The following is a 144,179-nucleotide window of genomic DNA, read 5'->3' as shown; positions in this document are numbered from 1 at the left end:
TGACCGTGCAATATCCTATTAAATTCAATCTTACAAAAAGTAATTCAAAACGAAGACGTTCCCTTGTCGTATTATGTTTCCTTGGTTTTTATTCATTAAAAAGTATTACCAATGAGGAGAAAAGCATATCACTTTGATTTTAAGAGGTTATTTTATGTCAATCCTGAGTTTACATAATTAAAATATATGCCTTTTATGTAATGATCAACTTACCTCAGTTAATATTCAAATTGCACCATGACTGAGGTAAGTTGTTTCACTTGGTACCATTTTGGCGGAAAACTGTACAAATTTAAAGTGAGTTGTTGCATTATATAAATACAGGGAAATTTATTTCTCTATCTACTCAGTAAGTTTATATGCAAAATGTTGTCAGAATTTTGAAATAATCTTATTGTACCAGCACAAAATGAAGTTATTAAAATCCTATACTGTTTGGCGTTATTTTTTATAAAATTACAAGTTCAAGTATCATTCTCGTCAAATATTGGTTTCTTTTTTCTTTTTTTTTAAACAATCATTGATATTTTTCCTTATCATTTACAAAAGCTATAATTTTTAACGAATTTGAATCAGATTCGAGGTATGTGTGAAGGGAATAATATGGTAAGTTAAACTAACATACAAACAGGGGCGCATCTATAGGATGTCGAAAAAATGGGACCATAACAAAAGTTAATGATCCATATTGTTTTGCCCAACCTCAAACAAAAAAAGAAACGAACCTCATTTTACAAGCGAAAATGACAATTATTTGCCTCTTCGTTCAAAAAGGGGCACTTTTCATATCATGAGGGTAGTAATAATGTACAAATTTGTGTTTAAAGGGAGTCAAGTGTTTTAGTTCAAATGAATTAATTACATGTACCTGTGTTATTTAAAGGACTCCGCGCTTCAACTACGTTTTGTTTATGCTTAGTTCCTACTATTTATCATTATCAACGCAACACTATATTCTGTCAATTTATTTTTGTTATGCATGGTGAAAAATAAAAACAAACATGTCCCTTACCCTAGCCCCACCCCCTCAACCACGGCTCTGATAGAAAGCTGGGGAGACCATGAAAGAAGAGTGAATACAAAGAAAAGGGAAACAAGAAAAAGGACAGGAGAGAGAGAGAGAGAGAGGGAAGAAAAACGAGATTTAATATATTACAGGGAGAAAGGACTAAAAGATTCAAAAGTTGCAAAATGACACAATATTATTAGCAAAATTACTGTTTCTTTTGCTTTCATCATGTTCATGCAACATTAACCTGGAGATCTGTGAGATATCATGGTTTGAGACGTGGTTTGAAATACCCATGCATGTTTGTTATGTGTTTGCTTGTGCAGAAGCGTGTTTGATTCCATGCTTATGTTGATGTTGAGGTGCATGAAAACAAAAGAAACCGCTGAGAATCTCACTCATCACCACTGGAAAAAAAGAACAGTGACTTTCAATATTGTGCCATTTTGCAACTTTTGAATTTTGACATTGCCCGACATTTCAAAGCACCGCACCTCCATGTGAACCATAATAATGTCATTATAGGGTACCATTTTAAAGAAAATTAGATGATCTTTTGAATGATATCAAAGATGCATTGTGTAAAATTGAGAGTTGGGAGAAATTAATGGCCAAACTCAGATTTCCAAACTTTTTATGAGGAGTTTAGATAAATCTTGGGGATGTTTCAGCTCGCCCAGCACCCCGACTTCCCAGGGTCATATAGATCTCATCAAAATCACCAACTTGTTAAACATATATAGAACGTTTTCAACTCATGGATTGCTGAAACTATGGTCCATGCTGAAACCAATTGTTAATCATTATCATTGACCTACTAATGCTTTGTCATCACTGACATTTTAAATGTTTAAATCTGGACCAATCTTTTGGAATATTACACAACTGACTTATAACCTTTATTTAAGCCATGATTTATTGCATATTATTGATGAAAAAATAGTTAATGACTTTATATCTATTAATTATATTCGTTCACAAATCTTTCTATATCGCATAAAATTGGTTTTAGGCCCACATAATACGTTTTGCATATGCATTTTTGCACTTCTTTCAACTCATCCGTCTAATTCAAACTTTATTCCTCTGTTTTGAATTAACTATTCTTTGAGAAATCAAAATTTGTGAATTATTATACCAGGAGAAATACGAGCTATTGACATCAATCATGTCGAATTTATTATTTTATATATTGAATTGTTGAATACGTTGCTCATGACCCCTTAATAATCATACCTGATTTTGGTTCTACTAGTGATCACATCGCATGAATTTTAACTAAGAAAGTAAATCTTAGGATGGATATTGAAGGTAATTTCTCTTCAAATGAGACTAATTTGGGGTCATATGACTCTTGGAATACTTCTAGACGGTACCAGCCGCATACAAGTGACTGCGATGGGTACATATACAATGTTCTCTTGCACATCATCGGGATCACATCAATTATTGGTATCATCATCACGGTCATCACACTCCTCACTATCGCCTGTCATCGTCGAGTTCGAAAGAAACACTTCATATTCGCCTTCAACATCGTTCTCGCTGACTTACTTCTAAATATTGTTATCTTTGTTGACTATATAATGGCGCTTTCTTATTCGGTAGGTATATGGAACGTAATCATTCTGAGTAGAATTCCGATATTAATACCCACTATGATGGGGGATAATGTTAAAGGTCAAGTCCACCCAAAAAAAATTGATTTAAATCAAAAGGGAAAATTCAAGCAAGCATAATACTGAGAGTTTCATCAAAATCGGAAATAAAATAAGAAATTTATGACATTTTAAAGTTTTGCTTATTTATCACAAAAAAGTAATATGCATAACTCAGTGACGCATACATTCGTAATTCCGAAGATTCGTTATTCCGAAGGTTCGGATATTCCGAAGGTTCGTTATTCCGAAGGTTCATATTTCCGAAGGTTCGTAATTCCGACGTTTCGTTAGTCCGAAAACGAAATGAGGTTCGTAATTCAGAAGGTTCGTTAGTCCGAAAACGAAGTGAGGTTCGTAATTCAGAAGGTTCGTTAATCCGAAAACGAAATGAGGTTCGTAATTCCGAAGGTTCGTTAGTCCGAAAACGAAATGATTAACGAACCTTATTTCGTTTTCGGACTAACGAACCTTCGGAAAAACGAACCTTATTTCGTTTTCGGATTAACGAACCTTCGGAACAACGAACCTTATTTTGTTTTCGGATTAACGAACCTTCGGAACATCGAACCTTATTTCGTTTTCGGATTGTCGAACCTTCGGAATAACGAACCTTCGGAATAACGCCATAAATGTTTGGATTAACGAACCCTTTTACGTTTTCGGATTAACGAACATCGAGGTATAGGCAATTTACGTGTTTCGGACTAAAGAACCTTCGGAATTACGAAGTGTAACCATATATATATGTGTGTGTGTTTGTTTGTGTGTGTGTGTGTATACAATTATGTGAAGTTATACATGTACAACAGCTTTGGCAACTCTTTTGATTTAAATATTGTGTGAAAGATATGGACGAAGAGAACAATGGTAGGCGTAGCTTAAATCTTGGTTCCCCAGAGCTATCTACCCTTTGGAAAAAATTGGTGATGCCGTAAAAAATGTCTCTGCCGGGAATTCAGTTTTGGTTACAAATTTGGGTATTATTTTCACTAAGTATTAAAGAATTTATGATAAGGTTTTATTGGTAAGCATCTATTTTTCGAAGAAATTTTCGGCAGCCTTGAAATAAAATGATATTTGGCTGTATCCCCTTTGCAGGACTGGATTCCGTTACCTAAGGTATATGTTACCTTGTCCCGCCTACTATTCACATCTTCAAGTCTGGTTTCCACTACCAATGTTCTGTTTGTGGCTGTTGATCAATTCATCGCATTCAAACTCGACCCATTCGGGACGAGGCACATTCTAACCAAGTCCCGCCGAGTCTGTATTTGCCTCACAACCTGGGTGATCATGATAGTTGTGTCTGTACCCTTATCCGATATAGACGCTTACACATACAAACTAACTCAATCTTGTGTTTGTAATTCTTTATTAACCTTCACCGGAGTTTGTTACATCTTCGTATACAGATCGGTAGCTGAAACACCCCCTGGATCAGCTGGTAATCAGTATCAATCGCGAAGAAGAAAGACAAAACGAGTGTTAAAGAATTACGCTCTTATTTTGATAACAAACTTGCTCCTCATCACTTTACCAGATATCATATACTTAGCTGCTGCTGCTGCACCTGTTGTATATTGTCTGCAAATAATTTGGATAATCATTCAAACTTTGAATACGATAGCTAATGCTTTCATATACTGGTGGCGCGTGAGAGAATTCCGTGCCATATTAATGTGTTAAATAGATGTACTTTGGCAGAAGGTCGAATGCTAAAAAGGGACGTTGCTTGAAAATTTTTAGTTTAAGCACAAACACGGGCAAAATTTGGAACAAATGATTTGTATTATGGGTACGATGTATTCTTTTTATAAGTCTTCCTATGTAGACTACTGACCTGCCGTTTCTTTTCTTTCTTTTTTCATTTCATAAATTCCATTGCCTTTAATAAGGGGGTACAATATTGACATGCCAATATCAACATGATTAATGGGGATTATAGATACGGAGCTCCGGGCGCCCCCCCTTTTTTTTTCTTCATCTAGGAGTAGCCTCTTGAAAAAAAAAAGAAAATAAGCTTTTCGAGGTGGATCGGTTAATCTCAGCCCACTATATTGGCAAATGCTGGATCCGCCCCTGAAATAATGCATAATATCTGTATTTTGGGGAATATATTGCCCTTTAACAACAAAGAATACAATCAATTAGAGAAGAAAGCGAAAACTAACACTTAGGAAACAGGATAAGTAGAAAAAAAGTGAAATAAGTAAAAATGGAGAGCATTGAAACAATCATTAAGGAAGCAGCAACACGAAAGCAAAATGCAAGTAGAGACAAAAACATCTTATACCAAGCGAGAATGAAAGAAAAGAAAATCAATTAAAAGAGAAAAAATGATAAAGAAAGGCATACAGGAAGAAGAGAAGAGAAAAGGAAAGAGAGAAAAAAAGAAAGAAAGAAATTATAATTCAAATCATCATTGTCATCCTATAAGAAGAAAACTTTATTTTAAAAAAGTACGAGCAGATGAAGTGATCCTGGCCTTGGGATATGCATCTCAAAGTCTTTCTACTTCAAAAAAAAAAGTACTGAGGATTGTGCCCTTAAGAACCCATACAGATCCAATATTTCGTGAGACTTATAACGTCGGTGACCTGTACAGCTTAAAACATTCTCAATTTATATATCAGCTAAATAGAAATAATATACCCAACGTCCCACAAATGAATTAATATGAAACATTTTTTTTGCATTCATACAATTCCAGACAGGCAAACGGTATTTTCTAGAAAAACTGTGTTTTTAGAGGGCCCAAAATCTGGAATTCGCTAGACAGAACAATAAAAGAAACATCTTTCCTGAACCGATTTAAATTACTCATTAACAAATTTCTTCCTAATTCTTACTGATTCAATAAAATATCTAGTGAACTTTGTTACTAATATCCACTGTCGTGTTGATTATTTTAAAGTCAATATAACTTTGTATATAATTATTTTGTATATAATAATAATAATAATAATAATAATAATATAGGTATATTTACCCAGGGAAGCCACTTCAGTTTCGAAAATTGTTCTACCAGCGGGCCCTGCTATTATTATTACCCCGGCTTTAGCTGAGCTGCCTAGGCGCTCAAGCATTCAAGGAATTTCTTCCTACCGGGTACCCATTCACCTCACCTGGGTTGAGTGAAGCACAATGTGGATGAGTTTCTTGCTGAAGGAAATTACGCCGTGGCTGGGATATAGTGTATCATATAGTGCATCATGTTACAAAGTTTCTATAAATTCTAACAATTTTGCTAATTGTCTTGCTTTGTTTTAATCTTTACCCATGTAATGACGACAGGGGGTCTACATCTTATACAAGCTTTGATTTTCAGTAGGCCCCTCCACTTTATTCATTTTATTGGTAACAATCAAAATCTGCCTATTTAATCCAATTTAGTTTAATTCTTCATAGAAGAAGTATGACGGAAATTAAAATATATGAAAGAAAGTGTTTAAAAAAAGGAAAAGGGAATGAATGTTTTATATAAACTTCAAATCGTCAAACGTCAATCAATTCATAATTATATATATTACATTTCTCTTTATCACCTCATATCGGTGTGTGGTCAAATGTTCTTGTTGTTGTTTTATGATAACATCTATTGTACATGTATATCATGCGTATGATCAATTAACAGGGATGATGTATATACAGTGCGTATCAAAAAAAGTTTACACTTTGAAAAAATCCTGTAAAATTATACATTTGTAATATCCTGAACATTTTTCCACATTTTAACATTGGTACAGATCAATTTAAGCAAATGACGATATAACTGTCGAAAAATATTTCCGCTTGAGTGAGCACCACTTACTTTTGAAAAGTTAGTGAAAAATGATTTGCGCAGAACTTGGAAATAGTTTATGCAAATAAAAGTAGACCTTAATCATAAAGAACACGTTGAACTTAGCTAGTAACATTGGTTTGAAGATATCTTTAATACATTTTTAACCCGTTTCCTTGCCCAAAACACTTCGAAGAGTGCATTGCGCCTCACCCCACTCCCCCACACACTGAGGCCATCGTTACGATATTTGCTTACACTATGCTGTGATTTACATGAAATGGCTTAGACTTGTCTTTCATTATGTTAATCATTGTCAAGCTTGGGAAAATGATATGTAAACCCACTTTAAATGATAAAAACTTAGTGATAAAAAGTTGGAGATGTGTGATATAAACTTTTGTTCAGATTCATTTATGTCCTCAGATCCAGCTGGCACAAAAAGGGTAAAGGTTGTGCTTACTAAGTGTTGAAATTTCAATTTGGGTGGCAAAATTGTTACAAAATGCTTGAATGTATCTGTTTTATTTCAATTGACCAAAAGTGCAAGGGAAATGTATGAGAAATGTTTCGCAGCGTAAGTTTGATTTTGCCATTTCCCCTTGACACAGCGTGAAAACGAGCATTTCTGCGCAAACAGATTTCCGAGAGCTTTACAAAAATGGACAGTGCTCAATCAAGTGTAACATTCTGTCAATAATTTTACTTTCATTGGATAGATGAGACCAAAACCCAAGATTATATGTGAAGAAATTACCCACATGTTGTATATTTTTTAATTCCCAGGGCTTTTTCAAAGTGTAAACTTTTTTTTGATACGCACCGTAGTGTAAGAACAAATAAATTAACCAAAAAAAAATAATGCACAATGTTGTTTTTATACTTATATCATTGTGTATATTGTTGTTCTTTTCCATTTTGTCGTAAATTTGAAAACAAAATAAGTTTGTAAAATGATGTGTATTGGGTAAGATGTGATATTCTATTGGATTTTTTTTTCCCGGTAAATCATGTAAATTTGACCGTGCAATATCCTATTAAATTCAATCTTACAAAAAGTAATTCAAAACGAAGACGTTCCCTTGTCGTATTATGTTTCCTTGGTTTTTATTCATTAAAAAGTATTACCAATGAGGAGAAAAGCATATCACTTTGATTTTAAGAGGTTATTTTATGTCAATCCTGAGTTTACATAATTAAAATATATGCCTTTTATGTAATGATCAACTTACCTCAGTTAATATTCAAATTGCACCATGACTGAGGTAAGTTGTTTCACTTGGTACCATTTTGGCGGAAAACTGTACAAATTTAAAGTGAGTTGTTGCATATTATAAATACAGGGAAGTTTATTTCTCTATCTACTCAGTAAGTTTATATGCAATTCGTTGTCAGAATTTTGAAATAATTTTATTGTACCAGCACAAAATGAAGTTATTAAAATCCTATACTGTTTGGCGTCATTTTTGATAAAATTACAAGTTCAAGTATCATACTCGTCAAATATTGGTTTCTTTCTTTTATTTTTAAAACAATCATTGATATTTTTTCTTATCATTTATAAAAGCTATAATCTTTAACGAATTTAAATCAGATTCGAGGTATATGTGAAGGGAATAATATGGTAAGGTAAACTAACATACAAACAGGGGCGCATCTATAGGATGTTGAAAAAAGGGGGAGCATAACAAAAGTGAATGATCCATATTGTTTTGCTCAACCTCAAACAAAAAAAAAGAGACGAACCTCATTTTACAAGCGAAAATGACAATTATTTGCCTCTTCGTTCAAAAAGGGGCACTTTTCATATCATGAGGGTAGTAATAATGTACAAATTTGTGTTTAAAGGGAGTCAAGTGTTTTAGTTCAAATGAATTAATTACATGTACCTGTGTTATTTAAAGGACTCCGCGCTTCAACTACGTTTTGTTTATGCTTAGTTCCTACTATTTATCATTATCAACGCAACACTATATTCTGTCAATTTATTTTTGTTATGCATGGTGAAAAATAAAAACAAACATGTCCCTTACCCTAGCCCCACCCCCTCAACCACGGCTCTGATAGAAAGCTGGGGAGACCATGAAAGAAGAGTGAATACAAAGAAAAGGGAAACAAGAAAAAGGACAGGAGAGAGAGAGAGAGAGAGGGAAGAAAAACGAGATTTAATATATTACAGGGAGAAAGGACTTAAAGATTCAAAAGTTGCAAAATGACACAATATTATTAGCAAAATTACTGTTTCTTTTGCTTTCATCATGTTCATGCAACATTAACCTGGAGATCTGTGAGATATCATGGTTTGAGACGTGGTTTGAAATACCCATGCATGTTTGTTATGTGTTTGCTTGTGCAGAAGCGTGTTTGATTCCATGCTTATGTTGATGTTGAGGTGCATGAAAACAAAAGAAACCGCTGAGAATCTCACTCATCACCACTGGAAAAAAGAACAGTGACTTTCAATATTGTGCCATTTTGCAACTTTTGAATTTTGACATTGCCCGACATTTCAAAGCACCGCACCTCCATGTGAACCATAATAATGTCATTATAGGGTACCATTTTAAAGAAAATTAGATGATCTTTTGAATGATATCAAAGATGCATTGTGTAAAATTGAGAGTTGGGAGAAATTAATGGCCAAACTCAGATTTCCAAACTTTTTATGAGGAGTTTAGATAAATCTTGGGGATGTTTCAGCTCGCCCAGCACCCCGACTTCCCAGGGTCATTTAGATCTCATCAAACTCACCAACTTGTTAAACATATATAGAACGTTTTCAACTCATGGATTGCTGAAACTATGGTCCATGCTGAAACCAATTGTTAATCATTATCATTGACCTACTAATGCTTTGTCATCACTGACATTTTAAATGTTTAAATCTGGACCAATCTTTTGGAATATTACACAACTGACTTATAACCTTTATTTAAGCCATGATTTATTGCATATTATTGATGAAAAAATAGTTAATGACTTTATATCTATTAATTATATTCGTTCACAAATCTTTCTATATCGCATAAAATTGGTTTTAGGCCCACATAATACGTTTTGCATATGCATTTTTGCACTTCTTTCAACTCATCCGTCTAATTCAAACTTTATTCCTCTGTTTTGAATTAACTATTCTTTGAGAAATCAAAATTTGTGAATTATTATACCAGGAGAAATACGAGCTATTGACATCAATCATGTCGAATTTATTATTTTATATATTGAATTGTTGAATACGTTGCTCATGACCCCTTAATAATCATACCTGATTTTGGCTCTACTAGTGATCACATCGCATGAATTCTAACTAAGAAAGTTAATCTTAGGATGGATATTGAAGGTAATTTCTCTTCAAATGAGACTAATTTGGGGTCATATGACTCTTGGAATACTTCTAGACGGTACCAGCCGCATACAAGTGACTGCGATGGGTACATATACAATGTTCTCTTGCACATCATCGGGATCACATCAATTATTGGTATCGTCATCACGGCCATCACACTCCTCACTATCGCCTGTCATCGTCGAGTTCGAAAGAAACACTTCATATTCGCTTTCAACATCGTTCTCGCTGACTTACTTCTAAATATTGTTATCTTTGTTGACTATGTAGTGGCGCTTTCTTATTCGGTAGGTATATGGAACGTAATCATTCTGAGTAGAATTCCGATATTAATACCCACTATGATGGGGAATAATTTTAAAGGCCAAGTCCTCCCGAAAGATGTTGATTTAAATCAAAAGGGAAAAATCAAGCAAGCATAATACTGTAAATTTCATTAAAATCGGAAATAAAATAAGAAACTTATGACATTTTAAAGTTTTGCTTATTTATCACAAAAAAGTAATATGCATAACTCCGTGATATGCAAGTGAGAAGTCGATGATATTCCCCACTCGCTTTTAATTGTCTTTTATTGTTTGAGTTGTACAATATTTCAATTTTTACTGATGTGACAAGTTCAGGAAGGAACAAAACTTTGTTTCACAGGACAATGAGGAGAGAATTAGAATATTTTAAATTTCATATACAAAAAATAGTGAATGGGTGACGACATCTCTCACCTCATTTGTATACCAATATAACTACATGTATATTGTGAAATTAAGCGAAAGTTCGAAATATCATAACTTTCCTATTTTACATCATCAAATTTTTGTTGGGTTGGACTTGTCCTTTAAGAAATATATATAATAATAATAATAATAATGAGACTTGTAAAGCGCCAAATCCACTCTGTAGAGTGCTCAAGGCGCATAAAGAGCTAAGAGTTAAATAACAAAGTTTTTAGAAGATTTTTGAAAGTTTCAACAGAGGTACAATTTTTAATGTCTTCAGGAAGGATATACCACAGAGTGGGGCATGCAAAAGCAACTGATCTTTTCCCCCAAGTTTTTGAAACTTTTGGAATGACAAGGAAGCAAGAGGTGGATGAGCGCAAAGATCTGCCTGGTCTGTAGTGAATGGTAAATGAAAGACTGTATTGTGGTGCTGATCCACGAATACTAGGATATATATATATGTATATTTATATATATATATATATATATATATATATATATATATATATATATGTGTGTGTATATATATATATATATTATATATTATATATATGACAAAGAGAACAATGGTAGGCGTAGCTTAAATCTAGGTACCCCAGAGCTATCTACCCTTTAAAAAATTGGTGAGGCCGAAAAATGTCTCTGCCGGGAATTCAGTGTTGGTTACAAATTGGGTATTATTTTCACTAAGTATTAAAAAGCTTATGATAAAGTTTTATTGATTAGCATTCATTTGTCGAAGAAATTTTCGGCAGCCTTAAAATATAATGATTTGGCTGTATCCCCTTTGCAGTACTGGACTCCGTTACTTGAGATATATATTACATTGGTCAACATACTCTTCACAACTTCAAGTCTGGTATCCACTGTGAACGTTCTGTTTGTGGCTGTTGATCAATTCATCGCATTCAAACTCGACCCATTCGGCACGAGAAACATTCTAACCAAGTCCCGTCGAGTCATCATTTGCTTCACAACCTGGGTGATCATGATAGCTGTATCTGGACCTTTAACCATTGCAAGGTCACGTAATATTAATTTACTAACCCGATCTTGTGTTTGTAATTCTTTATTAATCTTCACCGGAATTTGTTACATCTTCGTATACCGAACGGTAGCTAAAACACCCCCTGAATCAGCTGGTAATCAGTATCAAGTGCGAAGGAGACACACAAAACGAGTGTTACAGAATTACGCTCTTATTTTGATAACAAATTTGCTCCTCTTCAATTTACCAGATATCATATACCTAGCTAATTGGTATACTAAAACGCCTTTTGAACATTGTCTGGGTAGCATTAGGGTAATCACACTAACTTTAAATACGATAGCTAATGCTTTCATATACTGGTGGCGCGTGAGAGAATTCCGTGCCATATTAATGTGTTAATCGATCATGTAGATGTATTTTGACAGAGGGTAGAATGATAAAAAGGCAGTTGCTTGAAAGCTTTTGGTACTAAAGTACAAACACGGGCAAAAGAGAATGAATGATATTTCATTGAAGATTTTATTATTTTTCATTGTTTACTTTCATTGAATTATTTTCTTTCGTTTTAATTTGTTTTTGGATTGACTGCAATGTGAAATTTTTGTTTCGGTTCGAATGGGCAGAACGACCACTTTGTGTGCATTATTGTATTTTAGGCCTATGGTTGTCATTGTTCTGGACTATACTTGGTTAGATTTAGAAAGATTTTTTGTTGACATCATATATTGTAACGAAATGAAAGGTTTATTTAATGTTCAGCATGGTTTTGGAACGGTGAAGAGCGTAGAATAATTTTTAATCCTAGTATATATTTGCATAGGGAAATTCAGTAATCGTTTGTAATCGATTATGTAGGTATTGTTTTAAAAAATGTATTTAAGCACTATTTGCTGAGAAATAGCGATGTTTACAATCGTTTGATTATGTTAGATGTTTATCTCTAATTGTTCTTCACTATTTGGGTATAAATCGTAGTGACAACAATTGCTATAGTTAAAAAGATTTATTTCATAACCTTAACCGTTTTTAAAAGATGATTAAATTCTAAGGCGAAACAATCTCCCTCCTGAATCGTGGAGCATAATCGAGCTCCATGCTCAATTATAGGAGGTGCCGTGGCCGTGTGGTCTAAGGCGCCTGGCTATACATGTAAATTCCGGGTTCGATCCCGGCCGAGCCATGCAGCATGCTTGACAGTAGGAGGTTTCTGAACGAAACTGTTCATTTTTCATTAGAACCTGCTGCGACAGGATGAGCATTTCTCAGTAAAGTTAGAAGACATGAATGATTTGCTTCCTGCTTGTCGTTATTTTTTTTCTTACAGAAACTTAGAAACTGTTTGTCAGGTAGCCAATTCCAAAGTGAATTGGGCATCGCGAAATACGGGCTTTGGACTGGAGTAAATGCACTTCCGTGTGCCCTATTCACCGAATTGTATTCGGCAACTATTTCAGCATGAAATGACGTCTCATGGGCCACGGGCTATAGATGAGTTGACAATACATCAATTGTTTAAACTTTTATTAAACTGCCTCTATCAATAATTTTGTAAAAGTTTAGTTATTAGCTGAAGGTCATCTTATCTCCTCGTTACAAAGAGTAATTTAGGCGATAATGACAAAGAAGATTCGAAAATAAAAACAGGCAGGTTATATGTAGTCCCTCACTATGCTGCTAATTTTGTATCAATATTTTTTTCAGGTGAACCAATTGGGGTTCCACAGGGACCTACATGTGGTACACTAGTGCTTTATTTTGAATAAACACGAAGCTCTTAATTATATTCCATTGTTTTATGTTTTGTTCGTTAAAGAGACAGGCCTTTTTCTTTGTTGGAGCGGCTATCAATAAGAGATAACGCTGGATATTTACACTTAAGGGTAAACTTAAAACAACAAAAACTGTTTGCCATTATTATAATTTGTAAAGTTACGCTCAATTGTACATTTGGTAATATCTGTTATGGGCCCAGGTGAAATGAAAATTATAAGGTAGTTTAACAAAATGTTTGCAGTGATATCAAAGGGTGTGTATACCATTATTGAAAACGTATCTCGTTGTAACTTTGATATTTGTTAATCAGACATTTCGGCGAACTATAATTATGTTACTCCAAAAATTGATGCGTATGTTAAAATTTGTGAAAGTAATGGACTTCATTTGTGCTTAATGCTTCGCAATGAAAGGGTTCTTGATAAACAAGCTGGCATGAAAGTTTTGCTAATTCCTGTTACGTAATGTCTGATTTATTATTTTTCCACGTCATGTTTAATCATCTATAATAGAGCAAGTTACTTTGTTATGTTCCTCTCATGGATATGTCGTGATTTATTTGCCTATATTTGAAGGGTAAAGTTCTCCTTTTAAAAAAATCGAATCGTTTGTGCAGGTAAAAGCGAACATCATGATAACGCGAAGTTTTTCTTTCACGAATAAGTTGTAAAAATTACAAGAAAATGTATATTCTTTTGTTCAAACTTCAATTATCGTCAAATTATTATGTACAGAGATTGTATGATTTTCATTTACTCCGTTCTCGTTCTTCTTGTGATTTATTTTTCCTTTTGCTTCTTCTTCATCTCTTCCCCCTTCTCCTACCACTTTCAACTTCCTCTTTCTCTTTCCCTCCCTTTTCTGTTCACCCCTTTCTTTCTTCTTCTTATTCTCCTCTTCCTTTTTCTCCTCGTCCTCCTCCTTCTTCTCTTGTTGTTTCTTCATTATCTTTCTCTTCTTCTTCGTCTTCTTCACCTTCTCCTCCTTCCTCCTCTCCTCCTTCCTCCTCTTTTCCTTCCCTTTTCTTCTATATTCTCTTTCTCTCCCCTCTCTCTTACTAATGCGTTAAACTCTTACCCCTTTTCTGATTTTCACCCACACATTGCATGCTCAGTACCAGTAAGAATTGTAATCATTATTTCTTGTACGTCACTCTGTGGTAATAAATTCGATATTTATGTCTAAAAGAATAAATAGTGTGTTTTTTTCTCTCCAATTTCATAGAATATCGGCGTGAAGTGAATAATTGCAAGTAGATGATTGTAATTTATTGTTTAAGAATCACTTCGTGTCGAAATTTAGATTGTCATGATGAACGATGTCTAGCAATGCATTGTATTAAGGTTGAACATGGTGTTAATAAAAGCTAATTTTCACTTTATGATGACGATGACGAGAAGGATGATGATGACGGTGATCATCATGATGGTGATGATGATGAGGATGAATGTGGTGACGCTGAATAAGAGGCCGATTATGATCATGGTGATTATGAAGCTGATGATGCTGGTGATGACGATGATGATGATGGTGGTGATGATGATGGTGATGGTGATAATGGTGATTATGATGATGATGTTGATGATGATGATAATGATGATGATAATGATGATGATGATGATGATGATGATGATCGTGATGCTAATACAAGATGGTGGTAAAAATGAAGTTGATGATGATGACGATGATGAAGATAAAGATGGTGGTAATATTGACAGTGTTGGTGTTGATGGCGATGATGTTCGTATAATTAGAGGTAAGAAACATAATTTGTAATTGTAAAATATTTGACCATTGACCCCATACAGATGATATATAACATCATGATAATGAGAGAGGGTTGACGATGTATTATTAACATCATGTCATTGTGGAAATAAATTAAAATGACTGAATAAAAAACATTAAAGTTACATCTCTAATTTGTGTTCTTGTAATGATGATGATCATACTCATGATGGAAACGACAACGACATCGATGGTGATGATAATGATGCCTAATGATAATTATGATGACGATCTAGACGAAGATGCTTTGGCTGCTAATGATGATGATTATTATGATTATGATATTATGATGATGACAATTATGTTGATTATGATGATGATAAAGATGATCATGACTATGTTGACTGTGATGATAATGATCATTTGTTTATGAATAGTAATGATTGCGGTGATACCTGATGATAACGATGATAATTATGATCACAAAATGATGCTCAAGGAGATAAAAATGATGGTGGTAGTTGTGATTAAACTGTGGCTGTAGGAGTAGGATTGACTTATGCTTGTGTATATAAACTCTATACATAGACCGTCTTCAAGATTATTATACAGAGGGTGCTATATAGAAAAGATCAGAGTTATTTACTACTCTGAAAAAAAACAATCACCAACACACATTCACCTATTTTGACAGTTACATTTATACCGTATAATTCATCAAAAATATAAATATATTTGCACAAATAAAAATTTGATACATTTGAAAACAACAAACGCGTGAGTAATGTGCTCCTTCAGATATCATGTACATTAGTTAGAAGTACAGTTATATAACCTTGCAATGTTTACTAAAACTAGCCTTTTCTTATTTGCTTGACCATCCCCCCCCCCCCCCCCCCCCCCCCCACGTTAGCTAGTTTCTTTATCAGCTGAGCCGATTTGGGACTGCCCAAAACAATTTATAACGCATTTCTAAAATATTAAAATATCTACACATAAAGTCAGATACCAAATTTCTATGCTTAATATAGAATGATATAAATTTGACAGTATATCATACCCTATAAGAAATGATTTTAACATAAACGGCTATTCATTTCACAACTCAACAGTCGATCCAAATCCTTCTTTAGAGTAACCTAGTGTTGGAATTTGTAATCCGTTGGTCGGTAAAGTACTAGTATCGGATGTTACTGTTTTATTTTTTGTCTCGTCCATTTTGTTACCCATGGCATTGTCCTTTTCGTTCATTTCTTCCTTGTCCTTGCCTACCCTAGAATCAACGTCCTTCTCATTGACGGCGTCGTTCTCTTTCGACGCAGCAACACCGTCGACTTTCCTCAATGCTTCGCTATTGTCGTCATCATCCGGTAGTAGGATGATGTAATTGTTGAGAAGCCTGTCATCATCTTCAACCGTTTTATCATCAACAAGGACGTCATCATCGACTTCATCGTAAGTCCCACTTCGTGGACTCATCGGATTCACGTACTCACCGCTCGACAACCGCGGCGAATTTCTTCTACTTTCCTGGTGCGGCACTCTAATAGGCTCCAAGTAATCATCGTCGGTTAGCGCCACCTCGCTCTTGTCGTACGTCAGACTATGCTGCGCAACCGCGGTTGCATTTTCGCTGGCGTCACTCAACCGCTTCACCTGTTTCAGCTCCACGTTGTGACCGCTTCGCTCCTCGGGCGGTGACGGCATCGGCTTCCGGATGGAGTAGTAGGTGTTTTCCATGCTGCGGCGGTTTCGGCTAGTTGTGGTCGCGTGGGGCAGCGGTCGGATGTACTTCCGGCGTTTGTTCAGGTTGTTGTTCCTGACCGCGGCGAGGATGATGATGATCAGGATGGCGATGAACAAGAGGATGCCGAGGGCACCGACGATGCCGATGAACGTCCAATCTGAGGAGAAGCAGAACAAGTTAACAAGTTGTTTTTGCTTGTTGATCAGTGACAAAAGGAAATTTGAGAATGTTCTTACGTCTGCAATTCACTTATGAGGATTGAGCCGGACAAATGAAGAGCAAGTTTAAAGGGTAGCAAACATTTCTATTGTAATAAAGTTTATTTTGTTTTTTTAATCACTTTTTTATGCAAAGTTGCGGATCATCCAAGAAGCGAAAATTTAACAATGTAGAGCCTATATTGTAGTTTATTTCCCTTTGTCAAACAAAGTACTTAATCGAAGTCACGTATCCAAATATCTCGTTGCCTAAAGTAAAATTGTTATTTGTAAAATGAACATTCACCTGGTGTAAGAAGCGGTTCTGTTGTCACGGGCATAGTACTGAAAGCTGTAAGAGAGAAAAGATGGAATTAAATCTGTATACATCCCAATTGATATATTAATGACGACATATGTTTTAATCTAATATTAAATTATTTTCTTTAATCTTATTGGCTGCAATAAATTGTTAGTTGTTATGTTAAACTACATCATACTTTTTTAAACGCAAGGCTCTTACCGCTACCTCTCTAAAGCGTCCATTCTTACTATTCCTAGCCACTCATTGCATGGACCGACGTCACTCCTTTCAGTGTCCTATACTCCCCTTCTCTACACCTCTGGGTTTTTTCTCTCTCTCCCTCTCTTTCTCCCGCTCCCCCCACCCCCTCTCGTACCCCATACCACACCCCAAACTCTTGATTGAATCACTTTTGTGATGCTAATCGAACTCTACCAAACAATATCTTACGTTCACAAACCAGATTTGGCATGCTCCAGACGTTGTTATGAAGGCAATAAGCGAATACGTCCCCTTCTATCACGTACGAAGCGGTCGGGCAGCGGTACACCGCCACACCGCGGTAAGAATTCGAAAACTTGACCTCCAAATGCTCTGATGGGGGAGAAGCCGGACATTGCCTTCCTGGGTGGGTTCAAGAAGAATAAAACGAATGGTCATTTAGTATATATCAATTCGGGAGCGTAATTACAGGCTCGCGCAGCAGGAAGGATGAGAAGGGCTACCCCCTCCCCTCCCCTTGAATTTCCAAACCTACACACTTAAAATGTTAGGCAACATACTGTCCACTGTGTTGGGTAATGTATGTTGGTAAAAATATGTATATATTCTGGGCAATTATTATTCATTTGAGGAAATTCATTACCCAATTTGGACAGATTTTAACCAATAATTGTGTGGACAGTATGCTGCACAGGGCTGGTTTTAAGAGTGTATTTTTCATCGTAAAACAAAAAAATATATTTCCAAGAAAATAAATGTTGATAAGGGAAATAAAAATACACGGTGTCCGTAAAGCATCTTTTACACCTGAGAACTACTTTGGTTGCTTTGCTCTAGCTTTTTTTCTATCCCCCCCCCCCCCCCCAACACGAAGAAGAAATCTTGTGCACATTCCGGTCAAGTTTGGCAATTGGCTTAGTAAAATCCGGTCGACTCAAAATCATAGATATTAAAAGGAAAGAAGCTCTCAACAAGAATTATACTGGAATGCGGCTCCTTGCACCATTCTGCGACGACAGGCGTATATTAGGCTTATAGTCTCCGAAACTTGCCCTTATTTAGGGATAGTGCCACAATAAGACATGGGCAACCTCTCCTTTGTCTTCAAGGGATAGAAAACTATTTTAGAAATGGTAAAAGAAAGAAAAACAGTAAGAAGCAGAAATTGTATAACATCCCTTTTTTCAACTAAGAAAATTATCCCCGTTAGAAGGTCTTTCCACCTTTCCATGTTATAACTCCATGCTACCACCCTTTATTTGCAATACTAACGTTCACAGATTGGCAGCTCGTTGCTCCATCTTCCCGAACTGAGACAGGTCGACGAACTTTCTCCGACTAACCGGAACCCGCGGTCACACTCAAATGTGATCAAACAACCCGCGACGAAGATGACGTCATCTTGCGCACCGGTTTGGTCACAGGCCAAGAGCGCCCGGCTACCGTGCAAAGGTTCCCCCGGGTCATCGCAAACTCCACTCACACCTAAGACAATAGAATATAGTAAATTTCGTCACCTGGGCTCCGTAACACAAAGATTAGCGATCAATCGGTAAATGAACTGACCAATCAACATCAATGTTACACGCGCATTTGGTTTAAAATACTGACCAGGGACCAATCAGAGCGGTTCTTACATGTTTGCAATCTATTGCAAACCTTTGTGTTACGGAGCCCTGGGTCCCGTAACACAAAGATTAGCGATGATCGTAGAACATTTTTCTACGATTGATTACATTGACTACAATGTACAATCAATCGTAAAAATCAAGCGTACGATCAATTGCTAACCTTTGTGGTACGGGACCCTGGTCCCCGTATCGCAAAGGTTAGCGATTGATCGCTGAATGAAATAACCAATGAAGATCATCGTTACATCATGGGTGACATGTCGTTGCATCATGGGCACCATGATGCAACGATGGTCTTGATAGGCAATTTCATTAAGCGCTTTCATTTAGCGATTAATAATACGCGCAGCAACTCCGCTTACCATAACCAGGGCGGCCCTGGTAAGCGGAGTATTATTATTCATATACAGATATAGCACCCCAGGTAATCTTTGAGACATGTAAAAAAAAAATTGTGAAAATGTAACCAAATGACCTCCATTTTCTTAGTGAAGACCATTTTGTTCTCTCATATTTGCATCAGCACCAACAGGGCCCTGTATGTCCATTTTTCTCACTAGACTGACGAAGAACCAATCAGAATTTCTCTTTCATATTGGCGATTAATCGCTGAGGTTGATATCAGGGGCCCATGAGCCTATCAAGTTGCATACGCACCATGCGACTTGGTCTACGACCCGACTTTGATGAAAGACACTGCATTTTAAACATTTTCTTCTTATATTTTTATGCAGACACAGACACATTGGTCAATAATTTCAGGCATTCGCTTTGACGATTAAGAAGTTTTCAAGTTAGTTGGTTTAGTTCTCTCTTCAATTTCATAACGTTTCATTAAAATTCGAATCATAAGGTTTGCTGTGGCACTTCAACGCAAAGGAAACTCAAAGCTGAATCTCCAAAGGCGTGATTTCGATTGAATGAAAGTCATTATGAGTATGATATTTTGGTGATTTTTTTTTTTGCAGCGGACATCTATATAATAATCGGGGCCCCGTTAGCGATTACTAGTAATCGCTGATTTGAAAGAATAATTTGAAAGCACATTTCTGATTGGTCCTAGTCAGTCTAACAAGCAACGATGATCTTCAAAGGTCATTTCATTTAGCGATTAATCCCTAAACTTTGCATTACGGGGCCCTGACGTAATTCGTCACACCAGGTTTTTTCCAAGGTCATCACACACACCAAACTAAACTCCGACAGTACGAGAATAAAATCATGTTACGTAACGCCAAACGGCCGTTATTCTGACGTAAGATTACATTGGCGCATCACTTTTCCATCGCGCACGCCAACTGAGACCAATGGCGGTATATCAAAATAAATGTATGCTATTCTTCGGGTGTCAATCTAAAGTAAGATGACATCACTGGTTCAAAGTACATCAGTAAAATGATTTATTGATGATGAATATTTTGAATTAATAACTCACCGAATTGACAAATGTATCTCTGTTCCCAGCTGCAGTCGTTATCGTTCCAGCTGTACTCTGTGGTCGGATCGAGATCAACGCACTCGCCCCTGGAGGACGATCCCGTGGCCGATGTTGGCTCGTCATTCCCCCAAAAGACATCTTCGACCAACGAACCTTTCAGCAAAGAGATTGGATGGTTGAGAGTAAATCAAAGTGGACGGGAATTTCGACAGTGAAACTAGCCGTTAATTTTTTTAATATAATTATTCGTAATTGCAAGTCCATTCCTGCCATCTGAATGTGGGGAGCATTTCATGAAACAAGTCTTCAGTCAACAGCTGTGTTAAGCTACCGAAATCCTTGAATCTGATTGGCTGAGAGCAAATTGGGGGTGAAAATCTTTGACAAAACTCTTCATGAAACTCCCAGGAACGCGCACGGAGTTGGTGGGTAATTTTACCCGACAGTTTCTTTAGTTAAAGCCAGACACTATAGCTCTCAACACATTTTCATCAACCAAAGGACGTTTTCAGATCTGAAAACTTGTCTGACTACAAATCTTGTTGAAACATTCTCTCACGGACAAACACACACACACACACCGTCACCCACACCCACACACTCTCGTGTGATCTGGCAGAGTGATGAGAAATGAAGTCTGATTATTATATACGGAAGACCGTATGAGGGTCTAAAGTTGTCCTTATCTTGGGCCATTTAATGAAAGGAATTGTAGGGTGTTTTATCTGACAAACTCGGCCACTCAAATTTTAAGGAAAGATGTCAGACCGGACAATTTATTGGACAACAAATGAAAGCCCCCCCCCCCCCCCTGTATGAAGATTTTTTTTTTCGGAGGGGGTTGCGGGCAAGACGCGTAAAAAATTTCGAAGTAAATCAAACGGGAGCAAAGCGACCGAACTTGTCATGGTGGCACTAATGCATTTTCCTAGAATGAACTTAACAGATTTTCTTACACAGTTTTTAAAGAAAATTTGTTAACACTTTCAGTTAACATGGTTAAAAAATATAAGAGTTCAAAATTTCTGGGGGAACTACCCGCCGCCCCCCCCCCCCCTCGATAAACTTACCATCCACCCATTGCCAGTTCCTCGTCGCCTGCGCCACGCTGCTCCGACGTTCTTCCGCCCCTATCCAAAAACGATCCGTGTTCCCATCATCGACGATGTCCATCAACGTCGCCCTGATCGTCTCCTGTGCTTCGATGTCGCGGATGGTCACGAGGATGCCCATGTTTTGCTGGCATCTCGCCTGAGCTGAAGGCCAGTCGAGTCGGTCTTCGCTGAACTCGAGGCAGACATGGTCGTTGAGATGGGTAACAGTACCGTTTGGGAGTGATGGTGATCCGCAACGAACTGTATCGAACACGTAACAAATAACATTTTAATCGCATTCCATTATCCGGGTTTTTCTTTGTTATTAATTTCTGCGTTGAACGTATCAAAACACCAACAATTTTAACAAAATGATAATAATGGTAATAATAGTCATAATAGTAATGATGATGATAATGATACTTTGATTTGATTTGTTGATTTCGGTTGTACATGATGATAAACATAACAAGGTCGAAAGTACTACAAGACATACTATAATATATATATAACATAATCATATATTTAAGGAACACAATTCAATAAGTAAAGTTATCTCAGATGACATTTGTATTTAAAAGTAAAACGGAGGGTCTTGCCGAAAAGAGCAAAGCTTGTACAAAAGGCAAGCCCCTAACTGAGTTTCATTACAAAATTACAACAAAGAAATATTGGGTCGTAATAATATATAGAAATTTTGTTTAAGAATATATACAAACAATTTTGTGCATGGTCCATGCTGAAACCAGTTGTTAATCATTATCATTGACCTACTATGAATTTGTCTTCACGGATATTTTAGCTCAGTTCAGTGACCGTGATCGCCCTTCGTAAGTCAACATCATTTTTTTACCGTCATCATCATCGTGGGCTACAACTTCATGAATGTTTAAATTTGGACCAATCTTTAGGAATATTACACAACTGACCTATATAAATCTCCCAACCAAACTTAAAGGGAATGAAACCTTTGGAAAAAGTAGGCTTGTGTCGAAATAGAAAAATCAAAGAATAAGAACAAAGAAAGTTTGAGAACAATCGGACAAATAATGACAAAGTTATGAGCATTTGAATATTGCAATCACTAATGCTATGGTGATCATCCTATTGGCAATGCGACAAGGATGTGTGATGTCACATGTGAACAACTTTCCCTTTGATGGACTATAAAATACCCCCAAAATGTCTATTTTTGCTTTTTGTAATGATGATACAAACTCTTTATTCATGATGTATTCTTTAAAAATCTGTATTACATGCCCTCCTATAGAAAGAACACGTGATCTACTGATAGATGTGATAAAAGAGGCAGTTTAAGTGAAATATAAACTAAGGTAATGGGAACAGTTGTTCACAAGTGACATCACACATCTTTGTCGCATTGCCGATTTATCTCCAAAGCATTAGTGATCCCAATATTCAAATGCTCATAACTTTCTCATTATTTGTCCGATTTTTCTAAAACTTTCGTTTATGTGTTTCTTTGATTTTTCTGTTTTTACACAAGCTACCTTGTTCCAAAGGTTTCATTCTCCTTTAATCAAACTTCAAATCATCTAACGTCAAATGAATTCATAATTATGTATATTAAATTTCTCTTTATTGCCTAATGTAGGGGTGTGGTCAAATGTTCTTGCTGTTGTTGTTTTATGATAACATCTATTATTGTACATGTATATCATGCGTATGATCAATTAACAGGGATGATGTATATAGTATAAGAACAAACAAAAAAACAAAAATTTAATGCACAATGTTATTTTGATATTTTTATCATTATGTATATTGCTGTTCTTTGCCATTTTTTGGTAAATTTGAAAACAAAATAAGTTTTGAAAAATGATGTGTATTGGGTAAGATTTGATATTCTAATGGATTCTTTTATTCCGGTAAATCATGTAAATTGACCGTGCAAGAACCTATTAAATCCAAATTGATAGATTTTTATTCAAAACGAAGACGTTCCCTGGTCTGATTTATTTAATGTTTTCTTGGTTTTGATTCATTAAAAAGTATTACCATTAATGAAAAAAGCTTATTAATTTGACCTTGGGGGTTATTTTATGACAATTCTGAGTTTACCTAATTTAAAATATGTAATGATCAACTTACCTCAGTTAATGTTCAAATTACACCATGACTAAGGTAATTTGTTTCACTTGGGATTCCATATTGGCGGGAAAATATACCAATATGAAAAGAGTTGTTGCATATAAATACTAGAAAATGTATTTCTCTATCTAATCAGTAAGCTTATTAATTTGATTTTGGGGGTTATTTTATGACAATCCCGAGTTTACATAATTTGAATATATGCCTTTTATGTAATGATCAACTTACCTCAGTTAATATTCAATTTGCACCATGACTGAGGTAAGTTGTTTCACTTGGTACCCTTTTGGCGGAAAACTATACAAATTTGAAATGAGTTGTTACATATTATAAATACAGGGAAATTTATTTCTCTATCTACTCAGTAAGTTTATATGCACTTTGTTGTCAGAATTTTAAAATGATTTTATTGTACCAGCACAAATTAAAGATATTATCAATCCTACTGTTTGACGTCAATTTTGATCAAATTACAAGTTCAAGTATCACTCGTCAAATATTTCTTTTTTAAACAGAACAATCATTTATATTTTTTTCATTATCCTTTCCAAGAGCCATAATTTTAACCAATTCATATCAGATTCGAGGTGTGCGGGAAGAGAATAATTATGATAAGGTAAACTATAACATACAATCAGGGGTGCGTATAGGATGTCAAGAAAAGGGGAGCATACAAAATTATCCATTATTGTTTTGCACAACTTCCAACAAAAAACGAACGAACCTCATTTCGCAAAGAAAAATGACGATTCTAATCGTTTGCCTCCTCATTAAAAAGGGACACTTTTCATATCAAGATGGAGAAATAATGTACAAATTTATATTGAAAGGGGGTCACGTGTCCTAGCCCAAGCCCCACTCCTCCCCTCTCCGTCACGGCTCTGATAGATCCATGATCTGAATGCAAACATAAGCATACATACACGGAATCCATTTTATCCCCAAACATTGGCCCCACGAAAAAAAAAAGATGGAGAGGGGTACGTTCTGCACCCCTTGATCCGCGCATGCTCATGCACTGCAAAAACTCCGGTGTTGATTTAACACCAGCCCAGAGAAGTATTGAAACAACACCAGTTTGGAATCAAACCAATGCTGTTTTAATACTAATTGGTGTTGTATAAACACATATCTGGTGTTAGACCAAAACGAAACTGGTGTTGTTTATCACTTCTCTGGTGTGGACATATATATATACACAACAAAAAAAAGTAAGTCCCCCCTTAAACAAACATCCATAATTTCCGAACCAATGTGAGTTTTTAATATATTTTTACATGAGCGTGTAGGTAATTTTATAAAATACCCTCTGAGTTAAGTCACAAGCCAAATATCATGATTTTGATTCCACTTTATTGGAACGAATTCCACATTCTCTTCATGAAAAAAAGTCAGAAGGCTTGTAAAAGGTACTTTCTAAATTTTTTTGCTAAATTTCACGGTTGAATAAACACAAGTTGAAATTTGCAATAATTGGAATTTTTTACACATTTCTATCGATAAAAATGATTGAATTTGATGACATTTATTTGTAGGAAGAGTATCTTTAACAATATTCATCGTTTCACGGATCAATGAACATTTAATGAGAACAAAAAATACGAATTTCAAATATCATAGGCAAGTATTGTTTCATTTTGGTAAATGAAATGATCTTTTCTCAACTATTTTTGTTGTGTTCATGACCAATTAACATGCTTCAATGATTCAAATGCGTTTAATTAAACATTCACGCTTAAATGAACATGTGGGATGTGATTAGCTCTTTTTTACGTTATTGGAAAAAAAATGCAATTGCTATGGATATCTGTCACAAACCTCGTTGCATAGTTCATTTGATTTGATTTTTTATGAAAATCCCGATGTTTAATGCTTCAGTGAGCACACAATATTCGAAATTTATGCAAAAGAGAAGAAAGTCTAAGGCCTTGGCCCCAATCTGTGCCGTATCGAATGATTATTTTTGTGTGTGCGCCTATTGGATAGTGTCACTCTGAAGCCATGTGCGAAGTTTCATGAAAAAATTGTTGGCAGAAGTAACAAAAACCGGGTTGGTGTTTAATCAACACCAGAGTTTTGCAGTGTGTGAGGCTGTCGGGGCATCCGAACTTTTCGCACTTACTACGGAGACACTGTCTACAACGCACCAATTCCTTTGAAAATGCAAGTCAAATCACAAAGGAGAGCGGAGGGGCTTGTGTTGAAAGTTAGTGGACCTGGGCAGCATCGGAATCTCTTAACTCTGGACACCGACATGTTTGTAATTGTTTGTTCGTCTGGTGCAAATCGTCGGATGATCTGCTGTCCTAGTCCACCAACTTTTGACAAAAACCTCTCAGCTGTAGATTGTGATTTTAATTTGCATTTTCAAAGGAATCGATGCGTTGTAGAGAGTGTCTCCGTAGTAAATGCAAAAACTCCCTATGTAGAGCCTATAACGCCCATCCTGGCCTGTTTGGCTTTTATCCTATTTTGCAAGAACAAGTTTTAAGTCAATTTGTCACACTGTATACTTCACTGAACCAAGGCAAATGTTTATGATATACTACCTATTATTAGTTATGTTAACATGCGTGGTTTCTTGTTGAAGGAAAACGGATGGGAATCGAATCCACGTCCTTCAGATTGAAAGACGAGAGCCTCAACCGCGTAGCCAGGATTTCATTTTGGAGGGGGCGGTAAATGCACGCGAAGCGTGCCAACCCTTACAGAGCGCGCGAAGCGCATTCCCTAGGGGGTGGGTGCAGGGAGGGGGAGTTTCCCCCTCCCGCGCGAAGCGCGAAGCTTTTGGTGTTTCATAAATCAAAATGAAAAGGAGCCGTCTCTCTTGTCTCTAGTATCTATATCAGCTCAAATTCAGTTGACTATATTGTGATTTTGAACCTGGTTTTCATGAACCTTGTTTTCAAAAAAGATTGTGAACGCACAAAAAAGGAATACAATGGAGGAAATTAAAATGATAATAACCCCGCGCGAAGTGCGGAAGCTTAAGCGTTTTATCAATTTTTTTGCCATGAAAAGAGTCCCGAGAAAAGGATATTCTCAAACATATACTGAATACTTCCCTTGGAAAGATCAGATTTGATTACAAACAATTTAGCGACAGTGCATATCTTTAACTCGCAAAACAGAGGAGAAGAAGTGTATATGCCGGGAGGAAGATATTCCTCCCCGTGCAGAGCAACGAAAATCTGAAATTTCAAAGGGCGGACGTTTCATCAAATGCAGATATCTCCAATACCCCATCGGCTCTAATTCAATTAATTTTCTAAGATTATTGAACTTCATTAAAAGGAAAATAGTGCGCAAAAAGTTGAAACTTCTGTGATTTATTGAAATTATATAAAAAGGATGCCTAATTTCTTTGACTTATCCTGAAGCGCTTCATTTTGAATTATAAAGAAACTTAAGAGTCATTCAAAATTTCAAACTGAGGGCGCAAAACAGGACAGGAGATGAATGTACAGGGAAATGACATGAAGTTTAATAGAATTTGATAAAAAAAATATTGTACTTTTTATTTAATACCCTTATACGATACGAATTTTATTCCTTCCTCTTTTTGGATTAGGGACCTGTTTGCAAAAAAATGTTTGGTTGTTTAGTAATGAGCTGAAAAAGCGGGAGAAGTTGACTTTATGGAGGTGACGGCAGAAATTGATATAAAGATTTTACCCGCCCGGAGCCGACCCGACCAGAGGTTGCGCGATCAATTAAAAAAATATATAACTTCATATACTTCGGCCTAACCTTACTCTAATTCCATGCCCTGATGTATACATTTGAACTTTAACTGACAATAAACACATATAGCTGAGGTAGAAAAACAGGGTTAGAGAAAGGGTGGGGGAAACAATGGAGATCTTCAATATTGTCATTTAACCGCGCGCAGCGCGGAAACAAAATTCATATATAAATTTAAAGCAAGAGTGAAGGAGTTTCTCTTTTGAGAAAAAAAAAGAAAAAGAAAAAAAAAAAAAAAAAGCTATCTTTCTTCCCTTTCCTCCCTTCCCTTTTCCTTTTCTCTTCTCTTTTTTCCCTTCTTTTTTTCTTTTTGGGGACGTTTTTGGGGGGCGACCGCCCCCACCGCCCCCCCCCCCCCTGGCTACGCGCCTGATCAAAGCCTTAATCACTAGACCACTACGCCCCCCCCAAAAAAAAATGACTTATCACAAATTCTGCAGCACAACTCGTCATTCGAACAAAGAAACGTATCTCCCCGGGGTATCTCCTGTCTGCTTAAATTAAATCTAAACCTAAGACTGTAAGAGGGGGGGGAAATGAGTTCTACAATCTCTGTAAGGTGGAAGAGAAATATAAATAAATCACCAAACAGTCAAACTTCACTCAACAAAATGTCTAAAATAATCTCAAAGTGACGTCAGACGAAGACCTCTAAGTAAACCAGTCCGCCTGAAGATCACCGAGTGCGTGAAACCAACGGTTGCAGACCAAGCTGATCAGGGGCCCGTTTCATAAAGAGTTACAATAACTTTGCCATTATGGCAACTATCATGGTAACCTTGATTTTGATTGGCTGCTGAGCCCTGTTGTCATGGTAGCTGCCATAATGGCAAAGCAAAGTTACAACAGTTGTAACTCTTTTTTAAACTGGCCCAGGCATGTATGTATGTATGTATGTATGTGTGTATGTACGGGTGTCTTTGTGTGTGGGTGCGTGTGTGTGTGTGTGTACGGGTGTATGTATGTATTCACTCTTAAAAATGTTTGGTAACATACTTTCCACACAACCATTGGTTAAAACTTTATCCAATTTCGGGTAGTTTTAAACCAATAATGTGTGCTTTCGATGAAAACTACACAGTATTGGTTGAAAACTACCAATACTGTGGATAAATTTGTTTAACTAATTGTTGTGTGGACAGTATGTTGCCCAACATTATAATAGTGTATATTATGTTCTTCCCTGGCATTTTGCACTCTTGGAAACCTCAATCGATCCCATTTTTTAACCAATCAAGTAGTAAGGAAAATACTCATATTGTCGACGTCCTATGTCTTCGTCGGGAGTAAATCACCATAATCATATTAATCATAATCATAAATACACTTCACTTTGTGCCTGAAGAGTGGGAGCAGCGTCCCTGCTAAAAAGTGATTTTTTAATGCTTTTTGAAAGATCATAGGGGCGGTTACCCCTGCCCTAGACGACGCCCCCATCTGACAGGTTCACTACACTGCAAAAACGCCGGTGTTAATTTAACACCAGCCTGGTATCTATATTTGTCTACACCAGACATGCCAGAGAAGTTCTGAAACAACACCAAAGTCACCAATTAAGAATCAAATCGATATTGGTTTAACAATAATTGGTGTCGCTTAAATACCAGTATGGTGTTAGCCTAACGCCAAAACCAGTGTTGTTTCAACATTGCTCTGGTGTGGACCAATATAGATACCAGGCTGGTGTTAAATCAACGTTTTTGCAGTGTATATGGTAGCCTCAGTTTTCCATTATATTATCAAAAATCAACTACTCAACTCTTTTCTTTGATTCAAATGAGATTTGTTGTGTCACATCAAGTACTCACTTTGACACGTAGGTGCTCTTTCTGACCACGTCCCGTCGCTCAAGCACTGCGCCGAGGGGGTGCCGAACCTCTTGTAGTACCTGCCGCACTGGTAGTAGACCACTGAACCATACTCGCCACGCCCAGAGAGGTAAGTGACATTCCCATAGGCGGGGACGGCGGGCGGTTGGCACTGGACAACTGGTATAGTGAGAGTAATTGTATGTGTGTGTAAGTATGGGTGTGTATGCAGCACAAATATCTTAAAATAAATTCAAAATTACGGCGGGCGGTTGGCACTGGACAACTGGTATAGTGAGAGTAATTGTATGTGTGTGTAAGTATGGGTGTGTATGCAGCACAAATATCTTAAAATAAATTCAAAATTCGGCTGGTCACAGCCGATCTGGATTTATCTTAAATCTTTGACATTTATTGCGATATATGCCTACATGTAGTGATAGCGACATACCGTATCTTGCTAGTTCGACATCTAAAAAGTAACAAATTGTAGGTATCTTCCCGAATCAACTTCTGAATAAATTTAGTTACATGTCGTCACGATGACATAACTTACCAAGACTCCTCAAAAGTATTATGTCGTCTGTACATAAAATTATTACCTTGCCAAATCGACTGCTAAAAAACTTACACGTTCGCTCTCAAATTGCCCAAATCATGAGGAATTGAGGGCTTAGACTTTGTGGTTGATTTATTTTCCTATAGGCTACGTACCGTTGCATTGAGGCGGTATGCTACTTTTCCATCTTCCATTTTCATTGCAGTATCTTACTATCGTATCGGCGGGCCCATCCATCTCATATCCATCTCGACAAGAGTACGTGGCATACGCCCCCAACGTTCGGTCACTCCATTCAACTTCGGAATTTGGGTAGACTCTCGGAGGCGGGCAGATGTTCTCGTGACCTGAAACCAGGGATAACAAAAAGAAATTCCAATCATTTTTTTAGCCATTGTATTTGGGAACAAGGACGTGTATATCGATGTCGTTTAAAACGCAATGATGCAGGAAATTTGGAGCACTTTTCATTGAAATAAGTGAGAATTTTTTTTTTTACTATTTCTAAAGGATAACACCCCCACACACCAAGGCGTGCAGTCATGTGGCTTTCTTTGTAAAATTTAGAATCATTCAAGACCTGTCACTGTCTAAGACAGTTCGTATGATTTAATGACCAATATTTTGCTAAAGAAAATAATATATTGTAAAATGCATTTCTCTAACCCCAAATCGAATTACCATGATTAACGGGACAATAAGTACATCTTGTCTCAATCGGTATTTCTTTCACTTTCATATTAATCTGCCGGCTGGCATCACCAACATAATCGAAAATAAATTAACAGGACACTATGATTAAATAGCATACGACCGCTTCTTATTTACTTAAAGCATGGAGCTATTATAGATCTATGCTTAAATCAAAGTAACAAGTTTATACAACAAAAAGACAAAATCAATTACATTAGAAATGTTGTAATGAAGATATGACGTCAAATGTGAAAGGAAATTTTTGTTTCTACTTGATTTGATCAACAAATCAGAAATAAGATTCTCCGATAACGATGTATTATGTTAAACATATATCTTATATTTTAAAAACTCACTGTATTCAAATCAAAAGAAAATAAATTTACCCTCCGCCCCTCCGTCATGTCCGTGTCAAGAAAGAATAATTAAGAAACTGATGAAGGGTGCATGATAAAGAAGAAGAAGAAGAGAAGAAGGAGAAGAAGAAGAAGAAGAAGAGGGAGGAGGAGGAGAAGAAGAAGAAGAAGGAGGAGGAGGAAAAAGAGGGGAATGAAAATTAAGGAAAAGAATAGACTCCTTGTCTTATCTTGATACACACATGTTTTATTACTATCTTTATGAAAGGAAATTTGCATCCATCCTGTCTCTCTCATAATATCATTTCACTCATTAAATTATTTATGTCAGTAATAAAATCAATGGAATGACTCGATGAACAGCTTGATCAAATTTATAGGGTCATTCGTCTGTGAATCAATGCCATTCTAATACGAAAGTATTATATACAAAACTGTTAGAGAGGAAAGTCCCCAATAAGTACAATCATCAACATTTAGTAGTAGTGTATTATGTATTGAATGATGGCGTCCCTCACGGTCTGTAATCATACTCAACGTTTCTTTGCAAAATTATTCGTAAATAACGTTTATGAATATGACAGACTCCCCTCCCCCCCCCCCTCCTTCTACTGATCATTTCAATGTAGGCCTAAATATCGTGATTTTATCGTGAATGCTGTTACATTATTTAATATATGCATTTGGTATGAGTCGTTCAGGGACCGAACCATTGAGCCACCATCCCCGCGCAGCGTGCATAGTTAGTTAAAATATTATTCAAGATTCAAGATTTATTAAAACAAATGATCGCAGCTTGTTACAGCTGAATTGGTAAATGTTTTACAAAACAGCATAAAAATACACATAAAATTAAAAAAGCAATGTTACAAAAGAATAAAGAAATTACAAAAACAATTACGGTATAATCATGATAATAATGAAGAAGTGATCTTAGTTTTGGAAAGCTTTAAAAAAGTACATATGTTGGGAAAATGATTCACTCCTAAATATGAAATTATTGTGATGTAATATGGGTTTAAAGAAGAATTAAAAGGAAATTTGTTGTAACAGCTTTAAGTAGATTCAGTATTGACAATTGAAAATGAGAAAAGAGCAACAAAAATAACTGTCTAATGTGAGAGCAACTTAAGGAAAGTAAGGGAAATTAATCGGGAGAAATAAAAAACAATTACCAAACAATTATGCTAAATTAATGAGACTGTAAACTAATAAGAACCATTTTACAATATACTCTACTGTGGTCAGGAAATCGCCTTTTATCAGCCCGTGTTTGATGTTGTACTTTATGCATGTTCGGCTGCAGTCACATCAGAGAAACCGATTCCAAACCGACCGACGGTAGACTCATTGAACACAACGTAAACATTTCGGTCGGTTTGGAATCGGTTTATCCGGTGTGACTGCACTCGGATATAACCGTCAGGGAGGTCAGGAACCGCGCCATCAGGAACATCCTACATAAAACAGGTTCCTGTGAAAGGCGATTGAAGGTCCATTTAAAAAGATACACTATCAAAAATCATGATGATGTCCCATCACAAACACATTTTATTCGAGTTCAGTTTATATTTGCACGGTAAAAATGCTGCTTAAAGTTGTATACAACGCTTTTACACAGTAAAAAAAAATTATACAACGCTGTTTACTATATGAACCTTACAGTAATTGTTTAAACAGTTTAAACAACTCTTTAGATTTTAAGCAACAAAGTTTAATTTTCAATAAATTAAACATGATTGTTTAAACGGTTAAACAAATACTGTAAGGTTCATATAGTAAACAGCGTTGTATAAAATCTTAAACAGCGTTTTTACTGTGTACTATAATGAACCCTGTAGGAGATGTTTAACGGTTCAAACAGCAGTGATTAAATTATTGAAAATTAAGCATTAAAATTAAACTTTGTTGATTAAGATTTTATACACTTGTTTAAACTGTTTAAACAACTACCGTAAGGTTCATATAGTAAACAATGTTGTGTAAAAATTCAAACTGCGGCCTAAACAAGGTTAAAAATGCTGTAATTATAACATTCTGATCTATATTACAAATATGGACGAGTTCAATTTATATATTGCATACTGGTGGGTGTTTCATAAAGCTGTTCGTAAGTTAAGAGCGACTTTAAGAACGACTGGTGATCCTTTCTTGTGGAAAATGGTATATTCATTGGCGATGGTTAAGCGCGTAAGAAAGGATCACCAGTCGTTCTTAAAGTCGCTCTTAACTTATTACGAACATCTTTATGAAACGGCCCCCAGTGGTGCGTTTCATAAAGATGTTCGTAAGTTAAGAGCGACTTTAAGAACGACTGGTGATCCTTTCTTGTGGTAAGTGACGGTTCACCATTATGTTCATTAGTGATTATTTAGCGCGTATAGGTTCACCAGTCGTTCTTAAAGTCGCTCTTAACTTACGAACAGCTTTATGAAACGGCCCCTGGTATATGTATATAGACTATCGGAGATTTAAACGTTATACATTGCAAACTTTTTGTTTTATATATATACATTGCAAACTTACTATACGACCTCATTTATAATTATTATATACATGTCAATACAAAGACTGTTTAAACATTGCACACTGATCTATATAACAAACATCTACACAGTAAAAAAAATGATACAACGCTGTTTACTATATGAACCTTACATTAATTGTTTAAACAGTTTAAACAAGTGTTTAAATCTTAAGCAACAAAGTTTAATTTTTAATATCTAATCTTCAATAAATTAAACATGATTGTTTAAACGGTTAAACAAATACTGTAAGGTTCATATAGTAAACAGCGTTGTATAAAATCTTAAACAGCGTTTTTACTGTGTATAAAACTGAGTTTATATTTATGCACAAGTGCATGTACAGATAGACTATCGAAAGTTGAAGGTAAATCCGGGAGGTAAATGCTAGTTTTGGTAACGATATCAAAATGAGTTCGTACAGAATCCAATGAAATGACCACCAAAGTGTCTGTTTGTATAAATAAAACGCATGTGCCAAAGGATTCTGGAAGAAATTGTGTAATTGCTGAGAAATCAGCAAATAAGCACAGGATTCGGGTAGAGCGTCGGGCCCGACGCTCAAAGCAATAATTATGCACTGTCCCATGTGCGCTTATCTGTGTTGGGGAAGTTCAGTCTGAAAATTTTTCAGCGTAGATTTCAAGATTTCACAAAGTTCAGTTTATGTAACTGTACCAGATCTAGATCCTCGATGATATACTGACAATTAAGCCTGGTTTTACAGACTTTCTCATGAAATCAGTGTTTACTGCAACTACTGGAATTTCTCTTTAAAATTCAATGATCTATGCGAGTTCAGTTTATATTTATATGTAGATAGACTATCGAAAGTTACATCGTATATTTAACAAACATCTATGATCCATCCGAGTTTATGTTTTGTTACCGAAAGTTGAAATGCTGTACTTTCGCATTATATATATACGAACATCTATTCGAATTCAGTTTATATTTACTTACATGTAGATACAGACTATAGGCTGTCCAATTGCAAACTCACAAACTTATTCGAGAGCAGTCGATAAGATAAGAGTATCGAAAGTTAATAAATAAAGAGGCTTTAAGAGGAGGAATTTATAATTTTTTTAAATTTTCGGCATTACTCCTATTTGCTTAAGATCAGAAAGCAGTAGATGCCAGGTTCGAATCCCACTGGTTCAATTTTTTTCTGACTTATTATTTTCATTACAGATCGAGCATAGCGATCTTAAACAAATAGGAGTAATGCCGAAAATTTGTTAACTATTTTTATCGAAAGTTTGTCATTATAATTTACAAAACGCAAAATAGTATGTACAAATAACAACGAGTTCAGTCGTGTGAGTTGAGCTGTTCATTAAAATAACCAAACATGAACTTCTGACATAAAATGTAAAAAGTATACAATTACCATATGATTGTGTTTGTACACAATATACCCTTTCCATAAACTTTCGAAACCGTTCAGCAGCCCATGTCAAAGATATTTAAAGGTCAAGTCCACCCCAGAAAATTTTGAATCAATAGAGAAAAATCAAAGATTTAGATTTATTTATTTCCATTCAACAAAGTAAACAAAATATAGTCGAAGTAATAGAACATATTCAAAACAATATAAACAGTTCAATGACATTTCATAACAAATATGATAAATTAACTGAACAATCTAGCATAACACTGAAAATTTCATCAAAATCGGGTGTAAATAAGAAAGTTATGACATTTTAAAGTTTCGCTTATTTTTCGCAAAACAGTTAAATGCTCAACTCAGTGACACAGGGGCCGCGGAACGGTTTTCAAAGTGTGGGGGCTGAGCTAAAAGTGGGGGGCTGACCATGCAAAAAATCACAATCATATGGCCATTTTTACGCTTTTGTACACGCTTTTGGAAAAAAGTGGGGGGCTGAAGCCCCCAGGTGGATGGCGTCATCAGTCTCCTCATTTGCATTCGGACCAGGGGGCCGTTTCATAAAGCTGTTCGTAAGTTAAGAGCGACTTTAAGAACGACTGGTGATCCTTTCTTATGCGCTAATCCATCGCCAAATGTATATACATTTACCACAAGAAAGGATCACCAGTCGTTCTTTAAGTCGCTCTTAACTTACGAACAGCTTTATGAAACACCCACCTGGATGTGCATATAACTGTTTTGTGAAATTAGTCATAACTTTCTTGTTTTACATACGATTTTGATGAAACTTTCAGTGTAATGGTTTTCAGATTTTTCTATTTTTTATTCAAATCAACTTTTAGTTAGGATGGACTTGTCCTTTAAAACAAACCACCATGGACCTGATGCATACAATTGACTATATCAATCACGTTGTAACTACATGTACATCATGACGCTTCCATTATTGTCATCAAAAAGTGTATTGATTGATGTCCCGCTTTCTTCGCTCGCTTGAAAATTGTCCAAAATGGTTTACTGTGCATATGGGCCTATAACGAACTCTGCCTACTTTATTCTGTATTACTGGCACGACTTTACATAAATATTTGTTTAAAAATCGGCTCCGAATAAATAACCAGAAAATGATGATGTCATATACCGTCTTTATAGTACGCGATGATAACACACGGTGGCAGGGGCAGTTGCCCCCCCCCCCCCCCAAAAAAAAAAAAAAAAAAAAAAATGTTGAAACCTACTTTCTTATTGTATTTTTTTAATACAAATTCCACATAAAATGTGCCCAGGATCCTTCCAATTGAACAATGAATGCACAAAATGTAGAGCGCCTTCGTAATATAAGCTCGGTCTCTTCGCTCCCTCTCTTGTTAATATTTTCAAACATTAATATGCTTACGCCCTTTAGGTTAGCCTTAACAGAGGGGGGGGGGAATATTTGGTTCTCTTTTGTTGTAAAAGATTGGTAGGTGTGTGATCCTTTGGTGAAAGTCCTACCTTATTTATTCAAGTGCAATCAATATATACTGATAAGGGACGACTTTCACACGAACATGGCTTGCGAAGAAAACTGTTTCATAGTTTACCATTCACAAATTATGATTATTTTCAAGTAGATTGAATTGAATTGAATTGAATTTATTTTCATACTTCACAAGATAGCAAAATAATAACATAATAAAATTGAGAAATACATTTGATTACATACAAAATACAAAATATAACATGTATAATAGCAGTAAATAAAGTGAAATATGAAGGAACCTGCATAAAAAGCAGAGCTTGTAATGTCTGCAGGTTCCTTAAAGTAATTATGAAATTAGTAATCAAGGAGATCGGACACACAAAAAATAATCAGACTACAAAGGAAAAGCCAAAGATTAGCGGAAAATCGCGGGGTAAAGAATGAGAGGGAAAGTGGACAAATGTGAAATAGAAGGGGGGATGAGCGAAGAATGAAAAATTTCAAACTAGGCAGTATACCTTTAAAAAGGTACAAATCAAATACACTATATATATTCAGCCAGATGGAGCTGGTATAGACAATTCGGCAAATTTGATGAATTAACTTACCAAGAATGCTTATCACTCTTTGGAGAATAACTGCCAACATCAATTTGGAGATCATACTCGTTTTCATCTTGTTCATGAGAAATATTTCCATACGAAGAAAAAATACTCTGAAGGAATGCAATCTCACCCTTCCTCTTAAATACGCGCCGGTGTCTAAATCTGACGAGATTGAAGAGGATGATTTGTAGACGGTAGTATATGAATTATAAACAACACGAGTAATTTATCGGCGATGGTAATGAAAACATCTCTAACTTTCGGTCATGAAGGCGTGAAATGATATTCCAAAGATTCGGCTTCCATTGTAATAACTGATTGTACTTTATCACACAGCAGAAGACTGACTGTCCCATTTCCAAGTACCACCAATATAGGTCGGATCTATAAGCAAGCTCAATAAGTACCCCGCTATCAATTATTGAAACAGATGCTCTCTTGCACCTTCCAGGCGGTAAAAATAGTCATGTTTAAAAATATAATCACTTACGAGGCTCTGAAGATGTTGTCAAATAGCATGCACACAATAAATCAGGAGCATATCCTGTGGGCTTGATATATATATATATATATATATTTCTTATTGCGATATTCCGTGTTCTGTCGACATTGCCATAAATGTGAGTAACATCCGCGTCCACTGTTTCTGATAAGATAGTTTTTTGGAGGCCTTTGCCTAATATGAACTGGTATAGTTTTTTTGTAGGGACTGTCACACCGAAGAAACTCACTCCTCACTAAACGATACTGTAGAGTTCGAACTAAGGCTGTGGCCTTGATCGGTTGGGATTCAGTTTCAGTTTGTTACTGGGCATGGTACCGGATTCCTCGCCAGAACACCGGGATCGATCCAATCTCAGTCAGGCCGATCCTTGTCAAGTGGATTTCCGTTGGACTTTTGTTTGAAGGGTGCGTGTATTGGCTTAGCCAGGGGCACAAGGGGGCCAATCTCCCCCCCCCCCCGCCCCTCATTGCAAAGAAAAAGCTATCTCACATTATGGGGCATAAGCCTGCAACATCGACATGATGGGGCAAAGGTATATATAGATTGAAGTGCTTTATAATTCCAACTAAACCTACTGAAAATGTCAATTTCTCGCTCGGTCGCTACGCTCCCCCGCTTAAGAATGCCCTAATTCATTGCAATGCTAACCTCGTTTTATTTTCAAAATGTTGGGTTTCACTGGCGATATTTTCTCATTCGGTCGCTATGCTCTCTTGCATACTCCAAGCCCTTTGACATGTTCGCTAAAAAGTGTTATTTGTATATACCATGTTGGGGGAAACATGTCAAGTTTCATTGATGATTTTTAAACAAAAAGTTTCACTTTAGTTTTCAGTGCCCCCTTTCTTACCGTGTTGTGCGTTCAAATAATGCTTATTTTAGTATCAATGGTGAAAATGACAAATTTCCTTTCTCAATCGCTAATAATTGTAATTCCTGTTTATGATATACTGGCCTGTATACAGATCAGTGGTGAATGTGGTTCTACGGTATTGGTGATGGTTATTGGCTAAAACAAAAAGAAATAATAATGATTGGTCGCTTTACTCCCTTACACTTTTAATCGGCCTTACACTGCATTACGCCATGATGTTAGCGACAAAAATATGTTTTATTTTCAATAATATGAAAATAACAAATATTCTTGCTGTGTCGCTATATACTCTCCCTCGCGTGCTTTTTCAAAAGATGCTGCTTTTTTCTGATAAATAGATTTTTGCTTTCATAATTCATACCCCAGCACACGTACATTCTCATGCGTATCAATCAAACGTTCTTGCACAATATTAAATCTCTCTATACCGTGTATATTGTTGGATGTAAAGCCCCACACTAAATTTTATGGATTGAAATCAAACCGGCTGTGAATAGGCCAGTGACAACCGATTGGTCGAATACCGGATTGAGATGAAAATTGCACAGATTTTATTTTAAAGCTTCTACATTTGAATTTAAATCCTGTGAGATTAAAAAATTATCTTAAGGATTTAAATCAAATCCAGAATTTGACTGTTCAATCATTGTTCACAGCCGATCAGATTTTGTTTTCTAATCCATATAAATTATAAAGAATATAGGATAATCATGTAACATATTGCATATTTTACATAATCATTCATATTAGAATTGCTATAATAATCTATCGGCCAACATCAAAACCACAATAAACCACGACGTTGAATTGGCTCCGTTATTCTTCTGATAAAATGTGTTTAAACCATTTTGAGGCCAAACTTGATTTGACGGAAACGGATTGTCGGAACCGCGTGGTTTGAAAACAAACTATTAGAATTCCGTTTATATGGCAAAGTTGTTTTGATTGTTGCGTAGCAGTTATAGTCCGGCAGCCCAGGAGGTTTATTCAACCGAAAGCCGGACAAGCAAATGACCCCATAGCTGGATGGCATGGACCCTGAAGTTTACAAAAATGCATTGCTGCCGGGTTCTATCCGTGGTCTTCCCTCCGAAATGACGTAATATATGACGTCACTACAAAATGGCCCAATTTCACCATTTTTTAGACATTCTACACATAGCATGAAGTCAAGGGGAAATATCTCAGCCAAATCATGCTTGTTTTGTATGAAACTTTCAAAATATATTGTTCAAATAGTGCACAAGAGATATGCAAAATTTCACGAACAGAAATTATTGTTTACATATGCAAATTACGTAATGAAATTTGCATATCATTAGTTTGGGAGATTTCTTGCATAAAAAATTGTCGAAAATCGAATCAGAAATTTATTTTCTTTTTTAATGTACTTTATTTAATATATTTCCTCTCAAGCATAATATCATTCTCTTCATCTATATCTCTACTTTTAGAAAATATATGCCAGTAATTGGAAATAACATTATAGACTGTGTGATTTCAGCCCCCTTTTCAATATGATGCGCACATAGAAATCGTGCGTTTTTGGCCTATTTTCACCATATAGCTGAGGTGTGCGAACGATATGCGTACTTTATTGATGTTTCCTGCATTTTGCATAATATTTAATCTTCCAAACAACATATTTTCATCTCCACTATATCTCTGCTGATAAATAAATGATTTCAGCAAAGATTGATTGCACACTGGGCAGTCTATAGGCTTCGTTTTCAGCCCAGTTTTCAACAATGAACCTATACCATGTATGACTGCATTATTGTAGTCGAGTCGGAAATGGGAGTTCCTTTGCACCATCATAATATATTTTTCACTCAACGTTTTTGTATTTAGTTAATGAATCTTGATCTTCCCTTTGCAAAATCGTGTCCAACGGGGTTCAATATTGATATCTTTGGCGGCCCTCTTGGTTTTTTTTTTATGAAAAGTAATTATTTTCATATTTTTTGCACAGAGTGTGACAATGGGACAATCTTAAATGAATACGCATTTCACTATGATTCGGATAGTAGAAATCGATTGAATTCGTTTTCTGGACAGCTAATATATTTTGAAATAAAATTCATCCCGAAATTGCCATGATTTTGGTCAAAAATTTGCATGTGCATTAATATCTATCTGTTCAATCATTAACATCAACAACTATTGCACAATATCAGCATTCGACACGAAAGAGGACATAATATACCGATGATACTGAAACGCTTCATGACAGTATGTATGTCTAAATTTGCTTAGTTAAAGGGCAAATACCATATATTACTCGATATTGCGATAAAATGACACCAAAAAGCAACCTCTGTGACAGTATAATTTTTGTCTATCAGCTACATTATAAAGAAATGAGGGCGCAGCAAAGCCTACCCCCCCCCCCCTTATGGGACCGCCGGAGTACCCCATCCTTTTTTCGTATTTTGCCAATTTCTTTGAAAATTCTACATTTTTGGAGCCCCATTGAAGGGAAAAGACGTTTCTGCTTTGCAGTAAAGGCACTTTTACTGTTGTTTAACCACTTAGGGATAAAAGAGTAGAGTTTTCTCTATCTGCTACATATAAAGAAGTGCTGGTACAGCAAAGCCTATCCCCTCTGGGGACTGCCAAAGTTACCCACCCTTTTTACGTATTTTATCCATTTACGGGAAAATATGCTAATCTGGAGCCCCGATTGAGGCAAAAAACGTTTCTGATATGGAATAAAGCCACTTTCATTCTTTTGTAACTCCATGGAGATAAAAGAGTAGAGTTTCCTCTATCTGCTACATATAAAAAAGTGCTAGCATATTGAAGCATACCCCCTTAAGGGAGCGTCGAAATCACCCACCCCTTTTTCATATTTCACCTATTTATGGGAATATGTGCTATTTTCGAGCCCCCATTGAGGCAAAAAGTGTTGCTGCTATGTAGTAAGGCCACCTTTATTATTTTTAAACTATATGGAGACGAAAGAGTAGAGTTTCCTCTATCTGCTACATGTAAAGGAGTGCTGATACAGCAAAGCCTACCCCCTCTGGGGACTGCTGAAGTTATCCGCCCCTTTTACGTATTTTGCCCATTAATGGGAAAATATGCTATTTTCGAGCCCCCATTGAGGCAAAAAAGTGCTTCTGCTATGTCGTAAAGCCACTTTTATTGCTTTTAAACTATGTGGATACGAAAGAGTCGACATTCCTCTATTTTCTACATATAAGAAAGTGCTGGCATTTTAAAGCATACCCCCTAAGGGGGTCGTCGAAATCACCTACCCCTTTTCCATATTTCACCTATTTATGAGAAAATGTGCTATTTTCGAGCCCCTATTGAGGCAAAAGGTGTTTCTGCTATGTAGTAAAGCCACTTTTATTGGTTTGAAACCATATGGAGACAAAAGAGTAGAGTTTCCTCTATCTGCTTCATATTAAGAAGTGCTGGTACAGCAAAGCCTACCCCCTCTCGGGACTGCCGAATTTACCCGCCCCTTTTCAATATTTTTTTCCAATATATGGGAAAATCAGCCAATCTTGGAGCCTCTGAATAAGGAAGAAGTCGATATGCCAGCACTCTTTTTACTCTTTTTTATGTAGCTGATAGAAAAAAGCCTATTCTTTTATTTCCAAGTGGTTTCCAAAATCAAAACTAGCATAACTATATAGCAGAAATGACCTTTTGCCTGAATGGGGGCTCAAACACTGCAATTTTTCCAATAAAGAGGGAAAATAGACGTAAAAGTTGGAAGAGTTCGGCAGCCCCTGAAGGGGGAAGGCTTCATTGTGCTACCACATCTTTATATGTAACTGATAAAGAAGATCATACTTTGTCATCTTGATGTGCTTACAAAACAAAAACAAGGGCTTTACTGCAAGGCAGAAACACCTTTTGCCTCAATGGTTCTCCAAAATGACGAATTTTCCGAGAAATTGGCAAAATACAAAAAAGGATTGGGTGACTTTGGCAGCCCCCTGAGGGGTAGGCCTTGCTATGCCCTAACTTCTTTATATGTAGCTGATAGAGAAAAACCTACTCTTTTGTCTCTAACTGATTTAAAAGAAAAAATACATACCCAAAACAAAATTTTGCCACATTGGGGGCTCCGAAAAGCACGATATCATAATAGTCAAGCTACGGATAAGGGTGTGGTATATAACCTTCTACTGGCTCTTGTGGGACTATGCTTTAAGGTGCCCGAAAGTAATTGCATGCAAAATGAAATCGCAGAGCAATGCCTCGATCCTCTATCTTTTTCAAGAGATTTCATTATTATAAAAGTTGCTTTGTGTAGAAAATGCCTTTTACCCTCATACACATGATACAAGTAATACATACCTTTCTATCGATCGCTAAGCACGTTACATGACTTTTCTGCATGTTAGGCACATCAACAAATGCGATGCAAGATAAAACAGATAGATGTCAATGCACATGATTATTTTGGTTCAATTATATTTATAAATTCTTGTATTTTTTTTCAAAATATATTATTACAGAAAACAATTTCAACCGATTTCTACTATCCAAATCATACTGAAATGCGTATTTATTTAAGATTGTCCCATTGTCAGACTCTGACAAATAATTGATTTTCATAAAAAAAAAATCCAAGAGGGCCGCAAAAGATATCAATTTTGAACCCCGTTGGACACGATTTTGCAAAGAGAACATCAAGATTCATTAACTAGACACTTCAGGCAAATACAAAAACGTTGAGTGAAAAATATTTTGATGGTAGACAGGAACCCCCTTTTCCGACTTGACTACAACGATGCAGTCATACATGGTATAGGTTCGTTGTTGAAAACTAGGCTGAAAACGTAGCCTATAGACTGCCCAGTGGGCAATCAATCTTTGCTGAAGTAATTTATTTATTAGCAGAGACATAATAAAGATGAAAATATGTTGTTTGGAAGATTTAATATCATGCAAAATGCAGGAAACATCAATAAAGTAGGCATATCGTTCGCACACCTCAGCTATATGATAAAAATAGGCCAAAAACGCATGATTTCTATGTGCGCATCATATTGAAAAGGGGGCTGAAATCACAGTCTATAATGTTATTTCCAATTACTGGCATATATTTTCTAAAAGTAGAGATATAGATGAAGAGAATGATATTATGCTTGAGAGGAAATATATTAAATAAAGTACATTAAAAAAGAAAATAAATTTCTGATTCGATTTTCGACAATTTTTTATGCAAGAAATCTCCCAAACTAATGATATGCAAATTTCATTACGTAATTTGCATATGTAAACAATAATTTCTGTTCGTGAAATTTTGCATATCTCTTGTGCACTATTTGAACAATATATTTTGAAAGTTTCATACAAAACAAGCATGATTTGGCTGAGATATTTCCCCTTGACTTCATGCTATGTGTAGAATGTCTAAAAAATGGTGAAATAGGGCCATTTTGTAGTGACGTCATATATTACGTCATTTCGGAGGGAAGACCACGGATAGAACCCGGCAGCAATGCATTTTTGTAAACTTCAGGGTCCATGCCATCCAGCTATGGGGTCATTTGCTTGTCCGGCTTTCGGTTGAATAAACCTCCTGGGCTGCCGGACTATTAGGGTACGTCATACGTTTACGTACACAAGTCAAGGCATTCCACACAAACAGTTCGTTTTGGTATCAAGAACATAATTTTCATAAATACTGTATTTAGCGCTGCTACAATTTAATGTCAAACAAAAGATAGACTTGATTTGTATGCTCTTGCATATGACTCTATAAAGTGACGTAATGAGTTAAACTTTGAGGGGGCGCATCATGGGGCAAGGTCTAAAAAGCGGCGAGCGAGCGAAGCCCACAAGCGAAAATTTGTCATTTTTTCAAAACGAATTCATGTATTTTGGGGATAGGTTTTGACATCTTAAAAAACAATATCGTATTTCATCATTTTCCCTTATTTTTTTTTCCTTTTTATCCCGTTTCTTCTTCTCGGTCGTGGATTTGTTTTCATTTTTTAAGGGATATGTCCAGTGTCCCTCTCCCCTAAATGCCAATATTCAAGTTGATTTGGGGATAATTAGATAGCTTAGATGTAGGTACATGCATACAAACCGTTTGATTTCAGATTGGCAGTGTACTCGAGGGGGGCGGGTTTGATAAAGGTATATTGATTGTGCGATGTCGCTCTTAAGATTTCGGCCAATAACCCACCGATTATTATATACCTTGTAACTACAAAAAAAAAATTAAAACCTCACAAATCCCCAATTTAAGGAAAAATATGTCATGAGCACATAATTATTATACACTGTTAGAAAAGTTATCCTTAAAATAAAAGAAGTTCCTGCAGCAGAGTCTCGAGAACACCTGTAATCTTTACCAGATTGCGTAATCTTACAGGAAATTGGTATTTGATGTATGGAACCTTACAATTTTCCTTTAATAAAACACCCTTTCCCCCTTTTTAAACAGACCTGTTCTGTTAAATTGCAGAAAAATTCCTGTTTTATGAATTTACAGAATGATTCTGTTATTGCTTTTTGCAAATTCTTCTTTCTTTTTTTTCTGTAAAATCAGGGTTTTTTAACAGTGTATATAGTTTGAAAGAGTATGTTCTCCCAAATAATTTGATACCATATTTATGTGGAATGTGTTAACGCTTCGATGATCAGCATGTGCGTATTCTGGAGGGTGCTTTTGGGGCCTGGGCCCCACGGGTAGGCGAAAAGGGGCGCGCCAAAAAGAAGAAAAAAAAGGAGAGGGAAAGAAAAGGGGAGACAAAAGGAGGGAAAAAAGAAGAGAAGTCGAAAATAAAAGGGGAAAGAAAGAGAGAAGAAACAAACGAAAAAAGAGGGAAGGAGGCGCCGGATTGATTTTCGAACTCGGCGGGGGGGGGGGGGCCAAATTGATGTTCGACATAGGGGCGTCGAATTGAAGTTTGACCTAGGGTCGCCGAATTGATGTTCTACTTAGGGGCGCCGAATTGATGTTCTACCTAGGGGCGCCGAATTATGTTTTACCAAGGGGCGACGAATTGAAGTTTGGCATAGGGGCGCCGAATTAGAGTTTGATGCACTGGCATCATTGTTAAGATATATACGTATACCCATCATCAAAGCTGGACCCGCCCCTGGTAAAGAAATGTCAGCTCACAAAATGTTTGAAGGGCCTACTCTGATGAGAAGTTGAAACCCCAAAGTGCTTAAAATTCTAAGCTATAGCGTAAGAAAGTTTCACCAGTTGTTCTTAAAGGTTCTTTTAACTTACGAACAGCTTTATGAAACACCCATCCGGGTCAAATTTATTATTTTAAAAAAGTGGTATGACAAAATATCATGAACACATAAAAAAAAGTGGTCTTCATTTGCCTTTTTTCACGTGATTATGAATTAAGATCATTCAACATGCATTTTAGGCACCTGAAACCTAGTGGGGAAAAGAAATTATTGTATATTATATTACAGTATTACAGAAATATTTTTCATAACTTTATGAAATATTATTTGCTTATAGGACATACTGTATGTGTTCATCATTCAGTGGTGCTCGATCGCATTGTCTGTTTAAAGATATATATAATCCTGCCATACTTGGTGTGTTAGTTTGTTCAGCTTTGGGGTCTGATAGGGGGGGGGGGCTCATGGGACGGGAGAATGCTCATATACATTCATTCTTTAAATTTGCGTAGTTGTTACGTCTTTGTTTTATTATTTGCTTTATAGCTGCATACATAAGTTGTTGAAATGTTATTTTTGCATGAGTTCGGATTATGTCTCTTTTCTACAATTTGCCTGCTTTGTTTATTACACTGTTATTTAATTTGTGTATTGCACTGCTGCAATTATCATTTTGTTCTATATTTTCTTGATTATGTATGTATGAAATTTATTTGAATGAATAATAAAGATCACTACAAAACAAAAAATACTAAAACATCCCGTTTTCAAGTCCATATACATCAAATCTATTTCCTCGCACTTCGAGTTATTATTGTTTTATAAAGTGACATATGCTTTTTTCATGACTATTTTATGTGATTGAATATAAATCATTTCCAGTCCGTATTTACGTTCGCATTAGTGAGATATGTCTGCTCTTCATGGATTCCTATAAACAGTCCTTGAAATGTCCCCCTTTCTGGTCTAATAATAAAATCTCTTTAGTCTCTCTCACCCATGGCTGTAGGGAGCGGAAAATTCGTTTTACCCCCCCCCCCCCCCCACGTACCACCCACCCCAGGAAAAAAATCTGCGTTCGGCTTCATGCACCCCCTCCCTCCCATAAGTTATTCTACAGAGAATATACAGTGCGTATCAAAAAAAGTTTACACTTAGAAAAAATCCTGTAAAATTATACATTTGTAATATCCTGAAGATTTTTCCACATTTTAACATTGGTACAGATCCATTTAGGCAAATGACGATATAACTGTCGAAAATATTTCCGCTTGAGTGAGCACCACTTACTTTTGAAAACTTAGTGAAAAATGTTTTGCGCAGAACTTTGAAATAGTTATGGGAATAAAAGTAGACCTTAATTATGAAGAACACATTGAATTTAGCTAGTAAAATTGGTTTGAAGATACCTTTTACCTTTTTAACTTGTTTCCTTGTCCAACACACTTCGAAGAGTGCATTGCACCCATGGGCGGAAATCCCGGGGGGGACAGGGGGGACGTGTCCCCCCTACTCAAAATAGTAGGGGGGACACAATATCAAATGTCCCCCCTACTTTTTTTGGTCTTTTATGATGGTAAGAAATACATCATTCTAAATCGAAATAAAACATGTATTTTTTGGGACGAGTTGGGACGAGATGACCTTACTTTTGGGATGATAACCTTTTTTTTTGCTTGTCAAATTTCCCGCCTCTTGTCCCCGTAGGCGGACCAGGGGGCCGAGGGGCCCGCCCCCCCCCCCCCCCCCCCCCCCCCCTCTTGGCGGAGCAAAAAAAGAAAAAAGGGAAAGAAAGAAGGAATAAAGGAGGGAAAAGAGAGGAGAAAAGAAGAGAAGGACGACGAGTGCATAAAATAAGATGAGGGGAAGACTTGAAAAATAAAAATAATCTTTCGTGCCACTATAGAAAATTTTTCGCTCGCGCTTCGCGCTCGCATTACCTGTTAGGTGATTTAATATCTTGTTCAATATGGAGCTCGAATGTCAAGTTTGGAAGTCAATATACAAAACATATTTCACCTCGGAAATCGAACTTTCATTATTTTGTGTGATTTACAAATTGATTTTTAAAAAGTGCTCTGTAAAAATGTCAGTTTTATGGTCTGAATATTAACATTTGCTGCTTGCGCTGCGCGCTCGCAAATTTTGATTTATCAGGTACCTATTATTTTCGTGTATTTCATAAAGTTTTCAAAATATCCCTTTTCAGGTCTGATTGTTAAGACGTATCAGCTAGCGTGCTGCACGCTCGCATTTTGATTGGCGAGTTATATATGTTTCAATATTGATTATACAACAAACTACTTATAATCCCCTATTCATGACACAGTTTATCAAAAAATTTACCTCGCAATTTGCGCTCGCATTAATGGTTAAAAATACATTAACTGATGCATCCTATTCATAATTACAGAAGTGAAATGTCCACTTTCTATGCCATAATATCATCAGATTTCGCGCCCTCATATAACGGGCATTAATAAATATGATATTAATTTAATAATCAAATTGTCCCTTTTGTTTCATCTCGCTTAGCAAGAGGAATAGGAAGATAGTCATCATTTTCATATGATGACATGTTGTAAGGATGTCCCGGTCCTATGTCAAAACTCAGAGTAATAATAATGAAAATATCAGCTCCGGTTTTTAAGTGCGATCCATATCCACCTTACAATTTTTCTACAAAGTGCTTGAAATATAAAGCTGAACTTGACTCTTTTTTTCAGATCGGAATATCAAAGTTTCATGATTTTCATGATTGAAGATGTATTTAGAATGCCTAGATTCTAGGTCTAAATATGAAACACGCGCGCGCATGTTTATTCAGATACTCAACTTGTTCTCTATTTAAATCATTATCCAGTTTCAGATCACAATATCACTATTTTTCTGCTCGCGCTTTGTGCTCACATTATTAATGTAGGAAGACCCCATATTACTCATCCTTTTCATGATTTACAAAACATGAACAGAGTGGCCCATTTTTAGGTCTAAATCTTGATTTTTTTTCTGCTCGCTCTTCGCGCTCGCATCAATTATTAAATTATATAGCTATCCTGTTCACGATTACAAAAACTGATTAAAAGTTTCCTTTCTTTCTTTAGAAAGTTCAAAATTTTTCAGCTCGCGCTTCGTGCTCGCATCTTTTAATTGTTGAAAATATGTAACGCCTTCATGGCTAAGTGCAAGCAGTCCTTAACAGCTACCTTTTCAACAGGTACCAGTTCAAAACGTATATAAAAATTTTCTGCTCGCGCTTTGCGCTCGCATTATTAATACTCATCCTTTTCATGATTTACAAAACGTGAATAGAGTGTCTCGTTCAGTAAATATTATAGGACTAAATCTCGAAATTTTCCGTTCGCGCTTCGCGCTCGCATCAATTGTTTACTTATATACCTATTCTGCTTGAGTTACAAAAAGCGCTTAGAATTTCCATTCTTTGGGTGAAAATGTCCCAAAAAAATTAGCTCGCGCTTCGCGCTCGCATCATATAAATAAGGATTATGATATTATATATTAATTAATAAGAATAAAGCTAAGAAGTGACTAATGAGGACTATCCCTTCAAAGAAACAAACAAAAATCATCTTCGAGCTGCCGATCGGGGAAAATATGGCTGAAACAAATTTCCGCCCCCCCCCCCCCCCTATTGGCGAAGGCTGGATCCGCCCCTGTGTCCCCCCTACCTTTTGGGAGAGATTTCCGCCCCTGATTGCACCCCACCCTACTCCCCCACACACTGAGGCCATCGTGGCGATATTTGCTCTACACTGAGCTGTGATTTACATGAAATGGCTTAATTTTTAGGCTTGATTTTCATTTTGTTAATCATTGTCAAGCTTCGAAAGGGTGTGGAAAAACAAGTATTAAATGAAATTTGAAATGTAAACCCACTTTAAATGATAAAAACTTAGTGAAAAAATGCTGGAGATGTCTGATATAAACTTTTGTTCAGATTTAGTTATGTCCTAGCTCAGATCCAGCTGGCACAAAAAGGGTAAAAGTTGTGCTTACTAAGTGTTGAAATTTCAATTTGGGTGGCAAAATTGTTACAAAATGCTTGAATGTATCTGTTGTATTTCAATTGACTAAAAGTGCAAGGGAAATGTATGAGAAATGTTTCGCAGGGTAAATTTGATTTCGCCCTTTCCCCTTGACACAGCGTGAAACTGACGGGCATTTCTGTGCAAACAGCTAGATCTCTGCGAGCTTTACAAAAATGGACAGTGCTCACTCAAGTGCAACATTCTGTCAAACTTTTACTTTCATTGGATAGAAGAGACCCAAAGGTTATATGTGAAAAATTACCCACGTGTTGTATATTTTTTTAATTCCCAGGGCTTTTTCAGAGTGTTAATTTTTTTTTGATACGCACTGTAGAATCGCTTTCGTAATGCCCGTGATTCCTTTCTTCCTACAGTTGTGAATCCCACGGTCAAAACATATCTCCTTCCCGGATCTCCTTTCACTCTTATGATTCGGAAAGAGGGGTTTATATATTCATGAGCCGATTGTCGGTCAGGGTTGCCTTTTTCTTTCATTTGAAACATACAACCAGTTGGTGCCCCTGATGAAAACTGAGTGAAAATTAGTTCCTTCCGGCCTGAGTGAGTCCTATCTTTTGAAGTGCCTACTCGGCCTATTCTAATCTATGAAGGGATCACAGGAAATCACTTTTAAAAACTGCTAGTTTCTGTTCTCTTTTGTCTTTGCAATGCAAGTTGAATTCTGATTTTTTTAATTGTAGAGTAACACTCTCTGTGAATAATTTATGAAAACTTTGTGGAACTTTTAGAGAATCTAGAAAGGTAAAAGTAGAGCATTTTGGATCAACGACGCTAGCGCTCGGTATATATAGCCGTGCGCCGCGACCGCGAAGAGGTCGTGAATTCGGATCTTTTCGTTTCGGAATTTTGTTCGATAATTTACATTCACATGATTCAATATGGCCGCTCCCTGGAGGGTCTGAGATAGTTTCTTGCTAATTACTAGATCTTCCCATTTCCAGTTCTATTTTTGATACAGTGAGCTCATTTATTGAATGTGTGAGTATGCATTTTTGCTTTTCATACAATCATTTATTTTTCATCCTGTCTCATTAAAGATATTTTTATGAAGTTGTGTGGGGGCGGAACCTGGAAGTCGTTAAGCTCGGTCCCATACGTCGACTCTCATGTTATGTTTGGTTAGCTTTTAAAGAGGCTGTTCTTACTACGTTCCTAAAACTAGTTTACTATGGCTCACAGCTCCTGTGTCTCACTCAATCCTCACTCAACAAACTTGACTCTGCCCAACACTCCCTTTTCAAGAAACTCTTGGGTCTACCTAACCCAGAGAGCTCCGGCCCGCGTAGCGGGCCGGAGCCCAGACGCTCAGTGTGCAAACGGGCATTCAGGTGAGAGTACCGTGAAGTTTGGTCAAAATAATTTTGATAATACATAATTAAAACAGAAATTAAGCACTTACCACGATTGTATGGATGATAGTCTAACGAGTGGCAGTTTCCTGACATCGAGGCACAGACTGGAACCTCAAAAAACGATCAGTTCTGTCGCGGTAGCTCTCCTCTTTCAGAATTCAACACAAAATGGCCGATCGAGACCGAGGCTAGTATAGCACTAGCGCATATAGACTTTGTCAAATTCGCGCATGCGCCCTACACCCTCTCGAACGGCCATTTTGCTATGAATTTTGAAAGAAGGAGAGCCACCGCGACAGAACTGATCGTTTTTTGAGGTTCCAGTCTGTGCCTCGATGTCAGGAAACTGCCACTCGTTAGACTATCATCCATACAATCGTGGTAAGTGCTTAATTTCTGTTTTAATTATTTATTATCAAAATTATTTTGACCAAACTTCACGGTACTCTCACCTGAATGCCCGTTTGCACACTGAGCGTCTGGGCTCCGGCCCGCTACGCGGGCCGGAGCTCTCTGGGTTAGGGTCTACCGAGATCCACTCACACGTATTGCGAGGTTAGTATTAGTATACTAACCTCGCACCACGAACCGCGTTTGGCAGTGGATTTCTAACTAGTGGGTCGCGCGTGCTGGGATCTCACTTCTTGGGTCCACAACACACGACTTCTATGGCTTGAATTTTCTGTGCGCGGCGGCATGTAATGAACCCTTGGGTGACCGAGATCTGCCCCCAATATCTCTATCTTCCTGTTAACTGACCTACTTCACCTCTCCCGCGAGATTTGAACTGAACACTTTCCTTCTGATAGGACAGCTCTTCAACATCGACCATAGTAGATTTGAATTTCGCTCATTCCTCCATGCCCTCTCCATCAAGACTCCTACTATCATCTACTGGAATAAACTGCTCTCTAAGTACAACCTTCCCTCACTCACCTCTCTCCTATCTGAAGATTTCTCATACAACCGCTGGAAAACTCTGTGCAGGAGTAAAGTGTATGATGCCCAAATGGAAGAAGCCAGAGTGTGCATTGAGAAATTCTCATCCCTCAGCCTATGGAGTAACCTCTCAATGCTCCCCAAGATATCGTCACTTTACCCCTCTTCACTACCGACCCATCTTCGATCAGCTGTGATCTTACGCGCTCAGCTACTTACGTCCACCTATCCCACACAACGACGCCTAGTTACCATCAGGAAGAGCACAGACCCAACCTGCAATCTCTGCTCTCTAGAGGAAGAAACCACTACCCACTTTCTTGCCTCATGTCCAGTCCTTTTGACGCAGCGTCTGGACCTACTACAGCATGTTGAGAACCTTGAATTGCCTGCACACATCCTAAATGATTTCACTGGAAATGACCCCCTCATCCTTGCATCCTCCATCCTTTTTCCCTCACACTCTCTGCCCTCCTCTTCTGCTTCCTCTCTGACATGTCACTGCCTAAGATACATCTTAAAAATCCACCTATGTCGACAGCACCAACAAGAAAGGACCTGAACTTTGCGGCTTGCCGCCGATCTCCGAAGACCGGAGGAAGGAAATATACAAGAACAAGAACTGGAAACTAGTTTAGTGGAAACTAGTTTAACGCGTAGTGAGAACGGTCGAAGCGATCTTGCAAACCAGTTTGGAAAACCACCTCGCGATGTAGTTTTCAAGATCGCTTTGCCTCGTTAAACTGGTTTTACTTTTAGCGTAAGTGTAGCCAGGCGGCTTCTAGAGAGTAAAAATCATTTACTAACGTAAGGTCACTCTCATGAAGCCAGGCCTTCTATCCCATAGACCCACACAATGGAAGCCAAAACCTGAAACTTTCACCCCCGAGATTTCTACTTTCCTTCTAAAAGATCTAGCTCTAAATCACTCTAAGCACCAAGGCTATTAATTCCTGTGTTAAAAAAGTGAGTGCACGCGAATTAAATGTTGGACTTAAATTACTAGATCTTACCATGGAGCTCCATGACGAAATCTGTTCTTAAATTAGACTCTAGATATTACTAAATTGAAAAAATGTATAAATAGTACTCGCCTGGTCTTTTCTTGGGGTATTGAAGCCTTTTTGTCCAGAACTTGCTCAACTTTTGCGGCAAATTTTGTCGCCATAGGGTTGTGCACATTCTCGTTTAATACTGGTTGTCACGTGACACGGCAATGTCGTTAGGCTGTTTGGCCTGTATTCAAGGCATTCTATCCGTTATGATTTTATATTGAATTAAGCAAATTCCATCAGGTATAGGCCCCTATCAAGTCAAAATCGATACAGGGATCGAGAGGGGGGGGGTGGAGCCAAAAATTTCCCAGTCACATGGTATGAAAATGATATTTTTTATGATTGTCCACGATCATTAGGGCAAACCCGTGTGTGGCAGTACGGTAGCGTGATGAGTAAAAAAAATAATAAAATAAAAGAAAGAAAGAGGGCCAATGTAGGCATACATGGCGCGTGGGAATAAAGTTGCTTTATATGTTCCAAGCGAGTGAAGCAAGCGAGAAAAAAACTTTTCGTGCAAATCTAAATTTGAGATAGATATCTTAACTTACACTTTTCCTTTTCTTTTCATTAATTCCCTTCATTTCTTTTTTATCTTGGTTGTAGAACTTTCGGGGGCCCCTAGGCCTAACCCTTCCATCGTGTACCCCCAGTGCAATATCAGCAGGTGGGTCTCGATAACTCTGGATATTTAGCAATTAGACCTATTTATAGAAAAACATAACGTTAATGTATTGACCCCTTCCCCCCCAAAAAAGGAAAAACAATTATAAACTAAGTTATATACATCCCCCTTTTCTCATTTCGCTTTTTATTTTCTCTATTCCCTCCTTATTTTTTTTGGGGGGAGGGACCTTTTCGGGGGGGCACCGCCCCTAGCTACGCGCCTACCAGATGAAGAGGCGAGCGAGCAAAACCTTTGTCACTTTTATTACAAATATCAATTTTGCAATAGATTTTGACATAACATTCGGAATTATTCTCGCATGCATTTTTCTTTCCTTTTGCTTTTTTATGGCCTTTTATTTCTCTTCCCTTTCTCTTTCTGTCTTTCTTTCTTTCTTTCTTTCTTTTCCTTCCTTCATTCCTTTTCTCTTATTATTGTACTTCCCCAACGTTACGCGATGCTCGCGTCCGTAACGTTGGGGAAGTACAATAAGAAACAAGATGGCGGCGTAAACATCGGGCAAGTCTCTTCCGTCTTTTCACAATATTTTTTCATTTTTTTGATGAATTCTTGTTTTAAAAATAACAACGAGAGCGTAGAAATGTCGGAAATGAAGTTTTATCCCATGTACATGATTTAGAGCTAGATCTTTTAGAAGGAAAGTAGAAATCTCGGGGGTGAAAGTTTCAGGTTTTGGCTTCCATTGTGTGGGTCTATGGGATAGAAGGCCTGGCTTCATGAGAGTGACCTTACGTTAGTAAATGATTTTTACTCTCTAGAAGCCGCCTGGCTACGTAAGTGAGGACACAACCGTTCTTCAGGAAGCGATCTTCGCACATTTTGAGCGCGCTACTCCACACGACAGGTGTAGAATGCCTATGCTGCGGTTTCGAAATTTGCGTGAAAAATGTCACCCCTATGAGAGCATTTCCATTGCAACAAGAGCGCTTTACGTGAAGTGATTTTGAAAACCACTTTCATGTGATCAAGTGGGAACGCTAGCAAAGCGATCTTCCAAACTGGTTTCCTGAATCGGTTTCCAGTAAACTAGTTTTAGAAAGCGTAATGAGAACGGCCTCATAGATCTAACTATGTACTCGATCTCAGGTCTGCAACCATCCTGCATGTGGCCTGTGGAGTGTGGGGAATCTGTAGGACTATGGTATGCCAATGCTGTACAGAGCACACACTTTAAAAATCATTAAGATATCACTTTTGTCACCAAAATGAATAATTTCCATACAGTTGCAATTTATTTTTCATTATTAACTTAGGCTTAGGAATAATTTTTGTATTCATATTTGCAGAGGCAGAGCGCTCGTTGTTGTGGGTCGTTTCTACACCCAAATGATCTCCTCAAAAACTTGAATTTTTTGCATATTTTTGTGTACGCCCTCTATTGGTGGAAAGTAATATGGCAAGAAAATTTTCATTTTTCAATCTCTATTTTTAATTAAGAAAAAATAATTCAAAGAATCAACTTTACCAAAAGAGCCATGTTGTATGATGAATAGCTGTAATGGAAAATGATAGATAAAACAATCAAGCATTTGTCCCAAAGAAAAAGAGAAAAATAAGCCAAACATTGCCAACCTTATTTTGCCACACATTGATATGTAAAAGAGAGCAAGGTTATATCATAACCTTGTTCATTGAATGAGTGGACTCTAGTCTACTTGCGACGCTATTTATATCGTTTATTGTCAAACGTTAGAATGCTATGAAATACTGATCCTAGCATTACCTTCTAGTATAATAATTCAAATAGATCTCACATTAGATCATTGAACATGACAAGGAATTTTATTTTATGTTGACATTCACTGTTGATAAATGAATGTTTCAACTTTCACTTCAGTTCAGATTACTGATTTAGGACCTAACGTTAAAGTTTAAAAATCTATTTTCAGACAGTGGGTCAGATGCATAAAAAATAGCAATTGCTTCAAGCACAAGCAATAGCTAGCCAAGCAAAAAAATCATTTTTAACTAGACAGCTGGCAGCCGCCTGTTTCGAGGAGTTTTTTACATTTGTATTATTTTTTTAATTTCTCCTCGTACACAGACGGCTCACGATCATGCAGCTGCCATTGGGGGGTAACAATGCAAAATCCCCCCGACGGGGCTCATTGATTATTGTGTTTATTTCATAAAAATATATGAAAAGAACTGGACCAAAATCAAGATTATTATTCCGTTTTGGACTGTAATGCACCAAATCGGGTAAAAAATTAACTAAAATGGAAAAAAAACAGTGAGTTACTTCGGCTGTCGCCCAACTCCCACTTCCTGGTTTATCCGAACTTAATACATAAACATATGGCCATTGAGGCCCTGTACAGTTTGAGTTAGAACTTCGGTCTCTGTATTGGTGAGTGGAGCCAACGGAGTTCAGCGGAACAGCCAACATAACAGAGACCGAAGCTTTTGGTCTAATGTTTCACTTGCTTTATTTTGTATGCATAACCCTTTGCTAGTGCTTGAACCCTTTTCTTGCCTTCAGAAAGCAATTGCTAGCGGTTTGAACAATAGCGACGTCACGCTGGTGCGAACACGACTTGAGTCTTGAACGCAAAGGTGTGGCAGTGCAAATTACCGCCTCTTTCATGTAACATCTTTTCCTCAGATGTGGTGTCAAACTAACTTTTTGATAAATTTATATATTTGACATTTGATTTGTACTTCTTAGGAAGAAATAATGTCGGTAGACTTAGAGGCGCTGGTCAGAAAATTGGGATCGTCCCAGTTTACAGGGACTGTCTCAGTTTAAAAGATCTAGGAAAGTTCATTCTCCTTTCAAGTGCCGACACCAATCAAGTGCGCTAGTCAGTGTAAACATATCGGGTTTCATAACAAGATTATTGGAAGACGGCAAGTCGTGAAAAATAGACGGTGAACTGAGGGGAATTGAAGTCACTGAATCTATTTTTAGCACTCTCAATCCCTGTAATTGCCGTCTATGTCCCGCAGCGGTAAGTGAAAAAAACAACTGTCCCCATAAACAAGGACAATCTCAATCAAGAAATGATTTGTCTTGTCTTGGTTTACGAGGATATCCTTGTTTTCTGGGACAATCCCAATTTTTGGACCAGCGCCTCTACTGATATGTGTATGTAGGCCACAGTACACCATGGGGTTCTCTCTCAGGTGCATAAACATGATTTTTAAATGCGAACGCCCTGATCAAGCAAGTGCTCAAGCTGCCCTGAAGGAGCTTGAAAAAAACCCAAGCAAGTGCTTTAATGCACAAGCAAAATGTTCGCTTTAAAATGCATACGCTTTTTAGCAATAGCTTAATCGTCAAGAAAATGCTAGCAGTCAGTTAGGGATTGCTTGAACTTCTACTAGCAAAAGCATTTGTCCGCTCATTTTTATGCATACAGAATCAAGCAAAAGCCAAGCAAAGCCTAGAAAAAGCAAAATTTTTCTACTTTTCATTCATCTGACCCAGTGTTTCCATCAGTATGCTAACGTCTTTTGCATATACCATAACTCTTACTCTATATTGCACTATTTCAGACAATGGCAGATTTTTTAGCCGACAACAATCAGTGCGGTCAGACAGCTCTGAAGCTTGTCTCGAGAGGGAACGCAATCATTGCAGAGTTGTTGCGTCTGTCCGTGTATGTACCACCGGTGTTCCGTCTCGACAACAAGCACGATCAGATGAAGTATGGGGACATCCTCTTTGACTTTTCATACTTTAAGCAGTTTGACTACTATGACCACAGGATCGATTCAAGGCCGGTGAGTAGAATCCCTCACTCAGATTTGGGTAAGGGTAGCCAGGAGGCTCAAAGAGAGTCAAAATCATTCACTTTTACAATGTACGTGTGATTACTCTCCATGGAGCCAGGGATTGTGCATAGAGGACGAGCAAAATTGAAACTTGCGCCCCCCGAGACTTCTACTTTCCCTGTAAAAGTTCTAGCCCTAAATCGTGTAAATGGGCTAGAACTGCATTTGCGACATTTATACATTGATTACATTTATAAAACAATATAAATTAAAAACACACAAAAATTTATTATGAGAAGATGAGATGTAACTGACCAATGTTTACGTTGCCATCTTGCCCTATTTGTTATTAGCTAAGCTACGAGACACATATAGAGGGCGGCAAACATGTGCCTAGGTGAGAGAAGATTGCTTTGTGACCTGCATAAAAAAAGGTTTTATCCACTTTGTCTACTTTATCCAGCAGATGGTCAAATTATCAGATCGTGGCTAAACCCACAAGGTGGTATTCTGAAAATTAAACCTAGGCCTAACCCTAGTCTGAACTAGAATTTTAAACCACACTTCTATCGAATGCGGTCTCCATAATATTTCTTCCATATTTGTGGCAATTTGTAATCTACCAACAGGGAATAATTTTGCTTTACAAATTTGAATAGCATTTTTTGGTCATAAGAGAAAAGCTCTCAACTAAGTAATTTACAGTCCTATTTAAAAATATGCTATACAAAAGACTTTATGCATAGCAGTCTTTCATAAATGTGGAGCAAATTGCAATGCGATACCAGGAAAATTATTCCCTGACAAATAAATTTGTTAAAATTCATTATTTTTGTATTTTCCTATTCTTCCCATATCATGACTAAATTGATTTTTGACAACTTCGAGCAGCAAGATAAAAATATTATTCAATTGGTGACTGAGTTGAGTTGACAACTGGCACTCTATTAAAGTGTGGTCTACATTAACCCAGGGCCCCGTCTTACAAACAGTTGCAATTGATCCGATCAATCGCAACTATGGACGGCCAGCAACATCAACATCTATCATGCATGCTTGCTCAAAAATTGTTCTAGATTTTAATGTATATCCATAAAGTCATTGATTTCTTGACAATCTGGTGTGTTTTCCTTTGTTTACAAAGGACATTTTGCACATTCCCTGTAGAAAAAATTATGACACTGATGGATTTCCATAGAGATAGAGTTACAATTGATTGGATCAATCGTAACACTTTGTAAGACGGGGCCCAGGTTTCACTAAACCATGGCCATCAGAATACCATCCACTTAATCTATTTTAAATTTGGTCTAATCATTACCATTTCGTCCATCCATCACTTGGTGTAATACTCTTGGTCTAAATTTGATATAGTCTACTACCGAGATAGTCAAATTTACACTTTTTTTTTACTCTTTGGACTTCGTTGGTTCATAAACAGTTATCTAATCTAAGTGGTTTTTGACCAAGTGGATATGGCATGAAAAGGGTATCCTCAACTAGAATTTGAAAAAAAAGACGAAGTGCTGTACATGTAAATTGGCTGCATTTGAATTAAAGCAAATGGGTTTATGAATTGTCTGTTAATGAACTGAGATTAGACCATGTGGGGTAAGACAGCAAGGAATGTAGACAAAATGGGTCTAGACCAAATGGTCAAGGACCATGATCATTTGGACGCCAAGTTCAAAATTCTGGATACCACCATATCATGTGCTAGGTAACATTTCCCCCACCTGTATGCAGCCTATTTGGGTGAACTTGGTATGGAGATGAGATGTTATTCTGCACAGGTTTAGTTTTGATTCCATGTTTATTCTAATTTGATATGTTTAAAAAAAAAAACTTCAGTCACATTTCCTCTACAGCCGCCGTACGGTGACTCGAAAACAAATGTTTTATCTCATTTTATTCAAACCACCCATATGCAGCTGGTAGTGGTACATGTACAAAAAATGTTAAAACGGCAAAAAGTTAAAACGGATATATTCATATCTAAACAATTGTTTGAACAAACATGCATTTTACATGTTGACTTTGCTGGCTTTCCATAGTTGCGATTGATCCTCTTTGTAAGACAGGCCCCTGAAAGCTGTAAAGTTAATTTGATTTTTCCTTGCTCTTTCCTTCAGGAGCTGCAAGACCTTGACGAAATGTTCCGGGAGAACCACATGGAGATCCTCCGACGTTTCTACCTCGCTTTTGAAAGCATCCACAAATATGTAATGGATCTCAACAGGTGAGACTTGAATGGGGCCCTTTACACAAAGAGTTGCGTTCAATCACAACTCAAAAAATCAAATGCAAGTCCCTAATACTCGCATCTGATTGGCTCAAAATCAATTTGCGTTTGATTGCATCTGTTTCTTCAATGAGCCATTGATCTTGTTTTGTTTGCTACCGTCATCTTTTTTTAATAATTATGTGTTTTATTAGTATATAATCACAATATTTACAAGTAATTGAAAATCATTTGAAACTGTTCAAAAGTAATAGACATCACAAAAAAAGGAATAATAAAAAAAGAGGTGAAAAAAAATGAGTTCATACAGCATCTAATGAAATTATCACCTAAATGTCGGTTTGCCTAAAAAAAAAAAAAATATGTGCCATAAAATTCTGGAAGAAATTGTGTAATTGCTGAAAAATTAACAAAATAACCATGGGATTCCAGCAAAATGTTTGGGCCCCGTCTTACAAAGAGTTATGATTGATCCGATCAACCTCAAGTTTATTGAAATCCATCAATGTCATAATTTTTTTTCCTCTGGAAATTTGCACAATGTTCTTTGTAAACAAAGAGAAGCACACTGAATTTTCAAGAAAACTATGGATGTATGAATATACATCATATCTAGAAAATATTTCGAACAAACATGCACTTTAGATGTTGGCGTTGCTGGTTTTCCGTAGATGTGATCGATTGGATCAATCGTAACTCTTTGTAAGATGGGGCTCTGCTGGTCTTTTTCCAACCAATTATAATAATTGGGAATCTACAGTGAGATCATTTGTTAGCTCAGATTTCATTATTTCACAAAGCTCAGTTTATGTGCATGTAACTGTACCAGGGCCCCATCTTACAAAGAGTTACGATTGATCCAATCAATCGTAACTTTATGGAAATCCATCAGTGTCATAATTTTTTCTACAGGAAATGTGCAAAATGTCCTTTGTAAATAAAGGAGAACACACCGAACTGTCAAGAAATCAATGAAATTATGGATGTACATTCATATCTAGAAAAAATTTTGAGCAAACAAGCATTGTATATGTTGACTTTGCTGGCTTTCCATAGTTGCGATTGATCAGATCAATCGCAACTCTTTGTAAGACGGGGCCCCAGATTTAGATTCATAATGATTTGTGACAATTAACCTTGTTTTTACAGACTGTCTCATGAAATCACTGTTTACTGCAACTACTTTTATATATCTTTACACATGAAAAGATTGAAATATATACTTTGCCTTGTATTCTTTTTGTGCCATTTTTGTGTTTAGATTTTTGGAAGAACTTGACGAGGGCGTGTTCATTCAGCAGACGCTAGAGACTGTACTGCTCAATGAGGATGGCAAACAATTAATGGTAAAACAATGACACCACTCTCCTGAGAATATTCTTAACCCCTCAACTCCAGGTGGGTGTTTCATAAAGCTGATCGTAAGTTACGAGTGACTGTACAAGCGAGTGGTTATCCTTTTTGGGGAATTACATCACTGTCAATGAAAATCTGGTGTATGTCATCTACCACAAGAAAGGATCACCAGTCATTCATAAAGTCGCACGTATCTCACAAACAGCTTTATGAAACACCCACTGTGGCCGAAATTTAATTCAATGATTAAGCCACAATTTTAAGTAGTTTACTCAGTATTCTGCATATTTAAGTAAAATACTTATCCATCGTTGGGATTTATTTGCCTTTTTTGGACGATTTATTTGCCTTTTTTGGCTAAGTATTTTTCTTTAATCAAAGTCAACCCCCTCACTGGGTCAAGTCTGGCTAGCGTGCAGGTTACAAATGGACATGCTCGCAGCCATGCATCCTGCTCACTGGTGGATAACATGCATTGCCCATTATTTGGCTTAAACTTCAGGGTTCCCGCAGTCATGGAAAATCCTGGAAAAATTTGTGGTCATGGAAAGTCAGGGAATTTGGAAAATTTGTGAAAAGTCATGGAAAAGTCATTTAATTGCATTTACCTCTTGGCTATGGCAGCTTTCCAGTTTGTCGTGTCTCGCAACTCTCATACTCTGATCATACTCTGCTATTATATAATTGGTGTTCATGATTTCCATTTTTCCCAGTTTTGTGACATCCCAAATTCTACATAACTCCTGGGATGTCACGGGAAGTCCTGGAAAGCAGCAATTTAGTCATGGAAAAGTCGTGGAATTCAGTTTTCAAATTTCTGTGGGAATCCTGAACATTAATGACGTCACAACAGTTATGAGTATAATAAATAGTATGTAATTTGCTTAAATCTGGCTTGATGAACTGACTTAAATGAGATCTGAATATGGGTACCAGTAAAACGATTGTACTTAGCCAAGTAAAATGATGAGTAAAATACTTACTCCATCAATATTTTCAATTGAATATGAACCCTGAATTACCCTGAATTGTCCAATTCAGGTTAGCCTTTATACAAGGCCCCGTGTCTGATTTGACACCTATTTCAGAAACTGAGCGACTAGTAACAAAAGACTAATCGCTCAAACCCATGTGAACAAGCCACCCACTAAACCTTAATAAAATCAGATATCAACCAGCAATAATTTGAGAATTAGAATTATTCCCTATGCACGTTTACATTGGGTCAAAATATGCTACAAGTAGCCGATACTGAAGAAGTTTTGTGGCTCACTGGATTAATCTTCTGACTTTGAACCACAAGGTCCGGGGTTCAAGCACCACCACAGAACTCGTGTCCTCTGGCAAGGCATTTATCTACACTTGCCACTCTCCACACAGGTGTAGTAAATGGGATACCCGGTAGGAAGGAATTCCTTGAATGCTGGAGCAACTGATCAGGGTAGCCGTGCTAAAGCCGGAGTAACAGTATGCAGCGCTTAGAAACATTGTGTTACAGCACTATATTAATGCTGCATACTATTATTTTATTATTATTATTATTATCATTATTATTAATTTGTTGTTATTAATATAATTATTAACATTATTATTAATGTGTTGTTATTATTATTATTATTTATTTTTATTATTATTATTATTATTATTACATGTATTATTATTACTATTATTATCATTATTATTATTATTGTCATCATCATCATCATCATCATCATGATTATTAGAATTAGTAGTAGTAGTAGTAGAAGTAGTAGTAGTAGTAGTAGTAGTAGTAGTAGTAGTAGTAGTAGCAGCAGCAGCAGTAGCAGCAGTAGCAGCAGCAGCAGCAGCAGTAGTAGTACTATCATTATTATTCATGTAATTCTTCTGTCTTTGCAGTGTGAAGCCCTCTACCTGTACGGCTGTATGCTGTTGATCGTTGACATGAGAATCGAAGGAAGGGTCCGAGAGAGGATGCTCGTCTCTTATCACAGATACAGGTAAATACCACTTATTATAATCTGTGGCGGATCCAGACTGGGGCGCAAGTAGGGCGCAAACATTACCTCTTTGTTTTTCAGAATCTCCAATTTAACATACATAATAAGGTTTATTCCCAATTCGTCTAATGCTAATCCGTCCAATTGCCAACTCGTCTACTATCATTTGATCTACCGTCAGTTCGTCCACTATCCACATGGTCTAATTGCCAATTCGTTCACTCACCATTTCGACTGATAACCAGTTGGTCCAGTAGGCATTTAGGTCTAATTGAAGTAAGTATTTATTTTGCCAAATGAATGAAATTGAAATGGATATTAGACCAACTGGTTATGAAACGAAATGGTCATAGACGAAATGGTTATTAGTCAAAGTGATAATTGGACCAAATGGTTATCAGACGAAATATAAATGGATGGAATAGCATTAGACTAAAAATGAAAGTATTGTAGACCATGTGGTGAGTGGATGAGTTGGCAGTAGATGAATTGGCGATTTACCCATAATAATGGGTAGCCAAGGATAGCCCCTACAGTTCAGAGAACAGGGGACAGTTTCATGAAATTTGTCAGGACTGACAAGTTGTCTTTCTCCGACAGTTACCATAGTAATAGTCAGAGGCCAGTGCCTTTCAGCCAATCAAAACCAAGGATTTCACTGAAATTGTCAGCAGCACTGACAACTTTCATGAAACACCCACTAGTTTTCCTAGCAGACCCTGGCCTAAGCATGGCTACCCTAATCAGGCACTCTTGCATTTGAGGAATTTCTGTCTTCCGGGTACCCATTTACTGCACCTGGGTGGAGAGTGGTAATATATTGTTTTCCTTTTTTTTTATTTACAGTGCATCCCGGGCGGCTGTAGATTCCAACATGGACGATGTTTGCAAGCTTCTGAGAAGTACTGGCTACCACCCCTCCCCAACGGCCAAGAGACCACCCAACTACCCTGAGGATTACTTCAAGTACGTACCATGTCCATTCCACAGACAAGACCCCTAAGACCGTTACAAAGCATGACGCCTTAAAGGGGAATGAAACATTTGGAACAAGTAGGCTTGTGTCGAAACAGAAAAATCAAAGAATAAGAACAAAGAAAGTTTTAGAAAAATCTGACAAATAATGAGAAAGTTATGAGCATTTGAATATTGCAATCACTAATGCTATGGAGATCCTCCCTTTGGCAATGCGACAAGGATGTGTGATGTCACATGTGAACAACTTTCCCTTTCATGGACTATAAAATACCCCCAAAATGTATCTTTTTGTTTTTTCTTATGGTGATACAAACTCTTTATCCATGATGTATTCTTTAAAAATCTGTATTACATGCCCTCCTATAGAAAGAATATATGCTCTACTGATAGATGTGAAAAAGAGGGAGTTTAAGTGAAATATATACTAAAGTAATGGGGAGAGTTGTTCACAAGTGACATCACACATCTTTGTCGCATTGCCAATGTGATGATCTCCATAGCATTAGTGATTGCAATATTCAAATGCTCATAACTTTCTCATTATTTGTCTGATTTTTCTCAAACTTTCGTTGATCTGTTTCTTTGCTTTTTTTGTTTTCACACAAGCTATCTTGTTCCAAAGATTTCATTCTCCTTTAAAGTAAACAGGACAGTACTCTGAACTAAGGTTTAATATAGACTGAGGTCTAATATTGAAGTTTAACTATGGATAGCCAATTGTAACACAATTCTCTAACAGTACTTGAACAATGTACCAGTTTATTTGATATCCATTAACTTTCTGGGAATAACAATCAGAATAGCTTTTTTCATCAGTATGGATCAGTATGGGGGGATATCACTGTAAACATAAGAAACATACAATGTATACAGAATGTTAAAATCTTTGGCTTTCCATAATTTTAGTACAGTGTTAGGCAATGCCCTATATCAAACCAGACTTAATGATATGGGCCACATTATTCAAACACTTCTTGCTAAGTATATCAAACACATTCTGTTACATACACAATAATTGTTATCAAATTTGTTGAACGGCTGTTGAGAAAGTGCACTTATTGTACCACATAATGGCCAAGACACTTCTATTTCAATATTGCAAATTTTACAGTGATATGATGCAAAACTCTCCGAGTGTCTTATGCCTTTTTCCTGTATGTACTGGGGTCCGTTGCAGAAAGAGTTGCGTTTAAACGCAAGTCAACAAATCAATCGTAAGTCCCAAATGCGCGCTGTTGATTGGTTGAAAATCAAGTTACGCATGATTTTTAGAGTTGCGATTGATTGCAACTCTTTCTGCAACGGGCCTCCCCTTTTCAGTAAATCTTGATGTATAATGGACAAATATGTATGTAATTTACTATACAAATTTCATTTATTTTCTAGTTCTATGATAGTTATTCGGAACAGCAAAATACATTTGCATGGATAAACATTTTTTTTAATGTTCAAGTGTTCCCAATTTTTTTCAGGAGGGGCAGCTGTATTATGGACTATGGCTTGTATTCTGAAGTCGGGTTTAAGTTAAACTCAGGTTTAAAGTTGTGGTTTAAGTATGGATGGCCAATTGTTACATAAATCAGTAACAGTAGAGATATCATATTTCAGCTGATTTGGCTCTTAAATCATTCATAATTATCTAGGAAGTATAAATAGATGATTGTTTTCACCATCGATGAATCAGGAAAGAGCAGAGTAAACATAAGAAACGTACAACTTAATAAAAATTTTGATACTTTTGGCTGCCCATACTTAAACCACAACTTTAAACCTGAGTTTAAGTTAAACCTGACGGGCCTTTGATTACCCATTCATTTCACTTTTGTTTTGTTTCTGGTGGTTTGTTGTTGTTTTTTGGGAGGTGGCTCTTTTGAGTAGGTTTGTGTTTTATATCCCTGTATAAAGCCTATGACAATCACAGAACACGGTAGTCAACAGGTTAAGTCATTGCTTATTTAAACTCGATGGTTATTGTACGTAGCCTATGCAGAATTCAGAAGTCAACAGATTGATTCTTCCTTCTAAACTTTTATCTCATTTCTTTCCCTTACAGACGCATTCCAATTAGCAGAACATTCATCGCCATGGTGATCGGAAGATTACGATCTGATGACATCTACAATCAAGTAAATATGTTATGGAGATTTTTTTTCTCAAGTATTTTAATAATGTAACTGTGTTAATTATACATGTATGTACACCCTTTTTACATTGTGTATCATACAACTGTTTGATTGGTTGGTCGGTCAGTCCGTTGGTTTGGTTTGTTGGTCCGTTGGTTGGTCCACCCACATTCTACATGATATACATATTATCCATGTTAAACTTTTAAAAACATAGTGAGAAAAATAAGATTTACCATTTGACACAGAAATGTAATAATGAACGTCTTTGCCCGCCACGGACAGAATCGCTCCTGCGCAACATTAATTTCAAGGTGCAACCTTAAGCGAGGTTTTGCATGGACACTGCTAATTCAGCTCACAAGAGCTTTTGATTTGTTTATTGTAAAGAAAAGCTTTGTGTGTACACAGTACAATGTGATGCACAGATCACTAGTATTGTGTATGTGTGTATAAACAATGGACTACACTCTGTGTGTGTATTATGAAAAGATTGTGACTCGAGTCAAACTTGGCAGTCTGCTGTATGTGACTCTTAGTTAAACAAAGCAGGCAAAGAGTTAAAATGCGTAGATTTTGGAGCATAAGTTTCCAGGGAGATAATTATTGATTGATAATATGCAAATATATGATTTTTTTTTTTTTAAAGATTTCAGCATACCCCTTGCCGGAGCACCGTAGCACAGCGCTCTCCACACAGGCTGCAATGCTGTATGTCATCATGTTCTTTTCCCCTGATACACTCAATACCCAACAGGCTAAGATGAGGGAGATCGTTGACAAACACTTTCCTGATAACTGGGTGAGTTGATGGTTGTACTCCTTTGAGGAAGATTAGAACGAGGGGTGTGGAGATGATGGTGGTGGTGGTGATGATGATGATGACACCGATGATGATGGTGATGATGACAATGAGGATGATGAAGATGACGATGATAATGATGACAATGATGATCATCATGATGATGAGGGTGATGATGATGATGATGTTAATGAAGGTGATAATAATGATGACGACAATGATTATAGTAATCATGATGATGAAGACAATGATTGTGATGATGATGATAGTCATGATGATTATAGTGATGATGAGGATGGTGTTGATTGTGATGACGGTGATGGTGATGAGGATAATGATGATGGTGATTAGGATGATGGTAATAAGGATGATGATGATGAGGATAATTCTTTACCTCAGCTTCGCTCTCTATTCTTAAATCGATATCCCAGGTAAGATTCTCGCCAATTTGAAGATTACTGTATATATTACCGTTTATTTCCTTTATAGGTTATCACTGTATATATGGGTATCGTAGTCAATCTAGCAGATGCATGGGAGCCTTACAAAGCAGCGAAGACAGCACTTAACAACACACTGGACCTCAACAATGTCAAAGAATTGGTAAATATAAATATTTGAAATTTAAATTGGAATTGGATTTGGAATTGAATGAATCAAATTGTATTATATCGAAATAACCAATTTTAATTGAATTGATTATTCATCATAAGCATCAGGAGCAGCTCTTGACAAAACACTGGACCTCAACAATGTCAAAGAATTGATAAATATACATATTTGAAATTTAAATTGGGATTGGATTTGGAATTGAATTGAAATCAAATTGGATTGAATCGAAATAACCAATTTTAATTGAATTGATTATTTATCATAAGCATCAAGGGCAGCACTTGACAAAACACTGTACTTAAAAAATGTCAAAGAATTAATAAATTACATATTTGAATTCAAATGGATTTGATTTGTCATCTAAAGCAACCATGATCTCACTTAAAACACATTGGACCTCAAATATGTCAAAGATTTGGTAAATATACATAATTAATTTATATATAAGAATCCTATCGTTTAAAAAACTTAACCATACAACCTTGTACAGCCCCTATGCAAATTTTTGTGGAGCTCGTGCGAACGGAGGCCAAGATCTCAGGGGTGGAATCCACCCCTCACCCCCCCCCCACATTTCAGTACAACTTTAAGCAATTACTATATGAATGTTTAAAACAAAGGATTAAAAAATTCAGATAAACAATTGTCAACTCTGCTTCCTTTCGTAAAGGCCATTCGTCACAACAAAAGACTGGAACAGTTGATACAGATGACCAAGCACTACTTGACAGAGGGGAACCTGACCGAGGAATACGTCCTGGACAACATCCCCAAGCTCATGAACTGCCTCAGGGAATGTAATGTGACCATTAGGTGGCTTATGCTACATACCGCAGAAGGGCGTAAGTACAATATTTTGTAAAGTGGATATAAAATTGACAACTTGTGAACTGCCTAATCGAGTGCGATGTGACCATGAAATGGGTAATGGTTCATACCGCAGAAGGGTGTAAGTACAATATTTTGTAAAGTGGATATAAAATTGACAACTTGTGAAATGCCTAAATGAATGCAATGGGACCATAAAATACATAAGTACACTATGACAGTAGAAAGGGCACTGCCTCAGGAAATATATTTGATCATTACATGGCTAATTCTTTGGAATTACAATCAGTTATACCACTTTATATTGCATTGTCTATGTATTCTTACAGCCTTGCTTAGACCAGACACAATTTGAAAAAAAAAGCTCAACAAAAATAGTTGTGTTTAGATTTGATATTCCTAGAGCTCTAAAGAGTATTATAATTTCTTTAGCACGTATGCAATCAGGGATATAATTAGGGATAAAGTTGAGGTCGGCCTACAGGCCACAATTTGCCGGCCTCAGCCTCCACCCGCGTCACGAGTACAAAGTCTATTGGAGGAGGTTATCTCCAGCAGTTTTGTGACTCGGAAGTATCGGCCTCGACAAGATCCCTGGCTCCAATGCTCATTGACTTTGAAGAATTCCCTCCGTCTTATGCTTTATTTTCCTTTTTTATTTGTTCATGCATTCAGCTTGGGACCATAACAAGAAAGTACGTCAGATCAGGGAACAGTTGGTCCAGGAGGGCAAGTACAGCCCTCAGAAGATGTTCGAGTGTCTGCTCAACACCGCTCAACTAGAGTTCAAACTCAAAGAGGTAGGCTGAAACAAATATCAACGGTCAAACAAATTATCAAGGTTAAAGTCCTTCTTGTACTCCTGGGCCCCGTTGCATAAAAGTTATTATATACCTCAAGATTGTTATCTCTGATTGGTCAAAACTGCATCATGTGACTCGGTGCTATTTCGTCTATCATCGTCTCAGGGGTTCGACTTACTGTAAATTTCTTCTATCAAACCCTCTGATAGTACTTGTAACCCCTGAGGGCAGGGCCACAAGTTGTGTTTCTACACGCGCATCAAGCTGGCTCAAGCTAACTGGCTGCATGTTGCTGCGCTGCTGCTGCTCGGTCATGTACGCGCAGCCAACGGCCCGCTGGCCAACTGGATATATCGGTTGTCCTGGCCAGCATGCAGCAGAGCAGCCCCAGGATTGCAGCTCGTTTAAATTACATCTTGAGTGATATAGCAAATCAAATTGAGATTAGAGTTACACTAGTGGTCCTGAAATTTATTCGATTGGGGATAGAGTTACGTGATTACCGATGAGTTATATAAAACAAATATGGACTGCTCTGTATTCGGATGACTGTGAAAATCATCACTCCCTCGGTGCTTTTCATACCGGCCCTTCTATCACCCTGCGGCCTTGGCCGAGGGGTGACAATTTACACAGTCATCCTGATGCGTAGTCAATATTTGTATACTATTATATTTACCTTGCCATCCAATGGTATCTTTCATGGAATCCTTGATTCTGATTGGCTGATGAGCACTTGCCATGGTAGTTACGATGGGATGGCAAAGTTATCGTATTAGTAACTTTTATGCAACAGGACCCTGTTTGGTTGGTAAATTGTACACTACAGCACATAAAATCTGGATGAACCCAGCATGATCTACATACAGTGCACACAATGCACACACTTAATGTACAGTGCAGCTAATAATAGTGTGTGCATAGGAGATACACAGAAGGCAGTCAACACAGCTAACAGACTTATTGAATTCGAGAAAACTGGGCATAAGCTGAATGCGTCTTACAGATGGGTTCTAAAAATCAGACTAATAAATTGCTACTTGTGTCTAAATTAGAGTTTTTCATCGTATATTGTGGTCTGTTTCAGGGGTTTTGAGGACAAATACAAGCACTCATACACATGTTTCATCTTTATTTGAGAATTTTTTGAATCAGCTGCTCACAAAGTGAAACAATCCCTTTAAAGGGATGGTCCAGGCTGAAAATATTCATATCTAAATAAATAGATTAAAATTCACAAAGCAAAATGCTGAAAATTTCATCAAAATCGGATAACAAATAACAAAGTTATTATATTTTTAAAGTTTATCAATATTTTGTGAAAACAGTTATATGTACATCGTCATGAATATTCATTAGGAGGGCTGATGATGTCATAAATATTCATAAAGACATGCCTAGAACTGTTTCACCTGAATAGTGGAAATCTTTAGAATTCAATAACTTTGTTATTTGTTATCCGATTTTGATCAAATTTTCAGCATTTTGCTTTGTGAATTTTACTCTATTTATTGAGATATAAATATTTCCAGCCTGGACCATCCCTTTAATTCCTTGCAATGCCTTATTAGTCACATTTACATCTCTCTGTGAAAACACTCCCAGATGTTTAAGAAGATGTTGGCCGAGAAGCATGATAAATGGGACACCTACAAGACGGAAGGGGTCGAGAGGATGGCAGAGCTATCGGAAGTGTTCTCTGGAACCAAGCCGCTCACCAGGGTCGCCAAAAACGGTGAGAAAATTTCAAAATGATAATGATAGTAAAAATAATGATTCTGAAGGCCACAGCACACCTCTCGATTGGACGCCTATTGCAAGCTTGAGGGAGAGAGCCAACAGTGCAATAGATCCCAAAACCCAATGAACGTGCATATTATGCTTGTGCCTACACAATAACCTCATGCACGTACATGTACCTGCGTCACTGTGCTACATTACCCATGCACAGATTAAATAATTTGTAGCAAAATAAAATGCAAAGTCACCATATAAAATGCATGTTTCTTCCAAAAAAATTCTAGAGACTGTTAATTATTGTCAAAATGTCCCGTACGACACGTATGGAATCGCCCTGTTGTGTAAAACAAATATCCAATGTTTTGTCATTTTTTAGAACATTCGATCATTACTTTAGATGCAAGTTGAAGCCGTATATTCAACTTCGCATCCCGTTCTCTTTCAACTTGCACGCTCATATCATATTTGTAACCATCGCACTCATAAACATTGAATACTTGTATACTGTATAAGTGTTGCATATTATTTTTATTATTATCATTTTTGTTTGTTTGTATGTATTTCTACGTATTCAGACAATCTTCAGGCTTGGTTCGGTGATATGTCCAAGCAGATCTCCTCATTAGCCTATGATGACTCCACAGCCGCTGGGAGGAAGATCATACAACTCATTCAGGCCCTTGAAGAGGTAATAGTAATCATTATGAGCCCTGCGTAATTACATTTCTTTAAATGTTTATAGGTTATTAATAAATGGGCAGTTAGGGTTAACTGGCAGGGTAAGAGAAAAAATCCCCAAAAGTTGCCAAAAATTCACATTTCATGTCTTGACTTTCATGAAAAATGCCCGCCAAGTTTTTCTGAATCTCCTTGAAATTGTTGGAAACCAACAAGAAAATGAAGAATACTCCCTTCTTTCCTGACTGTGAAACATCATTTTCAGTTGATGTCCCACTCTGTCTACCTACATAAAAATGTATATGTGGGACAATAATATGTACAAATTGTAGTCCCACCAGTGCTTCCACTCTTCCTGGAATCCAGGAAGTTTTGCTATTTTCTAGGATCATTCCAGGAATTTTTCCATTAAGTTATCATTTTTGGGAATGATATTATTTTATAAATATGTCAAAATCTATCACAAAATTCGATCTTTTTAGTTCAAATTTTTGCTCGCTCGCAACTCTACATAAACTTTGCCCATTACGTCATGTTTCGTCCCCTCAAAATCTTTGGCTCAATTACGGCACTGGGCCTTATATTTCATTTTTTTTGGTGTGTATAGAAGAGAATAATAACTCGTGGAAGACTGGAAAACATTCTGAAAATTCCAGGATATTTTGTAAAATTCCAGGAACTTTCAGAGTAAATTCCAGGAAGTTCCGTTTTAAAAAGTGGAAGCACCGAGTCCCACAATCCTATTTATCATCATGAGAATCATAGGCACAAGGAACCTTATAAACAGTTTGGACTGATCCAGAGATAGCAAGTTTGGGTAATCTACAGTTGTAAATCTTGCCAACATATGTTTTAGGTGAGAACCTCACAAAATACACAATTGTGCTTTTGTAACCATTTTGTCTTGATTTATATTTTTAGGCATGTGCGTGCCGGGTTATGATTATTTCAACTGATGCTTTTAATGAATGCCAGTTAACGATTTTGAAATGAGTTCGTTCAGAATCCTTTAAGATGGCCACCTATGTATGAATGAAAAAAAATATGTGTCAAAGGATTCTGGAAAAAAAACTGTAATCATTGAAAAATTCACAAACTAAGCATGATATTCCAGCAAACCTTTGGATCTTTTTCAAACCAATATTGAAACATTGTCCCACATGTGCTTATCTGTGTTGGCGATCCTCAGTGTGGGTATTTTTTCTGCTTAGGCACAAGAGATTTAATATCACTTCAGTTCGCACGCGTTCGGGATGCTCTATTGTCTTGCTAATCCCCATAACGAATGGGTTTGTAGTGCCCCCTGCATACATCCGAATGCGAGGATTACTGTTAACAAAGAAGTCAATAGAAAGCGCTGAAGTACTCCGTTCAGGATACCACTGAACGCAAGGATTACTATTAACAAAGGATTCAATAGAAAGCGCTTAAGTACTCCGTTCAGAACGGAGAATGGTTCTGCTCAGCTAGAAACAACTATAGCCAAGTCCACTCCAAGAGGATTTTCCCCAAGTGATCAATGTGACGAAAAAAAAAGCAGTTTGCCGATGTATGGATTTCAGATTCATTGCAGATCGTTTGGCGATCATTTTAAGAAATATCCTGAGTCAAAACTTCCCGCATTTTAATTTTGACGGACGTATTTCTTCATTTTTATTAAAAGGTGATCAATTACAGATGTTTTTGCGCTCATGATAATAGATTTCATTATTCACAAAGTTAAGTTTATGAAACTGTACCAGGTCTAGATCTAGGATGATATGGTGACAATTATCCTTGGTTTTACAGAATTTTCTTATGAAACCAGTGTTTACTACAAATACTTTCATTTATCATTATTAAAGGTAAAGGAAAGTAGTTGCAGCAAGCAATTATTTCATAGGATAGTCTTTAAAATCAAGGTTAATTGTCACCGCATTATCATAGATTTATATCTGGTACATTGATGTAAACTTATTTTTGTGAAAACATGAAATCTAAACTGAAAACCACCAAAGTCTGTTGATCACTAACACAGAAAAGCATATGTGTGACAGTGTATTAATATTGCTTGGAAAAATATTTGAAATTTGATGGAATTCCATGTTTATTTGGCTCATTTCTCAGCATTTACACATTTTCTTCCAGAGCCATTTGGCACATATTTTTTATTCATACATACAAACACTTGGGTGGTAATTTCGCTGGATTCTATGCAAACTCATTTTGAGATCATTACCACAACTGGGCCCCGTCTTACAAACAGTTACGAATGATCCAATCAATCGTAACTCTATGGAAATCCATTAGTGTCATAGTTTTTTCTACAGGATATTTGCCCAATGTCCTTTGTAAACAAAGAGAAGCACAGTGAATTTTAAAGAAAGCAATGAATGCAATATACATCATAGTTTAAATATTCAAAATATTTTGAACAAACATGCATTATGTAGATGTTGACATTGCTGGCCATCCATAGTTGGGATTGATCGGATCATTCGCAACTCTTCGTAAGACGGGGCCCTTGTATTTATCTTTTAAGTTGATGAGGAATAAAATGGCTATATAGTTTAATCAACATTTTACATTTTGACAATTTTTTTTCTTTTCCATGGTAACATGATTAGGTGCAAGAGTTCCACCAGCTGGAGGCAAATCTGCAGGTGCGTCAGTTCTTGGCGGAGACCAGGAAGTTCCTTCACCAGATGATCAGAACTATCAACATCAAGGAGGAAGTCCTCATCACTATGCAGATTGTGGCTGATGTCTCCTATGCCTGGGAGATCATTGATAAGTAAGTACCAGCTGCTCTGGCTTTCAAGTACTACCACTACCACCTATCCCTCGGATAGGACGTTAAATAGAGGTCCCGTGTAGAGGAGAGTCACTACCTTTGCATGTCAAGAACCCACTGCACTATTCGTATAAGAGTAGGGGGAAACCCGGTGTAGTGGTCCACCTGCACTCCCCCAATCAGTTATATCGGGAGGAGAGACCTGCAGGTCATAGTGATTCTGTTAGTTTTTTCGCCTCCCAGGAGCAGGTGGCACCAAACAAATGATAACAATAATAATGATGATTTACTTTAATATAACACGATACCAATTTATGACTGTTCAAAGTGCTTCACATTTTCATTACCCGATCACTTGATTCATAGCTGCCTGTTAGGCGCACACATTTGCTAAACGAACCACAATGACAGTTGTTTCTTGCTGGTACTCAGTTAGTACCTGGGTGAGAGTGTGCGTTAAAGCCTTGCCAAAGGACGCTAGGCCGCGGTGGGATTCGAACACACAACCCTCTGATTACAATGCAAAAGTCTGAACAGATAATCATGACGCTTCCACCACCATGCAGATAATGTTGCTGATGTCTCCTTAGCATTTACGTGTACCTACACATTTTAGTGGTCAAATAGGCCGTTCTATTTCAAACAAAGGTGCAGACTTCAACACCGTAGAGACTGTTTTGCGGACATGTCCTGTGTCGAGAAGGTCAGTGATAAAAACGTATCATCATTCTGCTCTAGCCTTTCACTAGACCATATGATGGTGAGGTTTGTGCTCTGTGTCAGCTTCTTGAAAAAGGTACAGACTTCCCCACTTTGTACATTATACCATGTGAAGACCCATATGATTTTGGCATGACCAATGGAATGATCCCATCAAAGTGCACATATCACTTGTAACTCTAACCCTTGGATACCGGGCACTACCAGGTTACCTTGTTTGTATCATCTGGAGTTTGTGCACACGGATATCCTTGCCGGCGGGGAACCTTTACACGGTTGCAGTGGTGTCTCGCGATGTTGTCAGTTTGGGCCGAGCATATGATACGCAATGCATAACTGGGAAACATACATGTACACTGTATATCAAAGTTCCGGTCCTTGCCTCATGGTTTCAGTGGCCATGACGTCGTCCATGATTTTACCAATTCCTTGTGGTATTGGTTCTGCACATTTGGTTAGTCGGCAGGAAGTTACCGGGGCTTTGTCAGTTTAGAGGGGCCGCGGTCCCTGATAATGCCCTTGTATATAGAGGCGCTTACAATTGACAGATGCATAACTTCCACCTTTGTGTATGTTTCTGAAATGAAATCTTATTAATCCTTTCTCTTTTCTTCCTTGCAGTTACACACCTTTCATGCAGCAAGGAATCAAGAACTACCCAGCACTGGTCATCAAACTTAGAGCTACATTCCTCAAGGTATGTGCATTCTCTACAGACATTCTTATCAAAACAAAATGGATTACTCTACGAAGATTCTTGTTTTCTTTCATAGAAAAATTTTATTCAAAATCAAACACGAAAGACTATTACTTCATTTTACAGAAAAATCAAGAAGAAATTGTGCTTACAACATCTGTTTTCATCTGTTTTCTAGCTTGCCTCAGCCCTTGACTTGCCGTTGATACGGATCAACCAAGCAAACAGCCCGGATTTGGTCAGTGTGTCACAGTATTACTCCAATGAGTTGGTCGCCTATGTCCGAAAGGTAATCTTTACCTAATTTCTATTTTCTCCCTCACTACTTTTGCCTTCGCACCACCCCCATAGGTGGTTGCCAAGGCATTGTTGTGGCTTAAAAGTTTGGATTAGCATTAAAACGATGAGAATGTTAATTGGATGATTTAGATTTAGATTTTCTTTATCATATTTCATTTATTTTGTTAACTTCCGTGCTCACATATAAATCTGCGAATTTTAACTTGTGCAAAAAGCGTTGTAAGTATTTTTTAATATTAAAATATGTCATCATGTTTCATATTTTTGTTTTTTACAAAAAGCCCCAATAAAAACAAACTTCTTTTCTGATTGGGCTTCTGTTCTTTTGAATATTTGAAATTAAGAAAAACAGTTATCAGATTCTTTTTTAATACATAGAATTGAAAGAGTCAGAAAGTTTTGGGGAGTTCATTCCGTACTTGCATATTATCCAGATCATTCCTCAGACATTGCTCTATGCCTCTATCTTTCAATCTTATTCTTCTTTTGATTTCAGGTGCTTCAGATCATCCCTCAGACAATGCTCTATCTTTCAATCTTGTTCTTCTCTTGATTTCAGGTGCTTCAGATCATCCCTCAGACAATGCTCTATCTTTCAATCTTGTTCTTCTTTTGATTTCAGGTGCTTCAGATCATCCCTCAGACAATGCTCTATCTTTCAATCTTGTTCTTCTCTTGATTTTAGGTGCTTCAGATCATCCCTCAGACAATGCTCTATCTTTCAAACTTGTTCTTCTCTTGATTTCAGGTGCTTCAGATCTTCCCTCAGACAATGCTCTATCTTTCAATCTTATTCTTCTTTTGATTTCAGGTGCTTCAGATCATCCCTCAGACAATGCTCTATCTTTCAATCTTGTTCTTCTCTTGATTTCAGGTGCTTCAGATCATCCCTCAGACAATGCTCTATCTTTCAATCTTGTTCTTCTTTTGATTTCAGGTGCTTCAGATCATCCCTCAGACAATGCTCTATCTTTCAATCTTGTTCTTCTCTTGATTTTAGGTGCTTCAGATCATCCCTCAGACAATGCTCTATCTTTCAAACTTGTTCTTCTCTTGATTTCAGGTGCTTCAGATCTTCCCTCAGACAATGCTCTATCTTTCAATCTTATTCTTCTTTTGATTTCAGGTGCTTCAGATCATCCCTCAGACAATGCTCTATCTTTCAATCTTGTTCTTCTCTTGATTTCAGGTGCTTCAGATCATCCCTCAGACAATGCTCTATCTTTCAATCTTGTTCTTCTTTTGATTTCAGGTGCTTCAGATCATCCCTCAGACAATGCTCTATCTTTCAATCTTGTTCTTCTCTTGATTTCAGGTGCTTCAGATCATCTCTCAGACAATGCTCTATCTTTCAATCTTGTTCTTCTCTTGATTTCAGGTGCTTCAGATCATCCCTCAGACAATGTTCTATCTTTCTATCTTGTTCTTCTCTTGATTTCAGGTGCTACAGATCATCCCTCAGACAATGCTCTATCTTTCAATCGTGTTCTTCTCTTGATTTCAGGTGCTTCAGATCATCCCTCAGACAATGCTCTGTCTTTCAATCTTGTTCTTCTCTTGATTTTAGGTGCTTCAGATCATCCCTCAGACAATGCTCTATCTTTCAATCTTGTTCTTCTCTTGATTTCAGGTGCTTCAGATCATCCCTCAGACAATGCTCTATCTTTCTATCTTGTTCTTATCTTGATTTCAGGTGCTTCAGATCATCCCTCAGATCTTTCAATCTTGTTCTTTTGATTTCAGGTGCTACAGATCATCCCTCAGACAATGCTCTATCTTTCAATCTTGTTCTTCTCTTGATTTCAGGTGCTTCAGATCATCCCTCAGACAATGCTCTATCTTTCAATCTTGTTCTTCTCTTGATTTCAGGTGCTTCAGATCGTCCCTCAGACAATGCTCTATCTTCCAATCTTGTTCTCTTGATTTCAGGTGCTTCAGATCATCTATGCTCTATCTTTCAATCGTGTTCTTCTTTTGATTTTAGGTGCTTCAGATCATCCCTCAGATCTTTCAATCTTGTTCTTCTCTTGATTTCAGGTGCTTCAGATCATCCCTCAGACAATGCTCTATCTTTCAATCTTGTTCTTCTCTTGATTTCAGGTGCTTCAGATCATCCCTCAGACAATGCTCTATCTTTCAATCTTGTTCTTCTCTTGATTTCAGGTGCTTCAGATCGTCCCTCAGACAATGCTCTATCTTTCAATCTTGTTCTCTTGATTTCAGGTGCTTCAGATCATCCCTCAGACAATGCTCTATCTTTCTATCTTGTTCTTCTTTTGATTTCAGGTGCTTCAGATCATCCCTCAGACAATGCTCTATCTTTCAATCTTGTTCTTCTCTTGATTTCAGGTGCTTCAGATCATCCCTCAGACAATGCTCTATCTTTCAATCGTGTTCTTCTTTTGATTTTAGGTGCTTCAGATCATCCCTCAGACAATGCTCTATCTTTCAATCTTGTTCTTTTCTTCATTTCAGGTGCTTCAGATCATCCCTCAGACAATGTTCTATCTTTCAATCTTGTTCTTTTGATATCAGGTGCTTCAGATCATCCCTCAGACAATGCTCTATCTTTCTATCTTGTTCTTCTCTTGATTTCAGGTGCTTCAGATCATCCCTCAGACAATGTTTGCACTCCTTTCTCAGATCATCCAGCTTCAGACTCATCACATCAAGGAGGTCCCTACTCGATTAGAGAAAGAGAGACTAAGGGATTTCGCACAGCTTGACCAGCGCTATGAGGTAGATATATATAATTATGATAAGAAGAGGAAAAGAAAGAAGTAAAAATATGCAAGATATTCAGGTAAATGAACAACAAAGAATATGAAAGTGAAAATATTATTATGACAATTACTGAGATATACATGTACTGTATAGTAATATTTGATTCATCATCATACACATTTAAAGGGTCGATATATGAGCCATCCAATATCATGCAAATATTACACAGTGAATGATGTGATATTTGAATCTTAAGACTTTCATCTTGTTTGTAATGTTTTTACTGTTCGTTTCTAAAGATGATAGAGGTTTCATGGTCGAATCATGCAATACATGCAAATGCTGGTGTCAACAGTTCTTAAAACATTTTCGTTTATTTAAAATATGATGAAAAAGGGTTTTGTCGATGAAATGCCTTGCTCTTGGACGTCAGTGCTATGTCAGGAATAGAAACCTGGTGGGTGTTTCATAAAGCTGTTCGTAAGTTAGGAGCGACTTTGAGAACGACTGGTGATCCTTTCTTTTGTTAAATGGTATACACCATTGGCGATTGTCAAGCACGTACATGTTGAAAGGTTCGTCAGTCGTTCTTAAAGTCGCTCTTAACTTACGAACAGCTTTATGAAACCCCCCTGGGCCCCATCTTACATTATCCACCTGGTGGGTGTTCCATAAAGCTGTTCGTAAAGATATGCATGACTGGAACATGTTCTAAGGTGCTAATTCAGCTGCACAGGGATATATCACAAAAAAGGATCACCAGTCGTGCGTAAAGTCATTCGTATCTTACGAACAGCTTTATAACACACACCTCAACTGTTAGGAAATCCATCATTGTCATAACATTTCTGACCGGAAATTTGCACAATGTCCTTTGTAAACAAAGAGGAAGCACACTGAATTCTCAAGACCAAGATGAAAGTGTGGTTAATGCATTTCATCTAGAAAACGTGGACTAAACGTGCATTTTAGATGTTGGCATGGCTGGCTTTCTATAGTTGCGATTGATCGGATCAATCGCGACTCTTTGTAAGACGGGGACGTGGTCTTCCATGTGTGGAGTCGGGTTCCTTGGTCCGCTCGCATAAAAGTTTCTATTCTGGTAACTTTGCCATCCAGTAGTACGTGTAACTACCAAGGTTAATGCTGATCAACAGACTATCAAAATCAAGGATTCCATGCAAGTTGCCAAGTTAATGGAGCGTTGTGGCCCAGTGGATTAGTCTTCTGACTTTGAAACACAGGGTCGTGGGTTCGAATCCCAGCCATGGTGTAATTTCCTTCAGCAAGAAATTTATCCACATTGTGCTGTACTCAACCCAGGTGAGCTGAAAGGCAGCTCGAGCTAAAGCCGGGGTAATAATAATAACAAAGCACCTCGGAATAGAATATTACTAGATAGATGGCGCTATATAAATGCCTATTATTATTATTATTACCATTGGATGGCAAAGTTACCACAATGGTTACATATACAGGGCCCAGAAAAAGACTTGTATTAATGACTATGTTTTCATCATTATCTTGACTAGGTTGCAAGGTTAACCCATTCCATCTCAGTGTTCACAGAAGGCATTCTTATGATGAAAACAACTCTAGTAGGAATCATAAAGGTATGTTAATCGATGATGATGATGATGATGATGATGGATGGATGGTGGTGGTAGTTATGATGAGTGATAGTGGTGTTTTTGATAATGATGATGGTGATGGTGGTGGTGATGATGATGATGGCGATGACGATGAGGATGGTGGTGATGAGGATGGTGGTGATGAGGATGATGATCATGATGATGATGAGGATGGTGGTGATGACAGAGATGCCAACCGTTACGGATTCGCCGTATTTGTTCCGATTTTATTCCTCCAATTACGGTGTTACGGCAACAATAAAAAGGTTACGGAAAAAAACAACTACAATACATGTGTATTGTGTATTGTGTATTGCTTTGCTGTGCATGTGTATATATGCGTGTATTGTGTATTGTGCATGTATATGCGTGTATTGTGTATACATGTATCGTGCATGCAGCGTGTGTGTGGCCAACGGTAAACCAACGGGAGTTTCTCTACTATAATTTATAAACGCGCGCACTGCCTACTACGTTCATTGAGTTATGCTTTTATCAAGGCTTTCTGATTAGAATTATCGATATCCTGGCCAACCAATGCGAGCGACAAGTTCCGAACGCACGCACATAGACAAGCACAAATCAGCGGCACGAATCGCGGTATAATAGCGACTGGTAAATACGACTGTAAAGATGATGACGTCATCCAAGATGGCAACTTACGATGACCAACGAAGGAATCGAGGATGACTAAGTTTTTATCATCATTTGAAAGGAATTAGCGGTAACTGCGGTCTAAGGTACGATGTTTCTTAATTTTATATATTTTCTCGTAAGTTTGGATGTAATTATTTTTTCATAATGTGACATTTGATGTACCAAAAACGATCCGAAAATCGGGTTTCCGCCGAATGTTAGATCTAACGTTACTGCTGCATGCTGATACGGAACTCGGGGAGCTCCGGCCCGAAAAGTGGGCCGGAGCTCCTTGGGTTACGTACGTATCAGCTAGCCCAGATCTCCCTGGGTTAGCTGATACGTTGTCTTAATGTACGGGCCAACAACTCTTCAGTCTATGTATTGGTGAGTGGAGCCAACGCGGTTCAGCTGAACAACCAAAATACAGAGACTGAAGCTTTTGGTCTAGCGTTCTATGAGAAACACACAACTAACAGTTTTTCAAACCTAAGTCCTAATTGACTTCAAAGTCATCAATCACAACAAGGTAAGAAGCCACTTGGTCCTCCCCCCCCCTCCCCTAAATTTGAGGTGGGGGCAGACCCCCCCTCCTAATTTTTTTTTTTTTTTTTTTTTTTTTTTTTTTTTTGCTTGTCCAATTTTTTACCTGTGACATGTGTGTCCATCCCAAAATTAAAGGTGGACCCCCCTAAATTTTTTTTTCTTGGACACTGTCCCGGCCCGCGATGAGTTTCAGTATTTTTGGAGGACACCTAGTGGCATCCCTGTATAAACGATGCTACTTCGCGGGATGTTCCTGAGAAACTCCCATTTGTTCCTGACAAATGTGGTAAATGTTCCTGACAACCATCCCTTTAGGTTGGCATCTCTGTGATGAGGATGACGAGGATGGTGGTGATGATGAAGATGATGGTGATGGTTATGGTGGTGATGATGGTGATGATGATAATGATGATGATGATGAGGAGGAGGAGGAGGAGGATGATGAGGATGGTGGTGATGATGATGATGATGATGGTGGTGGTGATGATGGTGATGGTTATGGTGATGATGATGATGATGATGGTGATGATGATTATGATGATGATGATGATGATGATGATGACGATGATGGTGGTGGTGATGGTGGTGGTGGTGGTGGTTATTGTCTCAACACCAAATCTTAATTGGGGGTATTTGTTGAATTACCATCATAACTTTAAAATTTTATGGATCTTATTTATGAAACTTGGACATAAGAGTAATCAAGTACCACTTCACATCCTGTGTGAATTTCAGGTCACATGATCAAGGTCAAAGGTCATTTAAGGTCAATGAACTTTGGCCAAATTGGGGGTATTTGTTGAATTACCATCATAACTTCATTTTTGAGGAGCGCGATCGCGCCGGCGCTCCTACCGCGCTCCTAAAAAAAAAAAAAATTGCTAAAATTTCACATTTTACATCTTTAAATCCATGAAATGGCCATCTATTTTCCATAATTCCTTGAAATTATTTTGATTTAGTTGAAAACTATCAGAAAAATGAAGAATATTCATCTCTTTCACGACTCTGATTTGAATGTAAACTCGGTAAATATTGTAGTCCCACATTTAGACTTCCATGGTGTTGCGATATTTTGTAAACGTATTGACCCAGGCCAGGTTTCACCACTGATTAATTAATAGCTACACAGCTATTGCATATACAATGTGTTAAGAAAAATATACAATTTATCATACATGTATTGTATTGAATTGATTTGAGCTCCTCAAGGAGAGCGATTCTGAGGAGCTCTATTGAGCTCCTCAAAAAAATAAGGAGAGCGATTTATAGAGCTCCACGAAATTATAAATGTGAAGGACTGGATATAAGAGTAATCAAGTATCACTGAACATCCTGTGCGCATGTCAGGTCACATGACCAAGGTCAAAGGTCAATCAAATTTGGCCATAATGGGGGTATCTGTTGAATTGCCATCATAACTTTGAAAGTTCATTGGTCTAGTTCATAAAACTGGGACATAAGAGTACTCTAGTATCACTGAACATCCTGTGCGAATTTCAGGTCACATGACCAACGTCAAAGGTCAATGAATGGGGGGTATCTGTTGAATTACCATCATAACTTTGAAAGTTTATGGATCTGATTCATGAAACTTGGACATAAGAGTAACCAAGTATCACTGAACATCTTGTGTGAGTTTCAGGTCACATGACCTTTCAAAGTTTATAGATATAGTGTATAAAATGTGGATATAGGGGTAATCAATTATCACTGACAAGTTTTAGGTCACATGATCAAGGTCAAATGTCAATGAACGTAGTATTGTATCATTATATATGAATGATGTTTGTGGTGAATAATTGTTTTATAGTAGTTTTCAAAGTCAGCACTGCTGCTATATTGAATCGCGTGATGCAGGTGAGATTGCCAGAGGCATTCCACTTGTTGTTATAGAGATGATTTTGATGATGATATCAAAGGAGAAGGAGGAAGAAGATTATAATGATGCTGATGCTGCTGCTGATGATAATAATGATAATGAAGATGATGATGATGATGATGATGGTGATGATGATGATGATGATGATGATGGTGATGATGATGATGATGATGATGATGATGATGATGGTGATGATGATGATGATGATGATGATGGTGATGATGATGATGATGATAATAATGATAATGATGATGATGATGATGATGATGATGATGATGATGATGATGATGATGATGATGATGATGGTCATGATGAATTTGTTGACAATAATGATCATGATCACTGTGGAAAAGCGTTTATATCCTTGTTTAACCATTCGACTTCTCTATCATTTTTATTTCAGATCGATCCTAAGCAACTCCTTGAAGATGGTATCAGGAAAGAACTGGTTGCTCAAGTAGCAAGTGCTCTGCATGGCTCACTCATCTTCAATCCCAAAGCAAAGGTTTGTTATTTTTATCTTTCTTGGGTAATATTCCAGGGTTTACCCCTGGTCTAAACTATAATTTTTGGCCACACTTCTATGGAATGCTGGGTTTCATAATACTTCTTCCATATTCATGGCAAAGATAATGTACATGTACCAAATAATTCATCCAAATTCAATTCATTTTCATATTTTCCTCTTCTAATTTTACAACACAGTTGATTTTTTTTTCGACAAACTTTCTGCTGCAAGATAATGATAATATGCAACATTAATTTTGTAAAACACTCAATACAAATGCTTCTAAGCGCAGCATACTGTTACCCCGGCTCTAGCACGACTACCCTTATCGGGTTAAAAATTCATTCAGTAACTCCCACTCATTTGGAGTGTTGTAATGCTCGATGATACTTGAATAAAGTTCACACTACTGACCAGTGGCGGACCGTGACCCGGAGGAGACAAAGCATTGGAGGGACATGTATTGTTTGTGAACAATGCTGTGCCCCTCCAATGCTTTCTCCTCCGGGTCATGGTCCACCACTGCTACTGACCCTTTCTTACGCTTTAGACAGGCTTTTAAGGACAATGTAGAAGAAAGAAATTAATTAAACTAACATACTCTTTACTACCATTCAAAGGGACCTTTATTACATACCCCAACATAACACCACTGTAATGAGAATGTTCGCTCAACACAAACAGATTCATAAATCCAAAATCTAGTTTTATAACTGATGTGCATTCATAAATGTGCAAGAAAAACGATATAATATCACAATGAAGTGGTTAAATAATGACATTAAAACAATGAATAAAATGAAATTCAATGCAGAGCCTTTTCACAGACATCAGATAGATCTAGATCTTGGATCTCGTCATGTCAACATCCCTTGGGAGATATGATCAGATGACAAGATCTTGGATCTCATCATGTCAACATCCCTCGGGAGATATGATCAGATGACAAGATCTTGGATCTCGTCATGTCAACATCCCTTGAAAGATATGATCAGATGACAAGATCTTGGATCTCGTAATGTCAACATCCCTCGGGAGAGATGATCAGATGACAAGATCTTGGATCTCGTCATGTCAACATCCCTCGGGAGAGATGATCAGATGACAAGATCTTGGATCTCATCATGTCAACATCCCTTGCGAGAGATGATCAGATGACAAGATCTTGGATCTCGTCATGTCAACATCCCTTGGGAGAGATGATCAGATGACAAGATCTTGGATCTCATCATGTCAACATCCCTTGCGAGAGATGATCAGATGACAAGATCTTGGATCTCATGTCAACATCCCTTGGGAGAGATGATCAGATGACAAGATCTTGGATCTCGTCATGTCAACATCCCTTGGGAGAGATGATCAGATGACAAGATCTTGGATCCCATCATGTCAACATCCCTTGAAAGATATGATCAGATGACAAGATCTTGGATCTCGTAATGTCAACATCCCTTGCGAGAGATGATCAGATGACAAGATCTTGGATCTCGTCATACTCGTGATACTAGAGTACCTGTATTCTTCTGACATGTAATGCATAACGTCGCTAAATGGGAGGGGCTTAGACCAATTTGCTATCATTTATTTGTTAATTAAGTCCCATAATTGATTACCCTTATCTTTCTGACATGTAATGCATAACGTCGCTAGGGTGGGGGGGGGGGGGACTCGTACCAATTTGCTATCATTTATTCCTCAATTGGGTCTTGGAATATAGTATCCTTCATCTTTTGACTCGTCATGCATTATGTATAGCGTTGCTAAGGGAGAGGTGCACAGACAAAGTTGCATTATTTATTATTTAATTGAGTCCCATAATAGAGTACCCTTATCTTTCTGACATGTAATGCATAACGTCGCTAGAGGGAGGAGGGACTCGTACCAATTTGCTATTATTTATTCCTCCATTGGGTCTTGGAATATAGTACCGGTATCCTTCATCGTCTGACTCGTCATGCTGTTGCATTATGTATGGCATTGCTAAGGGAGAGGTGCACAGACAAAATTGCTATTATTTATTCTTTAATTGAGTCCCATGATAATGCACCCTTATCTTCCTGACATGTAATGCATAACGTTGCTACGTGTAAGAGTATTGTTCTTTAAAAAGTTTTAGTATGAATGATTTTATCAATCTATCATCATATGCATTCTCCTGTTGTTCATTCATCTTTATCAATAACTTACTGTGCAAATGTATGTGAATAATTTTAATTTTCTCTGTCTCTGTATTTTTGATTGATACCCTGTAAAGCAAGTGTAATTCAGTTTTTACTGCGATACATGTCTATTGAATAAACCATGAAATGAATGAAGAGTGAGAAATATATTGTAACACACTTTAGTGTGTTAGAGATGAACCCGGAGATAAAGAGAATGATGCCAGTGTATGGAGACCCCCAAGTCTGCGCACCTAACGATTTGAGTTAAGATTTAACATGAACTTCTTTTTATTTCACAAAATCTTTCTGTTAATAATGTTCCTTATATTATCATGAGTAAGTGTACCAAATATCTCATTAAAATTTGAAAGAAATATAGGATTTTCTGTGAAGAAACCTCAGGCAGTCATTTTCAGATTGAAAAAAAAATGGTACCCCATGTCTGCGCACCCATTCACTTTGCACACGTTTCGGGTATTTTGATAAGAAAGGCTGCACTTGGAGGCTGTCACATGAAATGCCCAAGATTCATTATTTTTCCATCATTTTGAGTCGGATTTTTTAATGAATATCTGTCTATGTGATGCGTGTGTAAAAGTTTGTGTTCGTTGCGTATCTTCTTTTACTAGAATCGCGCAGATAATTGCCCAAATAATTGCTCAAAGCTTTATAAACACAATTATTCTTAACATCTCAAGTAAAACAGCAAGTGTAATAACACAACCAGTGAAGTATCTTTTTTTTAATTACTTTTATTAAAATGTGTTTAGTTTGAATTTATAATGAAATACATTTAGTAGTAGGGTCATAAATATACATGAAATTATTATTTTATGGAAAAACTGTGATGGAGCAGGTATAACAAAAAAAAACCCAGTAATTCCTACACAATTAATCAATTCTCAACTAAGAAATTCAAATTTGTACTTACCAGATACGAAATATAAGTCGAATAGGCTCATTTTACATTTCTCTTGACCAGTATAATGCTAATATAAAATAAGCTCATTTGTTTAAGAATAAATAGACCAAAGCTTGAATATTAATCCGAGGGGGTAGTAATGACCATTGGATTAATGACATTTTCTCTGAATTGTGAATTCCATATTGTATCATTGCTAATTATCTCAACTGGCTTTTTAGAAAATGTATGTATAAGCCAAATAGGCTCTTGGTACATGTACAATTCTCTTTTCCAGTGTAATTCTTTTATTCAATTTGTTCAATTCAATGTGTACAATACATATATGCAACGCATAGGCTAAAGCGTGAATATTTGCATTTTTGAGACCTTATGGTGATGAAAAAATAAAGTGGTAAAAGGATCATATGATTACTATACCAATGTTTTAAGAGCAGTAAAGCACAATTAGCTTTTTTCATGGGGATTTGAGTAGAGGGGGGGGGGCGTTAGTAATGACAAGTGGATTTATGACATTTTCTTTTAATGTACAGTACATGTAGATTTCCATATTGCATCATGGATAATAATATGGTATTAATTAGCTTTCAAGGAGCTACACTGTACCACATATACATATACATGTACATGTATTTCCAAAAGTAGTCTCATATTGCTCTGAGTCTTGCTTAGGGCAATATGGGTCTCCTGAGGGAAATATATCGTCGTATCACACACACGACGGTGCAAACCCGTTTCAGAGATATTTGACTTTAAAGTTTACTATAATTTTCACACTTGGCCCCCAGCCTTACAACATATTCATTGCTAAAAAAAGTACATGTACATGGTTGGAAAGACCAAGACAATTGCTCGATATTGGTATATTTATTTTTACACGAAACCAAGGATCGGAGAAAATATCGCAAAAGAGCTACATCCTTGTAATTTCGGTTTGAGCGGTTAATATTTTCCCTCTAAAAAAAAATGCCATAGGGGATACAACAACCCTGACCGCGATTTCAATGTGTGTGATCAGTCAAAACGTCGCATCGCTATTTCACGTGCATAGTCAATGCAGTGCCGATAACGATGGTTTGGCTGACCGCGCATTTGCATATTAAGTGCGCGCAGCTGTTGTTTGCTTTGCTACAGTACACGTTTCCAATGGGATTTGTGCATTTTATTAACAGTTTGTATGGCATCGCCTTGAAAATCCATCCTTGTCTCAGAAACTAAAATAAATTGCTGCCTAGAAATTTACTTATGAATAGAATAGGACTTGTACTTTCATTTTCTGCAAAAATTAAAAAAATTGAATTTTTTTTTAAAACCAAAATTGGCTGATACATGTACTAAGGTTTGGATGATGCTGACGATATGCATGGTACAGTATCTCCCGAAATTATATGCCAGTCAGTATTATCATTATGATTATTATTATTGCCTACTGCTGGATAACATGTAATTAAAACTACATGTATTATTTGTAGAATGATTATATTTCATACTTTTCATTTCTTTTCCCAAAGGTACATGTAAGAGTGTTTTTAGTTAACTGGTGGGTGTTTCATAAAACTATTTGTAAGTTACAAGCTACTGTACGAATGACTGAGGACTCTTAAGAACTAATATATAATAATAATGATAATAATAATAGACATTTATATAGCGCCATCTATCTAGAAATATTCTATTCCAAGGCGCTCAAGAAAGGTAAGAATGAGAGAGTCCGGATGAGTGTCAAAGTGCCAATAACTAAAACTGTTAGAAGAGATAATTCACCACCAATGGAATTCTGTTGTGAATAACTTACTTTAAAGGGCCTGGCACCTGACAAATCATGGGGAAATTGAATCAATACGAAATTTGCAAAAGGCCAATTGACTTGCATAATATAATCCGTCCGTCATGAGCGCCCGTCGGACTAATGCGATAAAATTCGGACAGCACACGAATTTCACCGATGGTTATTTACTTCGGGCCGTCGCAGTTCTAGCTTCCAACAATCCCAACTCCTAGACTCATAGCAGGTCTCTTGATTGCTAAAGCAAAATAAATAACCTCTGTGGAGTTACATGTACATGTTTCAAAGTGAAAACATGCAGTTTACTTCTGGTTGGTAAGTCTACTAACTATTGCTCTCCTAAGATTAGACCTCCCAGACACGCCGGCGTCTATTACGTAACACCCCAGGCATGCAGCCAAGAGAAAGACTGGAATCCCTTCTCTGTATTTTTAGATTAGCCTTGATTTCCCCATGATTTGTCAATGTAAAGTCGCTTTAAGAAAGGATCACCAGTCGTTTTGACACACCCACATGGTCTTTTGAAACTTGGAAGCATCCAATATTACCATTGTTTAATCAAATTTCTATCTTCTGTACTAGGTTTGCGAGCTGATGCCAAAGCTCGAGACTCTGGGAGCTCGCATGGATGGGTTCATTCGATCCTTCGAGTACATCCAGGACTATGTTGATATCCACGGCCTGAAGATCTGGCAGGAAGAGGTGTCAAGGATCATCAATTACAACATGGAACAAGAGTGCAACAGCTTCTTACGAACAAAGGTAAGATAGATGCCTACATGTAGGAAGGGGGGGAGGTAGGGAGGAGCCTGTCCAGATAAGGTATACAGGGATGTACCGCTTTCGAGGATCATCAATTACAACATGGAACAGGACTGCATCAGCTTCCTTAGGACAAAGGTAAGATAGATGCCTACATGTAGGAAGGGGGGAGGTAGGGAGGAGCCTGTCCAGATAAGGTATACAGGGATGTACCGCTTTCATGGTAATTAGTCTTAAGATCTTGCAGGTAGAGGTGTCGAGGATCATCAATTACAACATGGAACAGGACTGCATCAGCTTCCTTAGGACAAAGGTAAGATAGATGCCTACATGTAGGAAGGGGGGAGATAGGGAGGAGCCTGTCCAGATAAGGTATACAGGGATGTACCGCTTTCATGGTAATTAGTCTTAGGATCTTGCAGGAAGAGGTGTCGGGGATCATCAATTACAACATGGAACAGGACTGCATCAGCTTCCTTAGGACAAAGGTAAGATAGATGCCTACATGTAGGAAGGGGGGAGGTAGGGAGGAGCCTGTCCAGATAAGGTATACAGGGATGTACCGCTTTCATGGTAATTAGTCTTAAGATCTTGCAGGTAGAGGTGTCGAGGATCATCAATTACAACATGGAATGGGGCTGCATCAGCTTCCTTAGGATAAAGGTAAGGTACATGTAGATGCCCAGAATGGGGGGAGGTTGAGGAGCATGAGGACCTACTGTCCTGGTGGGTGTTTCATAAAGCTGTTCGTAAGTTAAGAGCGACTTTAAGAACGACTGGTGATCCTTTCTTGTGGTAAATGGTATATTCATTGGCGATGGTTTAGCGCGTAAGAAAGGTTCACCAGTCGTTCTTAAAGTCGCTCTTATCTTACGAACAGCTGTATGAAACGGCCCCCAGATATGGTATGGAAGGAAGTACCTTTCTTATTGTACTGTAATTGTGTAATGTACACAATGACACACAACTGTGTTTAATTCACACATACATGTAACTCCTTGTGAAATTCCTTACTTTTATTTTCTTGATTGTATGTGGTAGGTACATGATTGCAAAAGTGTATTCCACCATCACTTTCCAAAAGTCTTGACCTGTAGGCAACTCAAAAAGTCGTACTAGAGTCAAACATAACTTTACAAAAACCCCTTTTTATTTTCTCGATCTCATGGTGGAGGTACATGACTGGCAGGGTGTATATCAATAGACTACAATCCCTATTCCAAAGTTTCCACTGGTAGACAACTCAAAAATTCATACTTAAATCAAGCAGAACTTTATGAAACTCTTCATTTTATTTTCTTTGATTAAATGTAAATAAATGATTAGCAAAGTGTAGGCTTATAACACCATCCTGAAGTTTCCACCCGCAGACAACTCAAAATTACTTATATCAAACATAACTTTAAGAAACCCCTCTTTATTTTCTTGATTGCATGGTGTAGGTACATGACTGGCAGAGTGTATACCAGTCCTCTACCGTCCCTATCCCAAAGTTTCCGCTTGTGGACAACTCAAAAAGTCATACTTAAAGGTCAAGTCCACCCCAGAAAAATAATGATTTGAATAAATAGAGAAAAATCCAACTAGCAAAACGTTAAAAAGATCATCAGAATCGGATGTAAAATAAGAAAGTTATGACATTTTAAAGTTTTGCTTATTTTTCACAAAACAGTTATATGCACATCTCAGTGACATGCAAACGAGACAGACGATGATGTCCATCACTCACTATTTCTTTTGTTTTTTATCCTTTGAACAATATTTCATTTTTTACAGATTTGACAATGAGGACCAACTTGACTGAACCATATACAGTAGTATTTAACAATGCTAGTTCCACAAGTTCAGTGAGGAATTAATATTTGTTTCACTTGACTATGAGGAGAAAATGAGAATATTTCATATAATGAAATACAAAAGAAATAGTGAGTGGATGACGTCATCAGTCTCCTCATTTGCATACCTACCAGGATGTGCACATAACTATTTTGTGAAATGAAGAAAAACTATAAAATGTCATAATTTTCTTATTTTACATCCGATTTTGATGAAATTTTCAGTGTTATGCTGGTTGGATTTTTCTCTTTTTATTCAAATCAACTAATGGTTGGGGTGGACTTGTCCTTTAAGTAAAACAGAACTTTGTAAAAACCCCTCTTTATTTTCTTTATTACATGTTGTAGGTGCATGATTGGCAGAGTGTTTACCAGTCCACCACCATCCCGATTCCTAAGTTTCCTCCGGTAGACAACTCCATCAACTTCATGGGACGACTCGTCAGGGAGATCCTTCGTATCACTGATCCGAAGTAAGTCACAGTAATTTCCTGAAGTTGTGCATTCCATACTTCATGCAGGCTAGTTGTACCCTTATTGTGATGTCACTCATTTGCCTAAATCCCGATTGATTGGTTGAAAGGGGTTACTCCAGGCTGGAAATAATTACATCTCTTCATGCTGTCATGAATATTCAATAGGCGTGCTGATGATGTCATATCCCCACTTTTTCTTTTGTTATTACACAAAATCATAATTATTTCATATTTCATACGTGCATGTGTGATATGTCTTTCCTGAAACAAATATATCACTTTCAGCCTGGAGTATCCCTGTAACAAATTTGTACTCGTCACCATGCATTTCTGACCATTTTTTTTTTTCAAAGCGATTTCAAAGCTCATAGGGACTATTCCACAGTTACCCACGTTACATTTGGAGACACCTTGACTCATACTTGGAGCTGTAACTCCATTATTATTGATAGGAACTATTCATCTCTTTATCACAACATAGTACGCAGTCTGACTATCCTCTGTATAAAAACAAAACTTGGGAAATTTCATTATGCTCCTGGCTAATCTTTGAAATGTGTCGGTTACTCATGTTACATGATTTGGACATGCATAAAATGAAAAGTGGACATAAGTGAAAAGTGTCCTCATGCAAGGCTTTTATGAAAGTTGATTATATCCATTTCCAAGAAGTATATTAGGGAGACAAATTTGTATATAATTAAAAAAATAAAGAACACATGGTTTTTACTAGGGGTGCAGATAAAGTGGTTACTCATGTTACGGTTCAGATGGGCTATATGTACAAAGACACATTGAGCTTATGTCAACCAACCTATGGAATTGCCCTGCTGACGATGTTATATCCCCACTTTTCTTTTGTTATTACACAAAATCATAATTATTTCATATTCATACGTGCATGTGTGATATGTCTTCCCTGAAACAAAATAAGTTGCGGCAATGATTATCTTACACATTATATCTGTATTCAGGCCAATTGCTGTCATTCTTGGGGAGGAAAAAAAGAATGAATGAATATGATTTCATATATCAAAATTTAAATTAAAAGTGGGGATATGACATCATCAGCTTGCTCATTGCATATTCATGAAGACATGCTTAGAACTGTTTCACAATAAGTTGCAGCAATGAATATGTAATGCATTAAATACGTTGTCAATTGTTTTTAGTTCTTTGGGGAAAACGTTTGAATAAACATTGTTTCGTGTAATAAAATACAAAAGAACAAGTGGGGATATGACATCATCAGATTGCTTATTGTGTATTTGTGAAGTCATGCATAGAACCGTTTTATCTAAATGACTCAAAGCTTTAAAGTGTCCTAACTTTGTTATTCCTTGTCCCAGTTTGATGAAATTGACAGTGTTTTGTTTGTTTAAGTTTACATTATCTGTTCAAATTATATGTATATCATTTTCAGCCTGGAGTATCCCTGTAACAAATTTGTACTCGTCACCATGCATCTCTGACCATTTTTTTTTTCAAAGCGATTTCAAAGCTCATAGAAGCACTTAAATTTTCTGCAATGCTGCTTGTAGTTCTACTGAAAAATCTTAATGCTTCCCTTGGGGGATTCGTCATTCAGTATTTCTCACATACATTTAATTCTCATCTACGGCCTGTGCTACAGGGTATTCAGGAAAAAGGTTGTTACTTTTCCTCGAACTGCAACCTGCCTCATTGGCATGAAAATTTGTTATGGCCTGAATAAAAATGTCTTCTGTGCCACTGAACTGAGATAAAAATATAAATTCATTTCTTTCTTTTTTAATAAGTCCAAACTTGAATGAGAGAAAACCAATTTATTTAGATCTTACGACCTGTTCACAAATGATCAATACATTTCATATTTTCATTATAAAAGTAGATGAGAGAAAATTAAATCATTGGGATTTTATAACCTGTTCACATACATGTATGATCTAGTCTTTACCTAATTTCCCTAACAAAATTGATTAGAGAAACCCAATTCTTTTTAATAGACCCAAAGGCCTATTCACATACATGTATGATCAAGTCTTTTCCTACTTTCCCTAGAATGACCACCTACATTGATGACATGAAGACTTGGTATGACTTGAAGACAAAAATATCTTCAATGGAATTGAACTGAGCATAAACTAATTCATTTAGGTTCTACGACCTGTTCATATATGATCTAGTCTTTTCCTACTTTCCCTAGAACGACCACCTATATCGATGGTATGAAGACTTGGTATGACTTGAAGACAAGGCAGGAGGTCCTTGATATGAAAGTCTTCTCCAAATTACAGGTAAGTCTGATAATAATGATCATAATAATAATAACAATAACAACAACATTACTAAATAGGTTCATTATTGCGGAATGAAATAATCGCAAGAGGGTATTCACTTGTCTCGCAATCTACTATGGTCAACAAGGAAATTCGTGATCACTCTCGCAAAAAGTGTTCACAAGCTAAAGACTAGATAAAGAGTTGATAAAGAGTTGAAGCGGCACTCGAAAGCTAGTGAACTTGTAAGCTAGTGAACACTTTTTGCGAGAGTGATCACGAATTTCCTAGAAAGCTAGTGAACACTTTTTGCGAGAGTGATCACGAATTTCCTTGTTGACCATAGTAGATTGCGAGACAAATGAATACCCTCTAGCGATTAACAACAACATTGATAATAATATATAGCATATATAAGTACATGTAATTAATTATTTAGTAGCCTATTCAGTGGTGCACTATATACTACTCCGGCTATACATGTAGCTCCAGCTGCTAAAGGCGCTTGGTGCGTTCAAGGAATTAATTGGTTTGTTGCAGCACAGTGTAAGATCAATTTCATGCTGAAGGAAATTATGCCATGGCTAGGATTGGAACTCACGACCCTCTGTTTCCAAGGCAAGCGTATAAACCACCATGAATTCAAGATCCTCTGCAAAAAGCATGCATTTTTATAATTGGACTTTCCTCATTGTATGCAAGATTTGTATTACTAGTAATACTTGGTACAGATTTTCGAGTTGTAATTTTCCGGTTCTATGACATTCACTCCTGCGACAATTGCTCCTACTGAAAATCAACACATTTAGCCAAACATGAACACAAACTCCATACCTAACTTTAATCTTCATTTGAATTCTTGCCTCATTTCTGAACCAAAAACTCTCATCACTAATCTTTAATCTTTACACAATACACCATCAGAGAAATTATCAAAGGAGCGATTGTCCTAGGTGAGAATGTCTTGCGAGCTTATGCCAAAGCTCGAGACTCTGGGAGCTCGCATGGATGGGTTCATTCGATCATTTGAGTACATCCAGGACTATGTTCGTTGAATGAAGACCAAATGATTGATTACCTTCACTGCCCTTTTTGTATTCACAGCAAAGCATCGGTACCTATGGACTGACCGGACTTGACCGTCTACTCTGCTTCATGATGGTCAGAGAGCTGCAGAACTTCTTGACGATCATTGAGAAGGGTGTCCTGCGGGACAAGGCCTGGCTGGAGATGTTCGGCGGTCTGATGAAATCACTCAATCCAGTGAAAGGGATCATTAGTGAGTAGTAGAGTGAGATGGAGGGCAGTGGTTGATGGTGGCAATTAAGATTTTGGTAATGATGATCGTGTTCATAATATTATGAGGATGATGTTCACAATGATGAGAGTATAGCTGATGATGATGGAGATGATGGTGATGGTGGTGGTGGTGGTGGTGGTGGTGATGATGATGATGATGATGATGATGATGATGATGATGATGATGATGATGATGATGATGATGATGATGATGATGTGATGATGATGATGAAGATGAAGATGATGATGATGATGATGATTATGATGATGATGATGATGATTTGATGATGATATGATGAGATGATGATGATGATGATGATGATGATGATGATGATGATGATTTGATGATGATATGATGAGATGATGATGATGATGATGATGATGATGATGATGATGATGTGATGATGATGATGAAGATGAAGATGATGATGATGATGATGATTATGATGATGATGATGATGATTTGATGATGATATGATGAGATGATGATGATGATGATGATGATGATGATGATGATGATGATTTGATGATGATATGATGAGATGATGATGATGATGATGATGATGATGATGATCATGGTGATGATGATGATGATGATGATGGTGATGATGATGATGATGATGATGATGATGATGGTGATGATGATGATGATTTGATGATGATATGATATGATGATGATGATGATGATGATGATGATGATGATGATGATGATGATCATGGTGATGATGATGATGATGATGATGGTGATGATGATGATGATGATGATGATGATGATTTGATGATGATGATAATGCTTATGAAGGTGATGATGATGATGATGATGATGATTATGATGGAGAAGTAGAAGGAGGTGGATAAGAAGAAGGAAGGGGGAGAATAAAAAGGAGGGGGAGGAGAGGAAAGAGGGTGAGAAGAAGGAAGAAGAGAAAAAGAAATTCCATTGACCTGAACAAACTATGGATATATAATGATCCATTAATTAATATTCTCTCATTGTGCATCAGTAGCATATCTTCATGTTTCCTCCTGTTCATGATACCATTCTTATCCCATCTCACCGCAGGTAACCCAAACAAACTATACTCACACTACATGACCAAGGCTGCTAAGATGTGGGTTCCATTCATCAATGTGGTCTTAAAGGTAAGCGATAGTCCAATCTACTTGTCTATTCTCTGTCATATATTTCCTCCAAGGTGTGTTCAATATTTTTTTCAAATTTAAACGGCAGACATGAATCACGATTGAAAACGCAACTACAAAAACCTGATTTAATGAAAAACAGAGGGTGTGTTCTTTGTCCCCCATTCCAGGTCGTTTAGATAAAAACCTCTTTCAGATCGCAATTTGAAGCGACCTTCGCACATTTTGAGCATGCTACTTTACACGACAGGTGTAGAATGCCTACGCTGCGGTTTCGAATTTCGCGTGAAACGTGTCGCCCCTCTGAGAGTGTTTCCATAGCAACAAGATCGCTTTTTGTGAAGTGATTTTGAAAACCACTTTCATGTGATCAAATGGGAACACAAGCAAAGTGATCTTTCAAACTATTTCCTGAATTGGTTTCCAGTAAACTAGTTTTAGAAAGTATATGTATAATGAGAACGGCCTCTAAATTACTCAGCTTTGTAATAGCTTGAATTTAAAATGTCTGAATTGAATCTATTTTATGCCCCTGCAGACGAAGTCCTGAGGGGCTGTTAAGCGTTGCCCCTGCCTTCTGTCCTTTCGTCCGTCCGTCCCCCCCACTTGGTTTCCGGGCAATAACTCCAAAAATATTTAATGGATTTTAAAAAATTTGAGTGTGTAGGTAGATGACACCAAAATACAGGCTAAGTTTGAATTCTGAGTCCGGTTACAGCTCATTAAATATACGAGTTGGTTTCCGCTTGATAACTTATGAAATATTCAACAGATTTTTAAAAAAAATTGGGTGTGTAGGTAGATGACACCAAAATACAGGCTAAGTTCAAATTCGGAGTCCACAGGTCCAAGGTTACAGCCCATTAAATATGCGAGTTTGTTTCCACATGATAACTTAAGAAATAATTCAACATATTCTTAAAAAATTGAGTGTGGAGGTAGATGACACCAAAATATAGGCTAAGTTCAAATTCGGAGTCCACAGGTCAAAGGTCACAGCTCATTATGTAAATGCGAGTTGGTTTCCGCTTGATAACTTATGAAATATTCAACAGATTTTTAAAAAAATTGGGTGTGTACATGTAGGTAGATGACACCAAAATACAGGCTAAGTTCAAATTCGGAGTCCACAGGTCAAAGGTCACAGCTCATTATATATGAGAGTTGGTTGATTTCCACATGATAACTTAAGAAATAATTCAACAGATTCTTAAAAAATTGAGTGTGGAGGTAGATGACACCAAAATACAATCAGGTCACATCAAATGACTTAACTTTCACATCTTCTGTCAGAGATTATTATGGAAAGGGTGAGTCTTTAGGTCAAAGGTCTAAATTTGTTCATTATATATATGCATATTGATTTCTGTACGATATTAAGTTCAATCATATTGAATGAATTCCTGATCGCGCTAAGCGGGGCATCTGTGTCCCTTGGACACGTCAAACTTCTAGTTTTATTCAGTGCTCCGACTAAATCATAAACAGTTTTGTCTCACCTAAATTTATTGTGGCCTTACGGCCTCGTAATAAAAATGTCAGATGCCCACAGTCAGGGAAGAATATTTTAATTTGTAAAGGAGCCCTTTTGGCCCTGGGCCATTCATAGAATCTTTGGAGACTGATCTCTTTTTTATTTATTTTTTTCACTCATTGTGCCATTTGATTTTCAGTTTTAAACTTTGGTGTTCCTTTGTATATTTATTCATTTAATTTATAAATTTATTTATTTATTCATTTCTTTTTGTACTTACACAATTATTATCTTTCTATTTATTAATTTATTCAATTAAACTATTTATAAGAGATAAGTCAGTGTCAGTGGACAGAACTGCATATTGTAGTTAACCCACAAGTTGATATCATAAAAAATGTGATATTAAGCTATCAATAAATTTACATCCCTATATTTGAAATCCCATATCGCATCCGATTAATAGTATGCTTCATGATTTTACTTGAATTGTAAGAATATTCAAAATTATCATTATAATTGTTTCATTTCTATGAATATATGATGAAGAAGTAAAAAAAAAAAAATCAGTGTGCAATGTGAGTACACAAAAGATATACTTACCCTAACCACAGCCATGTGTAGTTATTTCTACTCTTTTATCATTCATTGTTACTTGGTGAAATACTATGAAACAATTATTTTGTGTTGAAACAATACTTCCATGTTGAAATACTTCCACGTGATACTTATTTCTACTCTTTTATAATTCATTGTGACATGTATGTGTTGAAAACTTCCTCACTTTGATAATTGTGATGATTCGTCTACTTTTGGTTTTGATTAATGAATGGCTTCTTGATTGGATAGTGTCCGATTTCACTGAAATCAAGAAATAATGGTGCAATGTTCTCATGTAGTGGTCATTCCTTTCATAGTAATCACAGTCACATGTTAATTTCAGACACTGTTGCATGCTACCAATGACTTCATTGAAATATTAAGTATATTTTTCAGTTTCAGTCGCATTATTAGATCTTGAATTAGATTGTGTCCAGGTTTATCCCCCCTTCCAAACAAAAATTGATAATAATAATAATAAATGAATGATATGCAGTGTAATAGGATAATAATTTTGCAATATCTTATGAATTGGAGATGGACATTGCACAATAAGTTTTGAGGTGTTGTGGATCTGTTGATAAATCCTCTAACCACAAGGATCGTGGTTCAAATCCCACTGCAGCACTCGCGTCCTTTGGCAAGGCATTTATCTGCATTTGCCACTCTCCACCCAGGTGTAGTAAATGGAACAAATTATTTGATGCTTGAGTGCCAATCATGGTCGCAGTGCTACGAAGGTTTTGTGGTTCAGTGGTTTAGTCTTCAGACTTTGAACCACAATGGCGGGGGTTCAAATCCCACACAGCACTCACATCCTTTGGTAATACAGGTACATGTATCTGGTAGCAAAGAATTCCTTGAATGCTTGAGTGCCTTATCATGGTAGTTGTGCTAAAGCTGAAGTAATAATCTGTGATACTTAGAGACATAGGTATTAAGTGCTATATAAATGGTGGCAAGCATATTATTATTATTAGCATCATCATAATCATTCAAATTTGTTGTTAGGTATTAACTTCAATGCAAAGAAGTTTCAATGCCACATGAAGAAATAATCTAAGTTACATGTAATAATTGATTATCTTTGCTTTAATTCAACTGAGACTTTAAAAACAAGTTTTAAATAACTTGTTTGTAATGAAGTATGAAGTTGGACATTTGGAAGTCTCAACTGGTTTCAGCTGGTAATGTCAGGTTCCAATTTGTATAATTTCAATACTGTATTGAGACTAGTTGATAATGCTATAACGCACTATTTCCGCAACAACGGACAACATACTCTCTTCTTTCTACATTTGTTCCTTTGTATGTCATTCCTCAATCCAGAAAACAGAATGGCTTCAATTCTTTTCAGTCTCTTGCCCCCCCCCCCCTGCATTTTTTTTGGGAACAATCTCCAAAACATCTCCTCTCTTGAGTCTTGACCTCTTCCCAAAAAAACCATCTCAAAACACAACTGTATAATTACATGTAAAAATCTTTACTTGTATTATGTTGTTAACAGCGTTTTGTATCCTCTGGAAAAAGCGCTATACAAATTCAATAACTATTACTTCCCATAGACCCCACCATACATACATGTATACGTAAGTAGACTCGGCCTCAAAGGGTTAATGAAAGACTTCTCAATTGGATTTTGTCCAGTTTCATAAAATCTCTTGTGCAATGAAATAATATTGGCAATAACAGTTTAAAGCTACTGAAATCATTCGATTTGATTGGCTGATATTTGAATTTGGTACAGAAAATGTGTATACAATGTATGTTATTATTGCTTGTCTTTGTAATAATAGGATCCTGATGTTGCCTGACAAGGTTTACTTTGTTTTTTATTGTGTCCAAGTTAATTGCGCAACATCCTTATGCAATGGACATAGAATTTCGTAATGCACACAGCTGAGTACTAATTTTCCGCCACATTTCCACATGCTCGCAATAATCATATTTCAAGAATTAGGTGAGAGTATGTACTTTCGGTTTTGATTTTTATTAAATGGATACTCATTTGGACTGCCTCCAACTCTTATTAATGGACATGAGAGGAAGTGGGCTTCCTCTCATGTGTCCAGTGATAATTCTAGATAGTCAAGTTTCTGAGAAAGAAGTTGGTCATTGTGTTATTGCGTCCCGGGGGGGGGGGGCCACTTACATTGACAAGTGGATACCATGCGCGACCAAAAAAATACGTAAAAAGGATGTCTTTTTCAAGATAGGGCACGTTACGTACGTAACGTAATCAGGGTGTCAAAAACACAAAAATAATGAAAAAAGGGTATCTATTTCGCTAGGAAAGTTGCGTGTTTAAGGTCAAATTTGCGACGGTATAAAAAATTAAGACTAAAAGGATGTATTTTTTGCCCCAAGAGTCAACACTATGTGTTTAGATCGAGTACCGATTTGCACGAGGTGTGGGAGGTGGGGCTGTACTAAACCCAATAGGTAAAGGTAAAACCGACGACCGACGTCTATGACAATATTGCTGTACTTGTTTAGGGGTTCAATTCAGGAAATACTTGCCAAAGTATCATTTTGTTTTTAATACTTGTTTAGGGTAGGGTTTTACACGCCAATACTTGTTAAGGGGTGCATTTTCAGTATATGGAAAATACGTGTTTAGGGTGCTTTTCGAGACCCCATGGTCGCGCATAGTATCCACTTGTGAATGGAAGTGGCCCCCCCGGGTATTGCCTGCAGATTTTCAATATATGAGGTCTTAATAATAAAAACAATGATAATAATAATTATCATGTAGTGATTAACGGTAAAAGAAAGTGCATGTACTTGCAGCAGACAAATATCTTATGGAAAGTATTTTAAGTCAAGGTTAAGCAAAAAAGAGGATAATTATTGAAAATCTTGGACTTATTTTGATTCAAAAGTATTAACAGTATACATGTAGACCAGGGGTTCTCAAACTTTTTCTTTAAAGGGCCAGACTCCAAGTAAACCTGAAAGGGCCAGGGTGAAGTGAATACTTAGAAAAAAATGTGCGCGAAGCGGTCGAGGTCCTACATGCTCTCTTGTGCAATCTGGCCCTTATTTTGGGAGCATTTGATCCAACAAATTTATTACAGTTTCATATGGAACGCAGGTAAAATTAGAAAAGATTTCAAATACAGCGAGAGTTAATATTATGATAACAAAATTGTAGTATTTTTAAAAAGGAATCTAGATTGTATTTATACATACCTGGTATTGGGGAGACAGATAATGTCTTGAAGTATCAATATGTTGTGTAGTCAAAGTAGAATGAATAATAGAGCATGACTGTTGTAGACTCTAACAAGAATAGTCTCCTATAGTCACTTTCAATATGGGATAAGTGACAGTCTGTCAGCAAAAAGTTGCTTGAACCTTGGCACATAAGGTGTAATTGCCAGACGAAGGCACTGGTGCAAATGTTCACTGGTCAATCATGGGCGGCGGAAGCGGGGTGGGGGCGGCTTCAGCCCCCTCCCCCACACTTTTTTTCCAAAACCATGTACAAAAACGTAAAAATGACCATATGATTGTGATTTTTTACATGGCCAGCCCCCCCCCCCCCCACTTTGAAAACCGTTCTGCGGCCCCTGTCAAGGTACTTCGGTATGAGTTAGTTCTTTAAAATGTTCATTGTGGAAAATGCACTTTCGCACCTGTATGTAGATCCAAACATGGTGAGAACACCGCTGGTCATCTAATAAGAAAGTAGATCGAACATACAGAAAAGACTCCACTAAACTTTTTATTTGAAAGCCATTATACGGTTAGGTCTACATGGATACACAATGTAATCATATTGAGCTACATGTATGTTTCATATTGTGACTTAAAAGTGATTTTAAAAAAACCCAGCAGAATCTCGCGGGCCAGATTGAGAAGCCCTGATGTAGACCAATCTTCATCTTGATGCCGGAAGGAAAGTTATTGTCATGTTCACTGGAGTGTTACATATGTATTTATAGTACCTTTTTAATTGATTTTATGCATCATCACCATCATCCAAAGTTTTAAAGGACAAGTCCACCCCAATAAAAAGTTGATTTGAATAAAAAGAGAAAAATCCAACAAGCATTAAACTGAAATTTTAATGAAAATCAAGATGAAAAATAAGAAAGTTATGACATTTAAAGGGGAATCCAGCCTTGGCCACAAAATGTTGGGTTGGGAAGGAGAAAAATAAACCAAACAGAATAGTGAAAGTTTGAAATAAATCGGACAAGCAATAAGAAAGTTATAGCTGCTTTAAAATTGAGATCACTAATACTATGTAGATTTCAAATTGGCAACTGGGTAAGTAAATTATGACAAGGGGCAAGGACAACTTTCCCATAGACCATGTACTTTATTATCAGGGATTTGTGGTTTTCTCCTAAGTACCCATTCCCCTGGGGCAGTAATCTAAATATAACCCAGGTAGTATTTTGTTTTATGTCCTCACGAAACAAAAATATAATTTGAAATAAAACTTTTGGGAAAAATGACATTTTAGCCATATTATGTATTGGAGTACATGGAAGAGTAGTCCTTGCCTTACATCACTATGACATCCCATATGTGGCCAATTTGAAGTCTCCATGGGTATTAGTGATTACCAACATATACAACTTTTAAAAATTCATAACTTTTTTATTGTTTGTCCAATATTCTTCAAACTTTCACCTATCAACTTGTTTGATTTTTCTTTTCCTTATAAAAAGAAGTTTTTATTTGGGTTGGATTCCCCTTTAAAGTTTCACTTAATTTCACACAACAGTCCTGGTCAGTATGCAAATGAGGTGACTGATGATGTCTCCCACTCACTATTTTTTTTGTATTTTATTATGTAAAATACATGTATGAAATATTATATTTTCTCCTCATTCCTGTGAAAAAAAGTTTTGCTCCTCCCTGAACATGTCTTATTACCATTGTTAAAACATTTTACGGTTCAGTCAAGTTGGTCCTTATTATCATATTAGTAAAAATTGAAATATTGTGTCATTCAAACAATAAAAAACAAAAGATATAGTGATTGAGGGACATCATTGACTCTCTCATTTCTATATCACTGAGTTGTGCATATGCATGTAATTGTTTTGTGGAAAATAGCAAAACTTTAAAATGCCATAACTTTCTTATTTTGCATCCGATTTCGATGAAATTTTCTGTACTGTTCTTGTTTGATTTTTCTCTATTAATTTATTCAAATCAAACGTTTTCTGGGGTAGACTTGACCTTTAAATCTGTTTTTTTTTTCCTGGGGATGAGGGTGGCCGGATTCACCTCACAATTCACAGCAATGGCCCTTATCCCCTACCTCCACCTTGCCCGATATTCAGTTCACGCTCCATCCTCAACCCAACTCTCCTCTACTGAACAACCCACCTCAAACTCAAAGGCCCGTATTCTGAAGTCAGGTTTAACTTAGACCACAGTCTATTACTCTGTGCTATAATTATGGCGAGCCAAAAATTATGTTTATATTGTATATCTCTTAAATGTTTACTCTTTTGTTTCCTTTTGCTCTCATAATGAAGAAAAATACTTCACATTCCTAGACAATAATGAACAATTTGGGTGTCATACATGTACATGTATCACTTGATAAATTGAATGTGTACTGTCAGGGATTTGTGCTCCGATTGGCTCTCCATAGTTAAGCCACAACTCTAAAGCAGGGTTTAATTTAAACCCGAGTTCAGAATACGCGCCAAAAAGCGCTTCTTATAACCCGCCCGTAATCCCTCCTCAGCACATGCTTATACCAGCTTAACGCATTCACCTTCATCAACTGGTCCACTGCTTCTTCCAAACCCGTATCATTCATAAGATATGGGAACTCGATTCCAACCATTCTTGTTTAACCTATGTATATGGCAGGTTGTTGAATATTAAACATAAATGTATCATGCTATAATTTACTGAACAAAATCACACCTATAAATATATATGAAATAAAAACTCAGGATATACATGTAGGCCTACATGTATTTATGTCAATTTGCACTTTATTTTTTCATACATGTATATCTACATTTGCATAATTTTCATATTTTTGTTATACCACTATGTTAGTACAAAATTTTATGAATCAATGTCAAAAATCAACTTGAGTTAAACCACGAGATAGCATATCCCCTCCTTCCCCTTTTCCACTTCTTACTATGCATTTTGTTATGAATTGAATCGACTTGTTTGATATATGCATATTATCTCTTGTTTTATGTTTGTTTATGTATACCAGTATTCATTTTATGTTTCCCTGTATCATGTCCGTCTAGAACAGATAACCTGGGTCTTTATTGTAACTGTTTCCCTTTTTTATCAATAAAAAGTGATTTATAATAAAAAAAATTATGTATCTTTTCTTCCTGATAGGTTGGTCAGATGCAGCTGCTGAGGAGACAGATTGCCAACGAGCTCAACTTCTCCTGTAAATTTGACTCCAAGTTCCTAGCCAGTGCTCTGGAGACAATGAACAAGTAAGAATTGCATTCCTCTATTTCATGTACAGAGCGTCCCACAAAAAAAGGAAACAAAAAGTCAATTTGAATAAAAAGAGAAAAATCCAACGAGCATAACGCCAAAAATTTCATCGAAATTGGATGTAAAATAAGAAAGTTATAACATTTTAAAGTTGTGCTTGATTTAAAAGAACAGTTCTATGCACACCCTAGTTGGTATGCAAATGAGGAGACTGATGATGTCATCCACTCACTATATCTTTTGTATTTTATTATATAAAATATGAAACATTCTAATTTTCTCTTCATTGTCAAGTGCAATAACGATTAATTCCTCCCTGAACATGTGGAATTAGCATTATTTAATACCATATGGTTTAGTCAAGTTGGTCCTTATTTTTAAATCTATAAAAGATGAAATATCGTATAATGCAGACAATAAAAAACAAAAGAAATAGTGAGAGAGGGGCATCATCGACTGTCTCATTTGCATGTCACTGAGTTGTGCATATAACTGTTTTGTGAAAAATAAGCGAAACTTTAAAATGTCATAACTTTCTTATTTTACATCCGATTTTGATGAAATTTTCAGCGTTATGCGAGTTTGATTTTTCTCTATTTGTGCAAATCAACATTTTTCTGCGGTGGACTTCTTAGTACATGTACCTATGAGATAAAACATGATTTGTTGGATAAAACATCTGACAAGTCCTCCCATGAAACACTCTTAAAATGGGTACCAGTCAGCAGGAAGTAATTCCTCAATAGCTGCGAGCACCGGAATTGGTAGACTAGCTTAGCCGGGGTTATACAGGAGCGCCTTGAGCACCTTACAAGGTGGATACGTATGTTGTATCCTAAATTGTTATAAAATGTAAAATATTGCCTGAATTTGCTTGGTTTTTTTTTAGCTGTGCAATTCTTTATGTAAATATATATGTACATTAATTTTGAGTTAATTTAGTTACTTTGTGGAGGTTTGCAAATATCTGAGCTGTGGGGCCCTACATAGTGGGTGATTTCAAATTCAGTTTTGACCTTTTGGTGTTGGTGGTTTTTTTTTTGGTTTTTTTTACACGAGCATAGCACCAAACATAAAATGAAGATGGTCCTGAAGGTGTTGAGCTGACATTTATCTGGATTATTGGTGTAAACTCAGAATAGGTTTACATGTATATGGAGCTAATGTTGGAAACACAATTCAAATTGTGCTCCAAACATCAAGACCATGCAACACCCAACACCGGATGTGAAATCACTCACTCACTGTCAGTGTATGAAATAATGTTTCAAGAGGAAACCAAAAACATTTGACTTCATAAGCATCATTACATGTACATGCTTCTCAATGAGGGAGAAAAATATGATTATTTTCCCTGCCCTGCAGGTGGCACAAGACGTGCTCAGGCAACCATTGCTCTGGGCTTTATTTTGTCTAAGATATACAGTTGAGGCCTAAAGTTTACATACACCCATGGAATTCTGTGAAATTTGTTCGCTTGCCATACATCGTAAAATTTACTATATCTTCAGAGATATGAATACTACCATGACGAATTTGGTATCAAATGAAAGAGCGTATTAAGCTCTTTCACATGATGACATATAGGATGCCGTTGCGATTAAAGTATATTTCAGGTGGAATTTTCTTTTAAGAAAAAAAGTACATGTACAGTGTAGGGTTTTATGTTAGGGTTAGGCAGAGGATAGGGTATACAGTGTAGTGTTGAATCCGGGGTTGAAGTTAGTTACCGTAGTCATTCCATTAATATGTGGAATGTGCAGCAGAGCAAATGTTATGGAACCACCCTCATGAGCGCCTGCTTACCCACATGGATGCTCTTTACTGTAGTCCTCATTATCGCAGCAAAAAGGTGTGCAGTTATGACTTTTTAAAAGATATTTTTAGATCCTGAATTAAGTTTACAATCCGTTTAAAAATTTTGTCGTCAACTTGAAGACTGTTGGGGTTTTTTTAGGCCACAAGTTTTGATTGTTTATAGGATTTCCTGTCTCGGTCGTTGTGGTCGAAGGTGATTTTATGAACACCTAAATCTAACACTAAAGCCCAACTTAACACCCTCCTTCAATCATACGCTTCTACTCAGCCACAAGAAGTCCACGCATGTTTCACAAAGGGTTAAGAGTGACTAATATGCTTTTCACACTGCATTTCCTTAAAGTTAACCCCATACTATCATTATTCCCTGACTATCCTTAACCCCATACTATCTTCTTTTTTTTTTTCACACTGTCTTTCTTAACCCGATTCTATTTTCTTAGCCGGAGTTAACAGCTTAACCCTGGACTATCGCGCACAGCTCATGAGTATTGATGATTTTAATACTATACAGAGTGCGATTAACGTGCAATATCGACTTCTCTGATTGGCTATTGCTTAGCCCTACTTTTCCTTTTTTAGTCCACTTACGTTTCACACTGCATCTCTAAACACCACAATTGTGGTGCCTGCACCACAATAAGCCGGCTAACCCTGCTTTTTTGCAGGGCCAGATAGTACCGTGCTAGCCCACTTTGCTAAAACATAGTGTGAAAACGAAGTAGGCTAAGCTTAACCCCGGGAAATTGGTGGGGCTGAGGGGGGGTCTTAGCCCCACCAAAAAAAAAGGGACAGGCTGAAATGCCGACACACATGTGATGTACATGTACATGTATAACCCACAATGTTATTGATTAATACGCAGAAGGGTACATTCTCTTATCACAATTTGACCAATGTGATGACAGTTCTATAAAGCACCCAGCTGGAAATTTAAAGGACAAGTCCACCCCAAAAAAAAGTTGTTTTGAATAAAAAGAGAAAAATCCAACAAGCATAACACTGAAAATTTTATCAAAATCGGATGTAAAATAAGGAAGTTAAGCCATTTTAAAGTTTTGCTTAATTTAAAAAAAAATAGTGATATGCACATCTTGGTCGGTATCCAAAGGAGGAGACTGATGACGTCATCCACTCACTGTGTACTTTGTATTTTATCATATGAAACATTAAATGTTCTAATTTTCTCATTGTCAAGTGAAAGAACAATTTATTCCTCCCTGAACATATGGAATTAGCATTGTTTAATAATACATGTATATGGTTCAGTCAAGTTGGCCCTTATTGTCAAATCTGTAAAAATGAAATCATGTACATATAATTCAAACAATAAAAAACAAAAGAAATAGTGAGTGAGGGACATCATCGACTGTCTCATTTGCATGTCACTGAGTAGTGCATATAACGGTTTTGTGAAAAATAAGTAAAACTTTACAATGTCATAACTTTCTCATTTTACATCCGATTTTGATGAAATTTTCAGCATTATGCTAGTTTGATTTTTCTCTATTTATTCAAAGCAACTTTCTTTTGGGGTGGACTTGACCTTTAAGTGCCACTTTAATTCACTTTGAAGTCATTGTGAAACAACCCCAGACCATAAAGTAATCAAGTGTTTTAATATCCTTTATTTCTACACATCACACTTGACTTTAACAACCACAACTCATATTTTAATTTTTCTTTGCCAACGTGAAAACCTTTGGACTTGAAGGCCATAAGTTTCAAATATTTATGGGATGTTTCATCTTGACCTCTGGTCTTGCGATCGTAGATGACTGAATTAATAGATATCAAATATGAAAATGAATACAATGTCTATAAACCGACTTGCCTAATTTGCCTATTTCAATAGCCCATAATTATAGGGAAGTAAACAAGTGTTAACCCTTTGTCCCGAGTTTTTATCTTTTCATTTTCCGCCTTGTCCATGTTTATGTGTTGGCATTATGTACATCTGACTTTCTTGGCTTTAAGACATATTGTACAGTCAACTTTAAAGGTACATGTAAAAGAAAGTAGTTGCAGACTTGCAGCAAACAATTATTTCATGAGAAAGTCTTTTAAATCAAGGTTCATTGTCACCATACTATCATATATCTAGATATGGTATATTAATGTAAACTTATCTTTTTTGAAGTCATGAAATCGTAGCTCAAAACCGAGAATTATGATGATCACTAACACAGAAAAGCACACATGGCATAGTGTATTGATAATGCTTGGAAAAATACAGACATTTGATGAAATTCCAAGCTTATTCTGCTCATATCTCAGCGATTATGCATTCTTTTCCAGAGCCATTTGGCACATATTTTTCATTTGTATACAAACACTTGGTTGTTCATTTTATTGGATTTTGTTCGAACTTATTTTTAGATTGTTACCAAAACTGGTATTTATCTTTAAGGTCTTTCATGGGTTTGAGAATTGAGACCACAATAGTTGTTTATGGGTTTTTTTTTCTGTTTTATCCTTGTTTGGAGGAAACAGTGAATTTTGATTTAGGATGTGGTCACAGGTCTTGATAACTTCATAACTTCTAGCTCTGATTTACATGTTGAATATGCTACGAAGCCTTCCAATGTCATCGTCATCTATTTCCCTAAGAATTAAGTGATTGAGCGAATCATCTTGATTATCCCAATTCCTTATAATGTAGCCCCACTTCATGAAAAAAAAAATTGTCTCCAAACCAGGTGTGTGTTTCATAAAGCTGTTCGTAATGTTACACACAACTTTACGCACGACTGGAGCACGTTCTTAGGTCATAAATCAATTACATAGGGATATCACATAGCACAACAAAGGATCACCAGTCGTGCGTATTAAAAGTCATTCGTATCTTACGAACAGCTTTATGAAACACCCACCAGGAAATGAACCTCTTTAGTATCAATTCCATCTTTTCACAATGCAAGATGTTTTTGTTCTTTTACTATAATTTGTAGTTTTAGAAATTGAAGGTCTTGTACATGTACATGTAGGCTTTCAATATCCTCTTTAGAATCATATCAAAATCCTACACCAATTCAAAGAAAGTGTTTTTTTTTGTCCAGCCGCTAAAATTCTGTTGATATTTGGTGCAACATTATGTAATTATACCTGTGTTTTGTGTTTGTGCACATACATGTACACATCCATGTTACATGTAGGTGGCCAGGGCGCTCCTACATGTATATTACCCCAGCTACATGTAAGTTAGGCTACCAATTTCAGTGCTCACAGCTTTTTGAGGAACAGCTTCCTGCTGGTACCCATTTACCTCACCTGGGTTGAGTGCAGTGCAGTGTGGATCCATTTTGTATTTTTTGCTGAAGAAAAACATGCCATGGCTGGTATTCAAACTCATGAGCTTTGGTTTCAGAGCAAACGTTTGAACCACCAGACAGCAATCCAGTATTCATTCGAGTTATGGTATTTGCGGATCATATAGAACAGCACTACTTTCTTTTGAAGCGGTAAAATCTTGTTTTGAAAGATTTTTTTTGAGGGGGGGCAAGTGAAATAAATAGGGCTTTTTCGGGCAAGTATTTTCCAACTATTTAGAAATTCACTTGCCCGATTGGGCAAGTGTTTCCAAAAGTTATGTAGTACCCTGTACAAGAGTAAGTACATTTGACATCTAAAAAATAAGGATACCGAAAAAAAATTGGCCTTCAATGCCCTTTTTTAAAACGATTTTGCCTTGGTGCCCTTTGTAATGGCCTTGATGCCTTAAAAAATATGAGGTTTTTCAAGGCCAAACTGGCCTTGCCCTAAAATGATGAAATTTAAGGCCAGGGGATGCTTTTCAAACATGTTGATTGAGTTTACAACAGATCATGCTTATTGAGATACACATGTACATGTATAAACTTAACTGAGGATTAACTTCATAATCAGTGCTATGAAAATTCATACTTATTATTTTGTTTGTAATTGTTATACCTTTCATTTTTTGTTTCGAAACTTTTTAGGAGTCTAATGGCAGACGTAGAGGCCCACTACCAGGACCCCAAACTTCCTTACCCCAAAGAAGATAACCCCTTAATGTATGAGCTTTCATCCTACTTGGAATGTGCTGGAATCAGTAATCCCCTCGGCAAGGTAAGGCCCTTTAGATTTCTCTCATTTTACCTGCACCCCTTTTTATAATCCCAACCATCCTTACCCCAAGTAATCCTCTATTACCCTTTAGTTCCCACTCATTATCCATACCACACTGTTTCCAACAATAATAATAATGATAGGCATTTTTTTTTGCATAGCGCCATCTATCTAGAAACAATCTATTCCGAGGCATATTATTATTATCATTATAACCCTGCCTTTAGCTCGAGCTGCCTTTCAGCGCACGTGCATTCAAGGAATTAATCCTACCGGGTACCCATTCACCTCACCTGGGTCGATTGCAGCACAGTGTGGTTAAATTTCATGCTGAAGGATTTGAACCCACAACCCTCTATTTGAAAGGCGAGAGTCAGAACCACTAGATCACAACGCGCCCACAACATTACATTCCCAACTCCACTCTCCAACTAATGAGCCGCATCCAATATGGTGGGCGCATCGTGGTCAAGTGGTTCTGACTCTCGCTTTTCAAACCGAGGGTCATGGGTTCGAATCCTAGCCATGGCGTGTTTTCCTTCAGCAAGATATTTATCCACACTGCTGCACTCGACCCAGGTGAGGTAAATGGGTACCGGCAGGAAGTACATGTAATTCCTCAAAAAGCTGTGCACACCAGAATCAGAAGACTACATGTAGCTTAGCCGGGGTAATATACATGTTGGAGCGCATTGAGCACCTAACAAGGTGAATACGTGTGCTATAAAAATCCTATATTATATTATTATTATTATTATGAGGCAATGAGTGGTTGAAACGGGGGGGGGGGGGGGGGTTTCACAAAGAATTAAGTATAAGTTTGATAAAGTCCCATTTAAGTTTGAGTTGCGTGCAGTATCAAAGGCATCACCTCATTGGTCACATCATGCTAAGAGGACGCATGCTACTGCGTGCTAATCAATCAGACTGCTCATCACCTATCAAGTATGTGTCGGCATTTGGGCATGACTCAAAGTCACCCACACTAAACATTCTGTGAAACTCCCCCCCCCCCCCTGGTATTGTAAATTTACAAGGAAACATAAGCCCCATTCTCTTGTCCTCATAGCGCCACCGATATTTTCTCTCACTCTACCCCAACCAAATTGCCTCCCTCATTTATAACCAGACCCCACCCTTTTTTGATGAGTTCTATGAACAGGGGGGTCACAAAAAAGTTAGTATGACTTTAATAGAGTCATGCTTAAAGGTCAAGTCCACCCCAGCAAAATGGTGATTTAAATATAAATAAATAGAGAAAAATCAAACTAGCATAACGCTGAAAATTTCGTCAAAATCTGATGTACTAGTAAAATAAGACAGTTATGACATATTAAAGTTTCACTCATTTTTCACAAAACAGTGATATGCACAACTCAGTGACATGCAATGAGACAGTTGATGATGTCCCTCACTCACTACATTTATTTCTTTGGGTTTTTTATTGTTTGAATTATACAATATTTCATTTTTTACAGATTTGACAATAAGTACCAACTTGACTGAACCATATAGTGTTAAACTATGCTAATTCTTCGTGTTCAGGGACGAATTAATCGTGGTTTCACTTGACAATGAAGAGAAAATTAGAATATTTCATATATTAAATACAAAAGACATAGTGAGTGAATAATGTCATCAGTCTTCTCATTTACATACCGACCAGGATTTGCATATCACTGTTTTGTGAAATTAAGCGAAACCTTAAAATGTCATAACTTTCTTATTTTACGTCCGATTTTGATGAAATTTTCAGTGTTATTCTTGTTGGATTTTTCTCTTTTTATTCAACATTTTTTTGGTGTGGTGAACCTGTCCTCTAAATGTTGATGCACACATAGCTTGCAAAGCACAATCTTATTGATTAATACACAGTAGTGTGCGTCCTCTTAGTATTGATTTAACCGATGCAGTGATGACTTTTATACTGCACGTAAATGGGAATTCAAGTGTGACTCTTACGGGCTGTTGCAAGAAAATATTTGCAATCAATCACAAATATTCTGTTGCAATTCTACAATTGATTGATCACTTTTAACTATAGCAAATCAGATTACACTCCTTGTTTCATGGAGCAGATTAGCAATCAATGGCAAGTTTGCAATTAATTGCATGGCATATGCTTGATTTCGAGAACAAAAATAGACTCGCAATTGATCGCAAGTTTCTTGCAATGCCCCATTAGTCACACTTAACTTTTTGTGAACCCCCCTCCGGTATAACTTTAAGAATATAATACTTCACCTTAGATTTAAAAAGCCTCTATTGAGGTACCCACTTGCTTTCTAATTTCCTTTTCTTTTTTTTCCAAATATTAGATTTATATTACCACCAAGAGGCTACCATACTTCTCTCTATTCACCTTCCTCTTCGTCGTGGCCCAGCTTCCTAAGCTGCAGTACGTCAAGACAGTCGGTAAGTGTACCCATAGAGACATGTGATATTTCTAAGGCTTAAAATACCCTGATCCTAAAATTGGCAACCTTTAATTGTATATGTTTACCCAGTTGCATGGCTTGTAAATAATCAACTATGAATCATAATGATCTTTTTTTTATATAATGCGTTTAAGACCTACATTGTACACATCTAAGCGCTTACAGATTTGTTATTTCCCCATTCATCGGATTCAATCAGTCATTCACGGACACAATTTATGCACATCCTCAACTCCCTGGGGAATATCCCAGCCAATCGGTGCTGGACAAGCTACAATGCTAGGCTGTGGTAGGATTTGAACAGATGACTCTCTGATTACAAGGCGAGGGTCAGGACCACTACACCAAGGCTCTTCCGCTTCAACGCAAGTCGAAAGAAAACTTCAAGATTTGCCCATGAGAAGCCGATACTTCATGAAGCATCTTGATTGTGACTTTGAATGAACAACTGTTAAAAGCTACTAAAATCCTTGCATCTGATTGGCTTAGGGCAAATTTGTCATTTAAAATCACTGAGAAGACATCACAGACACTTAATCGAATTCTCTTGATAATTACAGTTGTTACCTACAAATCTGCATTGATGTGAAAAGACTGCTCAAATTTTATTGTAATGAGTATGGAATTTAAATCATCTAAAGATGGATGGATGGATGGATGGATGGATAAGATAGATAGGTAGATAGATAGTTAGATAGATAGATAGTTAGATAGATAGTTAGATAGATAGTTAGATAGATAGTTAGATAGATAGATTAATAAATGATTTATTTATATTAAAAAAAACTATCACAGCAGCCGGCGTAATTACAGTGTATTCGCAAGTTGATAATAATACAAAAATTGCTTGAATTTTAACTCAGATAATCAATGAGTAAGTAAATAAATATAGTATGCTTGTCATTGTGAGATTATGGAATATGACATTTTATCCAAAGAAAAAGGAAAGCAGGTGTCAGAAAAAATTGATTATGGATGTACTGTTGAGCACATTCAATTATGTATAAAGAAAAACTGAAATCTGCAACAAATTTTATAACAGAAATATTAAACAGTTTGGTAAAAAGATGATTATGATAAATACCTCCCAATGTCATCTCTTCTTCAGGGAGCATTATTGGCAAGCTTCCCAAGGATCCCATCGACGGACCTCCCTTCATCGTAGGAACCCTCACTCTCCTCAAGCAGTTCCACACGGAGAACACCGATCAGTTCCTGGCACTTCTTGGACAGTACGTCAGGTCTCTTGTAGAGTCCACTGCTGCTGGGTAAGTGTTGGACCAATTTGGTCCCAGACTTCTTGGAACAGTTAGGTCTTAGATTTGGTGACTCAGGTTGTTCTTAGACATGTCGGACCAACTTGATCGTAGAATTCTTGGATCGGTTAGGTCTTGCTGACTCAAGTTTTTCTTAGACATATTGGACCAGCTTGGTCCTAGACCTCTTAGATCAGTTACTTTGAGGTCTTAATTCTGTTGACACAGGTTGTTCTTAGACATGTTTGACCAACTTGGTCCTAACATCAGATTTAGGTCTTAGACCTGGGGCCTGTTTCATAAAGGACTTACAACTGGTGTAACTTTGCCATTGTGGCAACTACCATGGTAACAGGGCTCATCAGCCAATCAGAATCAAGGTTACCATAATGGCAGAGTTACAACAGTTGGAAGTCCTTTATGAAACGGGCCCCTGGTGGCTCAAATTGTTTGGGTTTTTTTTTACATTTTGAATCAGTCATAGGCCTCTTGAATAAGCCCTACTTGACAAGTTTCGTGTGAAAGCTGCCACATAAAATTTGTTTTACCTCGCCGCTCACTGCCTTTTTGCTTTCAAAATGTGTTATCAGCTAAAATTCATAGATGTATGATTATTTCTAATTTAAGTAACTACTTGTACTGTCACCTAATTTATTGCAATTTATGGCCAAAATAATGAGTCTGATGAATTTTGTTTAAAAAAAATAAATAAAAATAGCATAAAAACAGAGAAGTACATAGGAAATAAAAAAAACAATAAAATGCATAAAATATGTAGCAACAAGGTTCAAAATACCCTAGAAGTATTAGGGTTTAGGTTAGTTGTACACCTTCTTGATCAGTTTAGTTCTACGATTCTCAGATCAGTTTAGTCTTACATCTCTTTGATCAAGTTTAATAAAGACTCTAGGGGGTATTTCACAAAGATTTAAGTATGACTTAAGTCGCACTTAAATGCCGAAGCGTACATGATCTGCAACGCGTGATCTTATTGATAGATATACATGTACAGTAGTGCGCTTCCTCGTGACACGATCTGACCAATGTGGTCAAGCCTTTCATACCGTACGCAACTCGGTATTTAACTGCGACTGTAAGTCATTCTTAAATCTTTGAGAAACACCCCCTGGTGTTGCTAACGAAATGCAAATTTTGACAACTACATGTACATGTAACCTAAAAGTTGCAAAGATGAATAACTTTGCACCACTTATCAGAACTCTCATAGAAAATTACCTCATCATAAATCTTGTTGCTATCATGAAGTTTGTGTTCTGAGGCCTGAAGGCACATAAAGTGGTTTAAAGGGGAAGTTTATCCTGACCCAAAGTTGGTTTCAGTAGAAGCAGAAAACCAAAGGAAACAGCATGGTGAGGATATGCTGAATGGCCATTGACGGTTAAAGTGATTGGCTAACATTGATTTGACTTTTAAAAATCTGAGCTAGAAGGTCACACTTGTCACCTGTGTCTGTGATATGTTACAAAAATGAAGCCCAGAAAAAATTGCGTTCGAAAATAATTATTTAGTGCTTCAAAAATTGAAATATAAAGTGACCGAAAACACCATCTTAATTTCATCCCATACACTTATGTGTACTATTTAGGCGTCTATTAGACGCCTATTTACAAAATCGGGGTTTGCCTTGTAGTTTTAGCTTTTCATTCTCAATAATGGTTGTTTTCAGGGTTTATTAGTTCTAATACATGCACTTGTACACATGTTTCATCTTGGTTTGAGAATTTTTTAAATCGGCTGCTCACAAAGTTAAACAATACCTTTAACAAGTTTTTTATCTGTGATGTTAAATACAAGCAGTCTCTGTTCTGTGTGTCATGTTTTTTTAAATTCCATACAATGCCATTTTCTCACAATATTGAAAATGATCTTGTGGATACAATATTTCATCAGAAAGGTCATTTTCATGCCCGTTTCTGTAAATAATCTATTTGTAGTCATAACCGTAAAAAAATAGGAATTCATAGTATTTATATTACATGCACTGTGCAGCAGCTGTTTATATAGGATGCCACCGATTGACCTTGCCAATTTTTTTTGGTCTTTAAGTGGTCATTCATTGGTCAAAGAAGAATTTCAAATTACTTGTGTTTGTTTATAAAACACTGAATAAACAGGCTCCAGAGAATTCAAGTAACTGTTTGACTCCTTTTACACCAACTAAAGCACTTAGGTCTGCAGGTGACCCTCTTTGTCTGAAATACATTAGCCATGATATAATTTTTATTGTGTCAGCTTCAAAATACTGGAATGATTGGCCACTTATAATAAGACAGACTCCATCACTAGCAATTTTCAGAAAAGCTTTACAAACCCATCTCTTTCGTAGTTTGCAGGTATAAGATTATATAATTCAATTCAATTTATTGTATGTGCTTTGGGCCTAATGGGAAAAGTGCAATATACTGTAGTAATAATGATGATGATGAGGATAATGATGATGATGAGGATGATGAGGATGATGAGGATGATGAGGATGATGATGATGATGATGATGATGATGATGATGATGATGATGATGATGAGACCCTCTTTGTCTGAAATACATTAGCCATGATATAATTTTTATTGTGTCAGCTTCAAAATACTGGAATGATTGGCCACTTATAATAAGACAGACTCCATCACTAGCAATTTTCAGAAAAGCTTTACAAACCCATCTCTTTCGTAGTTTGCAGGTATAAGATTATATAATTCAATTCAATTTATTGTATGTGCTTTGGGCCTAATGGGAAAAGTGCAATATACTGTAGTAATAATGATGATGATGAGGATAATGATGATGATGAGGATGATGAGGATGATGAGGATGATGAGGATGATGATGATGATGATGAATATGAAGAAGAAGGTGATGATGATGATGATGATGATGATGATGATGATGTTGATGATGATGATGATGGTGATGATGATGATGATGATGAGGATGAGGATGAGGATGAGGATGAGGATGAGGATGATGATGATGATGATGATGATGATGATGATGATGATGATGATGATGATGATGATGATAATGATAATGATAATGATAATGATAATGATAATGATAATGATAATGATAATGATGATGAGGATGATGATGAGGATGATGATGATGAATATGAAGAAGAAGATGATGATGATGATGATGATGTTGATGATGGATTAAGAAGAAGAAGAAGATGATGGTGGAAGAAGAAGGAGGAGGAGGAATGTTATCAACATTGTTTCATTTCATGACCTTTTTTTTTCTTTTTTTCAGTGGACGAGCATCTGAGCTTCCACAGGAAGCAGTCTGTATTCTTGCCTTTCTTGATGACTTTGTACACTATGCTGCACTCCCACGACAGGTGAGTATAGTAGAATATTGACAGGGACGATCCAGGATTTACCAAAGGATGGGGGGCCAACTATTTTCATCTAAGCACCAAAAAAAAAACCGCATAGGTCACCAATATCAGGGGCTTTTTCCGGTCGAACAATATCCGGCAAGCAATTAAGTTTAATGATAAGTTTCCCATCAAAAAAAATTCTGACATGCAGAAAAAAAAGGGGTACTCTGATTGGTCATGTGCCTTTTGTGCCCCCCCCCCCCCCTCTCGATCCGTGCCTGTGTATTGATTATGATAAGGATGGTGATGTGATCGTGTTCTCTGGTGATTTGTATGATGAACATTGACTACGTCTACAGTCGTGTGTTGTGTAAAATGAATATTCAATGAACTGCCTTTCCAAAAGTCAAACTTCTTTATTGAACAAAGCTTCAGTACTGATCCATCAATTCATTGGCCAGAATAAAAATGTAAAAAGTGACAGTTTATTAATAGAAATAGAGTCGAATTAGGGCTTTTAAATGTTTATGATGACCGAGACTATTTTCTTAAACTGGTTTCTATCCTGATACCAAAGTATTAAACTCTCTTGTTTTGATTTCAGACAATCGAGTCTCACATTCCCGCCTACATCTTTGATGAATTCAAGAGCAATGCACAGTAGAAGTGACAAAACAAACTTGACCTGGGCCAGAGATAATAGCATTGAAGTGGATTGGAAATCCCATAGGACCCGTTCACATTCGTCCCACTTACTCTGCAATCATTGAACTGGATTAAGTTTTTCATTGGGCCTGTTCACATTTTGTAATGTTTCACTAAACCAAACAAATGCAAGGAGCGAGAGGTGGTGGGCATGTTCACACATTTAAGACTTCCAATGTTGCACCGACATCAAAATAGTACCATTGAAATGGATTGGAAAAAACCCAACTGGACATGTTCACACTTAGCAGTATTTCCCTACAATCGTTGGAACAGCAGGAGAGAAGAGATATACAGTTTGTTGGCTTTGATCACATGTGTTAAACGTTTTGCTAATCCAAATGAATGCGAGGAACATCAAGAGATGGTGGGTGTGTTCACACACTTCATTGCAACCACACAAGCAGAAAGGATAGTGTAGCATTGAATGCTGGATATGAAATCCCCAATGGACCTGTTCACATTCATCACAGTTTGTCTCCAATGTTTACACTGGAGGAGAGGACAAATTAATCACTCCATTGGCTCTTTTCACATAATTTAACATTTTGCCAAACCAATTTAATACAAGGAAGATCAAGTGATGATGGACATGTTCACATTTCTAAAAAAATCAATTGCAACTACCCCAACAGCAAACAGAGAGGATAGCATTGAATATAATTGGAAAAGCCCCTTGGATATATTCACACTCCTCCCAATTTCACTGCAATCACTGAACTGGAGGAGAGAACAGATTCAGCAGTTCAGCGATCCGTTCACATTCTTGAATGTTTTACTATATCAACTATTGAGGAGGATCAATATATTGTGGGCATGTGCACACTTCTAAATTTTCAATGTACCTAAACTGCAGGTGCAAACAGAAATAGTATTGAATGTTGTATTGGAAATTCCCACTGGACACGTTCACACTCGTCACTTTCTGGAGGATTGCATGAATACCAGAGAAAGGTAAAAGCTGGGGGAAAAAATAATAATTTTGAGAGTAAATGAATAAATGAGTGGTGTACATGTATGTACAGTCCAACCTCTCTTATCCGGACACGTTGGGACGAGCACCAATCCGGATAAGGGATTTATCTCGATCTGAGAGACCCAATATTAAATATTTGTGTTACATCTTGCAAATATACATGGAATTGAACATGCATGCTCTTTTATTTTTTTAAGACAAAGTTCCATAATATTTGCAAACTTAAGCAGGAACTTAGAATTCAGTGATCATTTTAACAGATTGAAACATGTGATTTTATTCAAGATTTGAGTTTTGTCATTCATATTTTGCCTTGTTTGCCATTTATCCATGAAATTACATCCTGATCGGTGGTAGGTACATGTAGGCAACACATTGTAAAATTGATGTCAATTTGAATAATAGATACATGTACTTGATAATAATAATAAAATATAGGATTTATATAGCATCTTTTCCATTTTGAGTAAATGCTCAAGGCACTTAATGGAAAGAGCAAAAAAGTAAAGAGAACTTTATAAAAAGTACAAAAATGGCACATTACAAATGAGGAAAAATGTCTGTCTTCAAGCCTAGTACCTGCTGGTGAACAAATGCAATTGTAGGTTGCCCTTAAAGGATGTTGCAGAGTTTGAGCTCTTCAGCTCCTGTGGTAGTGAATTCCACAGGGCTGGTCCGGCATGAGCAAAGGCTCGATCGCCCCAGGATTTTTTAGATAGTGGGATATGCAAGAGACTTGATTGGGATGATCGCAGTGTGCGTGCATGTTGATAGTGGCGTGTAAGAGACTTTATGGGCAACCAATGGAGGTCTTTAAGAACAGGAGAGATGTGATTGTGTCTGTTTGACAGAGAAGCAATGCGAGCTGCTGAATTCTGAAGTTTTTTTAAGTCGGGTGATTTTATTACTTAGATAATAAATAATCAGTAAACAGATTTTATGCCTCATATATCACATAAAGTAACTACATGTCTCTATGCTTTATCATGCACTTCAGAACAAAAAGAAAGGAATAAGACCTGTCAATGAGTTTATTTTGTTCGATACAGGAATTTGAATGATTCAATAATTTGGAATATTTAAAATGAGGTACCATGTCAAAGGTCCGAGTTGCTTTTTTCACTTGAGAATCCTGCAAGAGGTATTTCATTAAAAATCCACACACTTTTTCCCCGGGGGGGGGGGGGGGGGGGATACTCAGTATAAATGTATGATACGTTATCATACGTACATGTATGTGCCGCGGTTGAGACCCCCATTTTCAGCCTAAAATTCCGTTCCAGAGCATCACCAATTCAGAAAGCCATAGAAATTGCTATTTTTCCCTGTCCTGGAGACCCTCAAAATGGTGACTTCTCGTTCAAATGCACGCCAATTATGAACTACTCAGCCGGTCGGAGCGGCGAGCTCGATCAGCGCAGAGCCATAGCGCCGGGTCCCCGGAGTTTCCGCGCCCGAAAATAGCTAGCGCTAGCTCAATATGAATCTAGCAAGACGTGCACGCGTTTTTTCCCATACTAATTATGCCCACGATCTACATGTAATATGAGTTTCGGAGACCCCCGGTTTTTTGTAGTCAGTTCCGGAGCATTGCATTTTCAGCAATCGTAGATCCAAGAGCCATTCCGGAGACCCCCCAACTGCAAATGTGCCTTCAACATTGAACACAATGACATTTCAAAGTTTCAAACATCAAAGTAATGAGTATATAAAAATATTTCAGCATTTGTTCATGAGTTGTTTTTGTTTTGTTTTTCTATGAATAATTGAAAGAAAAAAAAGTTGAGGAATTTCTATTTAAACATATAAAACATAATGCTTTATAAAATTGATTGCTGGGAGATCTTTCCATTGAACTCTTACGGCATTCTGGTTCACTCTTGCAGTTAAGGTCTACATCAATTCCAGATATTCTCTTTCCAAGATAGTCTTCGCTTTTGGTTTAGTTTCTTCTGTCTTAATAATTAATAATAATTGGCATTTATATAGCGCTTTATCAATCTACGACTGTTCAAAGCGCTTCACAATTATTATTACCCGGTCACTGGATTCATAGCATTCCAAGCAGCCTGTTAGGCGCAAACTTGCTAAACCAACCACAATGACGGTTGTTTCCTACCGGTACCCAATTAGCACCCGTTATAACCTATAGAAGACTTGGGAACTGTTTATTTGGGAAAACTACAGATTTATAGCTTTACCTACAGTATTGAATCAATTTGAACCGCTTGACTCTCCATTCCATTCAGAAGAGGGAAGTAACACATAATTTGGGCCTAAAAATTGCATTGTCTTTTGGGCAAATATTGGACCTATAATGTCTGGAAAGTCGACTTACATGTATGTATGTTTACATATATGTATCACATTAATGCCATATTATACAGATATTGCCTACCTAGAGTTTGAATATAACATTTCCTCTCCCCGACGGAATTATATTTTTCCAAAGGGATTATATTTTGACCGAAGCGCGCAGCGCTGAGGGAAAATATTCTCCCGAGGGAAAAATATAGCTTCGGAGGGGAGTTGAAATGTTATTTATTAAAACGATAGACCAGGCAATATCTGTTATATTATATAGTCTATGTGGATTCGCCATCAGAGATTGCATTCATCATCTGGCTTTAACCCGAAATTCTTGCTACAGCTCTGATCCATCTACGTCATAATAGAAAATATTTTGAAAATACATCAAGCGCGTTGTTCATGCAATCGACGCTTTAACACTAGCGCGTACATCAAACTATCTGATTACGCAACTTGTAAGCAGCGAGTGACGTCACCTTAGTGAATATAACGCCGCAATTGACAATACAACGCAGTTATATTCACTGAGGTGACGTCAAAACCTAGAATATAAGAAATGCGATCCTCGCAGCTATGGTCACGTGATGGCATATTGACCTATCACTGATTCCAATCTACATAACCTATGTAATATACAATGTAACCATCTCTTTACAAGTGTAGTTTGTTTCCATACTTCCTTGTGAAATATTGCATTTACCTCATACTCCTTGTCTTCTTTGTTTATGAAATATTTTTTACAGATGTTATTCTGTTTTCTATAGCCTAATTCCTTTATTGTCGAAGTTTCTGCATGAGAAAACATACTGTATCATATTCGCAAAATGCCTCCCATTATTCCATGCGCACAATGGTAGAAAACCATCTGCTCTTTTGCATGCAATGATTGGAGAACACAGGTTGTTTTCATGTCGTAAGGCATGGTCCTAGTTGTAGACGAAATCAAATCATGTTATGCAATGATACATGTACATCTTTGTTATTTGCTGATTTTTGATCAACTATGACGAAGTTGGGTTTCCTTGTTACACTTCCACATGACTTTAATATTAGCCAATGTTTTCCTTTAATAGCTCTCTCTCATGTAGTTTTTATGTTCTATCACTGTTTGATGATAATATATTACATAGGTTATGTGGATTTGAATCGGTGATACATGTAGGTCAATACGCCATCACGTGACCATAGCTGCAAGGATCGCATTTGTTATATTCTCGATTTTGACGTCCCCTCAGTGAATATAACTGCATGAACATGTAGTTTACTTCGTGTACGCACTATTGTTTACGCATCGATCGCATGAAGAATGCACTTGCTGTATTTTTCAAATTTTTTCTTGTATGATGTAGATAGATCAGGGCCCCGTCTTACAAAACCTTACGATTGATCCGATCAATCGTAACTCTATGGAAATCCATCAACGTCATAATTTTTTCTATGAAAACTTTGCACAATGTTCTTTGTATGCAAAGAGAAGCACGGTGAATTTTCAAGAAAACAATGAATGCATGAATGTACATCATAGCCAGAAAATATTTTGAACAGACATGCATAATGTTGATGTTGCTGGCCGTCCATAGTTGTGATTGATCGGATCAATCGTAACTCTTTGTAAGACGGGGCCCAGAGCTGCAGCGAGCATTTCGCGTTAATCAGGAAGCCATGTGATAAATGCAAACTCTGATGGCGAATCTACATAGACTATATAACATAACAGATATGGGGCCTGTCGCAGAAAGAGTTGCAATCAATTGCAACTCTAAAAATCATGCGCAACTTGATTTTCAACCGATCAACAGCGCACATTTTTTACTTACGATTGATTTTTTGACTTGCATTTAAACGCAACTCTTTCTGCAACAGGCCCCAGGTTTATCTTAACTTTTCAACTCCCCTCCAAAGCTATATTTTCCCCTCAGGAGAATATAACTCCGTCAGGGAAATGAATTGTTTTATTCAAACTCTAGGTAGGCAATATCTGTATAATATGTTGCTTTTCTATAGCGCTCGAAACATCATGAAACAACATTTCAAAGCACTTTACTGAATTATTATTACCCCGGTCATCAGATCCTGGAGTATCCCAAAGGGAGCCCCCTGTCTACACCGGAGAGACAGGACGATGTCGTAAGAAGGGACGGGATCATGCGGTAACCTGTAAGATACGATAGTCTTTATAATAATAATAATAATTAGAAAAAAACAAAGAAAGAAGGAGAGGAACGATTTTCAAGGACACGTCGAAGAAAGGAAAGAAAATAATAGTTGGCCTAACGAGTTGGCAGTAATAGTCAAATATGACTGGTCGCCATTAATTTCCAACAAACAACAACAACCTGGCTTGCTCACACATAATGTATGCATTTTCTCCACTCCCTGGGGAGCATTCATCTGTTTAAAAGAAATATTCAGTGGTATTTTTCACTAGTGTGTAAATGTAGGTGTTGTGGCTCAGAGGATAAGCCTCCAGACTTTGAACCACAAGGTCTGGGGTTCGAATCCCACCATGGCATTTGTGTCCTTTGCCAAGGCGTTAATCTACATTTGCCACTCTTCACCCAGGTGTAGTAAATGGGTACCCGGTAGGAAACAATTCCTTGCATGCTCGAGCGCCCGATCAGGGTAGCCGTGGGTAGCACTTAGAAACTTTGTATTAAGCACCATACACATGTACATGTAAACATTGCATATTATTATTGTTAATGTTATTATTTAGCTGAATTTTGTAAATGGCCCTTTAAAACACAATATACATCGTTGTGCCCAACATTACTACATGTAACTTGCATAAGGACATGCATTGCTATGTGTTACATGTACTGTATGTGCTATAAAGAATTGAACATCAATGTTATTGTTTAATACTATTTATCGTTGTCAAAATCAATTTGCTTCAGCAATATTCTCCTTTATTACTATGGAGAAGGCAGAGCACAGCAGTAATACGTAAGAAATGAGCAGTCTAACAAATACATGAGGGCGACGGATGATTTCACAATTATAAAAGCCCAAATTACCCCCAAATTTTTTTTTTAATTCATTGCTTTGTTTGGGGTGACCTTCATTTCTAAAGTGGCTCAAATACCTGCCACAAGCAATGTTATAGAAAGTTCAGAAGATTATCTTCTTTTTTTGCATACAGCAGAAAGTAAAGGAATGCTTTTACATTTACAATTGCTTGTTGCACAAAAAAGTAGCCCGTAAAATGAAAGAAATTGCCCAAATGGGAGGGGGGAATTGCCCCTTTATAAAGATACATGTACAAGCGAATTCCTTCCCTGGCAGTGAGTGTCTGTATTACAGAAAAATCAGCAGAGACATCATGATAAATTAATCACTTTCAAGTTGTGTTGCAATACCTGCACGTGACTGGGAAAACCCTTCTTTTCTCTCTCTCTCTCTCAAAGAAATCTGTGGAATTTGAGAGAGAGAGAAAAAAAATGGCTTTCTTTAGAATTTTTGCTACATGGAAGTACATGTAATCCAAAGTTCAAAATTCAATAGATTGAATATTTATCAATTCAATTCTTTGTTCATTTGTCCCCAAAACATACTACATTTACAAATTTGTATTGTGAATGTTTTCATTCAAGTTTCCAGAAAGGCCCAAATCAATGAATTAGTTCTTGAATTTTATATTTCTGTTACGTCGGAGGGAAAAGGTGCTTTTCTGCGAAACCTCATATTTGAACGAGCCTGTCAAATGTCTAAGCTCTCACAAAATTTCAGAGTATTTGATGGTACAGTATCACTCAATCCCTAAATTCTTTGTGTTATGGAATTTAAAAAAAAGGATTAGATCTCATGAAGCTCTCTAAAAAAAAAACACAAAATATTCATGAGAGGATATTTCCTGGTGTGAAAGGAACTTACATGTTTGATTATAAGTAAACAGAAGTTTTTTTCAAATAAGGAGCCACCGTATTTCAAATAAATAAACCCTTAGTATACTTGGTGCTATGTTTGTGGGATTGAAATTCAAACCATTATATTTGGTATGTTTAGCATTTGTTTTTGTTCTTTATCTTTTGGGGGGTTACTTTTGGGGTTGAATGGTGGTTTAAATTACATGTGCAGTCAAACCTGTCTATGCCATCCAGGTATATTGGCCTATTTTATGAGACTTGGGCATAAGGGTAATCAAGTATCACTGATCATCTTGCTTGAATTTCAGGTCACATGCCAAAGTTCAAAGGTCAATTAGGGTCAATGAACTTTGACAATGTTTTGGGTATCGAAATTGAATAACCAAGGCTAAGTTTTTAAAAGTTCAAAAGAATTTGGATCTACATGTAGTTCATAAACTTTGGACATAAGGGTAATCAAGTATCACTGATGAGTTTTAGGTCACAAGATTAAGGTCAAAGGTCATTTAGTTCAATGAACTTGGAATATTTCATTAGTGATGACGAAACAATGTGATAAAGGGGCATGACATACTCATTTGTTTGATATCAAATTTGTCATGATAGCACAAATATTTTATAAGATATGGTGAATTTTATGATGTTTGGCTAGTGTCAACTTTTCTTTGAATTTCCTGGGTGTACCGGTATGTAAACTTCTGACTTTAACTGTATGTACATGTACAGTAGATATTATTCATTGTCATGTGGCATTGATTATGTGTTTCGTCTATTACCACGAAGAACTTTCAGTCCATATTTGGAGATTTTTTATTTGGGGTTTATCATAGAACTCGATCCTGTCACATGACCATTCAGTGGGGCGTCTCATATTACATGTAGGTAAATTACCGCTTGGTTTACATCCACTTTTCCGTTTGGTTTCATCCCGCTTGGTCTGGTCCTAGTTTTGGATGTAAAATTGCCACTTAAAACAAAAACTGTTGCAGAGGCAAGCGAGTTTCTTCGTGTCACAAAGTGACAAAATTCTGTCTGTGGACTTAGCAAACTTTTTTTTTTAAGTTGGTGGGTTTTTTTTTTACAATTTCATTAATAAGCATGATGTTGAACAAAGTCAATTGTTGATTGATTCCCAACATTATTCAATATGTTCCATAAAAGCTTAATTGGTCTGTTTCCTCAATAATATCCCCTTTATATTGTTTGTAAGCACCCAGAGAGCAGAATTTTCTTCTTGTCATATTAGCGACTTTGAGCATGTTAATGGAAAAGGGCTATATAAATATTTAATGTACATCAATAATGTAATAAGTTGTGAAAAGTAGCCTGTGATTTTTTTTTTTCAAAAATCATAATTTTTTGCATGGCAACTATTAACATGTAACATGAGCCCTTGGGGAAATATTATGATGTCATTATATTTTGTAATCCTTGCAAATTGGACTATTTCAAGACTGCAGCCTGTAATGCATATTTATCAACAAAAGTGGTGTGATTTTCACACCATATCTGAATACTATGAAAAAGATTTTGGAACCTCTGTTGCATCAGATTCAGACTGTTGCATCAGTTATGGAGTGAGGCATTCTTTTTCCGTGTAGGTTTTTTTTATTCGCTTGGCTATTTGCCAAAGTGATGCTATTCAGAAAATGCAATGGCCTTTTTCAGTCAGCCTAAACCTGGAAGATGTTATGTACATGTATTTCTTTACACAAAGAAATAAATTGCATACTATTTATGAAGTTCATTTCAAGTGTATTCAATTCTTCAGCTTATTTTTAGGGGATTCACATGTAGGTTGGATCCCTGCCAATATCTACATGTATGCAAGGCACTTTCTGCATACTGAATAGTGTGTATGGATAAATATTTGTTCCTTGATCGTAAGATAGGATTGATGAAAAAATGGTCTTAAAGAGATAGGGAATTTAGATTATTGACATGTTGATTTTTAGGAGTGTAGTTTGTCAGCTTTTGGAATAGACAAATTTTCAAAAGAATCTACTGAAGTATGCACATTCAGTTGCACTGCACACATAAGTACATGTACATGCGTACATGGGACTTCTTAAATATGTTCATCCCAAAATTTTTAGCTGTTGTCGTTTGTCGGGGGTGTTTGAATGCATGTACTTTGAATATGATTGCAAATGGGTCATTCCATGGGGTTGGGGCAAAGTTTGCATGCAATGTCCATGTAACGGAGGTATCCACCTCGGCAGTTAACCATGAAGATCAATTTTTAGATGTGGTAAACTTTTGAGCCATCAATAAAAAAAATTGTACATGTACACTATCCACTCCCTCTTTTATGAATTCGAAGCAACAGGCATACAAAAATCTACCACCGTTACACGGACATCATATTGTTTTTACATGGGCAAGAACTTTTCATGAGTCAAATTGCAATATGCCATGGTCTTTGAGAAATATTACTGGATGGGACACCATTTTTTTTGCTCATGCCATTATTGGAATATATTTGCCTGGTTTGAAAAACAAATGGATTCGTAGTTGTGGTTTGTCACAAAAATTGCCCCAACCCCGTGGAATCACCCATATATGAGTGTATATATGATTAACAACCCTTTTCAGTGGAGCTCTTTGATATTATAATCATCTTGAATGAAGAATGAGAAAGATTAGGATCATTTTTTTCACCTGACTTGTCTACAACATGAAATGTAAGCCTGTTTCTAGCTTTAATGACAGTAATGTGAACTTTACCTGAGTATCAGCGAACATTACAAAAGTGTAGAGGTCACGGAATGCATGTTTTACCCATTTTGATATAAATTTGGCATTTTTGCCAGCCATAAGGATTGAAATTTAAATCTAGTGCCCTCTATCTCCCAGTATTGTTTTTATTTTTTATGAAAGTAGCCATTTCAGCACATACTTTTCGTATTCAGTGATTGGATAGTAAAAGTCTACTGATAACGAATATATCCTGAAATTTTCAGCGCATTCCATGTTTGTGAAGTTGTTTTGTATAAACGACAAAATTATTCAGATTTTTATCGCGCACCTGAGTGATTTAAAATCTGAGGTAAAATGGTTAATTTATCGCGTTGTGGTCTAGTGGTTCTGACTCTCACCTTTCAAACAGGGGGTCGTGGGTTCGAATCCTAGCCATGGCGTGTTTTCCTTCAGCAAGAAATTTATCCACACTGTGCTGCACTTGACCCAGGTGAGGTGAATGGGTACCCGGCAGGATTAATTCCTTGAATGCACGAGCGCCGAAAGGCAGCTCGAGCTAAAGCCGGGGTAATAATAATAATAACAATGTGCCTCAGAATAGATTGTTTCTAGATAGATGGCGCTATATAAATGCCTATTATTATTATCCAATAAAACATATTTTTAGTTTTCAAACCACAACTGTTTTAGGGCACATGCGTAATATAATGTAGTATTTTAAGTGAATGGCACCTTTTTTAGGGGGGGTCACCAAAACTATAGACAAGCTTTAAAGCCCCTTTTAATCTCTCAATAGTAATTTCACAACTCCTTGGTATTCCCCTGAATTTATAGCTGCGTGTGTGTTACTGCACATACATTGACCACTTAAATAATACATCTCTTGTCATGTCCCTGAAAAAGGTAAATTTTGTTGACTTTTTGTCTTTGTATTTACATGTATATAACCATGGATATACATGTACATGTACTTCCAACCTGCTGTGACTATTACAGAAGGTCTATATACATAGACACCCAGTTCTGCTTCGGTTTCAAACCACCTTTTCCACTCCTTGGGGAGCACTTGTTTGCTGAATGGTCTATTCACCTCTGGCATACCCATGTACACAAATTTGTCACATCCCATCAAGTTTCAGCCCACCCTTTGAAGTGTTCACTATCCACTCCCTGTGGAACATTTGCTTGCTGAACTGGAAAATCCATACACAATTGTGTCACATCCCATAAAGTTTTGTACACATTGGTACCCTGGTATGTTACTGTTTCCAAAGTTCCAAACCACCTTTTTTTGCATTGTATATTATCCACTCCCTGTGGAACATTTGCTTGCTGAACTGGGAAATCCATACACAAGTTTGTCACAATCCATCAAGTTGTGATCATTATTACCCAGTTATAAAACAATATCAAACCACCCTTTTCTTTGTACACTATTCATTCCCTGGGGAGCACTTGTTTCCTGAATTACCCATTCAGATCTCTACAGGATTTTGTCAAATCCTCTATCAGGTACCCATTGTCACACCTGGGTCAAGAGGAGCAATTTTGAAAAAAGTGCCTTTCTGAAAGACAAAACTTGTAGATGATATGATATTCTATTGTAAATTCTTAAATGATTTATTTCATCATGTGCAAAAATATTCATTCAATTATAAATTTTATAGAAAGGAAATATTTATTCACATTATAAAGTGGTTGTTTATATATAGATAGAAAAAGTCATCCAGGATTCAAAACTCAAACAATAATCTTAGTTGCAAAGCTTTAGTTCAGACAGGGATCGCCTGAGCTTTTACTTGCTTATCAAGATATTTATGATAGAAAACTCATGTTACAGCAGTATGCCACCATCATACCATAAAAAACTGATGAATTCTTCACGGAAAATGTTTCATCGTTATTATAATTATTGTAAAAGTCATCAAATTTATTCAAAAACTTCAAAAAATTGATACCGTTCACGACCCTGAATCTTGCGCAGGGGCATCATGGACTTTGATTGAGGAAGCAACACTCTTTCATATCCTCTTGAATATTACCCGGACATTAGTCCTTGAAAGGTAGATGTTTTTGATGGAATGCCCTTATTTAGTTTTCAATATGTTCATTTCAATAGTCACCAATACCAGTCTACTAGTAGTTCATTTTCATAATTATATAACTCCCTAGAATGTTCTGTAATCTGATTGGTTCAAATCGGACACATGATATTCAGCTAATTGCACTATGGCATCCAAAATGCATTATCCTGCACTCTGACGTCATACCAAATGTACTATCCTGCACTCAACGTCATACATGTACAAAATGTACTATCCTGTTCTCTGACGTCAGAGTGCAGGATAGTGCGAGGTCTGGAATTATCTAGAATTTAGATCAAATATAGCATTCGGGGCAACTCAGTAACATGGGAGAGGGGGTGTATAAAACAAACAATACACGCATTCTTGTGCATAGAGGACCTAAATAATGAACTCCGCGTTCGACTCGCCAAATGGATATACCGCACTCGGTCCTGCGGACCTCAGTGCAGTATATCCATTGGCTCTTCTCGCACATTGTTCATTATTTGGCCCTGCATGCACGCGCTTACGTGCATTATTTGTATACTGTCATCTATAAAGTGGAATACAATCCAAAGGGCAAGATGTTTCAAGGGAGAAAAAAAAAATCATAGAAGCCGATTTAGTTTGAAGGAAACAAAATCGTACAAGGAATAGAAAAGTCATGAAGTTTTGAAACTTGAAATCAGTTTATCTATGAGAACTATGAAATAATAATTGACTTTTTATTTCTCTTGACATCAACCTTTTTACTTGCATATATCGCTGTTTAGTGTTTAGTAACAAAAATAAGGTAAATTGTGAAATTAATAATTTTCATGAATTCAATATTTCATGTTAAAAAAACACCCTTGAAATGTTTCACACAAGTTATAAAAATACATCCATACGATTTTGATGATATTTTTAGCATTATGCTTGTTTGATATTTCTCTTTTTTGTTTTATATTTCTCTTTTTATCAAGTCTTTGTCGGGGTGGACTTAAAACCTTTGAGTTTGTTGTCACAATTGGTGCGAATATTGGCCATACAACAAAGTCTTATTAAGCACCCATTGTTTGAAAAGTCAGTTAGGCCTATATTTTTTGTTGACTTAAACTAAAGCCTATCTTTAGTGTTGGTAAATCCCCCCAAAATTGCTCGTAACTATTCCATTTCCATAATAGATTTTATTATTGATACATTTGCCCCAAAATTGTTGTGGTGTGACTGTTATAAACTTGAACTGTGTTTTTTTGATAAATTTACAGATTTAACATCAGAATTTAATTTGGTCGGGTGCCCAATTAAAAAAGAACATCTGCATATTTGTTGGCTTGTTTATATAAAACAAGCATGAAATAGGCTGAAAATTTCAGGATATAATCTTTGTCAGTAATATCCATTTGCTAAATATGCAAAGTAAGTGCTCAAAGGGCTATTTCAACAACAACAAAATTTAAAAATTACTGAGAGATGATGCTAGACGTGAATTTAAATCCTAACGGCCGGAAAATGCCACGTTTGAATTTTAGTGAGAAAATACTGGCACTCAATGGCATACTAAATTGAAATTTTTTGTGATACTCAAGTATATAGTTAATATAACTGATCTTTTATCAAAACATTAGATTGACTTAAAGGTTCTTTGGCACTTGACAGTGACTTTTCTGCTGTGATTCTTGGAAAAGTCGAGGGTTTTCCCCGGATGATGGGGACAATGCAGTGCTAGTGCTTGAAAGTCCGAGCTAGAGTTCTTCCCATGAGTCTCATGTTGGTTGAATAAGCAACACAGTTTTAAAGGAACATTCGTCTTGAATATTTCCATCAAAATTGCCCGTTAATGTCAAGTTCAGTTTTTTGTAAGACCTCAAACACATATGAATGCAACACAAAACCAATCTAGTTATTCATTCTAGCATTTTTCAGGGTGATAATGAAAAAAAAACTAATAAGAAAAATTATGCAAATCAGGTCTAATTTATTCAGGGCTTACTGAACATACTATTAAGGAAATGGAAACTGTTCCTTGCACAGGAAGTGGTTAACCTAAATCACTTCCTGCTAGGTCGTAATGTTCAAAGGTCAAGAACATGTTGTTTATTTCTAAAGTCTGTGTCACTTGAAGAGATTGTTTAAGTTCTTCATGTCAGTTTCTATGACAGAAGGCTTGCATTAAAAATGACTATTGGGGTGTTGCAAGAAAATATTTGCGACCAATTGCAAATATTCTGTTGCAATTTTACAACTGATAGTTCCACGTTAGCTGTAGCAAATCAGATTAAACTTCCTGTTTCAAGGAGCAGATTAGCAATCAATCACTAATTTGCAATTAATTGCAAGACATATGATTGATTTAGAGACGGAAAACTTGACTTGCAATTGATCGCAAGTTTCTTGCAACACCCCATTAGTTATCAATAAACACTAATCTTCTTGCAATAAGTTCTAATTCATTATTTGTATATATGTATTTCAAATATAAAGTGTGGTTTGAAAGCATAGTTTATTTGAATTTCTTGTTTTTACATTACTCTGATTTACTTTGTGTATAAAGTATATATTATAATAATATATTGGTTGATTTATGTTGTTACAGAGAAATGAAGGTAGGCCTATGCTTGTTGCCAGGCGTGGATCGAGCCGGGTTAGATAACAATAGTTTTTTTTTGGGGGGAGTGAGTATTGTTAAAAACAATATGGCCCCCGAAATGGTATTGGGTCTAATCCGGCTGGGTCCGCACCTGCTTGTTGCCATGGTCTATGGTTTACACAGTAAAAACGCTGTTTAAGATTTTATACAACGTTGTTTACTTTATGAACCTTACAGTATTTGTTTAACCGTTTAAACAATCATGTTTAATTTACTGAAGATTAGATATTGAAAATTAAACTTTGTTGCTTAAGATTTAAACACTTGTTTAAACAGTTACTGTAAGGTTCATATAGTAAAAAGCATTGCCTATTTTTTTTTACTGTGTATTTGAAGTTGCTAATGGAAATTTACAGCGGAATAGGTACAGTGATTTTCAATTTGATCTCAAAGCAGAAAATTTGATTTGGTTCTTCACTTATGTGAAAATTCATCTTTTACCTTTGCAAAAATGGAACTCATGTTTTTGTTGTGTACATTTCTATGACAAAATTTATTTTCCAAGATAGGTCAACTCAAGTCTGAAAAGGAATTACAGGATTTCTGAAATGTAAAAGACTATTTATTGGACAGGGAAAATCAATGTCCTTGCATGTCTGTTTTGTTATGTGTTATTCCATAAAATCAAATATCCCCCCCCCCCTCACCTCAAGAAAAGAATATATCATTTGATGATATGTTTGCATTATTATGTTTTTATATTGTATGGAAATTGAAATGAAAAATAATTAAGTCAACAGCATTTTGTTTGAATGATGTCTTGAAAACCAGAAACAGTAGTGCTGTAGCGCTCCTGTGTGTGTATAGGAGTATTTGATTTGGTTGCTTAATTTGTCTATTGATCTGAGATGTATATTATTGGTAAGTTAGTTTATTCTGGAGAAAATGCTATTATATCTCAATTGAATGTACTCTGTACTTGGGTAAAATGTGCCTGTTATTTGTATAAAATGTAAATATCCAGAAAAAAAAAGAGTATTCACCAGCATGAGAGTATAATACTAATAATAATGCATGAGTAGATAAGATAGTTTTGAATGTCACTATTTTTTTCTGAGATGTACTTTCTATCATAGATAATGTGTGGAGCATGGTCATATTTAATTGCCAGTTGGTCTAATGCAAGTTGGTCTAATTCAAGTTGGTCTAATACACATTGGTCTAATGCAGATCGGTGTAATACAAGTTGGTCTAATGCGGATCGGTATATAAATACAAGTTGGTCTAATGCAAGTTGGTCTAATGCAAGTTGGTCTAATGCAAGACCAATACACATTGGTCTAATGCAAGTTGGTCATGTACCAATTGGTAATATACCCCATATGGCTAAACTCATTTTGTCTACTATTAAAGGGGGAGTGAACTGTGTGTGGTCCATCATTGACTGTGTGTTATAAATACATAGTCTTAAAATATACGTTTTCAGATATCTACTAATACTACAGATAATAAATTGACCTTTAATTGTATTTGTATAGAGAAACTAAAATATTTTGAGAGGAAAAGTAATTATTTTGCTACTTGGTAACATAATCATTGCGGTATAAATGTATTGAGTAGTTAATTAGCAAGTTATCATTCAAGTGGGTCTATATTACTAGACTACACTAGCATTATGGGTCAGGAAACTCGCCAGGTTTGAGTAGATGAGGACTTGAGATGGCGCTATTGGTTCTATCTGCTTTAATTCAAGCTTTATATTGCCAAACTTGTCCAATCATCACTTTGTTTTCACTTGGTCTATTACCAGTTGGTCCAATACTAGTTTATAAAGTGTAATTGCAATATCGTGTTATTGCTATGGCTGAACCCATTTCGGTCTCCTATCAATTTGACCAACATGCAATCGCTATTTGGTCCAATCATCACTTGGTCTAATAGCTTCTTGGTCCAATACAAATTGGTCTAACTTCCAGAACTATGACCAAAAAAATCCAAATTGGTTACAAGTAATTAATCCCATTCCTAGTATCATCCACCCCCGCCCCTTCCGCTCCTTAACCAGCAAACAAATTTTGGAAGGATTATGTAGGAATCTCATTGACTTTGTTTCGAAGGTGAACTGTTGAAGGAAGCGCTTCACAACCCAGGGTATTTTGGCTTCAAAAAAATGGGGGGGGGGGCATATGCATGTTCCCTTCCCACCCACACTCCCAAGGGGACATGGAATCCAGGGGGGGGGGGGCTTGATGAGCTTCAAAACATGTATGAAAGCATAAATATGACCATCTGATTGTGATTTTTTGCATGGTCAGTAACCCCCCCCCCCTCCCTCCCGCCCCCTATTAAAATCATTCTGAGGCCCCGTCCCCGATCCATGCTTTAGTGTATTTTTATAATGAATCTGATATATATATATATCAATTCATTAGAAATGTGCATATCAATGCTTAAGTGGTCTGAACTGCATCTCCAAATGTTGTATGATAACAATTTTTCTTGTGCTTCATTGTATAGACATGTAACAATAACATGATTGTTTTCATTCCTCATGAATTTAACTTTTTCAATGCTATGCTTGCATAATTCTCAATGTTTTTCCAGCTAGTGTAAATTTGTAGAAAAGATTCTTATATTTTTTAATTGTCTGTTCATTATAGACTTTATATATGTAACTGTATATTTCGTACGATATACAATAATAAGTTGTATCTATTCTTTAATAGCGCATTTAGTGCTATATGCCTTGGGAATATTTTTTATGTTGTTGCTGGCATATTAAAGCACTTCCAATGATTAAAACACATTATGCAAGCAAACGTTACATGTTAATTACTAATTACTTTTGATGGAGTTTTGCTTATTATTTACATGTACATGGAGAAATTAAACTTTGATTTAAACTATAAGTTTTATGTGAATTTAAATTTTATGTTATCGAATCATGGAATTAAAAGTTAAAAGTGCAATCATAACACACTGTGTTATATCATGTTATCATTTTTGTTGTCATAGTGAAGTACATGCAGTGTCAAGTGCACTTGACTTTGTTTGAATTGAAATGTAATTATCATTGTATAATTTTAGAGTAAAATATTTACCCAGTAAGATAATCATACCACCCTTTGTTGTTTCTCTCTCTCTCTTCCTCGCTCTTTTACCCTTTTCTTGATCTTGTCATGTAATCTATCTATCTGTCTATCAATCCATCTCTTTATCTATCAATATATCTCTCTATCTATATATCTATGAATCTATCTATCTCTTTATCTACCAGTGTATCTTTCTATCAATCAATCTAATCTCTCTCTATCTGTCTATATATCTATCTGTCTAACTATCTACCTACCTATTTATCTACCTATCCATTTTTGTCTCACCTGCATAGCAGAGTGAGACTATAGGCGCCGCTTTTCCGACGGCGACGGCGGCGGCGGCGGCGGCGGCGGCGGCGGCGGCGGCGGCGACGGCGGCGTCAACACCAAATCTTAACCTGAGGTTAAGTTTTTGAAATGACAGCATAACTTAGAAAGTATATGGACCTAGTTCATGAAACTTGGCCATAAGGTTAATCAAGTATTACTGAACATCCTGCCTGAGTTTCATGTCACATGACCAAGGTCAAAGGTCATTTAGGGTCAATGAACTTAGACCATGTTGGGGGAATCAACATCAAAATCTTAACCTAAGGTTAAGTTTTTGAAATGTCATCATAACTTAGAAAATATATGGACCTAGTTCATGAAACTTATACATAAGGTTAATCAAGTATCACTGAACATCCTGCATGAGTTTCACGTCACATGACCAAGGTCAAAGGTCATTTAGGGTCAATGAACTTTGGCCGAATTGGGGGTATCTGTTGAATTACCATCATAACTTTGAAAGTTTATGGATCTGATTCATGAAACTTGGACATAATAGTAATCAAGTATTCCTGAACATCCTGTGCAAGTTTCAGGTCACATGATCAAGGTCAAAGGTCATTTAGGGTCAATGAACTTTGGCCAAATTGGGGTATTTGTTGAATTACAGCCATAAATTTGAAAGTGTGTTGGTCTAGTTCATAAAACTTAAACATAATAGTAATCAAGTATCACTGAACATCCTGTGCGAGTTTCAGGTCACATGATCAAGGTCAAAGGTCATGTAAGGTCAAAGAACTTTGGCCACGTTGGGGGTATTTGTTGAATTGCCATCATATCTCTATAAGTGTATTGGTCTAGTTCATAAAACGTGGAAATAAACTTAACCAAGTATCACTGAACATCTTGTGCGAGTTATAGTAGTTTTCAAAATCAGCACTGCTGCTATATTGAATCGCGTGATGCAGGTGAGACGGCCAGAGGCATTCCACTTGTTCTATCTATCTATCCATCTATCTACCTATCTATCTATCTATATATCTTTCTATCAATCTACCTCTCTATCTATCCATCTATCTACCTATATATCTATATATCTTTCTATCAATCTACCTCTATCTATCTATCCATCTATCCATCTATCTACCTACCTATCTATTTATCTACCTACCTTTCTATCTATCTATCTACCTACACTGTTAAAAAAAACTGATTTTACAGGGGGAAAAAAAGATTTTGCAGAAAGCAATAACAGAATCATTCTGTAAATTCATAAAACAGGAATTTTTCTGCAATTTAACAGAACAGGTCTGTTTAAAAATGGGAAAAGGGTGTTTCATTAAAGGAAATTTATAAGGATCCATACACCAAATACCAATTTCCTGTAAGATTACGCAATCTGGTAAGATTACAGGTGTTCTCGAGACTCTGCTGCAGGATCTTCTTTTATTTTATTATGGATAAATATTTTAACAGTGTACCGACCTACCTACTTATACCTATCTATCTCTCTGTCTACCAATCAATCAATCTAATCTCTCTTTATTTATCAATCTATCTATCTAATAATCTATAAATCCTTTACTATCTAATGGGTTGGAAATGTGTATAAGGGAGATATGAAATAGTGTGTGTGGGGGGGGTGGGTATTCGGGAAAACAATATGCAAACATATTTTATTTACTTTAAAGAAAACGTGAAGGTGTAAGAATTGCAACAAGAAATAAGAAAGTTATGGCAGTTTTAGAATCGAGATCATTTAATCCCATGTTATTACAATGAGTCAATGGTGAAGAGAGTAGCCAGGGAGAGTAGAGACGATATTCTACCAGTAACTTCCTAATCATGATTCTGTGAGGGTTTTTTTTACTCGGTATATGTTCTGATGGTAATCACGATATTTATGTATCATTCAGAAAAAAATTTAAAAAAGAAAAGAAAAGTCATTTTGTATTTTGACAGGAAATTAAGGAGTGTACCCACCAAACTCAATTCTAGTTTCTACATAGTGAATACCCTAATGTATCTTGCAACCAATTTTAAATCCATAGGTATACATATTACAACTTTTTGAAAGAACCCCCCCCCCCCCCCAAAAAAAAAAAAAAAAAAAAAAAAAAGTCAGATTTTGTTCCAACTTTCACCAACGTGCTTCCATGATTATTTTCTAATAATTTATAAAGCCCCTGTTACACCCACAAATGTAATAATCGCCCACAAATGTAATAACGCCCACAAATGTTATAACACTTTACCCACAAAATGTAATAATTTTACCCACAAATGTAATGAATGCACTTTACCCACAAATGTAATAATTTTTGATCGCCCACAAATGTAATAACGACTGAACCCATAAATGTAATTAATTTGAAGGGATTTTTTTTCCCGGGTGAGCCCTGCGTGCTAATAAAAGTGAAAGAAAAACAGTAGAGTGGTCAAAGTAGGAAAGTGACAAAGCAGATCAGTCTAATTTAATTACACAGTAAAATTGACAAATCCCATTGTTGCAATATAAAGTGCAATTTAAAAGAACAACATGCAGTAAAATGTTCAAGATTCCCCTTTTTGTTTTGTAATTTTTACTTTTTGTTATCCTCTATATGGCCCGTATTCTGAAGTCGGGTTTAACTTAAACTCAGGTTTAAAGTTGTGGTTTAAGTATGGATAGCCAATAATATTGTGACATAAATCACTAACAGTATATAGAGATATAATATTTCACCTCATTTGGCTCTCAAATCATTCATAATTGTGTAGGAAGTATAAATAGATGATTGTCTGCACCATCGATGAATCAAGAAAGAGCACAGTAAACATAATAAACATACAACTTAATAAAAATGTTGACACTTTTGGCTTCCCATAATTTGGTCTAAGTTAAACCCGACTTCAGAATACAGGCCTATTCATACAAAGTAATACGAATAACGATGATGCTGAATAAAAATTATGATACTGGTAAAAATAACGGAGAAATAGAGGAGGAGGAGGAAGTAGAAGAAGAAGAAGAAGAAAAAGAAGAAGAAGAATAAGAAGATAGAATTTTAACTCTGTCAGCTTCAAAATACTGGAATGATTGGCCACTTATAATGAGACAGTCTCCATCGCTAGCAATTTTCAGAAAATCAATCAAACCAATCTCTTTCGTAGTTTGCAGTTATAAGATTATATAATTCCATTCAATTTGCTGTTCTTACTTTGGGCCTATAATGGAAATTGCAGTATACTGTAGTAGTAGTATAGTAATAATAATGATGATGATGATGATGATGATGCATGATGATGATGATGATGATGATGTTGGTGGTGGTGGTGGTGGTGATGATGATGATGATGAAAATTATGATGATGATGGTGATGATGACGATGTTGATGATGATGATGATGGAGAAGAAGAAGAAGATCTGCCTCTTTAGCAAGTCTTTGAACCTGTTGCTATAACATATTAATCATTTAAAACAAACCATGATGAAAGTATTATAACTTTCTCAGATAAAAACTTTTTATCGAACACTTTCTAAATAGGCGGCTGATAATTGTATGTCGCCAAAATTAACAGTGATATTATTATCAATACACGTGCAACGAGTATATACAGGCTTTGCATTTTGGGGAAATTACTGGGTTTTTTATCAATCACAACGTTTCAAATCGGGCACAGAACAAGTCTGGTCAAGTTTTGACATTAATGGTTTGATCTTAAAGGGCCTTTGTTTTTAATCCGTTTAAATCAGGGAAAATGAAAACAAAAATGGAAAAACAACTTTCGATTTTGAAGACAGGAAAGCCCTATGCATTTTGAACCCGGATCTATACCGAAATGATTGTACACCGACGATTGCAATTCCAAACTTAGCGATTGTATGTCATTGGTAATAATGTATAATAACGTTTATCGGCCAAAATTTGGTTTCACCAAGTATGCGATAAATGATAATAAAGCGTAGGCGTTAATACCACGCAGTTCAGGCCCTATGAACTTTCTTTCTGATCTCATGATTTAGAGCTTATTTTATTTCATAAATCATTGTCTCCGATGTATTTGTTTTTTATTAAAAACTCTCATATTTTTTTTTTTTTGCCTCCAACTACACAATTCCTTTCTCTTCAGCGCCTAACAAGGTGGATACGTGCGCGATATAAATACTCTATACTAGTAGTAGTAGTAGTAGTAGTAGTAGTAGTAGTAGTAGTAGTAGTAGTAGTAGTAGTAGTAGTAGTAGTAGTAGTAATAGTAGTAGTGGTAGTTGTAGTAGTAGTAGTAGTAGTAGCTGTAGTAGTAGTAGTAGTAGTAGCAGTAGCATTAGTATTAGTAGTAGTTCTTTTTTGCCTGCATGTATTTATTGTAATTAATTAATTAATTAGATGAAGGAATAAATAAAAGAAAATGCTCTATTGATGGATAGATGAATGAGTGAATGAATGAATGAATGATTGATTGATTGATTGATTGAAAGAATAAATGAATGAATGAACATATAAGTACACTATTATTATCATATTACACGTATTATGTATATTATTATTTCAATATTATCATTATCATCATTATTATTATCATTATGATTATTATTATTATTATTATTATTATTATTATTATTATTATCATTAATATTATTATACATGTATCATATCAGATCGGTTGTGGCAAACGTATTGATCGTGATATTTTTTGGGGAAAGGTTCAAATATTTTCGCGATTAGTTAAGAAAGGGTTATCGTTGCGTTCGTAAAGGATCGCACGACAGTGGGATTGAGGTGTAACTGATCACGAATATTGTCGAACTGTGTATACGATTTTTATACGATCAATAAGACTCTGATACGATCCCTACGATTACTCTACGATTTAGACCACCGTTTTAATCGTGAGTACACAATCATCGTTCTCCTCACAGACCGAAAGAAATGGAGATACAAAAAAAAACTTTAATTTTATGGTTTCAGATGTTATTTTCCCTCAAACCTATGAACTTTTGCGGACTATACATCCTGCGCGATGAAATGAAAGTGGGCTTTACAAAATAAACAGACATTGAACCCTACATAGAGCGTGGGCATGGTGGGAGGAGAAGGGAACAGACAGGGAAAGTAATCCAGTGGTGAACCAAAAAAAAAACGAGAAATAAATTTGGAAAATGAGGGGAAATTTGAGGCCCTTCGCGATGTATGGAGAAGAAAAAAAATCTGATATGTTTCATTCCATTTGGGATGGTCAAAGGGGATGGAGCTGGGAAGAAAAAAGAAATGTTGACAGGAGTAAGGAGGAGTGAGATTAGAAAATTGGGAAATTGAAGAGTGAGAGAGGAGGAGAAAGGCGGCGAAATAGAGGGAATGGGCGTTTCACATGCTTATATATTCACCGTCAGATACACTGCAAAAAAAAAAACGCCGTTGAAAAATTGTAAGCAAGTTTTTTAAACACGTCAATCTAACCAATCTAACAAATGTTTAAAGCTTTAAACAAGTTGCTAAAATCTTTTTTAAAGTTTAAACAACTTGTTGTTAGAGTGACGTGCATAAGAGCCGTGGTGCAGTGGTTCTGACTCTCGCCTTGTAAACAGAGGGTCGTGCATGTGTTCGAATCCCACCGCGGTCTAGCGTCCTTTAGCAAGGCGTTAATCCACACTTTGCCACTCTCGACCCAGGTGCTACATGGGTACCCGGTAGGATGCGAAAGATATTGTATGTTTGATTTTGCCAGCGCCATAATGAGGCTGCGATGAATGCAAGGAATGCTCCCCAGGGAGTGGAAATTGTGCACTTTTCGTGCGGGATTGAAATGAATCCAATGACCGGGGTAATAATATGCTGTAACGCGCTTTGAGCCATTCTGGGAAAAGCGCTTTATAAAAATTGGCTATTATTATTATTATTATAAACAATGTGCTTTTTTTTGTTTACTCTGTACTGTAGGCAAGACTCTTATTATCACCCATTTTTTGGTTATAATTATCAGTATAACTGTATATACATTATGAAAGGGGGTATAAAATCCAAGGTTTGGGGAAAGGAGGAATATGGGACATACCAGGATCATAAGGATAGGTGTGTGTTTGGGTGTAATTATGATTGATTTTCGGATTTTTTTTTTTTGGGGGGGAGAGTGGTTACCACTATTGTTTATCGTTGCCCTTTGGAGCTATTTTTTCAATATTTCATGTGAAATACGAGCTTTTATCTATGGCATTTTGGCCAACGAATTTCAACTCGTTAACAAAAATATTTAATTATTTAAGAATATTTGAATCTGTATGATAGAAATCTTTTCATATTTGAAAACACTCTAAGGTATTTTTTTCTAAATTTATTTCTTCAAAGGATGGATGGAAATACGTGACTAGCTCATTGGATCGGCTATCGTGTAGCAAATCGTAATTTCGAGGAATCAGTTGACAATTCTAAACAAATCTACCGCCATTCAATTCTCGTCCTTCGCATTTAGATATCATTGATTTGAAAAACACACAGGATTTTCACTACAAAATGAATGTCTTTGTGGTTAACTCTCTACTTTTAGCATATATACCGTCTTGATTTCAGCACCCCCAATCAAAACAAAGTACGGATAACTCAGACACCATTTTAAATTTATATTAGTGAATTTTATTGAAACACATATCAATCATTGCACTTCGTCATAACAAAATACAAATGGTACAGACAAAACAATAAAAAAGGAAAAAGATAAAATAACTGCCATATATAATTGATAAACTTCACTTGTTGAAAAAATAACAAGAAGAAAAATATACATTTCCCTAATACGATCCATTTGTTTTTGCATCATGCATCATGCCTGGATATAAAATAATTATTTATCGTAAGTCACTCACTATTTCATTACATTAAAATATGAAATCATACAAATTTAATTTAATTTCACAATACTTGTAAGTACACAACTACCTAGTACATTTGGCCCTCGTGTGATGTATGATTTAAAAAAATCACAAATACTAGTACATGAATATTGGGGGAAATCCCTAACTATAAATCAATCTTAGCCTCATAATTATACAATAGATGAATCAGAAAGCGAATATGGTTATCAAGATCAAGAAAGTTGTTTCATGAAGCTGATCCTAAAATTATGCATGCCTTTACAAACGACTAGAATATGTACTTAGGGCTAAATCAGCTTGTGATTTATCATTTTAGCGCAGGAAATGGTCACAAGTATAGAGCTTCAAGTCAAATAACTTTATGAAATACCACGTTATCAAAACCATCTTCACAGCTGTAAATACATTATTTATATATATGTATATATATTTTACATTTATATATATATATATATTTATATATATATATATATATATATATATATAAATAATGAAAATTTTAGAAAAATGAAAAGGTGTTTCACACAAACATACAAAACTACAGTACATTGCCATTGGGCAATTCCATAAAATATGTACATCCGACCCCCTATGTGGGACCTTCATGAAATGTTCTGTCTCTGATTTCTTGCTCGTTTGACAGTCTGTAATGATCTCAAAGGACCATGACTTGGTCAGTTTATGAAGAAGTAAAACTTGAGAAAAATGGGGGTCGGACGTACAAAAAGGTTGATTATTTTATGGAATTGCCCCATTATTAGAATAAATATATATAGTATGTGTTTCTTATTTATCCAATGACTCATTTTCACTGATTAAAGCTATTGTGTCATCATATGCCCACTATACACTTCACAATATTTGCATTCTGCCAGATAAACACTACT

General features: G+C 36.6%; 2 protein-coding genes across 5 annotated transcripts; one reads left to right on the top strand and one right to left on the bottom strand.

Annotated features, from left to right (window-relative positions):
* Nucleotides 1–14,436: 14,436 nt before the first annotated feature.
* LOC129280572 (CUB and sushi domain-containing protein 1-like) lies at nt 14,437–38,737 on the bottom strand. Of its 2 annotated transcripts, XM_064112335.1 has the most exons (10): nt 38,706–38,737; nt 36,902–37,342; nt 30,020–30,211; nt 29,306–29,485; nt 21,618–21,902; nt 20,545–20,700; nt 18,751–18,963; nt 17,707–17,880; nt 17,260–17,304; nt 14,437–16,912 (listed from the first exon to the last, which is right to left on the bottom strand). In XM_064112335.1, the coding sequence occupies exons 2-10, from the start codon at nt 36,990–36,992 to the stop codon at nt 16,107–16,109; spliced, it is 2,142 nt and encodes a 713-aa protein (XP_063968405.1). In that variant the 5' UTR covers nt 36,993–37,342; nt 38,706–38,737; the 3' UTR covers nt 14,437–16,106. The 2 variants fall into 2 exon arrangements, with proteins under 2 accessions (XP_063968405.1, XP_063968404.1); XM_064112334.1 differs by lacking the exon at nt 38,706–38,737 and having other exon boundaries at nt 36,902–37,614.
* An 11,133-nt stretch (nt 38,738–49,870) lies between these two features.
* Nucleotides 49,871–119,849, top strand: LOC129280915 (WASH complex subunit 5-like). 3 transcript variants are annotated; one of them, XM_064112513.1, is made up of 30 exons: nt 49,871–50,012; nt 57,005–57,232; nt 59,356–59,462; nt 60,727–60,811; nt 62,700–62,800; nt 63,647–63,766; nt 65,832–65,904; nt 66,551–66,703; nt 67,193–67,306; nt 67,986–68,157; nt 68,819–68,943; nt 70,552–70,681; nt 71,262–71,374; nt 73,971–74,137; nt 75,479–75,554; nt 75,733–75,843; nt 78,453–78,593; nt 80,111–80,191; nt 83,677–83,778; nt 89,234–89,413; nt 91,597–91,721; nt 93,910–94,000; nt 95,087–95,261; nt 96,345–96,424; nt 104,841–104,944; nt 110,726–110,855; nt 113,174–113,270; nt 114,402–114,561; nt 117,815–117,902; nt 118,489–119,849. In XM_064112513.1, exons 2-30 carry the CDS (start codon nt 57,008–57,010, stop codon nt 118,546–118,548), a joined length of 3,486 nt encoding a protein of 1,161 aa, XP_063968583.1. In that variant the 5' UTR covers nt 49,871–50,012; nt 57,005–57,007; the 3' UTR covers nt 118,549–119,849. The 3 variants fall into 3 exon arrangements, 2 of the variants coding, with proteins under 2 accessions (XP_063968583.1, XP_063968582.1); XM_064112512.1 differs by having other exon boundaries at nt 49,996–50,450; XR_010296336.1 differs by lacking the exons at nt 49,871–50,012; nt 117,815–117,902; nt 118,489–119,849 and adding exons at nt 50,328–50,450; nt 114,957–115,246 and having other exon boundaries at nt 114,402–114,866.
* Nucleotides 119,850–144,179: the final 24,330 nt, after the last annotated feature.

The sequence above is a fragment of the Lytechinus pictus genome, chromosome 17, assembly GCF_037042905.1.
Source record: "Lytechinus pictus isolate F3 Inbred chromosome 17, Lp3.0, whole genome shotgun sequence".
In the NCBI taxonomy this organism is placed as follows: domain Eukaryota; kingdom Metazoa; phylum Echinodermata; class Echinoidea; order Temnopleuroida; family Toxopneustidae; genus Lytechinus; species Lytechinus pictus.
Note: the sequence above shows the minus strand (reverse complement) of the source record. Positions and strands in the feature narration are given on the sequence as shown.

Coding starts and splice junctions, on each gene's coding strand:
- LOC129280572 (XM_064112335.1), bottom strand. CDS start 36,992: ATGGAAATATTTCTCATGAACAAGATGAAAACGAGTATGATCTCCAAA. Junction 17,881..18,750: donor CGAGCTGCCAATCTGTGAAC/GTTAGTATTGCA, acceptor GAACCCACCCAG/GAAGGCAATGTCCGGCTTCT. Junction 16,913..17,259: donor AGAACCGCTTCTTACACCAG/GTGAATGTTCAT, acceptor GCTTCTCCTCAG/ATTGGACGTTCATCGGCATC.
- LOC129280915 (XM_064112513.1), top strand. CDS start 57,008: ATGGCAGATTTTTTAGCCGACAACAATCAGTGCGGTCAGACAGCTCTG. Junction 60,812..62,699: donor AGGATGGCAAACAATTAATG/GTAAAACAATGA, acceptor CTGTCTTTGCAG/TGTGAAGCCCTCTACCTGTA. Junction 66,704..67,192: donor AACACTTTCCTGATAACTGG/GTGAGTTGATGG, acceptor TTTCCTTTATAG/GTTATCACTGTATATATGGG.